This window comes from Ammodytes marinus, assembly GCF_949987685.1.
Source record: "Ammodytes marinus genome assembly, chromosome: 6".
NCBI lineage: Eukaryota > Metazoa > Chordata > Actinopteri > Uranoscopiformes > Ammodytidae > Ammodytes > Ammodytes marinus.
The window spans coordinates 10,809,127-10,934,303 of NC_137235.1; the positions used below are offsets into that span (position 1 = coordinate 10,809,127).

The 125,177-nt window shown below is 42.2% G+C and overlaps 1 protein-coding gene and 1 long non-coding RNA gene across 2 annotated transcripts; both read right to left on the reverse strand.

Annotated features, from left to right (window-relative positions):
• Nucleotides 1–15,985: 15,985 nt before the first annotated feature.
• Nucleotides 15,986–100,528, reverse strand: cntln (centlein, centrosomal protein). Its single transcript, XM_080028992.1, has 27 exons — nt 100,388–100,528; nt 100,020–100,111; nt 96,570–96,658; nt 94,359–94,443; nt 90,908–91,042; nt 89,699–89,878; nt 87,486–87,619; nt 84,755–84,917; nt 83,639–83,869; nt 76,805–76,945; nt 72,630–72,749; nt 69,490–69,611; nt 65,751–65,867; nt 59,102–59,202; nt 56,233–56,321; nt 54,622–55,160; nt 51,542–51,629; nt 49,890–49,962; nt 49,226–49,500; nt 45,476–45,688; nt 43,886–43,983; nt 40,554–40,680; nt 39,925–40,062; nt 39,101–39,286; nt 34,753–34,950; nt 29,049–29,123; nt 15,986–16,696 (listed from the first exon to the last, which is right to left on the reverse strand). The coding sequence occupies exons 2-27, from the start codon at nt 100,101–100,103 to the stop codon at nt 16,571–16,573; spliced, it is 3,927 nt and encodes a 1,308-aa protein (XP_079885118.1). The 5' UTR covers nt 100,104–100,111; nt 100,388–100,528; the 3' UTR covers nt 15,986–16,570.
• An 8,862-nt stretch (nt 100,529–109,390) lies between these two features.
• On the reverse strand, nt 109,391–111,264 carry LOC307251874. Its single transcript, XR_013844911.1, has 5 exons — nt 110,586–111,264; nt 110,338–110,452; nt 110,149–110,220; nt 109,856–110,041; nt 109,391–109,743 (listed from the first exon to the last, which is right to left on the reverse strand). It is a non-coding gene; the product is annotated as an uncharacterized lncRNA (long non-coding RNA).
• Nucleotides 111,265–125,177: the final 13,913 nt, after the last annotated feature.

Below are 125,177 nucleotides of genomic sequence, written 5' to 3' on the forward strand. Positions count from 1 at the left end.
TGGGGTAAAGTGAGCCACATGACAACTTTTTTTTAAACAATCATATTTTCACTGCCCTTTGTCTTGAAAAAATTCTGCTAATGCCCATTTCTAGGAAACATCCTGAATTAATGGGAAATGTGTAAATTTGAGTGATAAATCATTTAAGCTCGCTTAGAGGGGAGCAAATGTAAAAAGTGGCTCAGATTACCCCGTTCTCCCCTATATATATACTATAAACAATTTATATTACATTATAAATACCTATACATGTATATTGTAAGTTACTATATATATATAAATATTATAAATATAAATACAAATACCATGTATATTACAAAACTACAGTCTACATATGTTCATGTTACAAAGGCTTTTCTAAATTTCTGTACTTTGTGAAGATGATGTCTTTATATTTGTTTTTGAACTGTCTTATGTTTTGGCTTTTCTGTACTTCCACACTTAACTTATTCCACAATTTAACTCCGTAGATGCTGATACAAAAGCAATTTTTCATTGTGCGTGTGTGGTGGACCTTGAAGTTCAGCTGTCCCCTTAACTTATAACGTCCCTCCCTTTCAGAAAACATTGCCTTTTTGTTTTTTGGTAGCATATCATGTCTGGCTTTGACGATTGTTTGGGCAGTTTTGAATTCAACCAGATCAGGAAATTTGAGAGTTTTGGACTGTATGAATAGTTGAGTATGTTCATGATAAGTTACTTTATGGATTATTCTAATGGCTCGCTTCTGAAGAATACACAACGGTTGTAAAGAGCTTTTGTATGTGTTTCCCCAGATTTCTGAACAGTAATGCAAATATGGTAATATTAATGAGTTATAAAGAATATGGAGTGATTTATTATTCAGGAAGTGCTTAGCTTTGGACAGGACTGAAATGCTTCTTGATAGTTTGGTTTGTATGTGTTTTATATGAGGTTTCCAGCAAATTCTGTCGTCAATGATTACCCCTAGAAATGTGTTTTCATATACCCTTTCTAAGTTTACACCCTCTATTTGTACCTCAATGTTTTCAGTTTTTTTACAGTTTCCAAATATCATAATTTTAGTTCTATTTAGGTTTAGAGATTTCTGTCAAACCATTTTTTTAGTCTACTAATCTCTGTGGTCAATGTGGACAGAAGTTGCTGCAAATTTCCCCCAGAAACCAGTATATTTGTGGCATCTGCAAAAAGTATACATTTTAGAGATTTCGATACATTGCAAATATCATTGATATACAAGTTAAATAACACTGGTCCCAGCACTGACCCCTGCGGAACCCCACACACAATGTCCAAGCATTCTGACTTAAATCCATCCATCATCACAAATTGTTGCCTTCTCTCTAAATAGCTCCTCACCCAATTCAAAACTACCCCCCGGATCCCATATTGTTCTAGTTTTGTAATTAATATATTGTGATTTATAGTATCAAATGCTTTTTTTAAGTCTATAAATGTCCCGATCGCAAATTTCTTATTGTCCGTGGAGTTAGTGATTCCACTAGCATTAAGTTGCTTGTTGGTTAACGTAATTTCATTAGAAGTTTTCATAACTCAAAAACATTGGTACAAACTGTTGCGTTCATTTTTGTTGTTGTTGCGACAAACTATCTGTGTTTAGAGTGTACTTTTAGCTGGAACTGAATGGTTCCCTTCTTCGATAATCAAGCCCAAACTTAATACTCCTCAATGGCTCTGAATTAAGGGTAAGAAGTCACCTGCATTTGTCATCTCAGCAGCAGCCCCTCAACGGCAGATGGCTGGTGGATTGTGGTAGGACTACACTGGCAGACATTCAGAGACGCATCCCATATGGCCATTATTAGCCCATTACCAGCCCTGGAGTAAGACTCGGAGGAATAGACCGAAAATAGGGCATCAAATCCTGAATGTGGCCATATGGATGAGAAAAATGTCCAATTAAAACAAACCCAGGTTTTATATTTTAAGATGCTTCATTGTCTGAACAGTCAATGTCAACGTGCAAAGATAGCAGAGCTGTGAAATGTTAGTTATAACCCACATTTTTTAACCTTTCCTTTCAAATACTATAAATGCAGCCCTTTTATTTTGATCCCTATAGTAATTGCTCTAATAATGTCATGCCAAACAATGTGTGTGCATGATAATACACTAATGTGGCAGTGTACATTTCTGGGAGGTGCATTTGTCACCGTAGGACAACAGACTGGTTGGAAGGAATGCAAAAGCGCAGGTATGAAATGCTCCACCATAGTAACCCCTGGAGCAAAGACAACATGCAGTATACAGATACACCCACGTTTATGTCAACTCTGATAATGTACATAGCAACAGGTATGATAGTGTGAGAACAACCCACACTGTACAAGAGCTGCATGTGTATTTAATATTAATAGTTAAATAAACATGACACATCTACTTTGTAAATACATTTAACTTTTCAACAATTATTTTGTCCCTGAAATGCAAACTCATTATCGCTCATCACTGACTGATGAAACACATAGCTTTACTTAAAAAAGAAATATATTTTCATAACTTTTTAAATTTTGTTTAATTCTGCACTCTTGTAATGAAATCAATTCCACCACATTGGACTATTGAAGGCAGAGCGGGTTTAACAGGAGGAGAAACATTTCTTATGTTAGTGGCGCCATCGTGTGGGGGAATTCTGAACATACATTCAGACAATTAATTATTAACCATGTAACTCTAACGTTAATCTATTTAGTGCACATACCCAGACCCTGAACTAATATAGTAATGTAAAGAAAATATCAAAAGATATACCTTTAACAGGATTTAAGAGGCAATTAAATCAAGATTTTTTTTTAATAAACCATGAACAAAAATAGCTTTCTTACAAGTGATACCTCTGTTGGAAATGTCTATATCACAAACATACAGGATGAGTCTAAAGTTGAAAACAAAATCACTTAGGATGTCAAATGTGTTGTTAAAATAATAATCTATCAGAAGAGTTAGAAAAAAAAATTCCGTGTTAGTATGTTAGTCAGATCTACATTATGCCATCCACTGCCCTAAATGTCACAATCTATGATTTTTTGCTTCCACCTAGTGGTAAGAAATGATACAGCAGCGATGAAGCATATTTATGTAGCAGAGTGAAAACCACCATGCAACACATAGGATTACTGCTGAAGCACTCTACCAGCTCCACAGAGAAAAGCAGCAGAGTGAGGCTGTATCAGATATATTGTGGAACGCCAAGCCTTTATTTGTCTGAGTAGCTCTTATTGGCTAACAGAGAAAGTCCCAGCGATACATCACACCGGCTGACAGTGACCTGAGTGTAGTTCTGTGCTCAGTTTTCCTGCCCACTGGCCTCGGCGGGCAGCTCTGATAAAGTGCTCTGTCCCACTGCTCAGTGATCTGTGTGTGTGTATGTGTGTGTGTGTGTGTGTGTGTGTGTGTGTGTGTGTGTGTGTGTGTGCGTGCGTGTGGTCCTGAGGCAAGTGTCCATTCTTCTCAACTCACAAGACAATAAATCTCACCTGTTTTGTACAGACTCGTGCAGGCTGAGCCTGAGTGAAATATGAGATTGTTGCCGTTAACTTCATTACACTGACCACTGGTCTCATCTTTGTCATCGGCAATGACTGATTCACACATCACTCACATGTTCATGTTTTTTTTTTACAATGCGATGGGGGCAAGTGTTCACAGGTATGACTGTAATATTTCTATCCAGATAGCATACTGTATTATCAATAAATAAGTCATTTTACAAAGCTTGTCAACAATGCCTAATGTGGTGCTATTACATCACGAAAGACTGATAAATATTCCTCACCTTCTGACTATAATCATAGGAGATAATGAAAACTGCTTAAACAAGGTCATGTTCTAATGAGGCCTACACAACTACAATGTTAATACAAAACAGAGATTCAATCCCAAAGTCATCAAACTAGACCGGGCCTCACTTTTCATCCAAGCCTAAAAAACACAAACAGATATATACTGTGTAGACTGGATGGTAAAACTCTCATGACCCCCTTAGTGTCTATGAAAAAGTGAATGAGCTGAGTCTCCATCACTCTGACTAAGATAGACTCTCGCAAGTGGCTTGATTGTCCCTTCTGGACACCCTGGTATCAAGGAGGCTGAGGAGTGTAATATCCTTCAAGATGCAGCGTTTCAAAAAACAAGTAAACACAAACCCGTCTATCAATAAGCACTGGCCTGGACTATTGAGTGATATCGGTAAGGCATGCAAACATCAAGACAAGACAGCCCAACAAAAATCAAGAGCTGTCAGCCTCTCAGAGTGAACTTCATCCACTCTTGCCAATGCATACATTTTGACTGCACTAGCGGCCTCTGCCAGACAACATTGGCAGAGTTAAATCTGGCTCTTTAAGCTCCATCTCATCCACAGAGCACGCGTCAGTCAGTGGCTTAAACATCCGCGTGGAGCTTGGAGGAGAAGCGCTGCTCCTTTGCATGAAGGGAGCCAGTTATGATGGTTCAGACATCTGACCAGGAATCCTCTCTGTGGCTGTTTCTGGACTGGTCTAACTGGGCAGACCCTGAACACCTGGTTTGGGAACCCCCACGGGATCTTTAATGTTTTACTTTAATAAATAGTTTAATTTAAATTTTGAACCTGAAATTTACCAGGGTAGTTTGGTTAATACGGTTTGTTTTAACGCTCAGGAGTGACTGATCTTGCAGTCCCAGTTAATTCCATTAACCGAACACATTGTGTTTAAAACATTAGATACAATGGTCATGTTTATATTTAATCATTAAAAAGCCCTAAGCAACTTGAAATTGCAAAGATGAAATTGTATCAGTCCGAAAAAAAATTGTTTAGTTGCAGGTGGAAAAGACAGGATGGGCTGTGTGATAGCAGACCTGGGGTCATTTGTCACACATATGCCAGCTGTGTCACCAGAGAGACAAACGTCTAACACTCAACTGGCCACGTCCATTTGTTTGTGAGTTTGGTATAAAGGCTTTACCAATCCCCACGCCATCCGGCTCCACTCAAACATGCTAATGTACCTGTACTCTGCTCTAATTGGTCCCAGTGATGCTCGCCCTGCTCCACCTGTGTTCATGGGAAGCCTCCAGTCAGTCCTGCAGTCAGGCCCCCGCCACTGTGCAGTGTTAATATTATGCAAACAAACACTTCTTTGTTGTTTGGCACTTCTTCTTGCAACCGGCCCGCCACTGTGGAAGAAAGGGAGAAAGTAAGTACAGGGAAAAGGAGAAAAGGAATATGGTGTGGGTGAGTGGAGGGTTTGGGGGGGGTGCTTGAATTCATTAGTGTGATTACCTGAGGTGCGCTACCTTGCAGGGGGTAATCTGCCAGCCCGCCTTCTACCCTCCAAACTTCAGCCAGTCCGCTAATGAGCACTTGAAAAAAGTTAGTCAAGGTGGAGAGGTGCTTTGAGGAGCTATACACCACAGACTAAAAAGTTATTATATATGCTGGTGCCGAAAACAAAAGGATGGCTGCCTTTTTCTTGTGCCAGCTGGGATCAATGTTTTAGGTGTTGATCCGAAATGCACATAACTATGGACAGTGTCCCAATTAATGAAATAATTCCCTTAGAGGAGAAAAAAAAAACTCCTTAGAGGATCGGAAGGTTTGAAAGCATTCAATCTTGGACAAAAAATATAATACTGCAGGGTAACCCAAGAATGACAGTTTGACGGATCTGTGATATTAGGAGAGACGCATTATTTTTTTACACCATTTGAAACAGCAGCCTAGATTAATAGAGTAGTCATAAGGAAACCAGAAGGGTTGAGCTGGTCACATTGACAGGGTCGCTCCTCTCTCTGAGGTGATGTTGAGGGCTGCAGCTTCCCTCCTACGCCCGGGAGAGAGGGTGGATTACAGATCAGATCAACCCCTCTCTCATTCTCTCTCTTTTTTCTCTGCCCAAGAGCTCAGGCCATGGCTTTGGAGAGACAGCTGCCATGAGCAAGGCTTAGGACAGCGGGCCCCGTTGGGACGGAGGAAGTGTGAGTGTCAAAGAACAAGAAAAGTGCAGGAACAGCTTGGACAAGACAATGAGGTGAGATGGAGGGGAGAGAAGTCCAAAAAAAGGGGGAAGCCAGAGGATATATATATATATATATATAGATAGATTCTGCAACTTTCCTCTTCCTTCTTGCCCTATGCCTCTGCTTTATCACACAGCATCAAAACATAGCTTTAGTCCCCCGAGTGGCTGGCCTTTTTATCTGCTCCCCAGCTTCCCACGGCGGGCCGCATCCACCCATAATCTGCCGCTGTTTCATGTCTGCAGCGCTGTAGAGGAGGATAAGGGACTTGTTCAAGTGAAGATCAATGAGGTTGTATACATAGCATATGTGCATCAGGAGACTGGATTCCTGCATTCTTTTTTTTAAGGTGGCATCTGATGAAGGAAAATTATACATGGATGTATTGAGGGTGCCACACCTGTGATCTTAAAAGTTAAAGTAATAATCGTCATAGGCTCTTGACTACAATTGTTATAGGCAATACTAAAGTGGTGGTGCTATTTGTCATACGCTCTGCTCTGTAGGGCAGCATGTACCTTTTGTTTCTGAACCGTCTCCCTGTGGATCAAACATGAAACACAGACACAATGAAAACTGTAAACATGTTGCATTATAGATTTGTCAAAAAACACATTTGGCTGTATGTCACAAGCACCTTGTTATTTCAGACAGTGCCAAGTGTCTGCGCGCCTGAAATCAAAGAAAGACTGACATTATTGGCAGCGATAGCCGAAATGAAACTGTGTCAGTGAAGTAAGGGGAAGTCACCAGAGGCTGTTTTCCTATCCACTCCACAGCTGGTTGACTTTTTCTGAAAGGACTAATTGTGCTTCAGATGGAGGTTACAGAAATTCCCTGTTCGTACCTTGTAATGTGGGCGGCCCACCTTCCCACCCAAGTGGCACACATTCACACCACACTGAGGTAACTTAAAAGCACAACAGAGAAGCCTTGAGAGAGAGAGAGACACACACACACACACACACACACACACACACACACACACACACACACACACACACACACACACACACACACACACACACACACACACACACAAATCCTCGATCAACCTTAAATTCAACCCGTGACCCTGACATCCTCTACCCTCCAGCAACAACTTCTGCCGGAATCAGTAAAGAAAATTTAGATTTTAAAAAAGAGGGACGGGTGAGAGAAAAAAATAAAGACAGAGGAAACAAATGTCACCAAGTTGATTGTGTTGGAATGAATAAAGGGGAAAGGCACGAAAACTTTGCATTTGGAACAACTGATCAAAGTAATTCCCACAGGAATCCTCTCTTAATGAGAGCTGTAACAGTCAGAAGGGTGGAAGAAAAGGAGGGAGGGAAAGGGGGAAAAAAAGAAGAGTAGGCTATGGCACGCCATTCCTACACAGAAAATAAAGAGACTGATGTGGTGGCGGATTTTGCATATGATGTATGTCTGGACTCAAATGTTAGAATGCTTATTAATGAAATAGGAAACATTTGCTACAGGCCTGTATAAAACATGATTGAATGTGTTTTAGTGAAACTAACTGAAATGTAGGTTCAACCATCCCCCTCAATCTCCCGAGTGGAGCCAGCCTGACTATACATTTGAAAGGTGACAATGATCCTGCAGACAGCCTCCTGCTGTTCTGGGGCAGCCTGCCCCACCCACGATTATAATATGAATGTATATCTCAAGCCCTGTCTGTCTCCCAAACCTGTCTTCCCCTCCTTCCCCTCACCCAGCCTTACCTGTCTACCCGCCTCCTACCATGTCCTTAAATAGTCCATGATTTTGAGTGAACATTGTCACTTCTTGTAACATACTTACGTGTGTTGGAACCGGTGACCTCTCCGCGGAGAATTCTTGCTATTCTTGATTGAAAATAAACCTGATGCTATACACTATATCACCGTTTGCTTGACTTTTCTCACCACAGTAATTGGCGAGTTAATTCCAGGAAGGAGAACACCGGCAGAGGGTCCACGGGACCGGACAACAGCAAGCCTTCCATTTCGGGACAGAGAGGACCTCTGTTGGCCGTCCCGTGGGGAAACTCTGTCATCTCCTCCGAATCGGTATGTGAGAATATGTTTTGTTTTAAAGCAACAACAATTGGGTTAAAGGATTACTTCTAAGGACATCTCTGTAGGAATTTTTACACTACAGTCGGAGCGAAACTCTCCCGTTTAAATTTACTTGGAAGTGAGCATGAACTTTAATTAACCATTAATGTAATAAAGCTAGAACGCCAAAGTGAACAGCCACGAGTTAGCTTCGGCCCGGGTGCTGTGTGACTGTTAATGCATCTGAATGGCCTTCCGCCAAGCACCGGACTGGAATTGACGAATTAGTCTTATTTGTTCAAGTTGAACTGAGCAGGTTGAGAGGAAGGTTTTAGGTAGTTTAGTAATTGGTAATGTTACTTGTTCGGTTGACGGACCGGGACAAGCAGCTGGACAGTGCTTTCATTTGTACTAATTTTCTTTTCTCCAGCAGGTTTTAACTCCTTTAAAACTTTTCCCTTCTTGTGAACATAGCATAAGGGCAGAGTTGGCCCTCTATTTTGGTTGTTTTGTTGACAGTGGAGAGTTCTGTGTTTTACAAAAAAAAAAAAAAAAAAAAAAGAGAGAGAGAGAGAGATTTTGGTTTTCTTGGAAAGCCTGAATTATTAAACAGGTCCTTCTGGGAGATTAAACTAGAATTGTTAACCCTTTTACAGACCAAGATATTTGTGTTGGTGGGGCTTGTTTTCGATCAAATAGCAAGAATTTTGAAATTTCATAAGTGTTTTATTGTTTGTCTTTGTTTTTTTGTATTGTCTTGTTGTTCTTCCATTCTGTTGTGCTTTGTGTTAACTAGACAAAAACGTGCCGACCCGGGTGGAAAGGTAAGTTGGTAGTTTTGGGTGTGCTTTTCTTTGGTTTTCTTTAACATGGGAAAGGCTTCTAGCAAAAAAGCGAGGGAGAATATTCCCATCCCAGATACGCCAATTATTTTGCATATGAAAGCACACTATGGGCTTTCAGCTGTGACTCAAATACATGTATGGGTTCGTTTCGGTTTCCCTGTCGGCGGTAGCTTCAGCGTCACTCAGCTAATCAACCTTAGAACACAATTGCAGGCAGAGGAAACCCGTACGGCGCACATGAAAAGTAAAAATTGTTTTAGCGCCGACTGGCGGGCATTTTACCAATGGTTTGACGAAGCGACAAGACGGAGCAATTGGTGCCAGCCAGCGGGGGACAAAGTAACTCCATTTGTGTCTCAGGGCTTATGCTTACAGGTCGCCCGGAGCCCCAGACAACAACGTGCTCCGGAGACAACACACGCTGCCGCAGCCGGCATGCCCACGGCACAAACCACATGCGGGCCTCCGCCCTACGTCCCATTATACCCAGACCTGAGACACCTCAGTGTGGTTGCGTTAAACAAGGTGGCGTCTACCTCTGTTCCCGTTCCAGTTCTGCCCTCCAAGCTACTGGACCCGGTGAGTATTGCACCATTACTTCACAGAATGTCTGAGGACGCACTTCCCTTGATGGAAGTGGCCAGGCCGGCCGAACCCGCTTTTGTTCAGCGGCCTTGGGATACTTATGTGCTTTTAGCCGCTATGTGTTATCTCCCAGCACTTAAAGATGTTGGAGAGACACGTTTTTTGGAAGCGTTACTGGTTTTCTGTGCCGAGTTCAGACCAACTACCGCTGAGTTACGACTCATTTTGTTCGCTATATTGGGTAATGACTGGGCTAGTGTTTCAGCTACTTTCCCTCCAGAGCTCCCGTGCCAAACGGTTCCTGTCACCCCAGAGCATTTCTGTTTTTCAGTGCTCTAAACTCATCGCATTCTGCAGCCATTACACGTTTGCTTTTGCATGCTGGCTTCAACCTTGGAGGTTAAGGCCTCGTCTGTCTTTTAGCTACCATTTAATTCCCAGTTCAGATGGCTTTGCTATCCCCTTGTCTAGATTCAGCAGCCTATCTGTCTTTTAATTCCTTTTGAGTTTGGAGTAGTCGTGCCCACTTGCATATTGGTTGGTCACGGCACACACCCATTATTGCTATTTGCTATGCCTCATTTACTATAGGCTACAAGTCAACCAGATTTACAAGGCAAAAGGCCTGATCACCTTTTTGGTCTTAAATAGACTAGCTCATGGATATGCCTTTCTGCAACAGCTGCCCATCTTAGTAATGTTTTTGTTTCCACATTTGAGAAATGTAGGATTTCATGTTTCCTCCTTTACCTATTTTCTGTGCCAGCTTTGCTTTGCTCTTTTCCATTCTCCTTTTTTTTAACCTTTCCTTTTTAAGTTTGGAGTTGTCCTGCAGAGGACAACTTGGGAATTTGTGAAACGTTTGCTGAACTTGCCTGATTTAATGCTTTTGTTTTGTCCAAATCTTAAATAATTTTGTTTTTACTTGTTTTTCAGTCTTCCTTCTGCCTAAGCTGACTCTGGTAACCAATTCCTTTGATCACACTTCCTGTGCAAACAAGGAACCTCAATTGCAAATGGCTACTCAAACTTTTGCAGTCTTAGAGGGACTAGCCTGTGAACCTGCTTTGACCCATATTCCAGAGTTGTCCTTTTAGAATGGGTACATCTTTTTATGCCTTGACTCTAACATAAATCTTATTTTCAACAGCCACCTTTTTGGATAAAGGGACTCATTAATTTGTTTTAGACCACTACATCTCCTGGTTCAAGTCGGACTCACTCATTTGCTGCTCTTGTTACCACAGATTAACATGCGCAGTCACCCTTAGAGAGGCTGATTAGTTATCTTTGTTTGCTCCTTTGCTTTTAGCTTCACATCTTCTAGGACCAGAGTGCCTTGCCATTTTACATCTTAAAAAGAGTAAAGGCCACCTTTGTTTTGTTAATTAAGGTTATGCAGCCACACGCTGGTTAAACATGCTTTCACTTCTGTTGTTGGAAACACAAGTCTTTTTCTGTGGCTGGACTAGCCACACGCAAACGGAGCCGGCCTTCGAGGCTGGTTGACGTGTTTTCACTTGTTTTTGCTAGTTTTGTGTTTTTCTTTCAGATGATTTTACTGTGGGCTCATATGGCGTCATGTTCATTTCCGCTGCTCTCTCCAGCAGAGGAGCAGCGTCAAACACTTTTCCAGTTGTCTCCCTTCAACAAGACAGGGATACTGCCACCTAAGATGACTCTGTTAACAAATGCCTTGATTACACCTCCTGTGTATACATGGATCCTCTGTAGCAAGAAGGCTACTCACATTTTTGCTGTCTTAGCTGGCCTAGCCTGTATACATGCATGTGTCACTTTTGCCACGTTTCTAGCATTAATTTTGGTTACATCTAGCCTCCTTTTAGAAAGGGGACTAGTTCTTCTGCTTTAAAAACTACTTTTCCTGGTTCAAGCTAAACTCCCTCAATTACATCTCTTTAAACCACAGATAAAAATGCGCAGCCACCTTTAGAGTAGCTGATTAGTCTTCTTGATTGCTTAGCCTACTGACCATTTCAGCCACAGTCGAATGTTAATGCCCCCCCCCCCCCCCCCCCCCCCCCCCCATGCGTCTCTTTAGCTTTAGCATCTCTTTAGCTTTGTAACACAGATGCATCGACACCTTTTGCACACCACACAATTAGCTGCCCTTGCCACTGATTGCCCTTACGGTATAGACACCCTCTATGCCTTTTACTACAACGCTTTCATTTGCATTGCTGCCTTGCCCCGTTCAAGGAAATCTGTTTTTTTTTATATGATACTAATGTCCTTTTTCTCCAGCAGGTTTTAACTCCTTTGAAACTTTCCCTTTCTTGTGGAAATTGCATTTGGGCAGGGTTGGCCCTCTTGTTTGGTTGTTTTGTTGACAGTGGGATGTTTGGTGTTTTGCACCGAGCAAGAAATGTTTTGTATAGTTCTCTATGGTCTGTCCCAGAGAGGGGGAGAGAGAAAGAGGGATTTAGTGTTTCCTGTTGTTGTGGTTGTTAATATTGGTTGTTCAGAACTGCAGAGTTCTGATCTCTGGTTTTGCCAAAAATCAGTCGGTTGGCTTGTTTTTCTTTCCTTTTCTCTCTCGGTGTTGTGTGTGACAACTCTGGCGTCTGCCTGACCATTAGACAAATTGGTCACCTTGCTGCCGGCATTTTTGAATGCTTGATTTTTGTATGTTTGTGTTTTTGTTGTTGTTTGGATTAACTCTGTACACTTGGGTGTGTATTTCAGTTTTCCTGTTGCGCGCAGCGATCGTTTAAGCTTTGCTTAAACTTGTTTCTTGTTTTGCTACTAACTTCATCTTTGCTTCCCGACTCTTGTAGGTGCTGATTATTTCCCTGGAAATATGCTTATCTCATTCTATTGCTATACCTGTTTTCTTTTATGTTTCTTTTTACTGTTTCTCACATTCTGTGGTTTTCCTAAATCCTAACACAACTCATTTTAACACAACTAACTTTGTAATTTGTTTTGTTTTATTTGCTGCACATTATCAACATGTTGCTGCAAACTTGTTGATGTTTCACCACAGTTTACATTGTTGGCCTTGCAGGTCCGATCGGTAAGTTTATTATGGTTACGTTTTGCTTGATGACTGCATCCAAAAGGTAAGATCACTTTGTTTATTTGACAAGTCAACATTGTTGTTCTTTATGGTTTTGACTTTCTGCTATAAGTGTTATCTTCTTTCCTTTTTAAACTAATTTAGTGGGCCTTTTTAATTCTCAATTTGCAATGTTGATACCTCATGTCGCTGTCTCTTTGATTATATTTGAACAATATCCTTCTCTCCTCTGCAAGATGCGTCACAGTGAAAGCAGCAGTGTTTCCCCCTGTCCTGTCCTGTCTGGAAAAGCCTCCACTGTCCCATCCAGACCTGGAGCTTTGGTGGTTGACTCTGCTTCACGGCACCCGGCCTCAGAGCAAGGCCAAGTTGGCTACACGGTGATTTCTGCATCCAACACACACATTAGTGACAACCCTTTTGATGCTATTTCCTGCTGTCAACTGTCACTGTCACGGTCACTCCCCTGTCCTCTCTTTCTGCTCTCCACAGACTGGTGAAAGATGCACTATCACGACCAGCCACCACCCGAGGATCGGTTTTGTGGTCAAGGCTCCCAGACGAAGGTTCTGACTAAGCAAGCGATGGACGGGACCCTTTCATTTCCTCCTCGCCACCATGACGGCCGTGAAGGTTGCAGATCGGACCACCTGGATCCATGCCAGTCACAGCGAACGGATCGAGAGGCACCTACAGGACTACAGCCCACCAGCATGGACCAGATGACATCAGCTGGACCAGCACCAGCAGCGACGAGGAAGATGACGCAAGGAGAGCCAGACGACCCCCACCTCCCCCAGCAATGGCCGCCTATCCTGCACCACGGATGCCCCCCTCCCCGGATTCACTCACACTAGTGTGCGCACCCTCCATGCTTTCAGACCTGATGGAAAATGTCTGCCCCCCCCCTCCCCGCTCCACAACCCCCCCACCCCCCCCCTCCCTACCAACAACCCCAACCCCTCCCACTCCTCCGACTACGCAGCCATCACCCTGATGACTGGAGTTGCCATCAGCTCCCCACATCCTCCACAGCTCCCCTATTCCCTACACCCTGGCAGATGACCTTAAGCGAAGGTTTGTCCTTTTTCGGATGGCGATGAACTTGTTTTTGCCTCCAGTGGTGGCTTTTGCTGCTTGTCCGTGCCTTTCTGCTACCCTTGGGGCTCTTTGAACTTTACAGGCATTCTAGGACTATTTTGCCTTATCGTCTTTTGGTTTCTGCTTTCTTTGTATCTTTGGCCTTAAACTTTTTGTTTTGTTTCTTTTACACAGAAATTTGGTTTAATGTTTTCCTCAAACAACGCCTATCGAGGTTTTTTCCCATTGATCAAATTTCTCATTTTGTGTTAATCTTGGCCTGTCCTGGGTTTATATTTTTTCCTTACGTGGTTTTTTTTTATTATTCCCTGTTATTCCTTTTGCCTTACTGTGGTTTGCTATCTTTTATGTTATCATAATATGATAAAAAGAGAGAAGTGTGGTGGCGGATTTTGCATATGATGTATGTCTGGACTCAAATGTTAGAATGCTTATTAATGAAATAGGAAACATTTGCTACAGGCCTGTATAAAACATGATTGAATGTGTTTTAGTGAAACTAACTGAAATGTAGGTTCAACCATCCCCCTCAATCTCCCGAGTGGAGCCAGCCTGACTATACATTTGAAAGGTGACAATGATCCTGCAGACAGCCTCCTGCTGTTCTGGGGCAGCCTGCCCCACCCACGATTATAATATGAATGTATATCTCAAGCCCTGTCTGTCTCCCAAACCTGTCTTCCCCTCCTTCCCCTCACCCAGCCTTACCTGTCTACCCGCCTCCTACCATGTCCTTAAATAGTCCATGATTTTGAGTGAACATTGTCACTTCTTGTAACATACTTACGTGTGTTGGAACCGGTGACCTCTCCGCGGAGAATTCTTGCTATTCTTGATTGAAAATAAACCTGATGCTATACACTATATCACCGTTTGCTTGACTTTTCTCACCACACTGATCATATACAGCGCCTAGTGGAAGATATGGGTGTATGTGTATGGGGGTGAGCGGGGTTGTTTGAAGGGTGTTTTCAAGATCGTTTTAACATCTTCACTGAGGGAGCGTCAGAGGCAAGGCCAGGTTAATTAAACCCAAGGGAGTACCAGCTGAGAAGGGCCCCCGCATTTGAATATGTCACACCGAAATAGCGTGAGTGTGTCAGCCGAGGCCGGGGCTTTGGCGAGCAAACATGTTGACTATGCATTACACGCTAAAAGGCGAAGAGAGAGAGAAATGGAGACAGTAAGACAGGGCGGGGTGGGGGCTTCGAGATAATTTGCGTGGCACCGATGCTTTGCTCTTTCTATACCCACAGCGGCACCGGATTTCTCAGAGTTATTAATGTCATCAGCTGCATTACGCTGGAGGACAGTGACTGGGAAGAAGAAGAAGAAAAAAAAATGCTAAAATTTATATGGGACAAATATTGACAATAGCAGACTCCTGGGTATTGGGAGAGAAGAAAAGATGCAAACTATGTTAATGAATGGTAATTAACCACAAGGGTTTGTCTCTCCTGGATCCCAGCTAAATTGGTCCCCGAGTTGCAGCTAGAGACAGTCCTGGCCTAATCCTTTATTATAAAAAGATAAAGGAAAACGACATCATTAGCATATATTTGAGAGGGGAGGGGGGTGGGGATTAAAAAGTGGAATTATTTCCTTTTAATTCCTTATCGGCGGATTCTTCCCACCATTGTTAATCACGCATAATAAAAAAATAAATAAATATAAGAGGTAAAGAAGAAAACATAAGCCAGGAGAGGTAAAAAGAAAGTAATAATAAAAAGGTATGACTTGAAGCGAGGTGGTGTGTGGTCTCTTGTGTAAGATGCCAACTCAAGGACAGAGGAGACCAGGATCACGGTTTTAATATTCAAGATGAATAATAAAGAGAGAGGGAGGTAAAAGGGAACGGGATAAAAGAGGTACCTATGTCAAGGATGGAACCGCTGCACTGTGCTGTGTGCCCACGTGGACCCTTGTTTAATGATGTCAACAGCAGGGGTCACTTGTTACCGACAGGAACCATGCCAACAGGCAGCTGTCAATCAAGAGAGAGGCGTGAGAACCCTGCTGTCCACCAGGGCATCTTCAGTCACTATACGCACGCTGACTGAGTCCTTTGAACTGCTGGAACCAAACCTAATGAAGGACACTGTTTAGACACGGAACACCGCCATGACATTTACAATGCATAATGCAGACTTTGAAGAAGAAAACATAGACAAAAGGGATTGAAATAGGTTTTTATTAAGGAGTTACGATGTTGGAAGTAGTGCAATTTAACATAATTACCTATTTTTTATTATTAACAGAACAAATATTAACAGGGTAGAAGATTATTTAAAACATCCACAAACACACACACATAAAGATAATTTCCTTCAGAAATAAATACTTGGCAGTGCATCTGAAATACAATTCAGTGGGCTTCAATTGTTGGATAGGGTCTATCAAGAGCAATGTAGTATCAGCTCTGAGAAAAATGGATGCACTCCCTTACAGAGAACATTATGTGCTGCACTCTTGACTTTCTCAAAGTGTCGACTTGGCATGGCTGGGTCAAGTCCCTGCACCCTGAGGTCCACGAGATACCAAATAAATTAGGGGGGGTGGGAGGGAGGTAAAAAAGAAAAGTCCAACTTAAACATTAGCGTAAGCATTTGCCTTATCACCTCTAGGTCTGCACAGAGAGAGAGAGAGTGGGGGTAGATAGAGTAGTGGCTGCACTGTAAATTAGCTTGGCGCTAAAGGGGGGCCTTGGCTTGATAGACAGTGCAATGAGCGCTAACACAGATGTCGAGGGCTCATTTACAAAAGCTGAGCTGCTGTGTGGTAGCCCAGTGGCCCAGAGTGAGTCCACAGCGCTTTCCTCACAAATATTGGTTGTGCTGCCCCGGCTCAGCTTGGCTCAGGCCGGGCGCCCACTGTGAAGAAACCAGGGAGGAGAGGGGGAGGGGGAGAAAGAAGGGAGGGAGAAATAGAAGAGGATGACAGTTTTCCCAGCCTCAGCCCAGGGAGTCAGAGGCTTTTTCGCTGACTGGTGTTGCAAGCGTGGCCAGCTCTTCTGTCAGCACTTTCCTCTCCTTCATCTTCACGCGCACAGCCTCCATTAGCTGGCCGGCAGAGGGGATCTGCAGAGGAGGGGGGGGGGAGAGATAGAAAGAAGAAAAAAAGGGTGTGGGGGCGGCGGTACAAAGGGGGTTAGAGAAAATGAGGAAAACACACAAATGCACTACCATTCAAAAAAAATAAAAAATAAAAAAAAGTAAGATTTTTGACACCTGGCAGCTTTTCAGAGAGCCTATTTGCTGTTTTTACGAAACAAAAGAACCACAGATAGGGCCTGCAGGAGTTGGGAAACTTTTGAGGGACCGTCCATGTTGAGTGTTTTGACAAAGAAAAAAAAAGAGGCTACACTGCACTAGTTTTAACAGGCAATTCCACACTTCACTTTTTCTACTAGGCTTCCATTCTTAATCAGTGTTACATAGGTTCAAATGTTTTTGAAGTGTGTCTTAAAGCAACACCTTCACATGTGTACATTTAACCGCCCTGCTACTTCAGTTCAGCAGATGTTATATTCATTTTTTTAAATCCTGATTCAGTACTCACAATTGAGTATCTAGTGTTCCTTTTATGATGTAGCTTCTATTGTGTTTAAGTGTGTCCTGTTTGGATTTGATATGATGTGTTTTAATGTGCACTTTTAATATCAGATGTCTGCATACACAAGTAAGTCAAATACATATTTCTCCCTAACGTTTGGTGTGGTTGTTGTCTTGTTCTTCCAAATGTACATTTCAATGTATAAGAGATATAGGACAAAATCAAAGGTTAGAGTTGAAGCCAATGTTAGGCGTCAGTGGTCTCAGTCAGAGTGATCAAGGACACACATCTACCGAGGTGTTTTTAGTACAAATTCCTCTCATCATGTTATCATCCCTCCACTGCAGCTCAGCAAGGACAGAGGAAACACAAAGAGGGATTGTTGTACTCAATTGACTATGGCTGGAAGATTTCCACTTGATTTAGCAAACTCAGACTACTGATTTTAGAATTAATTTTGCATAACATTTTTTTTTTCTTCCTTATCATACATGGAAATCCTGTCAGAAAGGGATCTTTTAATGTAGGAATAATACTTTATTGTTGTATGTATGGGCATATAAGTAGTGTTTTTTTTATCCCAAAAGCTGGAAACAATGAGAACCTTTCTTTTAACTACAAGAAAATGGCAATCATTGGCTTTTTTTTTTGTTGGGACTGAAGACACACTAGCTCCCCCCCCCCACCCCCCGAGGCTTAAGTTGATCACTCTTCTGCAGACATGCCTCAAGGCATAATTAAAACATCACTAGGCATCACAGGGGACATTTGCAGCATTGTTGTGTTTTTGACTGGACGGTATTTATGTTGGGAAAGTAAAATCACTGCCCATTGAATCATTCAGGGCTACGAAGGTCGAATATGTAGGAATTTGCTGTATTGTGTTTGCTTAGTTGTTGTCGCGGAAACGACGGAAAGTGAAAAATAAAGGAGCTGGACAGGCTGCTCATCAGAGTTCTGGCTAATTTTTTGTTATTCCCTCCGAATCGAACACAAGGATGTTATGGTCATTAGGGCGCTTGATCAAAGGCAGGCTTTCATACTGTATCACCCATATAAATATTCACTTGGAGTTATGTGCAGCCTTTTACAAGCGCCTGTTTCCAGCGAGGGAAAAAAAATCATTCTCTGAACAATTTCACAGTCACATGGCGTGGGATGAGAAGTGGACTCTGGCCGAGCTGAAAATAGTAACTTTAATTTGTTTCATTATATCTTTCACTGTTGATCTTTTAAAAGAGAATGTGAAAGCATAAGCTATTGAACCATAGCCTGAGTCTGAAGTGCTGTAGTTTTGCAGAGTAACATGTGCATCGGGGGAAACACAAGGTATGGTGTTGCTTTGACGTGATAAACACAAACTCACAACAGATACAAAGTATAGAAACTGGGTCTACAGCTGACACTGTTTAAATACTCTAATGTGATTTGAAACCATTGTCTTATCAATTTTAAATGTGGAGAGTGAGAAGAACCTCGGAAACTTGCATACACACAAAAACACACATGCGCAGTCCCCATGGCCCTTGACACCTCTCTCATCTTCATTAAAGGTAACAGGAGTAGGGAACACAAGGACCTGTTTGCTATGAAGGGTGTGTGAATGTGTGTGTGTGTGTGTGTGTGTGTGTGTGTGTGTGTGTGTGTGCGCACATGAGCATGTGCGTACTGTGCAGTGGGGAGTCAGTTCCAGCAGCTCTGTGTGCATCAAACACAGCGCTATTCCTCAGAGAACCGCTACAGTGAAGTAACTGCTGAGACATCTCCCTCTGCCTCTGTCCCCCAGGGAGAGTTCACTCTGTGTGTCTCTCTCTCTCTCATACACACACACACACACACACACACACACACACACACACACACACACACACACACACACTTTCCTAATCAGCTAATTGCACGTAGAGCCACTAACTATGCAAACAAACCCACTAAAATAGAGACACAGCCACAACACAAGGCTCTATGGGACAGAAAAGAGGGAGACTGGATCATTAAAAGCACTGATATGGGAATATGGGTAAACAACACTGACAGGTAAACATGATCTAGATAAATCTCGCAGGAGTGAAATCTTTGCCTAAAACAGACGTTAAAACTATGTTGAGACAACCTATTGATTACTTAAACAGTTTGAGGCATTTTAGGTCTATCACAGACAGCGGAGGGATGACAGAAAATTACAGAAAATCCTACACGAGAAAAAATGAACTGTGATCAAAAACTGGATGAAAACATTCAAATAGAAGGACAAATACATCTTTAAAAAGCTTCATTACAGTTGATATATGCCAGCGAGTACAGCCAGGGGATCTTTTGGTTAATAGATGACTCTGTTGCATTTGATAAAATACCTTTCGTTCTGATTCGTCTCCCTACGGTGTGTGACTCACATCAGCAGATTCTGCCACAAATAAAACACAAGCACTCACACACACACACGCAAACGCACACCGTTACAAGCAGGACCATCACCTGCTTTCATCTAACTGCTGAGTTTTGCTGGGGACCGACACCCTACGGGATGGTTGGAGGTAAGCTGTGATGCAGCTGCTCTGTGGGGTCCCCTGGGCTCCTTAAGGCAGTGTTAGGAACTGGCACTAATGTTATGCTACAGTTGATTTAGCCGGGCCCCTGTCCCCTTTGGCAGGAGAGCTAGCCAGCAACACAGCCACTGTTCTGCAAGAGGCCCTGTCGCCTTTGGCAACACACACACAAAAAAAGCTACTGTAGCATAAGGCCATGCTAACTCACATCCATTACTATTCAACAGGCCCTGCAGAGCATACCTTTTGTCTAGATATGATTTCATGAACATGTTTCAGAAGTGAACTGACATGTAAAGCCACTGACACTGACAAGTGTGTGTGTGTGTGTGTGTGTGTGTGTGTGTGTGTGTTGAACTGTGTGCGTGGAGGCAAGGATAGGGGCTGCAAGCAAAAGGTGTTTTCATGAGCCAATTAAATGACATTGCTATTCCACAGCCTGGGGCACAGCTCAAGGCAAGGAGCAGCTCAAAGTTGCAGCACTCCAGTGACCATTGTCTGGTAGTGGCATTACACACGGCAACTTTTTTTCCCCCTTAAAAGATCGATCATTCCAGCTCTTTTGTCATCTCCCTCGGAACGGGTTAGCGCAATTATTTCCAAGGGCCCAATTTGTGAATAGTAGTAAAGATTGTGTCAGGCTGCTGGATATCTAAATGAGAAAGAGTAAAGAGGGAGGGGGAATCTGAAAAGCCTAAAAAGGATATCAGGGGGTAAATCAACCACATTTCAGCATGCGGTCAGCAAGTGATTTATAGTGGTTTCTTTCCGCAGTTAATCACTAGTTTACCACCTTATAATTAAATAGCCATGTCTCAATAGCCTGATGTTGATGCTTTAAGTTCTCCTAAAAAAGGTATATAAGTCCCACAGGAGTGTGTACACATGAACCTGTAAAACATCATAACGTAATTTGTATATTTATGTAAGGGTTAATGCCCGACGAGGTGTCCATGTATCATGGATTAATGGACACCGTGGAGGCGAGAACTGTCCGACGCGCAGCGGAGGAGAGTTGCCTTCACGAAGTCAATTAATCCATGATACATGGGTTGCGTTCCGAATCGCATACTTTCTACTATATACAGTCATATGAAAAAGTTTGGGAACCCCTCTCAGCCGGCATTATAATTGACTCTGCTTTCACACAAAAAAGATAAAAGAGGTATGTCTTTCATTTACCAGGAACAGCTAAGTACTGGGATGTTTTCCAAACAAAGATTTTTTGAAAAGCAGTATTTAGTTTTATGAAATTAAATAAAATGTGAAAAACTGGCTGTGCAAAAATATGGGAACCCTTGTGGTCTTGCTGATTTTAATGCATGCAACAGCATGTAAAACTGAGGACTTTAAACACAAAATTGGTTGGATTATGTTGTTAAGCCTTGAACCTCATATAAAGGTCTGTTTAATCATGATAAAAGGTATTTTAGGTGCCTAAATGCAAGTTCCACTTCTCTTTGACTCTCTGCAGAAGTGAGACAGAATGCGATCATCAAAACAGCTCCCAAAAGATCTTAAAAACAAAGATTATTCATTGTCATGGTTTAGGGGAAGGCTACAAGAAGCTTTCCCAAAGGTTTCAATTGTCAATTTCTACTGTAAGGAACGTTGTCAGGGAATGGAAGGACACAGGCACAGTTGCAGTTAAACCCAGGTCTAGCAGACCAAGAAAAGTACAAGAGCGGCATATGCGGCGGATTGTGAGAATGGTTGCACACAACCCAAAGATCACCTCCAAAGACCTGCAAGAACATCTGGCTGCAGATTGTGTATCTGTACATGGTTCTACAATTCAGTGCAATTTGCACCAAAACATCTGTATGGCCGGGTGATGAGAAGGAAGCCCTTTCTGCGCCCACGCCACAGATACAGTTGCATGGAGTATGCAAAAGCTCATTTAGACAAGCCAGCTTCATATTGGAAGAAAATGCTTTGGACTGATGAGACAAAAAATAAGTTATTTGGTCTTTTTAAAAAGCAGATGTTTTGGTGCAAATTGCGCTGAATTGTTGAACGATGTACAGATGCACCATCTGCAGCCAGATGTTCTTGCAGGCCTTTGGAGGTGATCTGTGGGTTGTGTGCAACCATTCTCACAATCCTCCACCTATGCCGCTCCTGTTTTTTTCTTGGTCTGCCATGCCTGGGTTTAACTGCCACTATGCCTGTGTCCTTCCATTTCCTGACAACGTTCCCTACAGTCGAAATTGACGATTGAAACCTTTGGGAAAGCTTCTCGTAGCCTTCCCCTAAACCATGACAATGAACAATCTTTGTTTTTCAGATCTTTTGGGAGCTGTTTTGATGATCCCATTCCGTCTCACTTCAGCAGAGAGTCAAAGAGAAGTGCAACTTGCATTTAGGCACCTAAAATACATTTTCTCATGATTAAACAGACATTGCTATGAGGTTCAAGGCTTAACAACATAATCCAACCAACTTTGTGTTTAAAGTAATCAGTTTTACATGCTGTTACAGGCATTAAAATCAACAAAACCACAAGGGTTCCTATATTTTTGCACAGCCAGTTTTTCACATTTTATTTTATTTCATACAACCAAATACTGCTTTTCAAAAAATCTTTGTTTGGAAAACATCCCAGTACTTAGCTGTTCCTGGTAAATTAAAGACATACCACTTTTATATATTTTTTTGTGAAAGCAGAGTCAATTATATTGCCGGCTGAGAGGGGTTCCCAAACTTTTACATATGACTGTAGTATGTAGAAAAAAGATTTAGGATGTCCCGATTCTTATGGCCAGATTTAGGATGGTTAGAAGTACCCGGATGTCCTACTTCATGCGGCCAAGATTGTTAGTGTTGAAAAGTGCATCCTATTTGGGCGATTCTGACCCACAATCCAGTGCGCACGTGAAGTGACGTAACTTCGACGAAGCCTCCATATGAAAACAAACAGAGATGCGACGGATAGAGAGGCAAGATCAAAGCGCAATGTTATGATGAAATATGAGAGTATGTCCCAATAGTATGCCTACTGCATCCTAACTAGATTCTTTTTATCGTCGGATGTAGTATGTAGAATAGAAAAAAGAAAGAGTATGCGATTCGGAACGCAACCAGTGACACCTCGAAGGGCATTAACCCGCTTATACCATAGTCACCTACTAATAAAAATAATAATTAGACCACTCAGTTATATTTTCATGCCTTTTTGCGATCAAATTAGATTTTTTTCAAACCAATAACAACTTGTTTCCATAGCAACACCTGAGACCTCGTATAATAACTGGAATACACATCGCAAACCTATTAGGTTCTTATGTAATGAAAACGTAGTTCAGTACTCCAGTCAATAGGAACAACCAAGGATACGACCTAGCGACGACAGAATTTGGCTTTAACGGTGCGTTGAAATTGCACTGGGAAGTTACGTGAGGCAGTGACTGACAGCAGTCGCCTGTGTCCAGATAGACAGTGAAGCCGGGCTTTGGTGGCTACATGTAAACTCAGTTACAAACTTTTTTCAAATTAAACAGGAGTCTTACTCACGTTTTTAACGAGATCACCATTGACGTTTAGCCAGAGGACATTAAGTTTAGCCACTTTATTTTACTACTATCGTTACTACAGCTCTTGTGTTACGAGCGCTATCCGGTGGTGGTCAGAGGCTATTGCACGGCAGGATATTTTAGGCTTTATAAATCCCTTATCAACACAGTTTAATCAGCGGCGAGCCTGCGACGCATTAAAGTGGACAGAATGTAAACAGTTCCATCTAGGTGTCCATACATCAGGGGTTAATCCACACCTATGGAATGTTCTCCAGCCAATCAGAATAGAGTATTCACACAGACTATGGTATAAATTGTAATAATCAATACATACACCGTTTCATTTCAAAATAACAGTAAGCTTTTGTGTGCGACTGGTATGACAGGAGCTATTTCACAGTGGTAAAGGATCCCTTACTGTGAATCTGAGTCCCTGTCTGGTGAACTGCCTCTAATCTAGGCCACTATTCAAGGTGAGGGAGAAGTAGTTTTAGTAGTTTTATCACAGAGGGGGAGAAAAACAGCTCTTTGATCTTTGATCTTCTCACTTTTGTTTGAAAATCAAATTTATCAAACGGGGGAATAACAACAACAGCAGCAGGATAAATAGCACAAAGGCACCACACTAAAAAGTCTTGCATTTGATTATCTCCGATAATGAATATGTCACATTTGCAAAGAGGGGCTCAGGTAAGAAAATCACTAAAGCACCGACAAGCCCATTCTCTCCCTCTCCTTCATAATTACCTACCCCTGCAGTGGAGCAGATCCCTCTCTTTTCTCCCCTTTAGGCCACTAGAGACTGATATGAAAGGGAATTGGACACTTGGGGCCACAAATACTGTAATTAAAAATCTCTCCTTTTTCTTGATACAGTGTTTGGAAACATCATTCCGGTGTGCAACATGCATTTGTTAGGGATCTGACCTAAATACACCCTAGATTAAACACAGGAATGCACCGGGTCTTTGTTTCAGGTTCGTACTCATTAGGTGTGAAAATGAGGTGATTCAGGCACCGTCGGGGTATAAATTTAGAAAGGTGATATCCATACAAAAGAGATGCAACCTTTAGGTAGAACTCAGCAATGAGGAACACACCCCTGATTAACCGTATGGCTCATTACCTAGGTAATGTACTGGTGAAGTGCCTGCAGCAGACTGTCACGAGAAGGGAATTTATCGTGTCTAAAATATAAGTCTTCTAATGAGGAAATTCTTTCTTTGTTAACTTAAAGAGGTAAAGTCCACAATGCTTAAGGATGACCCGTGGGTAATCGGTAGACTGGCAGTAATCTTCAAGCTCTGAAATAGTGTGACTCAATAATATTTATAAAAATAATTCACCTTATTTCAACTGATCCTTTAAAAAAATGTGCAGTTTGATATATTAAAGCTGGCCTGGTTAGGTAATCACCCCTGCCTACAGTTAAATATCCAAGCACCAAACAAGCTGTATCTGCTGTTTCTATTTATGTGAAGTGCAAGTTGAACACACTGAAAAAGTCCCTTTGAGCTGTGGCATTAATAACAACTCTAACAGCATAGCCTCCTACTGGGAACCCTCCCCTGCTAGTCCCCGCCACCGTTCCTCGTGACATATTTACAGTACAAAGGCATCGGCTCGAGTCCCCTCCACACACATACAAACACACTTACAGAGACGGAAAAAGAGTGGCTGATTTAATTAGCCCAATCATTAAATGAGGCTTAATTAGAGTCACTTTCCTTCAGAGAGAGAGAGAAGTGTGGGACTCGGAGCTGTTCCTTGTCATTACAGAAGGCATAATGAGCCACACAACACAACACAACACACTGGCTGCTCCTCGCCCTCGCAGCTCCGACAACAATGGAAAACTTTCTCGGTACATTAGCACTGTAAGGCATGGAGCCTTTGATATGTTTCATACCGAGGGTTAATGATGTAATGCCTTAAGGAAGTGCCAGTATGATGAGAAGCTTTGATAAGAAGTGACATGAATAAAGTCTGTAATTTAACTTTAGATAAATTATGCCATGTACCATTCTAACAGATCTACAGCAGCCCCCCCCCCCCCCTTTCCCCTAAGTCCGATAAAGAGTTAGAAATAATAGGAATTACTTCGACCCTGTAGTCCATCCATAAAGGCCCTTCCAGATTGGTCCGGCCTGTTTCTTCTACTACTGTCTTAATGTAATGTTCACCTGCTTGTTATAGTTTGGAGGCTGATAAGAAGTGATGCCTGTACGTCTCCCCTGGGTGTGATTGCGAGGTAAATGTTAGCAGGCCCTCAGCGCCACCCCATACCAGTAAACCAAAGCGCTGTCCTCTCGTAAAGAAATCAACAGAGTCAATGACTTTTTAAATGTTATTATGCTGTCATGAGGCTTGCGATGGGGGTGTGTGCGTGTACAAAATGAGTCTGAAAAATTATCTGGAGGAAGCGCGGTGTGTGTTTGCATGCATGTGCACACACGCTTGCATGCGCACACACACATGCTCCTCCTGTTCATTATTGGCCAGCAGCAGAAGCCAGTCATTTCCCTGTCTTCATAAAGACTTGGCCCATTAAATTCTACCTCCAGTCAATAATTAGGACTCCACAAATAAACCAAAGGCAATTAAATCAATGTTTCCCCGGGCCGGTGCCTGGACCCTGTGGCCCCACATGGACACTCCATCTTCACTGCTGGCCTTTTTCATGGTGGGCTGCAGTGGAGCCATACAGTACACCCCCTGGCCTGCTCAGGATTATTAGATAGTAGCGTCCCTAGATCCTGAACTGAACGGTGGCTCTCCACTGAGAGGCGTACGCGTTGATTTCATTAACACACCAGTGGAGGTGAGAGAGCAGGAGATGAACGCAATGTTTCATTTGGTTTCTGGGCGGACATGTTGGGCAGCAGTGAGGAGGGTGCTCCAGAAAATGTATGCCACCACTTTGGCATGAAGGAAGCAGTAATTCAACACAGTATATGTGCTGCGGACGTCTCTCTTTCTTGTTATGTTGACATGTGGCAGCAGCACATGACAGTGATGGGGAACATTGGCCCACACACAGAGACAGGGACACACAGAGACAGGCACACACACACACACACACACACACACCCACCCCACACACACACACACACACACACACAGACAAACACACACACACAGACAAACACACACACACACACACACACATATATACAAGAGACTCTGCAGCTCCTTCACATCTGCAACACACATACACAGAGTGAGTGATGGCTTTGCTATTGACAGGGCCACTGAGATAATAAAGTGCTGTCCCACTGGCGGCTCCATTAGGCACTGACAGTGACAAGATGAGGCTGTCGTGAGAGTGCACACACACACACACACACACACACACACACACACACACAAATATGTACACATACCGCCACGTACACACGCGGATGGACACATCCTCAGCCTCTTTCAGTGACAGCCAGCCAGTTAAGGACATGGATCTCCCTCATCTTTCCTTTCACTGGGTCTATTTCTGTCTGTGTGTCTTTTTTAGCCGGAGGAGAGTGTGTGTGTCTGTGTGTGAGTGCAGCGCGGGGGTGAGATCATATCACTATTAGGGGGGTGTGTTATTAGTGTCATAGGCAGGGTGACAGAACAGGCCATTCCACTTCACAGATGTTCTGCTTGGTGAGCCTTTCATAAGCTATGACAGAGAATAGAGAGGCAAAGGGGGCACACAGTACCATCGCTTTTGAAGTGTATTCCTCCACTAAGAAAACGCTCACTTCTCAGCACCAGCGGACATGTGTAATACAGGCAATTTATCATAGTGGGTTTAATGATGTGAAATCAAGAGATCTACCTTAACCAACCAACTGGCAGGGGCTTAAGGCGTCCACACGGACCCTTCCCATGATCTAAGCAATTGTTACAAGTCACATCGGCCCTTACAACACGGTCCCCTTGATATAATAATACACTTTTAGAAAGCAGATAGAAAGAAGAGAGGAACATTTTGAAATAAATAAACAAAAAACTGAACAAGATGGACTTGAAAGGGGATAGAAAAAGTCTGCTGCGGTGAGGGAGGGATGAAGGCCGCGGTCCCAGCGGTCCCCAAAGGGACCTAGGGGCAAGTCTCAGCCTTGTCATACTCTGCTCTCCTCCTCCTCCACTCCTCTCCACACCATCTCCATCCCCCCCCCCCCCTCCCCTCCACCACCCCTGTTCTGCCCACGGAAAACGTCGATAGCAGGCTGCCGGTGCCGAGGTCTCTGGTGGACACTAGCTCATTCTCCCGGCATCGACAGGCCCACCAAATCAATATTTAGTTCCCCACTAACAAGCTGCCTCGGGGTCTGAGCCAGAGAGAGAGAGAGGGAGAGAGAGAGAGGAATGCAGGACAGTGGAGGATGGCAGAGAGAGACAGAGAACAGGGACTGAGAGCTGTCCAGCTAGAAGGGAAAGACATGGATTCAGTAGAATGTTGTGTGCGTGTGTGTGTGTGTGTGTGCGTGCGTGCGTGCGTGCGTGCGTGCGTGCGTGCGTGCGTGTGTGTGTGTGTGTGTGTGTGTGTGTGTGGGAGGGGGAGAGGAAGGTGGAAAGGTCAGAAGAAGATCTGGGGAACAAGAGAACTGTGTCTGGTGTGTGTCGTGGTGCGGAGGCGACGCATGAGTGCCTGCAGCAGCCGCTGACAAGAACACAGACAAGACACATACACACACTCGACACTCTCAATCATACACATATCACAGAGAGCAGACGTTGACAGCACTCGAGTAAAGCTCCAGCAGAGCACTCACAGATGAGTGGCTGTGCACACACACACACACACACACACACACACACACACACACACACACACACACACACACACACACACACACACACACACACACACACACACACACACACACACACACACACACACACACACACACACACACACACACACACACACACACACACACACACACACACACACACACACACACACACACACACACACACACACACACACACACACACACACACACACCACGGTAAGGATGAAGTTGCTTTTCTTTGTTTTATCTTTTGCATCATTGTTTGGGGTTTTTCAGAGCATGGAGCAGGACACGTTGGAGAGCTAAAATTCCTTCTACAATTGCTGTATACTTGGGTGAAACTGGGGCCCAAAATTTCTATTATGGAAATGCGAACACCTAGAGATCACACATGAAAAATCAAGGCTACATCAATTACACACACAAAAAGAGTCGAAAAATGTCTTGGTATTTAAATTATTTGGAGCTATGTACCCAGAGTAAAGTTATCTTTCAATGAAACTTACAATGTATTATTCTTAATCTAAATTATCAAACATAAAATCTACATATGGCAAAACAAATCAATTTTTAATATAAGTCTCTATAAAACATAAAAATGTACTTTATAAGTATTATATTCTGTATAGTTTATTCAGATACAAATGTGTTGTTAGACAGATATGACTCGCCACTATTCTAACGTGTCACATATAGGCTACTGAGTGAGTGTATGACAGGTGACAATTATCCTTTTAACTTATATTAAACAAAACAGATCATAGTCCCACTGGTAATCGTAAGGATATGAAACCAGTGTAAGTTTGAAAAAAAAAAATAATTAGTACCATTCCGTTCAATTTCAATCTACATTTTTCAATAGGATTTTCTGTTGCTCTTGAGGCTCCGGACAACAGTTGTGCCTCAAATCTACACGTCAACTCAGAGCTGTGTTAGTCTGAAGACATATTTACTATGAAGGGACGCTGCCAGGAGTCTCATCCCTGTGTATGTGCAGAAATGAGGAACTTTTGTGATCATTTTTGTGAGTCTAACCTTCTGCTGGAGGATGTAGTTGAGGTGGTTGATCCACTCCTGGTCCCCTGGACTGTCTGAATGGGCCCCTGTCCCCTGCAAACAAAACATCAATTAAAATACAGTACATGCAATGACATGATGGAGACTGAAAGATAAAACATGGATACAGAAATCATCTCAGTGACTTGACATAATGCATTCTAGGAAATTCTAGGAATCTCTGCCTTTTGTACGTACTAAAGGTTTTCTTGATACTGAATGTGAGAGAACCTGCCACTGTCTTAACATTGTCCTCTGTGACTCTCCAGCTTGAGGGCCGAGTTGTAGCATCACACCACCTTGAAAAATCTCTCTGGAGACTCATTGGCAAGGTTCACCAGTATATGTTTGCTTGCTACTCATGTATAAAGAGAAGCCTTGTGACGAGCCTTGTACTGCCCATAGACTGTATACTGCCTCATGGGTGTGCTGTGCTCTGAAAATGACCCAACATTCATAGCAACGTTAACCTGAGTCAGAAAGACAAATGTTGGTTTGCAGGAAATTATTGTCAAGTATTATTGTGCATATCAATCATTGTTATCTCTACCGTTTAATACAGAGTAGCAGATTGGAGATACATTCTCAACCGTGAAGACATGTTTAGTACAATAAAACAAAAAGGAAACACATCTGTACATGTTTTCCGGGTTTTATTTGTGTGGTTGATATGCATTGGTCTTGCCACAATAATAAAATGCTGTAACTGTTGTACTTTTTTTTGGTAAGCAAGCATTTCCTACAGGCCAACATTCTGAACAATTCATTAAGACACTCAGTGAGCAGCCCCTTACAACCTTGACTTGACTGGATTAAGTCCGTGTTTCACCCTGGTGGCCATTATTTGTGTGATCCTTGGTGATAGCAGTATAGTCTAGGCTAGTTTCAGTGTCTGGACGTTTTGTGACTAGTGCAAGAGAGTTACTGAGAACAAGGTAGAGATCAAGGATGAATGAGTGTGTGTTTATAATATATTAGCGAGGAAGACAAAGAGTGTGAAAGAGGAGGCCTCTGTATGACTACTGCCTCCAAGCCGGCCACAGGGTTTAACATGGCCTGTGTAAGAGTGTATAGTGCGTTAGCGAGAGAGAGAGAGTGTACGATTGTCCACCCTTGGTAGATATATAACAAAGCACTGACCCCTTCATCAAACATTAGGTGCAAAACAAACTGGCCCGGCAATTATAGCCTTATTACATCTGGATCATTAACTCCACAACAAGATGCCCAGGGAGCCTGGAGCTGCTCGGCCCTCTCTCTGGTCCTCTGCTGCACGCTATAGAATGGATAGAGGCAAATAACTAAGTGCACCATAATACATGTGTGTGAGCATGTTTGAAGTAGTTATTGTTTGAGCACTCTAACACCTTCTTTGGACATATACCACATTTTGATTGTGTTTCTATTTGTGTTTGCGTGCTCGGGAGCAGATATAAGTTTCTGCTTGATTTTTTTTTTTTTTTTTAAATCAATTAAAAGATTATAAAAACTAAACAAACAAAATATGCAAGAGTGTGCAGTTCAATAGCCACACTAAATTTTTACATTCTCCACTCAACAAACATTTTTAGAATAATTTATTCAAAATCATTTCAGAATGGAATTGAATTCACATTGACACTCAATGAAAAATTATTTTAATTTGAACACATTGTTTTATTTTTCAAAATACAAGATCAAAACTTGAATTTTCAGTTTAAATTTATACTGTACAACCAAACTATTATCCCAAAAATCTCACTTTTGTTGCTATGCTGTCTGTTCTACAGAACAAACACACACAGCCTTGTCTGTTCAGTAAAATAACTCAAACCAAAAAGCTCCCTTTATTGCAGGGACAAATTAAGAAAACAAGACTTAAGTTTTGAAGGTAAGAAAATATGTAGCTTTTGGAATAAATGGAAGGTCATCTTTTCCCCAAATTCCCCTCTAAGATATAACCACAGCTAGAAATGCATCACTAAAACATTTTGATATGCATGCAATACAGAAATTCATTGATTTAAGAAAGAAGTGCCATGGCCCTACACTGTTAAAAACTGCTGTACATAGTGTACTTTGAATGTCTCACCAAATTAATTAAAGGCCGTTTATTTTTTTAAAACAACCTTGAGTGACTGAAGCACTGGTGGTTTAAAGGATACCAGAAGAGCTCCTGTCATTTCTTCCCCCTCTGCAAATATGTTGACGAGAAAAATCTGCCAAACTAAAGAAAAGTAGCTGTGTTGGCAAAGAGTTTTCTCATTTTAAAGTAAAACTAAAAAAGTAAAAGCAATCCCATTGAGCCATGAGCTCTAATTCAGCAGACTGGTATCACAACAACCAAGTGAATAAATAAATACACTTGCTATGTATTGGACTTGTTGAAAGCCTGCAGGGACCTCCCGATAACCTCATGTCGCATTCTCAAGTCCAAAGAAAAAAACATATAATCTACTAAAAAGTAGAGTCTATTAAAAGTACTGGAAAAAATGTGTCACCAAGGGCGGGAATAATAAATCACAATTCTAAAAACGAGTATAGTTAAATCTCAACACAGTTGGACCTCTGAATTAGGGGAGACCGGGGTAAGTAGGCACACTTTTTACTCTAGTGAGAATTGCTCATCACCTAAACATCTTTCAATAGTCATTCCTACATTAAATTGAAGCTTAAGGTGTTGGCGGCTTGAAATGTAAACCCCTGACTTTTTCTAACTTATTGTAATAAAGAAGAAATGTACCATCAAAGACACTCTAACACATTGTGACAACCAACCCCATCAAGGGGTTGGTTGTCACATACTATGGGGTTGTTTGTCACAATGTTATCTTAATGGGAAACATCTTAAAAAGAAGGCAAGAAAGCAGAACTAAATTTGAAAGTTTAATTTCATTGTCAAGTTGAAAAATAGGCCTACATAACTTTATGCATCTTAACACAAAATGAGCAAGAAATAAACAAAAAGGAAATCCATATTAAGACCAACCTACTGAATGTAACAACATAAATAACAAAACAAATAGGTCTTACAATAATAGCCTACTCAACTAGGATACACACATTCACTATCTTAGTTACAGTGATGGCAAATGTAGGGTCTGCTCACTAACTAAGCAGAAATTGTGTGCCCACTGGTTGCACATACAACACTTCTCCCTTACCTCCCCTGAATGGGTGCTGGAGAGAACATTTCCATACAAACCAAACACAAACTATCCTCTTCATCTGATGAAGATTCCTCCTCCTGTCTCTTTCTCTTCTGTTTCTTCCCCAGCTGGGGTGGAGTGCACTGGGGTGCAGTAGCCTTGGTAACTGGTCTAGTTTGGGATGCACTGGGTCGTTTTGATTTTGTTGCCCTTTTTCTCTTTTGCATGCTAGCTGCCTTTCCTGCTCTATTATCTCCTTCTCTGGGGTGTCAGTGAGGATACAGCTTGACATTTTCTTTTGTTATTGGGTTCCTTTCCTGGCTGCACCCTTTGGATAACATGTGACAACCAACCCCCCAAAAAATGGGACGACCAACCCCAACTGGAATTTCTTGCTAGCATCAAGGCCAACAACCATCTGACAACTAATTAGCTTGCTAAAAACAGTCTAAACTATTAGCTTACCCTTCACACTTGTTTAGGGTAACAAGTGTTTTGTTATAAACCCATTGTGTAAAAGCCTAGAAGAAAAATACTGAGGAGCTAAATATTTTCAATTTGACATGAAAAACACTAACAGTCCTCTCACCTCAAATTCAGCAGTCTAACTCCAAGGAAGACTATGTAGGTCACCTCTGATCCCAGTTGTGGATATTTACATACCAACATTTAACAGACAGCCCCTTCTGGTTCCGAGATATAACGATTGTGACAACCTACCCGTGTGACATATTACCCCGTTCTCCCCTATATTTAAAACTTGGTCTGTAAATTGTTATTCCCTTTTATTGTACATTTCCAATTTCTTTAGTTTCCTGTATAGTGCACATTATTGTACATTATGTCCTTTATATTATAATTATACACATTTTCTATTTATTTAGCTTACGATACCGCTTGGCTGTGCCTTAAATGTATATGTAACTTATCTTTTTTTATCCTTTGTACTTATTGCACCATCGGTCAGAGGGAAACGTATTTTTTCGATTCCTCTATTAGTCTGGCATGTATTGCAGAATTGACCATAAAGTTGACTTCATATTTGGTTGGTTGTGAACTGTACATACATTTTCAAAAGCTGACAACTAGTGAAGTTTAATCTGCTGGTTGAGGCTGGGTAAAGTCAGGTGCACTTGGTTTTTGAGTTACCTCCAACCCAAACTTAAACACTTCGATACAGACACACACTATCGTGCAGTAGATTCAATAAGTGCACAAGTGAAAAGACAGCCATCTCAACACCCAGGCACATGAACAACAGAAACAGAACATTTATCTTGGGTTCTATTCCCAACATACCAATATGAAACTCAGTAAAACATAATCACAGTCAACCTCACCCTGTGACACAACATTTTTACAATGCTGGGTGTTTGCATTTCAACAGTGCTGTGATCTATGAATGTTCAATTAACAAAACAGCAAAAACACACCCACCACGTTAGGGCACCGAGCAGCCAGCCAATTAGCCACGATTAAAACGACAGAGAAAACTAGTGGTAGGGAGAAGAGAGAGTGTTTTTTTTTTTACCCACAGACGTTTCAGCTCTCATGAGGGGGACTTTTCGTCAAGTGAGAAAATGTTCCCTGTCATCTCCTGGGTGGAGCTGGGCTGCAAAGGGCTAAAATTGGTTTCAAGTGTGAGTAAGTGCCTGGTGCACCCTCTCTCATCCTGTGATAGATGGGAGGAAGTCCCCAGGGACGGGAGGTTGATTGTAACATGGGGTTTGCTAATTGATGACACGGCTTGCTATGATCTATGGTAGAGAAAGGGCCAGCAAGTTGGAAAAGAGTTTGTAAACTTTTGCAGGCGGACAGCGGTCAATAGAATCAGATTTTTTCCGTTCATCGACTGCTTTCAGCAGAAAAGAAGAGGGTTGCACTTACTCAACTTGAGCAACATTAAATCTTATATCAGGTTGACTGGCTGCCGTGGGTGATGACAGGTTTTTGATCTTGTCGAGAGCAAGAACTTCCCTGCTTTAAACATGAAGCCACATCCGTTCTCCCATTGCGCTACTACACCTTCCCAACAGATTAGTGCCTTGGTGTGTGGTTCACCTTTACTCAGTCTTCAACATTGCTTACTTGCAAAACACTATCTACCCATCAGTAAGAGAAGGTCAGATAGAAGCAGAGTTTTCCAGCTAGGTTAGAAACAAGTGAAAGGAACTAAGAACAGACGGCTTCAGTTTCTCCATATGTCTTCTCCTCTACACCAATGGCAATCTACAGTATATGTTCCAAAGGGATATGACACAGTTATGGTACAGCTCCATTTAATGTAGTTGGCCTCAATTGACGAAGAAGACACCTAAGGTACAAGTTGGCGCTTATGATATAATGTCCCTTCCTCTTCTCTAGTACAATCACTAAAGCAAAAAATAAATAAAACCCAGAAAACTTTCAGAAATGTTTTTAAAATTGTACAGTACAGAACATCTTTTCTAGGTATGTTGAGCGCTCTGGGCATAATCAAGACTTGATAATATAGATTCCTCAAGCTAGCGTTTTGTGTAGAATGTTGGCCCCCTCACTGTCTCTTGGCCCCTTACCTGATCAGTGTCCATTATGTCGGCGAGATCATTCTCTGACATATTGAGGATGGAGGCGGCGATGGATTTGGCTTTGATCATGGACTTGGCTGAGAGGCCGCCCTTTGCCGCCACAGCGTTGGCCTGCCTCAACCTCCTCCCCTTCATCAACTGCTGCTTGACCTCTTGAATGTCTGAAAGTATTTCACCGGCCAGGGCCTGAAGGAGGAGGAGAAAAAAGAAGCAATGAAAAGAAGAACGAGAAGAAGAGGATGATGATGAAATAGATATAGAAAAACAAGAGGGATCGCTCTGCCTGGAAAGATGAATAAATGAAATTGATCAAGCATGCGCCAGAGAGAGAGAGAGAGGCCTAGTACATTATGGAGGAATATTGAGTTTGACACACTCAGATTTCTCTTCGGTTTAGCCTCAAGCTCCCTGGTAGGAATGTGGACCGGAGGGTTTGTTGCGCTGTCGATTGCAAGCTGAAGGGAACACAGCTTTGATACCCAAACGCACCCTGAGTTTTGCTAAAAAATCTCCACAGACGGAGAATCATGCATCGGAGAGAGAGGGAAAGACAAGAGAGAGCTAACGGAATATATACAGCCATTCATTTATTTATTTGCTTTTCAGAATGTCTCACACGGTACAACAGGGCAGCATAACAATGTTAATAATGAAGCTACCAGGGGCGGTTTTAAATGGTGCCCCGGTGATTGGCAAGCCAGACGAGGAAGGCCTGGGAAGGCACAGTTGTCGGGCACTAAATGGGAGTTTGCTCTAAATACAGAGAGACAATTAAACGTTAAAAATGCCACTGTACACGGGCAAGTCAATAAAGTAAACTCCCCCTTGCTTCATTTTGAGCTTATTGATCGAGGCAATAATCTTCTGTATCATTCCCTTGTAAGCCCGCTGAAAAGCTGACCTTGGAATAGATGGTCAGGTGAGAGAAAAGCCTGAGACCGGAGAACTCGCAGCACACAAAAAACTCAAACAACAACAATTACAACCACAAAAAACAACAACAATGCAAAACTTTCTATTGTACAGTACACAATACAAACAAGGAAGCAATAAGTGTGCGGTGTACACACATATACACATGCACAAGTACAAACATACAAAAACACTCAGGTGCATTAGCTTAACAAGACAGATCACATGTGAACAATTTTGAAGTGGTAAATATCTCCACTACTATTTTTTATTTTTTTATTTTTCCACACAGCTGGACCAGGTGCAGTTTACAGTTTACAAATAAGCAATTTAACGCCAATTAAACTGGACAAGACTAAATAAAAACACTTGTCCACTTTCTGATAAAAGTATGTGATGCTATGTTTACCCTTTGGGAACACACAGGTCATTAACACACTGCCAGCGGTTCTATTATTCTATTTACAGCCTAAATGGATATAGATATACTGTCACTAGTCAAGGGTTACATTCAATTGACCTAAACCCTGCATGTGGAATAATCCAGGAAGAAATTGAGGGGTGAATTTATCACTCATTCTCAGCCCTGGGAGGGACAAAGAGGTAGTAGGGGGGATATGCAAGTATTCACAAACACACAAAGCTATTCAAATACATACATGGGGTATTGTGTGTGAGTATATGTGCAAGTGTGTGTGCGTGTGTGTAAATTTGTATGTGTGAGTTTGTTAGGAAGCTCTTAGCCTGCCTAGTACCACAATCACTATTGCCAGAGGGGCAATTTAGAGAGGACGAGGATTAGGGCATGGAGATGGGGATCAAATGAGCAGCAAAAAGATATCCCCTTTAATAACTAGCTACCTCTGAACCGTTTCACACACATGAGGACACAAAGGGCCTTTCAAAGACATAAAGAGCAGAGTGGGAGGAAACAAATGCTTTCATTTTTATTAGATTATGCATGCACTGATGTAAAAATGTTTATTGATGGTTTCATATACACCACAAACTTGAGTAAGATCTTTAATTATGTAAGCGCCTTTCACAGAACGGGAATATAAAAGTTATATACTATATGGTGATCACAGGTAAATGTGATGTTACATCTTTGCTGTAGGGAACTTCATTTCTAAGAACTAAAGCTATTTAATTTAATCCCAAAAATACATTTAAAAAAAAAAAAAAAAAAAAAAACAATATCCCCTAAATTGACGTACATTTGAGCAGAGATGACAAGCCAAACTGTTCTTTACCAGACAACTACCTTCAGTGTGTGTGTGTGTGTGTGTGTGCGCGCGCGTGCGTGCGTGCATGTGTGTGTGTGTGTGCATGTGTTAGAGTCTGTGCGTGTATGGTGTTGTGGAGTAGTCACTACATGCAGGGCCACTGTTTAGCAGTTCAACAGCAGTGCTTACAGCCTGGGGCGTGTGCAAGGGCCAAAAGGGTTTGCTGGCACACAATAAAGAAAAAAATCTCCACACAAATACACACACACACACACAACACAGCACATACAGGCACAAAGAACAAAAAAACAAGCTCATAAAGACACAAAGAGACACACACACACAGACACACAGACACACAGACACACACACACACACACACACACACACACACACACACACACACACACACACACACACACACACACACACACACACACACACACACACACACACACACACACACACACACACACACACACACACACACACACACACACAGCCCTCCGGTCCTGATCAATACATGACAAGAGTAAATCTCCTCCGGACGTCAGGCAGTCCAATCAAAGGGCTTGGTGTTCTTATAGGGAATCACAGGAGCCAGGGGGAGACAAACAATGATGTGAATCCTCAACAACAACACAATGGCCCCAGCAGCCCAGGGTTATGGGAAACCAGGAGAGGAGTTATATGAGCGTGAACTGGATTTCTATGTACGTCTATATACACATGTGTCTACACAAGCAACATACCTTCTATTTTAAGGTCAGGTTAGTGTCTTCATCACTAAATAAATGCATATGTGTGGAGAAATAAATCAATGTGGACAGCAAAACACAGAAGATGAAACACACCCTATCTACCTCCAATTCTCTTCAGATGCAAGTGTGAGCAAGAATAGTTTCAGTTATATCAACTATTACTATTATGTCTTGTGAGGACAAAAGGCAATGGGAAAATTGCCACTAAACAGTGTCCAAAATACATGTGTGTGTGTGTGTGTATGCAAACACATTGCCACCACTATCTATCTCTGCCAAGCCCTTTCCTCCTTTGATGGACAGGTGTCAGCGAAACAGGAGTTGATGGGCAGTCTTTATCAGTCCCTACCAGAACACACACACACACACAAACACACACACAAACACACACACAGCTCAAGGTGATGGATTAGGCCTAAACAAAGACAATAGTGCCCATTCCCGTTGGGAGGCACAGTATTCTTACAGTTGTGGGGGCCTGTTGTGTCTCCCTGCACATTCAAGGAAAGCGCAAATGCTTAATGGCACATAAACACATCTCTTGACACTTATGGGGGTCCCAGATCAGCTAAGCAAGTTAGTGCCGACATCCTCCCTTCTGTGCATTCCTAGAATAAGTCCACGGGGATGCATCGAGCTGACCGCCTGATCTGAGACCTGAACCAACCTGTTCCTTTGAATGTGACGGGGCAATGATTTTACTGTGGGCTCCTCCTGGATATCCCTCTGGTAACCAAATGAGCAGCTCTTCTTCTTTTGATCACTAGCTAGACCTCATGGGGCCGAGATGTCGATTGACAGGCTCGAATGTTGTTCAACAGTTTGCCAGGACTTCTCCAAGGCAATTTGAATGCCGTCTTCACGGAATTTCCTAGTTTATCCCACATGCCAGTTTCTGCTTCCAAAGCAACAAATCTCCCTGGTTTCTGGGTACCTATTTGCCATCAATGCATCTGTTTCCACAACTCAGGCTTGATGTGTCAAATATCTACATGACACACACTCACATTTCCATTTCGGTGTGGCGAAGCGGTTAGGGCGGTCGTCCACTGGAGTGCAGGGTTGGTGGTTCAATCCCCCGCCTCCCAGCCACATGTCGAAATGCTCCCGATAGTTAGATTGCAACTCTGTTAAAGGACAGTCTAGACCGTAGAGCAGGTCCTGGGCATAGAAGTGAACCCTGCTATAGAGTGTGGAGTTGTTTATTGACAACATGCCAAGGCCCCTGCCTTCAACCTTTGCCCAGTTAACAATACAAACAACGCCTACCCCCTTTTCCACCTTTTAGATGGTGCACCCACACATTATAATTCTAATTCATAGGTGAAGAACTTGTAGGCACACAACACACCAAACAGGATTCAGACTAGTTAGATCATTTGACTTAACAAACTCTTGACTCATTGCCTTTGAACCCTTGCCCCTTTAGTACAGTACCTTGATGAAAGCATGGAGCTGCTCCAGCTGGGAGTAGGCCTGGCCTTGCTGTCTCTGAAGCCTGTCCAAGGCAAGGGAGCTCTGCTGGGTCAACCCCTCCATTTGCTCTGTGGCTGTCTGTTCCAGGGCAGTCAACGCCTGCTCACTAGCTCCCACACGAGCCTGCAAGGCATGCATACGCTGCTCCTGTAAAGAAGAAATAGCAAAGGCAGGAGTGGTCAAGCTGAAGTCAAACAATTATGTTTTCGTTTCAGAAAGTATGGAGTCTGCAGAGGCCTGTGAGACATCTGTGATATTGTAGAATTGTAAAAACATGCTAGCTTTGCAGACTCCCGGTTGCACCAATTTTCAAAGGGATTGCTTCATTTTTTTAAATACCATGAGAATAATGTTCAAGACGCTATTATCACAGAAATTGTATTCTTGACACATAGGAAAATAATTGAACCCATATTCAACAACAAAAATGCTAAATTCTCTGTGATAAAAACTGCACAACAAACACTGTCAAAGGGGGTTTCATGTTTTTGACAGTACATAAGAGCAGAGAACAGTCAAGTTACTGCTGGGGTGTAACGACTCATAAGTGAAAATGACTTTTCTCCTATACTGATTTTTTTTTTTAACTACTCTTAAAGTGTGATCTGATATAATGACATTTCCTCCATCGCAGTGCACACAGGCACAGAAGAATTCCTAAAGAGGTCCGTAACTGAACTGAACTTGAACGCTCTCACTGTCCCCAGAGTGTTCAAAATAATGACAAAGATTTCATATTATTCAATTCTGGTGAGAACGGGCAGCGTTGGTTGTTTGTTTCAGACCTTTTTTTCCAGGTCGTCCTTCAGTTTTGTACAGGAGGCTTCATTCTGGCTTTTCTCTGCGGTGGCAACATTCAATCTCCTCTTCAGGGAATCCACCAGCGCCTTCCTGTTGGTGGCCTCTTCTGTTAAAGTCTTCACCTGCAGGGAAGTAAAGAAAAAGGGTCAACCGAAAAGGGGTGGGGTCACTGTGGTTCTGTTTGGAGATGTTCAAGTTGTTCATTCATCTAAAGTTTCCTTCGAATCAATTGAATACAAATCACAAGTTATTGAAAAAGTAACTAAAACCAGTTCCTTTCGTTTTGGTTATCCACAAGACATAATTATTATTATTATCACATCCTTTATTTATTTAACCAGGTTTGTATCATTGAGATTAAAATCTCTTTAGCACGAGAGGCCTGGCCAAGACGGACAGCAGTACACAGTTAAAACATAACACACAAGACAAAATACAAGTTCAATACAAAGTGCAAGTGTGAAAATACATTAAAATGATTGACAAATATCTGGGACAGAGAAATGCTGGGCAACCTAATACATCATTTTCTCTGTCATTCCACTAAGAAGCATCTAAGCAGCTAACTTAACGACATGATGATGGTGTCAGCTGTTATGTGAGTTGTGTATACCTTCTTCTCCAGATCCTCCACCTGTCCACGGTAACTTTTCTCCATCTCCTGCAGGACCTTCAGCCTGGTCCTCAAGTCCTCCACCAGCTGTCTTTTCATGTTCACATCACGCTCCGTGTGACTCGCCCTTCAAAACATTAATACAGATACATAAAAGATGCACACACAAATATTGGTGTTAAGCATAAATGGGTATGAATACCTTCAGAGATATTCACACTCATGCATGCACACAGCCTACATAGTAGAACATACAAACAGAGAGTGAGAGAGGGAGAGAGAGCAAGAGCAAGAGAGAGAGAGAGAGAGACACAGGGACACACACACACACAATTAACACACGACAGCCTCGGCACAGTGTCCCTATGCAGTGCATCAGGCATGACAGCTCATTATGACAACTAAATACACTGGCATGCTGTTTGGGTAAGTGGAGACAGAGGTGGGGGGGGGGGGGGGGTTGATATAAGGATGCATATATAATTCTAACTGGCACATATTAGAACAAGTGCTCTGGCAGGGGAATGCCACACTAAGCGTGACTGGGGAGTCCTTTTTGACAAACGGCATTTTGAATCAGCAGTGACACTACTTGAAAGACTGTAATCAATATTTAAATGTGTATTATTTCCAGCTCGGCGTTACACAAGCCACATATAAAAAACACATCAGCAGGGGGACTTGGCTCGGCAAAGACTAGATTATGAAGGGAATACGCACACAAAAAATGTTGTTTGTTTGCGTGCGGTTCTGTGCTGCTGATAATACTTCCCTAAAGAGGAGGCAACGTCTCTGTATTGTAAGCTATTCATGTCTTAACTTTGCAAACATGCACCACGTGTCACTTCCCATTTCGATAACCCCGCTGTATTGACGCGTTTAATATTCCGGCATTCTGCGCAGCCATATTATAGCGAGGCCTTGTTTTAAATGGGCTCAGTATGTTAGTATGTTTTATTCTGTTTTTCATAAAAGGCAAATATGAGGCATTTTCTCATGGTTGTCTGTACCTTGGGGGATAAGAACAAATAGAATAAAGATCATAAGGATGCAGTTAATTAAAATGGTTTTTTTGCACTTAAAAAAAAAAGTAATTTCAAAAGATGTAGTGGATCTCTTAGCTCCCGCACACACATTATGGGCTTGTGTGTTTTAAATAAACAGATGACGCAACACTGGAGCAAATGCTTTCGTGTAAGTAAATGTCCCTGTTTCCCTAGGTGGATGGATGCCTGAGGGCAAACTGGCTAAATAAATGTGAGCTTGTCCTATTGGAGTGACATTAAATTAAATGAGAGAGGAGTCTAGCCTGGGGTCTTTGGGGGGGAAGTAGCGCTGGCTGGTTACCCCATGGATTTGGCCATTAATGAGAAAACCCATATTGAACCTTTCAGATGACTGTCTGGTGTTGACTTAAAGACAGAGAGCAGCAATAAGAGCACCCAGCAGCTCCCTTTGCCCCAATGCTAATGGCAATTAGATCCACGGCATTTTTTTTTAAGATGGTCTCTTCTTCGGCATTCCAAAAAAGAATGAGGATAAAAAAGAATGAAGGATATATGCTGCTTCTGTCGGAGTGTGTGATCTCTATTTATGAGTGTTGCTGGAAAGAGAGAGAGAAAGAGAGAGAGAGAAAGAAAGAGAGCCTCAAACTATAACCCAATCACTCTCACGTTTGTTCCCTTTGTTCTGCACTTGTTGGCAATATTGTTCATCAAACATGCGTGCATTGTAATGATAACAGTCAGTGGTCTGAAGTGTGTGTGTGTGTGTGTGCGCGTAAAAGAGAGAGTGAAAGCGCACATTTCTGTGTACCTTGTTAAGAATGAAGTGCGGGTGGACGTTTCATGTGGCTGATAGACAACAGGGCTAAAGATGAAAGAAGCAGCTTCATAAATAAGGCAGGGCCATAGTGCCGGATATTGACTGAGGACATGCCGGTGTACTTTGAAATTCATTTCTTTTTTCCCCCCCGTTCTCTTCTTTAAGGCGAAGCAGCCTTGCTCCCTGTGTGTGTGCCGCGATGTATATTTCAGAGAAGTCTAGACATGTCTTTCATTTTGAGAAGGGGTCCCTCCATGGAGGCAAACGGAGAGGAAAAGGCTGGAAGAGATGGCATGAGTTACATGTATGCGTGCGCGAGAGAGTGAGGGAGAGAGTGTGACAAGAGGCTAAGGCTGTCGTGGAAACTCAGCCCAGGGATGTTCACTCTGTCTGGCTGTGATCCGCTGTGCTTTGGTCACACACACAAACACATAGCCACTCTGATTGTACACATGCCGTGGATGCATTATTGAGAATGGCAGGCAGAGGACAGAGCATACACTAGACAAAGAGAGCGAGAAGGAGGAAAGTTGAAAGATGAGATCCTAATTCAGAATGATGATATACGCCTTCCACAGCAGCGTTCATATCTTGACACTTTCCCTGAGTGAATTGTTTATAGCCATACATTCTGACTATGTAATGCAGCGAGCGCTACAGTAGGTGAACCATGGAACTCATTAGGGCTTGTGGCCCACAGGCCAGAGTGATGCTGTGTGGGTTTTAGTGTCATGGGCCAGAATGGTCCCTCCTGCGGCACACAAACAATCAATACACTGCTTTGATCAGCACTCCACAGCAGCTACCCACATGAGTAACACCACCAGTACATGACACACAAGACACCCACATACAAACACACACACACACACATGTGCACAACACACACCAATTTCCTTGAGTCGTTTTTATAAACCCTGCTCATGAGAACAAGCATCATTTCACAAATGATTGACACAGGAGGAGAAGCATGCCTAAGAGGAGTGCAGCACACGGCAGAGTGCTGCCACACGGTGGAATCAAACACAGCAGATGAGAGCTGCAGAGACACGGAGAGACAAAGACAGAGAGACCGATGCAGATTTAGAAGAAAGAAAAGTAATAGAAAGCCACTTATAATCTGAACTACTGTACACCAGCCACCGTCACACTCACTATTCACTTCTTCACACCTTTAGCATTGCTAACTGTGGCACTGTATTATTGTGTTTTACTCTTTTTTATTATTCAGAACTAGTCTGCTTTTGTTGGTTATTTCATTTTATTCTGACCTTCAATAGTTTTTTTATGTTTTCTACTTGAACTTTTTAATGCTGCACTTTATGTCTAATGTTTGTCTGTCTTGCAATGTGTTGGATGGGAGAAAAGGTATTTAGTTATTTTTCTGTTTGCAAATACACAAAAAAAACCTTGAACGTGTAAGAGATGCACCGCAAAGCAGCTGTAAGAAAGAGACACAAAGAGAGAGAGAACTAATGCTAATGAAGGAAAAAAGGTGTGAAACTAACTTGTCCTGCAGCTGGCGGAGCTTGTCTTGGTGCTCCTGGAGTTGGCCTCGCAGGGCTTTGTTAGCCGCCACCTGCCTTGTGACCTCCGCACTTGCACTCTGGGGGGAGGGCACAGGGTGTGTGTGTGTTAGTTAATGTGTTTGAGACGTGTGTGTGTGTGTGTGTGTGTGTGTGTGTGTGTGTGTGTGTGTGTGTGTGTGTGTGTGTGTGTGTGTGTGTGATACATAGGGGGATAGGGGGAAGGTTTTTCACGACACGGCTGATGACAGGTCAGGCACAGCATGCCTCCTCATTATAGTTACAGCGGGGAGGGTGGAAGGTGCTAAGAGAGGTTAAGAGGAAAGCAGTATTTTCCAAAGGGGATGAGATAAGGGGTGTAATTAAGGAAAGAATAACAATTTATAGACCCATACGACTGACTACATTTTGATGGGATTGTTTTATAATAAAATAAAATAAGTTTGCTAATACATTAGAAAAATCTAAAAAATTGTGAATACTATTAAAATAACTACCTTGTATATTATGTTATTTTAATCTTATATAAGGACATTTTAATAAGACATATGGCTTGTGACCACACGTTGGCTGATCACAAGACTGATGGATATTTGAACGTACATATTCACTTTGGTTTAAAGGAATCCCGTGTCTCCTGAGGGAACTGTAGCCGTACTAGCTTTTGACAATTCACTAACTCAGTGCGCGCACCTTCCACAGTGTGCTCCCTCGCCGCTCCGTTTGGCTGTCACCTGACATGACTTCCTCAGCTGTGTGTAACGACAGCAGCAATCTGCTCGGTGACACTGACGAGTTGGTTGCGTAGAAGAGAGGGTGATAATACCGTGGTACCACTCACACCTTATTCCCTATGATGTAGGGCACGTCTCCACTGCTATTCCCCATTTCTCATCTCTCTGACAGGTGCTCCGTAATAAGATCAAATGATAAGGAATGCTAATTCATGTCGAAATCACATGCAATTCCAGGTGATGTCGAGTGTAAATTGAAAGGCTCAAGAATTTTTTTTTCTCTCTCTCTTTTTTTTAATGCTACATGATTTGAAAGTAAACCTTGACAGTTTTCTTTCTCAAAGTCCTCAAGGACTGCGGGTTGTTCAAAGCCGCGAGCTGTTAAAGTGACTCACAAATATCAATGTTTATTAAAAAACATAAATGCTTGTGTATTCTATCAGTGGTAGACTGCATACTGATACTGCATAAGAAGTAGCAAAAGCAAACCAAAAGTAAATTCAAATGGAATATTTTCAAATTATATATTTAAAAAAAACTTTGTTCATAAACATGCCTGTACAAAAATGAATGAGTTTTCTGAGCCAAACGGCATTTAAAAAAAAAAAATCCTTGTTATTGATGGTATTATCCGCTTAAGCTCTTACAGTGCACACAATTGGAAAATGAACATGATGCCTAAGACCATCATCCTATTAAGAGATTTATCTAATAGGGCGTGCACATTAAGACAAAGCATGAGGGCAATTCATTAACCCCAGAGTTCTTACTCATAAAAACGTATGACCACAGACAGACAGACAGACAGACAGACAGACAGACAGACATACAGACAGACCTTCAGTTTGGCTTGAAGTTGTTTGACCTCAGCACCCAGGGCCTGGTGGGCAGGATTAGGTGGGGAGGGCATGGTATTGCCCTGGCAGGAGCACTGTGTGATTACTGTTGGTGGTGCAGTTTGCTGGGGGAGAGTCATCTGCCTCCACTGCTCCAACTCCATCTCCAGAACTTTCTTCTGCTGCTCCACACCAGCCAGGTCAGAGGTCAGCTTCTGCAGTTTGACCAACAACAGAAAAAGTTTTGTCTTCTATTATCATAGCAAGAAAACCTTTCTTTACACCCTCATATTGGGAAGGGTTAAAAAGTAATACTAGTCATGCTATACTGTATACTGCTGCATGCTGTTGATGTTCATTCAAATAAGTTACGGTCAAACCCAATCGCTGCTTGGTCTGCTTTACGATGCAAGAATGTGCAACAGTTGTATACAAAATAAAAAATCCTGCGTCTTTATTTGACGCATATGATAAACGCAGAGACAACGTAAACACAATATGCTGGAAAGATTGTATATGCCCAAGCCACGGGAGAGCATGCCAGCTCTGCTTTAATATCTCAGCAGTGATAAATCTCCTTTTTTATGCTAATTAGGAGACAGATTATGCCGTTGCCCGGTCGATAGGGCCTAATTCTCACTGTGATTGGCGTGCATAATAAAGCCATACTGCAGAATCAGAGAGCACTTTGGGACGGAGGGAGTTCAGCATTTGGCGAGGGGCTTGGGGGGGGTTTACAGTGATGAACAATAATGACACTAGCTGAACATGTTCAATGTACGAACAGTGTGTGTGGCAGATTGATTCTAAACATAAGGATTCCGAGGTGAACCCTTTTAACCACAGTTGTGCGGTGCAGCCCAAGAACAACTCCTTACCCGATTGTTAACGTTATTAAAAACATGGGGAAGAAACACGTCTCTGTCTGTTCGGTTCAATACCGCCACAATTAGCTGACCTGATATCATTTCAAACATCAAGAATGCTTAATGGGAGAAACGGGAGACATGATACATGAAGATGTATGCTGCTCACATGGGGGTGGGGGGGTGTAAATGCTGGAACACACACAGTGAGACACAGCGGAGTGAAACCGCAGATTCCCAGGGGTTTGGCTCTCTGCTCTGCATACACGGAGGTTATTGATATCTGGTTGCTGGCTGACACCTTTTAATAGAATCCCTCTTGTTTTAGGTTTCCTCTGCTCTGTTGAAGACGCACATGCCATGTCCCACGGGGGGAGGGACGGCGGGGGAGAGAGAGAGAGAGAGAAAGAGAAATAGGAGTGATTGAGTGAGTGAGTGAGTGGTGGAGAGAAAGAGAGTGAGGCTATGGCTGGTCCTGTAAAACGGGCTTTGATTTCATGGGGCCATTTTCAGCCCTGGTGAGAGATGACACTGAAACGGACCGATGTACTGGCGATCCATTAGGCTGGAAAAGAGGACATATCTCTCTGTCTCTCTCTCATCTGAATAGTGGCCTCACTGATGTTGTTCCAAGTGATATCCAATCATTAGCAGGATAAATAGGGAAACTGATCTTGCTGAAAAAGCCATATGCCCCTGGAGTTTATACAAATGTATGAAGTCACACATGCACAGCATGCATAAACCAAAGCGAATTTGTCAAGATAAATCCATCCAGGCAATGTCCTTCTCTTCCTCAATCACCTTGTAATCATCCCGTTTGGCCAGACTTTTTAATGTGATTAGCAGTGCAGCCATCATTCAAATTTAAATAAAGTCTGTAGCCTTTTTTTAAGTTGACTCAGTTATGTCTGTTGCAACCCCCTAATCCTGTGATAATCCAAGCCCTTTACATGTTAGAGGAGGGTAGGACATTCCACACGCAAAGAGATAAGGCTGGTTCATTCGGGAGGAGATGTCACAGCACACTGCAAAGTAAACGGGGGAGGTAATAATAATCCAAACAACCAAATGATCCCGTATACGGCTGAAAAGCGTGACTAGCACAACTTCTTCAAGACCTGGTAGAATTAGGAGGGGATGCTTCACCCGTCACCTGAGTTTTTTTTTTAAGCTTCTTATTCCACCTTAAGGGATAATTCCGGTGTATTACAACTTGAGTGTGACTTTGGTAGCGTTTGGCCATTATTTATATCAGTAATGACAACATCTATACAGATCATAACTGATCCAGGTTGTTATTAATAGGAATATTCCTGAAGATCAATAAACTGGGAAGAGAAAAAAAATCAAGCAGCCATAAACATCTGCAATTACTCTCTAATGTTAAAGATTTGTTGTTTGTTTGATTTGTTTTGGATAGCTATAAAATGCAGTCATCGAGACATTTACAGACTCAAACAATCCAAACTCATCAACACATACTGTAGAAAAAAGAAAAAAAAGGAAGATAAGAGAAACCTATTAAGAAAGGAATACTAATAAGAAGAAAATTAGACTTAATGATGGAAGGAGGTAGGGAAGGAAGCAAGGAGCGAAAGGGGAGAATGGCCGAAAGGATCAGGAGACACAGCAGCAGCACAAATAAGTTTCTGTGAAACTGCCATGCTACTTCTCACATGATGGCCCCCGTGGAGGCTGTCCTAAGCCAATTACAGAGCAGAGAGTTTTAGTTAGAGAGTTGGCCAGGACCGGCTGGAACCAGCCCAAAGTCCATCACCTCTTGGCCTTTTGCAGAGACGGCAACAAGCCCCGGCTTTGGCCAGTCAGTCCGCTCCAACTTTCTCTGGTGGAGTGGCATTAATACTGCAGGAGGGAGGAGGAAACAAACAGGAAGACAACAATTCCCTCTCTGTCCACTCATTCACGCAGTGTGTGTGTGTGTGTGTGTGTGTGTGTGTGTGTGTGTGTGTGTGTGTGTGTGTGTGTGTGTGTGTGTGTGTGTGTGTGTGTGTGTGTGTGTGTGTGTGTGCGCCTCTACTGCTGTGTCTGAGTCTAAGGTCTCGTTGGGCCTCAGCAATCAGATACTTGGGTGGGAGCACAAGGGCCACTTCCTAGGTAGCAACACTATGAGGGCTGCACTCTGACCTGTGTGTACAAGTCCAATACACTGTGTCCGCACTATTCTACACAGTGCATATATATACACACATACAGACACCTGCGCCTAATAAGACATCCAGTGGGCCCTCGCTGACTGCTGCCATGTCTGAATTCACCCAAAAGAAGTTTCCTCCTGCCAGACGGATTAACAATTGTGTCTGTCTAAGTATTGTTGGTGTGTGGGTATTTGTGTGTCTATGTATGTGTGTGTGTGTGTTCATTTGATGGCTGTGTACAAGTAGGCCCTGACAGAGAAAGAAACTGTTTAGGGCAAAAAGTGCTTGGTGTTTTATTTAAGGTCAACACCGACACTTTCTAAGAGTTTCCTACCTGGAGGCAGGTACTAAATAACTTAATGGAGATTGTGTGGCAGTGAACTAGGGACACGGGATTGTTGTGGAGAGAACTGGCTCGTTGAAACATTCAGTGGGGGACGAGACAACAGCAAGAGTCAGAGAAGGGGGAAAAAATGATAGGGAGAAATTCTGGTCTCCTCTGCTCTGTTGTTATGACCTCCACTGGATGAGGGCTATTAGGCCTGTCAGCCACACTTATTAATAAGCATGATAAGGGCAAAAGGACCTGCTACTGCTGCACTCTCTGCCCCCAGCTCAGGCAAATACACCTCAAAAAGACAGACCAAAATTAAGACACTTTCCCCAACACTTACAACTGGCTTTTTTCCCCTTTTTACTCACTCTTCCCCCCTCCCCCCAAAGTTACCTGTGTGAGCTGCTTGCTGCCGCCCAGTCTCTCACTGAGGGAGTTGAGCTGTGTTGCAATCTTCTCGTTGGCCGCTCGCAGCTCATTGGCTGAGAGCAGGGCGTCTTTCCTAGCGCCTTGCAGTATGTCAACATGGCGCTGTAGGGACTCTATGCGCTGGTGTAGAGAGGTGGTGGAGGAGGAGGGGCAGCGCTGGCTCCTTATTAGCATCCTCTTCCTCCTCCTCCTCTTCTCTCCTCTCCTCCCTCGTTGCCCGCGCTCACGCTGTTCACCGTCTAACAGGAAGGAAGTACACGCACAGCCACCTCAAGAGTTGACGAGTGCATCAGAGCAAAAATCCCTATTTAGAAAAAGCTATACTGCTGGGAGTTAACAGGTGCATGCAAAAGTGGGGCTTTTTGTGTATGCACACGAGTGAAAACTGATGTGATATATTTAACAACTGGGAATGATTAACATTTTCCCCATTCATAGCCAATTCAGGCGTCAAGTTCTGAAGAAGAAACGAAAACAAACAAAACAAAGCGTGTTAACTTCTTGAATACTTTGTTTCTGATCGACAGCGTGTACGTTGTTCGTTGAGTGTTCTTCCTGCTTTGGTTTAATAGTCGATTAGATTTTTCTGGTTTTGCATCGGTTGCGAAAAAAGGAAAACCTGTGTTACCTTGGGCCATGACATTGTGTTGTTCTCTGTTGGATTTTGTTGCCGTAGCCTCTGTGTATGAACACCTGTAGGACTGAAAGAAAACAGACAAAAAGTTGAGGGGGGAAAGACAGGGGAGATGAAAAGCAGCTGGTTAAACGTTAAACACAAGCGGTTGACATGTTGTGCTTCCTGAAACGCGGCTCATAATGACACCATGATCACACAGGGTTAGCGATCACTTTAAACGCGACAAGACATATCAGCCCGTGCCTTTAATAATTCACCTGAGCGCGTTGAACCGACTTCTAAGTTGAGCGCCTTCTCCGCTCGGATATTGCTCCTGACAGGTGCTCGCTTAATGCCGCCTTTGTTCAATCACTGCCTGAAAGCCCTGATTCACTCCTACAGTATGACGTGTGTGTGTGTGTGTGTGTGTGTGTGTATAGAGTCATTTGCAGTCATAAGCAGGCGTGTGTGTGTGTGTGTGTGTGTGTGTGTGTGTGACACCTCCCAACTGCACCAATCGTTTGTAGCGACATCAAAGAACCCCCTTCCTCCTTCCTTCTTTGCCTGTTTCCTTTGTATATGGGGGTCAGGTAGGATTTGATCAGTGCCAGGTTTGATCACATGGAGCCTTGCAGAGAGGCAAAGGGAGATGAACCCTTTGGTTTGTGACATTGCACATCGTTAAGGGGGGGTGGGGTGGCAGGGCTGTCATGGCGATGAGCCCGGGTAGGAGCTGATGGGCACATTTAGTGGATCTGGAGCTAGGGGGGAAAACTAAAAGGGAGAATCTGAGAGTATATGGGCCCTGACAGCTCCCCTTGGCTGCATGTACAACAACAACCTTCTCTTCCACCTTCTCTGGAGGAGGAGAGGAAGACTGAATATCTTTCCTCTCGCCATCTCTCCTCTCTTCTTGACGGACATATCTCTCGTGGGGTTAAGGGAGCTGCCATGTCCTGCCGTGAAGTGGTTTGATGTGGACAAGAGGCAAGGGCTCCGGCCCTATTGATTTCATGGTGGTGTGGAGAGAGGAGAGGGAAAGGAAAAGGAGCAACCGACAGCCACACATGTCTTCGTGAATGCAGTGGCCAGTTCATAGATGTTTTAGTGTGGCATGGACCATATCGTGCAACAAATAGTAACAGGAACAATCATTACAATCTTTTTTTTTTTTTGCCTTTATGGGAAAGACTGGGCAGCTCACATACACACTCTCTGCCTCAACACAAGAACTTTGTCCACTCTCTAGTTCCTTTTTTTTTTTTTTTACCAATCCAAAAATAATCCTCTCACAATCAATCTGTAGACACTGAAGGGGCATTTTAGTAAAAAGTACATTTCTTAAACATCTGTTTAAGGCACAATGAAACACAACATTGACTTTTTTATGTTCGATTAATTCTACCTGGTTATATGGTCATGTGGCTGTCAATACCTGTGTGCATAAGAATCTTCTGATGTATAAGAGCAACATTAAGACAAGCCTGAAAAAACTTGACTAGAACCTGTACATATTCTCAAACACTGACCTTTTACATAATAACTAACATTTTACCTTTGTGGGAGTAGACTGCAAGCAAACATACAAACCACTATACTATGCCAAATTATAAGTTTTGTTTTCTTTATCTGAAAAATGACTAAAAGGATGAGGGCAGACCAACCTTTCTGTGAGCTGTTAGATGTTGTCTGCGAGGCATTTTCCCTCGGGGCACACCGTTGAGACTGTCCATGTACTCATCAGCACTGTCGCTGTAGAGGAAAGTGAAAAAGGGTTATTACAGGCCAGAAAGCTGAACCCAAAACCCTGGCTCTGAAAGTACCACCAACTGGATACGAATCCAATTTACCTTTTATGGTTGATTTAGTTGACATGGAAAAAATATATATGTGCATTTTGACGACCCCGACACACACACACTTCAAACAGAAAATCAATGTCCCATCCAATTTCTGAGCTGAAAGTGTAAATGTGAGCGTAAATTAAGTGAAAAGCTGCGGTGTCTGCTGCTGATGGTGAATGCATCAACATGTATGAGAGCGGCTGTGGCCTTCATTAGCCCTGTGTGTGTGACAGACGTGTGCGAGAGGCACGGCTGAGCGGAGCCAAGCAAAGTTGCATCTGATGGACACACGGTAAGGGCTTCCTCACACACACACACACACACACACACACACACACACACACACACACACACAGGTTTATTGACAGTGACCTTTGACGTGAAGGTGGAAGCCAGTGACATTTAAGCTGGCGGGTTTATTAAGGTGGGGCTTGGGAGACGCAGCGGAGGTAAAGACCACGGAGAGAGGATCTAACTGGAACATGACAGGGCTGGGGGGCTAGTGAGGGGTTAAACCTGGTCTGGAAGGGGCCACGGGAACTTGCTTAGGATCACTAATCACCACCACTAAGACCGGGGCCATTGCATTTGATGAAAAATGCTACTCATTCATGTTGGTAAACAGGTCTGACTTAAACTCCTACTGAATACAATTCTGACGTCATCTCACAATTCATTTGAAAAGAAGTATGCATCATATGCAAATTCGAATTGAGAAAAACTTTACCACAGTCAGCATGTTACCATGTCTCGGCCAACATGTTGCTAATTAGACAGCAAGACTGAGTCACAATAACTATATCAACATGCTATTGAATTCGTAGGATTTAAGCATTTTAAAGCGGTTCTACAGGGGGGATGTTGGAAAATGAAGACAAATACACTATGGCCTTCAAAGGCAAACCTTCAAGACCAAGATAAACATTAATGGGACATGTTGGAGCAATGTGTTAAACACTGCTGTGTCTCCAACACCATCCTCAAAAAAACCACACCAGGGGATACATTTTAGAAGAATGGTTTTCATGTGGACATCTTGCAGTTGAGGTCCACCGATATGGAGAATTTATGAGAAGGCACACCATACCTTACCAAGACACTTGTCAATCATTTGTCCCCCATTGGGATAAAGAGCTAATTCAATACGTTAACACAATAATAAACACACACTACATATTCCTACTAACAGAACAATTCAATACGATTTTTTGAACATAATTCTCCATGCTGCCTCGCTCTCATTCTGTCCTATTCTCTAACAAAACTGCTGATCTGCTTGACAAAAATGGTCAGCTGCCCCCAGCGGCTCAGAAGTTGAAGAGAGGGAGCCAGAGGCAGTGATGAAAAAGGAGGTGAAAAAAAACAAAGACTTGTCAGTAGCCTTAACGAGTCTGACATCTTTATTTGGCACTACCGTATTTAGAGCCAAACCTCCTTAGGCAGAAATACTGTATTTTTTCGGGGAGTGCCTACCTAACCAGACATATTGCTGAGAGAAGAAGACCGCTGCGAGATAAGAGACGCAGAAGGCTTTACAGTAACAAATCAGTTGACAGGTGCTTAAATAAGACAACATCTCAGTTTAAACCTCTCCTTCCACCAATCCACTTAGATCCTCCTCTCAGGTAAGGCGTATATTAGACTGCTGCTTATTAACCACATGGAGAGGCATTAGGAAAGCAGGGCATAGCTGCACCCAGTCCCTGTTAAGCGGCCTCGTGTGGATAGAGACGGGCTGGATTACAGCCTGATGAATTAGTTGGTGAAGAGACGGGCGAGTTAGCAAAGAGAGAGAGAGAGAGACAGAGAGAGACAGAGGGAGAGAGAGAGGCAAGGCAAGGAGAGAGAATGTGAAGGGGAAATAAATATCTGCGATAGCGTTGAGTGTTTGAAAATCAAATCATTCCGACCATCACTCAATAAATGTTGGCTCAGTGGCTTTTTTGCATAAAACATACATGAAATAATTACTGTCGATGGTTCTTAATTTAGAGGGTGTTTAACAGCTTGTAGACATCTGGTACTGAGCCGAGTAGGGTCATTCAAAATTTATCTAACTAAATTAAGGGTGAGGAGAGGAAAGAGGAGGGTGGATGGGTAAGATGGAAAGGAAGTGTGTGTGTATGGGTGTTTGGGGGGGGGAGGGGCGGGTATGGGGGTGCCTGGAGGAAGTAAGAAGCACACGCACGTTTATGAATTGACATGCCCCAGGATAACCAACATGACTATACACAGGGTGGGGTTAGCTTCTGTGCACGTATGCATATGTGTATGCTGGGTGGGTGGGGGGCTTGGAACTTGCAGGGGGATCCTTAGCGCTGTCAAGGGGGGGTTAGTGAATATGCAAAGGACCAGTAAATTAAATCAAACTGCCAAACTGTCAATTTCGGGCTAGCGTGACTAGTGCACGAAAATGGCATCACTGGAAGGTATCAAGGCTTCGGCGGCCCCCTTATCCCTGGGCTTTCCTGGCATTGGTTCAACTTTGTGCGGAGAGGTGGCTAATTTTGCATGCAAATTTCAGTCAATAAGCTCCGAGCAAGGCGTCCCAGGATATTTCAGAGGATCTGACAGTAGTTTCCCCCCACACCCCTCCTCCTCTCTCCGTCTCTCTATCATTCTTCCTCTGCATTCTTCCTTTGGCTCCTGAATACCAACTAGACAGACGATGAAATTCAATCACCCATTTGCTTACGCTTTGCATATGCGTGTTGTCCCCTCGATGCTGCGTGCCCCCCCCTCCCCACAAATCAGCCGGGCTCACCCACTCCACCAGCTCAAAATAATGAGGAGTGAGGCGGTGAGAATAGTTGCATCTGTACGTGTGTGTGTGTGTGTGTGTGTGTGTGTGTGTGTGTGTGTGTGTGTGTGTGTGTGTGTGTGTGTGTGTGTATTGTTACCTATCCGCGCTCATGTCCTCCCACTCGTCCTTAGCGGGACTGGGGCATCGGCCATACCAGCTGATGGCTTGATTGGGGCTCACAGTGCGGTGGTGGTGTAGTAGAGGACCTCTGAGCCTGGTTGTTTTGGTTTTGACCTTGCCAGCGATAGAGTTGCCAGCGTTGCCGGCGCCTGCCTTGGCCGGTCCAGCTGCTGCTGCACGGCTCCTGTAGAAGTCCCTGGCTGCTCGGAGGATCCCCAGCTCCTGCCTCAGCTTCAGTGACTGACGGTGGAGCTTGCCGGCCTCTTTCTGAGAGACGGCCAGTCGGGCTTGGAGTGCAGCGATCTCACCGCCATGCTGTTCTCTCTGGGCCAGAGCCTGGGCCTGCGCTGCCTGCTCACGCACATCTTCCTGGGCTCGCAGGTGATCCAGGGAGGCTTTGAGTCTGCGGCAGTTGTGGGCCGAGTCTGCCTTGGCCTCGAGGAGCTGCTCTTTCTCTTCCCTCAGCCTCTCCGTCTCCTCCTCCAGAGACATCATCCTCAGCTCCAGCTGTTCAATCTTAAAGGTAAATCAAAAGAGATATGGGGCTCTCAAGTGGTACAACATAGTCAGTTTCTTAGCCCGTGGAATATATGTTGTTGTTGTTTTTTTACTCTAAAAACTTCTGAACATGCTGCTCTTGTAATTAGGAAGGGGGGTTACAAGGTATACGGTCCCGGTTTCAAAATCACTATAATTTTTTCCGTAATACCGTTCTAAGAGGTATGAGCGCCCCGCTTTGCCTCGGCCGCCCACAACTTTTGATGATGCTAGTGAAGACAACATCAACGTGCCATGCCTGAGTTCACCCTGTTGTTGATCTTCAGTATATGTTATCAGTAAAAGTTTTCAATGAGGGAGGCCAGTTCCTGATTTGACCTGTGTGTGGTAGCATGCACTCAGTGGTTTCCCTCTCCCCCTATCGCAAGGGTGCATTTACCGATGAATATATACAGATTGTATGGAGCAACTCCTCCCACACCAGCCTGGCAAGACATCTGACTGGCACCCCCTTTACCCTGATCACCCCTAACTAGGCAGCGACCAGGAGCACTTAGTCTATTTGTTAGATCTTTGGTGGAGACTGTTTAAGAGAACAGTGGGTGCCTGCTGGGTTTGTGCCTCCAGGCAATTTTTCCCTTTTATTTGGTTCTCACGCCGGCTGGTGAAGCCTGTACATTTCAAATAAAATGACATGGCTATCCCCACTCTTGATGATTCACTGCCATGAAGGCAGAATAGGGGCAACATAAAGTAATGCAGGCAGAGGCTTTGAAAGCCTGTGTGCACAAACACTTGCAACCTATAAACAGCTCTCATACTAAAAAGTATCTACTTCTTTCTTTCTGGGTTGCAACTTAATAGTTTTTCTACTTTACCCTTAGACTTTTTTTTTTTGTTGAGAAAAACAACACTACTAAGTAGGCAATGCTTGACTGTGAAATGACAGCCTAACCAATTCTCCAAAGAATAAGAACACTTTCGAATCAATCTTGATATTTTCAGAAAGGCATTGTGCTCAGTTAAAGCTCTGTCGGGTTTCTATTATAAGCAATGAAAAAGAACACTTACTGATGGCATAGTGCTGTACCTTTTTAAATGACTGTTCCAATCGCTCTGAAGATAGGGAAGGCTTTTTCGGAGTGCTGCTTTTGACCTCTACCACTTTGTGCAGCAATTCTGGAAAGGGGAACAAAGCTCGTTATTGTGACATGACGTGTCAAACTCAGGCTGCTCAATCAATAGCACGATAATCAAGAGGGTACATTAAATCAATTAGCATTACTGAAGTCTAATTTCCTTCCATAAGGTCCTGTTCCTTTTTTTTTCTTTTGTCAATGAAATCAGAAGCAGTGCAGATACGCAGATACTGCTGTTTTCATAGACCTGACATTTTCACCACTAACCCACCCCCTGACTCTAAAATCTTATCAAATAGAGTTTTTTTTCCAAACGATTAAGAGAAAGGTATTTTATTTAGCAGTCCACACGGAAATAGGGAAACATTGTTCCAAAGCACACACACTGGTACATGCGATGTGCAACCTCTCTCCAGGGTTTCTTAAACAAACGAAGAGAAGTGCTTGAATCTCTTGTGAATAGACAGCCCCCAGGCCGCACTGCTTTGTAGTCCACTGTGTTTCCCCAATGGACGGCTAATCTCAGCAGACTAACATGCTGCTTTATTCCGAGAACTTCAATAGTGGCCTTGGCAAACATATGATTTAGGCTTTATGATAACAACAGAATACATGGAGGAGTTAAAGTGCTTGGGGATTTGATGCACACATAGTCATGTGCCCACATACATAATCCAATAAACCTCAGTGTCACTGTTTGCCATAAGAGTATATACCTGCAGAAGTGGCTATATCTTCTCTGCTCACTCAGATACAAAGCAAAACAATGTACAACTGTTTGGCCTTTTTTTCTCTCCTGTTAAAACAGGATGACAAAAATCATTTGTAAAATGAGGCTGGAAACCAGGAGCTTGACTTTTCAGGTCAGTTGATCTTTTGGAGAGTGTGTCAGAAAAAAAAGAGGCCATAGAAGGAGAGAGCAAAATGAGAGAGGGTTATGTTTTGAGGAGCTGCTGCTGCCGCCCTTGCTTTGCATTGGACGCTTTGCCCAGGGAAGTTTGTTACTTTGAATTAGCCTGCTCTTTTGTCTTGCCAGCGTGTCACATTCAATCAGATGGAGCACCAAATAGGACAGGAGGGCTGCCGGGTTCACTGGATACATAACCAGGTTGGGAGACAATTATCCAGGCTCCAGTGCTGGTGGCTTGGGAGTTGGCACCTCAGCACTACCTTGATAAGAAGACGCGGTGGCTCCCTAGTCACCCACTGTTGGAGGAGGTCCTGGCACGGGCGGCATATATTAACGTAACACCCCCCCCAATGTCTCCTCACAGGCGGCAGCACAAAGGCCCTGCTCCTTTCATCTGCTGCCTTTCGTTAGTGTGATCCTGGCAGGAGCGCTTCAACCCTCCATCCCTTTGATCGGGTCACAGAGGCTCTTCAGGTGCAAATGCTGTGGCCATTTTTATAATTTTGTCTTAATAATGTTAAGGTTACTTCTTATTGTCTCTGAACAAGTTGATAACATGTTAATATTCTAAATATTGACAAAAAAAAATGATATAGCCTTATTGCACAAAACAACAACAAAAAAAAGGGGGCGCATTTCTGTCTCAAACTTTATGGGAAGAGTATTACTCTTTGCCATAATCCCCACAGTATATCAAATAATAATTCAATTGGCGACTATATCAATCTAACAATATCTTTGAAATGGGCAGTGCCTCCTCGACACATGAAACAACAATTCATTACCATCTTTGTCTTTTCCTATAAAAACAAAACTGTGAAACAAAGTTTATGCGAGTTTTGTATTCTATTTCCTGTGATTTAAGCGAAATAGTTCCCAATGGATATTCTCAGCAGAACATCAGTCCTGCATGTCTTTAGAAATAACATGCAGCATCTGTGTTTTTCCTCATGTAGCAAGTGTGTTCCTATTCAGTGTGACACAGGTCGTAACAATAATAAAGTTGGTTGTTGTGATAGCTTTTTAGCTTTGTATGATAAAAAAGAGAATAAAAAATGTATACAAAGTGAATTCAACTTTCATATCATTTGTAATCCAATAACCATCAGCAGTACGGGGAAACATGTTGCTTTAAGAAACTCAATGCTGTACTGCACTTCCCCTTTAAAATAGAGTCATTTTCTACATGAAAGAAACTGGGAAATGATTTCAATATGATGACAAAGGACAAGGAAGCACATACTTTGTGTTACATTTCTACATAGTGATTATTTGTCCGACAAGATGTTAAACTAAGCATGTCCCTTCAAAGGAGATTGTTTCCTTGTTTTCCTGACAAGACTGTCAATAGGGCATGGTCTACTATTTTAATTAGTGCCGTCCTTTAAATCACACACTTGCATCTCCAACAGACACCGTCATTGGTTGTGAAGAAAATGAAAGTGTTGTAGGACAGATTTGTTATTGAACTAGGTAATTAACGCCCAGCACTGTTGTGGTCAGTGTTTGACAAAAGGTTGTAGATTGAATTAAAAGCGATGTGCATTTTAACATTATGCAGACAAGATGAACACTACTTGATCTCCCAATCAATTTGCGAGGAGTTGATCAAGTCGTAATTGAGTTGTCCTGTTAATTCCACTAGGAGCTGTCTTATTACTTCTGCTCGCTAATACACATGGCCCGGTGGTAAGAGGATAGCTTAAAGATGACGTCATGTTAAACATGCACTACTTTCTTACCATTACAGGTGAAACGTTTGACATTGTACTGTCTTTATGCCTGTGGCAACATCCTTGGGTAGAATTGTTGAGAGTAATAATAGAAACTTAATATAATTCAATTTAGGCAAAATATTTCCAGGTCAAGAAATAAGAATGTGAAAAAGACTGAAGGCAAAAATGGTTTACCTTGGTGTTCATTAGCAAGGCACATGTGGAGTTCCTTCACTGTGGCCCGGTCCATAGCAGCCTGGACTCGCAGCATGTCCAGCTCCTCTTCCAAACCCGCCCTGCAGTCACACACATTATATACTTGTCTTAAGAAAGCTGTTTCGTTTAAAGCTATTCAACTTCAAATACGAATCATGGGATAACAAAAATAAATGTGGAACCACCACTACCTAGCATTGAAGAGTATAATGAGTATCTTTTTAACTCTCTTCAAAAATCTCTCTGAATTCCACTGTGGACTCAATTATTGTAGAAACTTTTTTTTTCGTTTGCGCATTTTAACCTGAATCTTATGCACCGGCTTTCTCTTCCCCACAGAAAAGACGACATGGTGAAGAAATCAACTAATTAAAATGCTTTTTTAATTCATCTGGAAATCAAAGTGACAAGCAACATGAAACGCCAAGGTAGGAAAGTGCAGTGTGCGTCTTTGTGTACGTGTGTGTGTGTGTGTATCATCACAGACAAACACACTGGAATGTGTGCACAATTACCTCTCTGCAATTAGCTTGATTCCTGCTAAAGGCTAATTATGTGGAGCCATGCTCGAGACTTTGCACTTTCAAGTTATTATTAGGACCCCAACTGAAGTCTACTGAGGATACACACAGGCCCACCGAGACAAACACACCTGAAACACACACCTAATTTCCCTCCCCTCTGCTCCACAGAGTCGGAGAAAAACACTAGAAACAAGCTCCTGCTACAGTTGTAGTGGCATTCTTCCCTCAGTTAACCTCATTACAACACTAGGTCTTCCTTCTTACCGACTTCTTAAGGCATGCAGCAAGTGCAGAATGTGTGATAGTGTTTGAGGACATAAAAGGGCATTTGTGGCTATGGTGAGCAATAATGACCATAATGGCAATTAACTCAAACTAGACACCTGTTTCAACCAATCAAATGTTGCTAGATCAACCACGAGATTTTCCCCTGCATATGCCAAGAAAATGACTTGGGAAAAGTTATCGCCATAGCACAGGGAAGAAAAAGTAATTAGCTTTTTAGCCCACACAGTCCAGTGGAGGCCTGGCCTAATGGCTGACCGCAGCTTAAATAAGTACACAAATGACTCTCCCTGAGGGGGGGTGAGGAAGCAGATGGATATGTGTCGCTCCTCTATAGATTTTCCTCCATAAATGAACTGCAGTCGATGAGGCACCGGCACTGCCTTATGTGTCCAAGCCGTTAATGGGACAAATGAGCTGAAATATGCAGTATGTCGAAGGAGCCTGTTCCATCTCATGTTTCTCTTTTATGCCTTTTCAGATGCTGATGGTATTGACGCTAAACCAAAGTTCATATGCAAAACACTACATTTTCCTGACGGATAAGCATACTTTCTTGGATGAAGGAGGGATTAGATTGCAGATGGAGTTCATTGCCTCCAGTTTCACATCATAACATTCTGGAGATGGGAGAATATTGCATCCTTATTCAGTAACGCTCACTTTTTTCAGTGTGTGCACCAGAGGGCAGAGCTAGGGATGTTACAAGAGCAATAATACAACCTTAGTGACTTATTTTCAATATTAGCTAAAAGCCAATGTCATTTGGTGAAAATTAAAAAAAAATAAAAAACATTTAGGCCCATTCGTATATTACGATTCTGTCTTAATTAGGATCTTTCTACTGTCTGTACAGACGCTTTAGGTGACACGTTAAAAACAAACTTCAAACCAATGATTTCATTTTCAACTGCACTGTGTCCTTAAATTATGTTTGCTGTAATCTTCCCTCACGGTCTCACTGCTCACACCTTGCGTCCTTGTGTGAGAACATCATCTGATAAACAGATGCTTACTATTTTTAGCCTATTAGGGTCGTAACATTCAAAAGGGTCTTCAGGCAACACTGTAAGGCTACAGTAGCATTGAGCGCAGTCCCAATATCAAGGTGCTATGTTTTAGAGCTGCATCACATTACAGTCGTCCCCACCTGAACAAAATGATAGGCCTTTTACATAGACAACCTCAAGTCCCCGCAAATCCTCCGAATTGAAGCCATGTCTGCCTGTCATATCCAAGCTATCGGAGTGAGGAAGAGGTTCTCTAAAACCAAAGCTGCTTTAGATCATTTAAAGTATTTTTATTTTTATTTTTTATATAAATATGGATAAGAAATCAATCAAATGAAGCTAGCGGGACAATTTTCTATTCCGTCTCAACTTGCCGCTTCACTTAAGGTAGAATAACAGCAGGCATAAAAGCAAAAGAAGCACAAGGCAACATGTTTGGTAATGATGTGGTCTGCAATGTAAGTTTGAGTCTCGCGTCGCTATTTTGGCCCCCAGTTTTTTGAAAACATTTTCTCTCTCGTGCAGCACTATAGAGCTCCAGCCCTGAGCTATCCACTCCATGTCATTTGATCTCCTCTCTACCTGTGTTGCACCTTACACAGCTCAGAGCACAAACTGCCAGCGTTCCATCCACAAGGGTGTAACAACACAACAATTTGTCGGCAGCCATTGTGCTTTCACAAGCCAGCCTTGCTCGTATCACATACAGATACATGTGAAGAGTAGGGAATAGGGGGAAAGAAAGCGAAAAACACCTCTGGCATTTTCATCGCTGGGGAAAGCATCTTGTTTTTTGGTGTGTGTGTGGGGGTGGGGGGTTTTCCCCGATGGTTAAACTTAGAGCTAGAGGGCTGTTCATTCATGGAGGGGTATTTGGGTGGATAAGCCACTGCTGTCAGCAGAACTGGGGACTGGTGGAGTTTACGTGCATGGCCCAGTGCTGTATTTTGGCTGTGGGCAAAGCAGTAGCTACAGCAACAGTGAGTCTTTAAGATTTAGGTTCTCCAGCCACAGGCCACTGAGGGAAATAGGGATTCATGTTATAAACAATAATAGTGGAAACAACCTAATATGTCAACAGCATTCCCTTGATTAATACGAGGATTCAATCGTTGATGTTGCTAGCTATCCTAATTTGAAGTAAAACAATATCATAACTTCTTTATCAAATGAAGAAAAAGAGGATATTTATCTAAGCAAATATCACAGCAGGTCATTTCCTAATAGAATATGACACTGCATTATATGTTGTATGAGTTAATTGTCTTCCTGAGGTTAGGTTCTTTGTAAAGAAATAACTGTGTTTTCTGCTCTTATTTGATCTTGTTATGAGACTACTGTAGATAACATGTGTTGGCACACTAAAGCTTGCATCATAATTACTAACCAAGTGTAAACCTTTTTCCTTTTTTTTTTTTTTTTTTACACACAATAATTAATTTACCAAATAATTGATGAAGGAAAAACCTTAGTTGTCTGATTTAAAAACATGCATAAAACATTATGTTGGAGAATGTGTGTTTGTGTGAGCAAATATGTCCCTCCTCTAACTAAGCTCTGGTCCGGGGGGCAAAAGAACCTCATTACTTTTAATACCTTTTAGCAAATCAAGATGAAACGGAAAAAAATTCGAGAAAAAAAGAGAGGAATATGAGGAACATCAGGGCAAACTTTATTAAACTTAATTAGAGTCAACGTCGCTTACTGGGAGGGTTCGCGTTCATAATGGTCACTCTCTTTCGAGGAGCTTTTACTGCTGCTGCAGTGCAAATGATCTCAAAGGCTTTTTTCCCCCAGTAATCGCCAGCTAATTTATGCTTTGATGTCGTCTGAGTATAGCATCTTAAGTCTGAGAGTGCACTGCATGTGTTTATTCTGTTTATGGGACCTAAATAATCCCCACCTCTTTTTACCAACAGACCTTTAACAACAATTAACAAGCACGGACATGGAATGCTGCAGACGGATGCATAATGAGGCAGATAGAATGATCCCACATTAAAGCCCACCCTGCCTGTAGTCGCTTGCCAGCCAACCAACCTGACGAAAATCTCAATCAAAAATCATCCTTGGTGTCCACTACATTATTCGCCTGTGCGTTTTGCCTTAAAAGCATTCTAGCATGCGTTTCAAACATATTATAAACTTGTTAAATGTTAAGAGATGGGTCTTCATGTCAGATTCTGAGAGTGGATATTTACATGATTACACAACGGAGAGACAATTCTTATTGCAGTATTGTTTGTCGACTAAATAATGAAAGCAAATTAGCAGTCCGATACTATATCACAATCTGCTTATGTTCTACCCTTACCAAAAGGATGTGATACAAAAAATAATAATATTTACAGACCACTCTCAAACCTTTCAGTTTTATCAAAAGTGCTGGAATCCCTGGTTAGTGAGCAGGTTAAATATGATATCCATAGTCACACTCATCAAATATTATCTGTACATTTATCAGGGTTGCGAAAAAATCATAGGAACGCCACTGCTGCCATGACATTTTTGATACTGTGGTTTGTGGACCATCTCATTCAGATACAGAGACTTATTAATTAGTTTTTTTCTGATCATGCTGTGGGATGGTTTGTCAACTACCTCACTGTCAGAACTCAGGCTTGATGGTTTTACGTCTGGCATGCTTACAGTGTGTAAGGGAGTTCCCTTAGGTTCCGTTCTGGGACCGCTTTTATTTACAGAACATGTATTTGAAACGTACTAACCAACAAACTGCTCACGAGAAATCACCGTCAAGCTTATTACTAATGTGACATGAAAAACCATCCTTCTAAAAGGTCATGTTGTAGGTTTGTTTTAATTGTAAGAAGTTGTCTATGAAGAAGCAATTTGTAGCAATTTGCATCCATGGAAAATCAGCTAACGAAGTGAACCTGTTTCACTTCTTGCTCAACCTCTAGCTGAAGGGCAGATATTAAAGCAGGGGGGTGGGGGGTGGTTTTGGGCTTCATAACCTTCTCATAACACTGTGGGGACCCACTGTGCAGGAGTTATCCCAGCGATAATCATTGTGGGAAATGGTCATTTGGGCCTCAAGACAGTGTTTTACAAGAGCAGTTTTCGGAGGATGTAATAGGGAGCATCTGTGCACAGTATCAGGACAATGAGGAAGAGCGAATGAGAGACAAATGGAGAGTTTAAACAGAGACTCTCCTTTAAAGCCCGTCACTAAGTATTTAAAGCTTTGCAAGGGATCCCTGGCACTTAGCCTTCTCTGTTGCCCTCTCAACAGAGATTTGCATTGCAGGGAAGTGCAGTTGTTTGGTAAAGCTGACGTAGTCCGAACAACTGTATCAATTCTACGTTCACTTTCCCTTATTCTCACAGAAGGCTAAGAAAAAAAATAGAGGAGTGGAATAGAGATTGGGGAAGTGTTCGTTTGATTAGTAGTTTAACACACCAGGCCATGCATGTGTGCAGATCTTTGCCCTCGAACGTAAAGTTTTTAATTTTTTTAAGTTTAAAGACCCCAGCAAAGTTTACTTTGCAGCAGCCACCAGGGTAAGGAGGAGGGCGGGGGAGAGGAGGAGATGAGGTGGGAGCTGCTGGCCAGGGGGGCACATGAAGGGGATCAACACTAACCCCGGAGGACATCTACCCAGTAACACGGCTATGGAAAGAGGCCAGACATTCTCCTCCTCTACACCCCTCGTGGTTTCCCTCACAGGTCAGATCCAAGGACCCTGCGTGTTCACAGTAGCCTGTGTGCCCCCCCACCCCTCCACTCCACGCCCCACACACCCAGACCATCCAGCGCCTCAGCTCCAGTCGTGGCCGGGCAGGCAGGCAGGCAGGCAGGCGGATGGACATCCCTTAACAGGCAGCATCGGGCGGCACTAGGGCTGCCAGCCTGTAATTAGCTCGGACAGCTCCGGCTCGGAGAGAGGCAGCCAGGCTATATCATAATGAGCTCAGCTGGGATTAGGAGGACAGGGCAGGGGGGTGAGCAGAGGGGAAAGCAGTGGAGGGGATGGTGAGGGGAAGTCTGGCCTCAGCCTAGTGCAGCAACACAGAGGGCCAGAGGGAGGCAACCAGGGAAGACAAGTAGGAAGAGGGGAGGAAGAGAGGCATATACGTAGGATAGGGGAAGGAAGAGGTGAAGAGGCTAGTGGAGACAGTGGAGGAGAGAAAGAGTGTGGCTTTAGGCTCAGCTTTGTGTAGCATCATAGAGGGTCAGTGGTGGTGGTGGTACGGTTACAGGGGCTTAGATCAAACAAGACAATGGCTACACACACTACACCCAGAGACAAGACTAAAAGACAAAAGATAGGAGGATAGAAAGACAGAAGGGAAAAATAACTAACATAGAAAGAGACTCTTGCAAACAAAAGTCACACAAACTCAACATTTGGGCTATTAACACTACCACAGCTTTCGGACTATGTAGTGTGTAACCTTATTAACAAAAAAACAAGAGGACAACAGTTTGGCGTTAATGTTCCATTTAAAAATGTAATTATTTCACAAAGACACAGCAAGGGAACCGGATAATGTGATTTCACTACCTGCACTTTTTATGTGTGATTTTTTTTGGGAGCAGCCAATTTTACAAATGAGCAACACAGAGTCTAATGATCTCGCTTTGGCCCCTGCTGGCTGGTAATGATGCGGAGAGCGAGGTGGACGCTGTGAAGTCGGGAAAGGGCACCCTCACATTTTGAACACCCACAAACAAGGAGGGACAGTGGGAGGTGTGTGTCGGTATGTGTGTGTACACGAGTGAGAGACAGAAAAGACAGTTTTTTTGGGCAAGTTTCAGCCAGCCAACTTTAACTGCAGGTGACTTACTTTTCAACAGAGAGTTTCCTGGTGAGGTTGTTCATGTAGGCCAGCTCATTCCACACAGCATCACTGTTCTCTTGTCTAAGCTGCCACGGTTCTGCACGCTGCAACTTTCCACCTGGCCTGGACCCACACACACACACACACACACACACACACACACACACACACACACACACACACACTATGTTAGAAGAAAAAGGTACACATTTAGAGAAAGCAAGGGAATACATATAAAGTGCAACAGATAGCCTCATTTAAGGCACACACAAGGAAAGCAAACATACTAACAAGGGATACCATTTGGTACTGTACATTACCTTGCTGCCCCTGGCCAATACACACGGGGCAAAAAAGGCCCCTTAGTCAAAACTCTGGTTTTGTTATTCAGCCATCTTCCAGTATTCAAATGAGCAGCCTTGACTCTGACATTTCAGTGGCAAATCATGTTCACACGTATGCATGTTTGTTAATGCCCAGGGCACTGCCTGTGTGGCAGGGCGGTGGACCATTCCCTGTGTGCCATGCAAATGTAAATAATGGCAAAAACACACTCGCAAACGAGGTCATTCAAATGTCTACACCTCTCTTATGAATACTTAATGACACTTTGTGCTCAGTAGCTTGCCCCCTCCATTGAACCTTCCCTTTAACTCTCTTTCTTACACAGGCACACACACACATGCACACAAACTGCACACTGTCCCTATTGCCCCCAACCGCATCCATGCACCCACCCAACTCATCAATCAGTCTTAGCCTAACACATTCAATTCCAATTAGCCTTTCATTTGCAAACTAAAATGGCTTTTAGTGAGAAATCCACAGATTGCAAAAGAAGCAGATGAAAAGAGAACACCATATATGCTCCCATACACACACACACACACACACACACACACACACAGTTTCTCATTTCCACTCAATCAATGAGGTAGAAGTGAGGAGATGGATTGAGGGTCACTGCTACTGAGCAAGGCTCCTTTTCCCGTGGTCATTATTGGCTATGTAGACACAGGCACACTACACTAATACCAGTTAAACCCTGGTTCTTGGGAGTTGGAGGCTACTGAGGAACGCCAAATGTTTTCATTTAATACTGCTAATGCCCCTGTGAGCAATTTGGAGCCCTTGAACTTCTTCATGGGGTATGTGTGTGTATATGTGTGCTATCTTTGGTGCTTGGGTTAGTTTCCCAGGGTGCAAAGCTACTTAAAGTATAATCTCACAGTATAGTAGTCACAGAGATTGATACACTTTTACTCATTCTATTGCGAGCGCACAGTGTATTCAGCCTAAACTCTGGACACTGCCTGGAGCCATAAAAGTACATGATATCTTGCTTACGGCTCCGCTTTCAATTCTCTTTGTGTGATTTTTAAGCCATACCGTATATCAACGCTACGTTTCCTTGTGAAAGGTGTATGAAGCTTTATTAAGTCACAGTAAAGCTTTATACATTTTAATTTGTTTACAGTGGGCCTAAACGCTGTTGAACATGGAGCCATGAGAGAGCTATCTTCTTCAGGCCTCAGCGCTTCCTCCCCTATGGTATCCTAGTAGTTTCCATTATTAAGCAGGAGGAAATAGAGAGAACTTTTCCACGCCGCTGCGGCTAATTGCTCTGATTCAGGGGGAATCTGTTTATGGGCGCAACTTTGATCAGAGTACGGATGCTTTAATAACCTTTAATTTTATTTGCTCACCCCCATCATCCCCAGTCTGATTAAAAAAACTTTTTCCCTGCTCTAATATAAATAAGAAGTTGGCTTTTTTTCCCACCCTCTCCTTCATGCCATTTTGGGGAAAAAAAATACGGTGGTAATGGTGAATGGCAGGGTGGTTTCACTGGGACTGGCCAACTGCGAACCACCTGCATGCCGATGAGCCCATGGACCCATCGCCTGCCTTGTGATTGGCTGGTAGTTCTATTCAAAGCATGGCTGGTTATCACACACTTGTTACGTCACTCTGGGGCTTGCTGTACAGCGTCCAATTGTCAACTTCAATACCTGATTCTGCTGATGAAAGGTGAAAATTGATATGAGGAAAGTAAAATGTGGAAGGTATCGAATACTTATGTCGAAAATGAAGTGTACAACACTGGTGCATTTTGTGTGGTTTGAACTGGGTTTAAAAAGGGAAGAATACAGGCATATGTGTGTGGCAGGTAAAGAGGGACACACATCGCAGTCTTATCGTTTGGTTTTGCACACAAAAGGGGAACAAAACGACCCCCCGCATCTTTCCAAAAAGGCATCAACACAGCATGGAAGCTACAGGGAAATCCCTAACAAGCTCAAAATGCAATGAGACTGGACGCCTTTCCCCACTGACTTGTTAGGGCCCTGATTTCCCAGCACTAATAGGAGTATTTAAGTCATTTTCTATTGTCTCTCATTCAGCCTGGCATTACCCCAGTGGGTTTAACAGCTATTTAAGGATGGGGGCTAATGCCAAATGAATGCCAGGATCATAACATTGAGTGACTGGCTGGTGCCATGGTGGGCTCCGACTGAAAAGGGCAGAGCTGCCTATTGCATCAATTTTATGTCAAACCAGTCATGAAATACAAATACACTGACACCGATACCACAAATACATTAGCATGGATTTGTAGCCCCGTTTGTCCTATTATATAAACAAACATGTTCTCCTCATAAAATCCAAGGTCTTCATGCAGTTTCTTTTTAAATACATGATTTCACCAGACATAGCATTTCTTTGATAACCTGCTAAAATGTATAATGGCGGCACAACTGGTGTTGACTCTGAGAGTTTTCTCTCCGTCTTTGTTCCCACTGTCTCAGACACATGCTGTTGAGCCGCGCTGAGCTGACATGAGCCGAGTCGAGCCTAGCGCCCAACGCGCTCGCTCACTCACTCCACTTTCACACGGGCTCACATTGCACCACTGTTTTCTTTAATTAACCCAGAGAGAAAGCAGCTGACGGGGTCAACTCGCTCCCGCACGGCCACCAAACATATGCACCTTTAGTTACATCTTTTAAATGGGTCCTCAACACAGAAGGTGGGAAAAGATTTCGGGGAAACAATGGAGAGAACAAGACCTTTATATTAATGACATCTTCTAGCACATTTTCATCGTTGTGTAAAAAAAAGCCCTGTGGTTTCTTGTGAAGATAACACGTCGAAGCAGGATATGGCCCTCTACCCTACCTCTATCCCCTTCCTACTCCAGAGGCCTTTCTCAAACACCTTGCACACCCCCCCTGGACCAGACACTTCCAGCCTCTGGCTCTCACATCCTAATGAATGCTGAGGGAAAAAGAGACGCAGAAGCGCACGCACACACACTTGGCACAAAACGGCCCAAATTGACTGGGCTTAAAAACCTTGGAGCTTTTCAAAGGCAAAGGGAAGGAATTTTTTTTCTACTTTCCCAAATGCAGCACTCGGGTCTTGTCAGACAACATGTGGAGAGCAATAAGGCCCTAAGACTGGTTGTGAGTGGTTTCAGAGGGTTGGAACATTTCACAAGGGCTTTAACCATAAGGCAAGGTGAGAGATGTGCTTTGAAACGTCTCTTACCGACTGCCGCTGGGTGGAATTGGAAGTTATCCAAGTTACTTTGTGTAGAAACAGATCACCTGGGTTTCATGTACAGTATCAACTTTGTGTACATCAACAGGTTCCGGCTGCATCGTGTCAGTGTACCATCCTTTTTTCTTTCATGTGTTTTGTGACAAGAATGTGTTACTGGACATTAAAAGCGTGCACTCACAAGCCATTTGATTTCTCCGTCTCTTTCAGATGGTCTCTGATGGCCTTGTAGTTGGTCTGAATCAGACACAGGCGTTCACGGCGTTTATCGTGAGCCTTCCTCAGCTCTTCGTTCTCCTCCATCTGTAAAGGCACAGTGACAAGATGTTTTATTTTCAAAGTCAAGTCAAATCAAATGAAATATAATTAAAAAAAACATAAATAACTTAATTTAAAAGGGGAGTGGGTCCATGCACACGGGCACAACAGAGTGGCAGGGAAGGCTGAGAAAAAGCCCTTCACCGTCTACATATTTAATCTGGTCTACAGCTGGAACACCTCTGCCTGACACAATCTTTTTCCTCTATTTGCCTTTCCTCCTTGCCAAGTGCTTCGACTCTCACTGAGCAACTGAGACTTCATTAAAGGACGACATTTACATGACAAAATCAATAGGGCCACAGAACATCAATGCGCACGCACGCACACACACACACACACACTTTAACTAGCAGAGAGAATGACTCACTGGAGTTACCGACTGATGACCAGCACATGTTCTGTTGGTAGCCGTGGGTATGTTGCTGACACTGTTGTTGACAGCTATTAAAACACTGCGAGATTGGGGCTCCTTTAGCTTTAAAGACGGAGTAAGAGAAGACAACATATAGATTTTTCTTGTCAGGGGCACCCAGCTCCTCCCCATCACACTGACCTTAACAGCGAGGGCGATGGAGAAAACACTTTCAACAGGCAGGACAAACAGAGGTGGAAAGAGAGCAAAGGAGGAGAGAAAGGCGGCTGATAGAGGAAAATAGAGGAAAGAGAGAGAGAACAGGGAAATTAGAAATAGAAAGAAAGAGAAATAGAGAGAGAGAGAGCGAGAGCGAGATAGAGAGAGCAAAGCAAAGCAAAAGAAAAAAGTGAAAGGAAGAGTGCAGGACAGGTTTCTGCTTGAGTGGCCAGGGCTAGGGAGAGTTGTCGAGCGCTTTCTGAAGGGAAGGAGCTTGTTTACTGCTGATATGACACGGCTGCCCTGCAGAGAGGGAAATGCGAGCCCTCAGCCCTGTTATTATTAACAAGGACAAAGAGAACAGAGAGAGAGAGAGAGAGAGAGCACACAAACATACACCGGACACACAACGGGTGTGAATGAACGCACGCACAGGCGCGCACGCACACACACACGCATGCATGCACGCAAACACACACAAATACAAACACACACAGCCAATGTGACAAGTATGGATTTTCCCTAGCGCGGATTATTCACAGAGGACATCTGCAAGACATCCTCGGCCCCCTCAAGTTGCCCCCCAACCTCTCAAGAACAAGGCTCTAATGAAAGGGGCCACACCAGGGCAGTGTTAACTGGTAGACTAGGAGCTAGGGGAGGAGGACGCAGAAGAGTTGAGGCTATCTGATGGAGGGAGGGGGGGCAGAATGGAGCAAGTGGCAGGGCATTAGCCACATCATGGCTTCCCAGGCTCCTTATAGAGCTTCCCCCTGGGCAGCCCAGCTCTGGTCATCAGGCCACAGACCCTTGCCCACCGATCAATACTCCCCCTTACTCAGCCAGCATACACATCTGTGGACGTTCTCAAGCTGAAAAATAATTACACAGCAACATCTACTGTTTACTTGAAAGTGTGCGGAAGAGAGAGAGAGAAAAAAATAAAAAGGACGGCCATTATTATGAGAATTGTTTGTTTGTCTTCTGCTGTTAGCTGCTAAGGTCAACATGTCAATGGTACATGCTGGCGTACCCAATTTGAAAGGCATTCTGTTGGAGAGAATTGGATTGGATCAACTGGAGAACAGACGGACTGGACAGAGTGAAGTACTGCACTGTGAGATGCTGTGGAGGTGAGGTCTCAACTGTTATTTGATGGAGGTCATGGTTCTCAATGGAAGAACAAAGCAAAGGACAAGTAAATCATGCTCTGAACTAATGCCCTCATTACCGTGGTCATAAGCTTGAGTTGTCAATCTCAGTTCCCTGTGCGTATACCTTTTGGCTTAATGCATCTCAACTTGCAGACACGTAAATGGTACCATTAACTAAGACAGCCATGCGTGTCGTCTGAATCTGCATTGAGCCTTACCATTCTGGTATCTGCCGGTGATGTAATTCGGAACACTTCAGATCTGACAAGAAAATGACGCCTAATGTGTTCCTGGGATTTTGTTCAAAGGGAGATGACCTCTACAGTACATAATCTCTCACTCAATGGTCAGCCAGGAAGATATAAAGAAAGAAGCCAATGAGAAGGTTAGCTTTGGGGTAAAGTCCAAATAAAGAAAGTGGCAAATATAATCTGACATACATCAAATGAGAGAGAGAGAGAGAGAGAGAGAGAGAGAGAGAGAGAGAGAGAGAGTCCAAATAAAGAAAGTGGCAAATATAATCTGACATACATCAAATGAGAGAGAGAGAGAGAGAGAGAGAGAGAGAGAGAGAGAGAGTCAAATGTGGAGACCTTAAAAGAAACATAGAGGCCAGGTGAAAATTAAGTGTGTTTTGCTTGCAGTGAATTTGAGCGGAAAAAAAGAGAATAAATGGGAATGAAGAATAGAGGGAGAAAGACATCATAGGGCAAGTGAAGGTTAAAAGACCAATAAAGCTGATCCGTTTAAAGGAGGGAAAAAAAATATCCTGCTGCATCCACATTCACCAGGGCAGCTCCACTCCTGCTGCTTCACTGCCTACGCACGCTCTGTTTGTGTGTGCACACAAGTATGTGCGTGTGGAGACACACTGTAAGAGAAGGTCATGGAGCAAGGCAGTGGCAACACTAGTGCAAATTGACCCTTTGGAGGCTGTGACTGTTAAAGAGCGCTGCAGACCTTCCTTACTGATAGCAGCAATCATATGTGAGATAGAGGCCGGAGAAAAAAGCCAGTCTAGTGCCCCCACACACCATCAGCTGGACACCACTATGCCATTGAATGTGCCCTTTTCAGCAAACAGTACCTTTATGTAAGTAGTTTAAAGTCACTGGCATGTTGGGAAAAAAAACTAAGATGATGTGGGCTGCATGAAATAAAGTACATACAGTTAGGCTAAGCCACGAAGAATAACTGGGAATATATAGAGTAGTGATATGTAGATAAGAGAAAATGAGGGGATATTATGCGTTTTGGTCCATGTTAGCTAGTTACCTTTAATTGAAGCAGCTCTTCAAGGTCTCCAATCCTCTGTTCTGCTCCTCGTCTCCGCCCGCTACCCAACTCCACACTGCTGGCTGGGGACAGGGACCTGGATCGCTGCACAGGTGCATCCTGGGACAAGTAAGCGAAGACGCACTTGTGTGAGAACTTGAGCACACTTCACTTTACACACACAGGCGCATAGGCCATGCAACAATTAGCATCTGTAGAAAACACTGAGTGAATGCCAATAATGGAATTATCCATGTTCACTCCATTCCCCCCTCACCTTGGGTAAAACATGCTCATTGTCTTCCTTTGGTACACACATATGCAAGCACTAACGAACGTGCTACCAGAGGAATAAAGCAAGCAGGAGCAGCAGTCCACAGAAGCGTAAGGGAGGAGGTTCAGGTGTGTGTGTGTGTGTGTGTGTGTGTGTGTGTGTGTGTGTGTGTGTGTGTGTGTGTGTGTGTGTGTGTGTGTGTGTGTGTGTGTGTGTGTGTGTGTGTGTGTGTGTGTGTGTGTGTGGAAGCGGGAGTTGCAAGCTGAGAGCGGCAAAGGTTTCTCCCTGCAACTGGCTAATGAGTATGTTCATTTCCATTTACATTGTTTCTTTGACAATAATGATGTCCCATTAGGGGAGACTAAAGGGGCTATAGATTCCAGAATGTGCTGGGCTTCATTACAAGAGGTGGGCAGGGAGGCCGCTCTAATTGCTCTACTAGGGGCCGCCAGGTTACACTTGATAGGACAACTGGAAGAGCTGCCGATTAGGAGGGGGGGCAGTTTGCTAGCCAACCTCCACCGTAGAAATAAAGAAAGAAAGTAAGAAGTGCTGGGGCCGCATTGTAGAAAAGCAGTGGGAACAATATGCTTGTGGAATATGAATATGAGAGGATATGAGGCCCCCTGCGGTGCCAGGCAGGGCTGACCAGATGGCAGGTTAAAATATGCAATGCCACTAAACGCACAACAGTCCTTGGGCTGTAGTGGATGAGGAGAACGGGAGGTGATGGTTGGTGTGGAGTGAGAAGATTTATAATAGGATGGTGGATCAATAAACCCACGCCCCCGAAAAAAATGTCTTCCGACGGCTGTTACAACATTTGCTGTCTATTAAAAGTTATAAAACTAAAGATTCCAGCTCTGGTTGATTTGGCGACATCTGTTGTTAATGGTAGAAACGGCAATGCACTTTGACAATACAGATCCCAGTATTCCATTTAAAATGACACATGGTAATAACCATTGGGGGTAGGAAACAAGTGCTGAGGGCCTACTCAGCAGAACAGGAGAAAATCATATATTTGTTTACAGTGAAGCCAAGCTAACTGTGGGCTGTGACGCACTCTGGTATAAAGTTGTTTCAGACCGAAGAAGACCGACACGATAATACCAAACTTATGACCTAATGTTTGTGTCTGCATTATGTAAAATGCATGAATGCAGTGGCTTTTGCCTGCTCAGAATCCTGCATGGGAGAGGTGAACTCTGCAAGTAACAATTAAAACTACAAAGATAGTAAGTGAATGCCAATACTGAACATTTAACTGCAATGAAAAATCCTGTACAAAAATGGGGTTTCATTTGTCTGGTGGCAACATTTCTCATTCTATCATTACAGCATGCATATCTTTTAAAGAATGTGTGTGCGAGAAAAAATGTATGCAAATATGTTTGGGAATGTGCCCTCTGGCTACAGTTGACTCCAGTGACCTGGTTTGCCCAGTTCGGCCATGATACCTGCATGGTTGCCAACCATGTGTTCTAACTCAGGCTTAATGACTCTATGCAACTAATTAGCAGATTGATCTGCATATTCCTGATGAGTGGCAGGCCAACTGGCTTAGCCTGTGTGCATGGGGGAAACCGAGAGACCAAGAGGGGAATCCAAATCAACTAAAAACCCTCAACCGAAAAGTGAGATGAGTCATTAAGAAAGGATTCTAAATAGGTTCTCAGGTAGAAGTACATTTTGGTTTAACTGGAATCACTTTACCTTACATTTTGTTAGGAAACAGGTATTATTGCAACACATCCGTTTTATTGAACATATTTTTTTTGTGAGAAAAAAAAATCACACAATTTAAAAAAAAAATCTTTTTTTTTGTAGGTGATACTCTGGGCATTCCGAGCCTTCAGTCATGTTGCCAGACATATTTAGGAAGTACTGGAAAGATGCAGCTCTCTGTTGAGACAATTCAAAATATAACATTAGGAATTCAATATAGAACTGTAAATTGGCGAGCTGAACAACTTTTTCCAAGTCAATCGTCAGGATATTCACGATTATCCCGATGATGGAAATTCACCTCGATCAACATATTGTGAGAGTAATAGCGATTTGTGATCCAATGTCTTATCCATACAAGAAGATGAATATTTAACCATTAGTCTCAAAGGGGACAGAGGAAGATAATATCAGGACACTGACAAATGACTCAGATTTGCCGCAGATGTTCTATCCGGTCCAGTTGGACGCCTGTCTGCAGCAGGTTCAGAAAACACAAGGTCTATGTTGTGACACTGTTGCTAATGTTCCACAAGACAGGGCTGAAAGATTTTAAAAAAACAGAGAATCCAGGGTCAAAGAAAGATGGGACCGCTGTCTACCTCCACTCAGCAGCTGGTTGGCGGACATGACCTGACCTGTGCGACGCACCCTGTAATGGCTCTGTAAACATGCAGCGCAGATGGAGGGAGGGAGGGAGGGATGGAGGGAGGGCATACGGTCGGAGGGAAATGAGGTGGGAGGCCCATATCTAAACAGAGTCTGTACACAAGCAAGAGTAAAACTCTTATTTACCGAGGGGTCAGTGTCACTAGCTGTAAAGCAAAGAAGAAACATTTTATCGACGGCCTCCCTCCTTCCCTTCACCTCCACCCTGTCTCTCTCTCTCTCTCTCTCTCTCTCTCTCTCCATCTACCAGAGAGAGGGGTCACTGTCATCAATGGGCTTCTTTATGATTGCAGCAGCATGTCATGTGTGCGTCTGGAGCTCTCAAAGCTGAACTTGTTCCAATTCCCGGGGCGTCTCACACAGAACAAGACACAGGGTTTGTACATAGTAAATGTACATCAATGCACAAACATATCTTGTAAAAAGAAGAACAACAAATTTCAAAAGACTACAGTACACAAACAGCTGAGACTGAGATTTGCTGGTTAACAACATGTTGGTGTGCAGCTCCTATAAGAAATCCCGCTCACAAACACAATACCTAATGGGAAAGTGACGCTGTTCAAACCTTCGGAAAATGTTTGGTAAGCAGCATGACCCTAGAATCTTAAATATTACTAAGTGTATGACATTAGACATTTCTGTGTCTGTGTGTGTGTGTGTGTGTGTGTGTGTGTGTGTGTGTGTGTGTGTGTGTGTGTGTGTGTGTGTGTGTGTGTGTGTGTGTGTGTGTGTGTGTGTGTGTGTGTGTGTGTGTGTGTGTGTGCGTGTCCTTCCTAGGGCAACACAGCAGCGCCTCCAGGAAAGGAAAGCCCATCCAATGATGTCAATATTGTTTATTTATTTTGTACAAAAGTAATTACCTTTCATGTATAAACTGCCAGAACAGAAGCACTTCCATGGAAGCTATAATGAGGACAGCTGCATTAATCAAACAATGTGTCTTCAGGCTCAGCTTAAGAGTGAGTGAGGCCATCTAGAAACATGTCCTGCCAAACTTATGAGTGGAATACTGAGAAGATCAAAAGCTTCTTTCTTGTTCATAATGTGCTCCTGAAGCGGTAAATTAGCCAGTGCCTGAGCCCAAGGCATGCGTGAAACCAGCAGCACACGTCGGCCTGGTCACAGTAGGAGAGGCGATCTGCGTGTGTGTGTCTGCGACTGTGTGTGTGTGACTCTGTGTGTGTGTGTGTGTGTGTGCCCCTGTCTGTGTTGGGGAGTTCAGGACAAAGGTTGGCAGAGGCAGGGTCTGATAAATCACATGATACTCAACAGACCATTTCCTTCTTTCTCTATGGCTTTGATCTAATCTGAGCGAAGTGGTAATGGGGTAAGTGTGGGCATGTTAACCGTTCACCCGTGTGTTGCTTTTAACATAATAGACAGGTGTGTGTGTGTGTGTGTGTGTGTGTGTGTGTGTGTGTGTGTGTGTGTGTGTGTGTGTGTGTGTGTGTGTGTGTGTGTGTGTGTGTGTGTGTGTGTGTGTGTCTGTGTGCTGACCTACCTGCTGTCTTCTGGCAGAACTACTGCTGGATCTATGTTGAAGGGTCTTATCCTCTGGCCTGAGCTCTAAACCTCGGGTGGAGGTCCAGTCAGAATCGGGGCTCGACCTCTGAGCTGCAGCCTCATCTAGCTCCACTGCTGCCTGGAAGAAAAGAGAGAAGCAAGAGACGCAAGTGTGTTTGTTAGTGGGAAAGAAGAAGAGAGCAAGACATGTTTGCATATTCAAACGGTTCTTACTAGACATTAGCGTCCGCCTTATCACAACAGTATGTAAACAAAGGCATTCATATTATTAAGGTGGCTGGCAAATGTTCGCTGTTCAGTTTTTATTGGCTGTTGGTGATTATCAGAAAACCAAATGTTGTGTGGAACATATTATAAAAGATACATTAAATGGTTATTAATAATATTACCAAACTCGAATTGACAAGCAAGAAAAAAAAAATTGTGGTTACAGTCCAAAAGTAAGATGTCAAGAAAGGTGAGGTTGGGCAACCCAAGCATGCACGATTCCTTGTATACCTTTTACTTTCCTCCAATGATAATAAATGACAGTATACAGGGAGAACCAGTTTGCCAGCTAGAGTCATATCAATTGACCCTCCAACGACTTTGTCGTGAGGACAAATAAGTATTCAAAAACTGAAAAAAATAAGATTTTTTTTTTAAGCTGACTAAGTTGAGTAGTTCAATAGTGTCTACATGACATTTTCATATGCCCCAAAAGTCAATAACCAATTGCGATGTGTGGCAATGGGACGGCTATTTACCAACTCCAGCACCATGGTGTGTGTGTTATCATGGCCCATCTATTTATCAGTGTCTATTAGCTAGTGTCTAGCAGCATCTGCAAACCTCAGCACACAGCGGGGACTACCAAAACAAACTGAAGGGGACAAGGATAAAGCAGGGGGCTCAACACAAACACGCCTTCCGATGCATGCGCTCAACCGTTAACATTCCTATAATGCAACAGTGAAAGTATTGATTTTCTAATATCCATGTAACTTTAATGCCACATTCTATCTCCACACTTTTGTTGCTGATGCTATTAACAGTTCATACAGTATACTGTACCCCTTTATGCTGAGTGTGTGTGTGTGCGTGCGTGCGTGCGTGTGTGTGTGTGTGTGCGTGCGTAGAAAGTTTGGTCTAGAGGTTTCCCCTTAGCATAGTTGAAGTCCTTTATCCTGAAGTTAACACTCCCCGACATACCTCTTAACTCCTTCACCTTACTGCATAAATTCTCACCTTTCTCTTCTTAAATCCTTAATAAAAAGGTGTGGAACAATGAAAAAAACAGCAACACCTTCTGCTATCAACAACACTTCAGCTCAACACATCAAATCAAAACAGAGGCCTTCACAACTGTTTGACTAGGAGGCCAGGTAGTGAAGAAAAGCACACAGGATGTCATCACCTTTTTTTCCCACCGAGTCCTGATTGCATTATCAGAAAGCTGGCATCTGGGCGTGACCTTGTTAACTGCCAGGGTAATCAACTTTAACCAAAGGGGAGGAGAGGGGATGATAAATTATTAGTGAGGAAGATTTTGTTCATGTTTTATTAAATTGGCCTGTCAAAGGGGGTTGGTCAAATTATCTGGGGCCTCGTTTATTGGAGGCCGGCCATATTGGCGCATCTGTTACAATTATTTATAATTTCTAGGCAGTCAGGAGGACGGGCTGGGTTATTCGGCATCAGCCACATAAAGCAATTTAGAAATGAACTGATGTGGGAGTGTCGGAGTTTTTTCACCCCCTTCCCAATCTCTCTCTCATCCACAATACTGGTTTTCATCCAGCAGAAAACTGAAAAAACACAGGGTAACTGTGAGAGTGTAGGGAGGCAAAGATGTAGAAGAGCGGGGGGAAAAATGAACATAGTGCAAGGAGCTTATTGAAAGCAATGGACAGGGAGAGAGCATGAGATTGAAAGAGAAGAAGAGAGGATGCAGGTGCAGTGAAAAAAAGAGCAAGAGATGGGGGGGAGGGATAGGCTGAGTGAGGAGTGTGAGGGGGGGAGGGAAAAAAAGAGAAAAGCCGGTCTTGGTAATTACTGAACACGATTAGGTTCTTGGGGGAACTTGTCTGGCACTGGAAAGGCCTCGCTGGTGAGGATGCGGCAGGCAGGACCATATGGAGGGAGGCTTGTGATTGTGCTCCCTGAAGCTCGTGACCCGTCTGCTGCCGAGCCCGCGAGCTGAATGTGAAATGAGACTTGCCAGGCCTAATGTTCTACACATGCACCATTTATGCCACAAAACAAATCTGATCACTGTTAATTATGTAGCAGCTATAATCAGGAGGGGGCCCCGACCGACACGCACGATAACATGCATACACAAATACATACTCACACAACCACATTCACATCTGTGGACGACAGCATTTGTGCTCGTGATTGGATAGGCCTCAGAAGTGAGGGTTGGAAGGTGAACATCCTATTCTTCAAAGACTGTGCGTGTACATCATATGTTTTTATGAGAGTGTGTTAACTGAAGAGGGACTTGATAGAAGGACAGCACAAAGTGAGTAGGATGCAGGGTGCGTGTGTGTGTTTTTGTGTGCGTTTACACACAGACCTGAGTCCTCCCTCCCACGCAGTCTGTTTGACCCGAGTGTATGTGCTTGAAGGAGTGAGCGCATGTATCTGCAGCGGGCGGCACATGGCTGTGCTTCATTAATGAGGCGAGCTGTGCTACGCAGAGGTTCTCATCTAATGAGAGCAGTTGAGCTGGTAAAAACACACCACCGGAGTCCATGTCATTAGTATGTCTCTGGCCCTGGACATGGCCCCGCTCCAAACAACCGGCTCATACACAAACTCATGTTGACAACACTATTCACTGATAACACAAGATAAGTGCTTTACAAAACCAGCTTTACACTGTATGTCATCAAATATGTATCAACATAGAGTTTGGAATCATTATCTAAATGACCGTTATCCAATGTTCTCATATGGAATGGATGACAGATATGTCTGAGGGGAGGAGGCTGGTAAATACAAGCAGCGGGTTGCAGCCACATTTGTTAACATACTCTGTGGGAGTTCCTGACAGTTAAGCTAAAGGAGTGGCATTTTCAGAGCAAAACAACACCCATGTGAAGGACAATTTAAAAAAAAATCTGCCTTGCACAAGCTTTCAGAACAACAGCAGAAGGACTAAAAGTACACGATGGACACTCAAAAGTTAAGATAAATAAAAAATGGAAAAACAAACAGCAGAGCCCTCTGGCTGACTCTCTTCTGTTTGTTGAGCTCTTGTCTTCTCGGTCATGCTTTTATAATTTGTGCTTGATGGTTGCTATTAATGATGATGATGATCAAAAGAAACGCCTCACCTAAGAGAAATGTGACCCGGCAAAGCAATGGGTGTATTGATGCGCATGTGTGTGTGTGTGTGTGTGTGTGTAACTAGCACTTTAATTACACATCTAAAAGCATTTAGATTGGCTAACATAAATAACAAGGCAGAAGCAGATGTTAAAAAGGATATCAACAAACTAAGGGAGATGCACCATGTGGGCTTTTTTCAATCTATATATAAAAAAAATATATATAAATAAAAAGGTATTGGTGGGGGGGGGGGGGACCTTGGGAAATGTTGCTTCCGTGCTAAATGTTCAGTCAATAAAACCCATAAGAGGAAGTTAATATTTTGTGTATCATGTGCGAAAACTGTGTATAAGTGTGAGTATAACACTTGTGAAAGCAAGATGATGCCAGCGCACTAGTCCTCCGTTCTTTGTTACATTCTACATTTGAAAGAAACGGCAGCTTCTTTCTCTTCTAAAAAAAGTTTTCTAGAGTGAACGAACATGCCTAAGTTTCCCCATTCCAACGCTGATGACAGAATAACCAGCGTTTTGAATGACTGCCCGCTGAATAAACAACTTTACCACCATTTAGTGTGGTGAAGGTTCCAGAAAGCATGGTGGTCTGCTATGGATTCTAATGTTGGTCTTTAATCACTGCAAAAGCACAGACAATAGCCAAACACTAAATACAAATCATGCAGTTAAGGGAGATAGTTGGAAATGATTAAACGTTCACTTTAGCGAGTTTTTTGTCCACTAATGAGGGCTCTTCCCTGCCTATAGACTTTGATGGTGGCCGCCCCACCTGGCAGTTTGTTTGGACTGCATCTCATTGTGCTCAGGACTGGAGTCACCCAGGTACATGGTGATTGGCCAGCCCTAGAGCTAGAAGATCAGGGCATGAGGCCATTTCTAGTCTGACACTGTGAAGATATCTCACTGTACTGTTTTCAGTACACACACACACACACACACATGCATAAAAACAAATACAATACAGAAAAGCAAGAAGACCAACTATTCTCTGGTTCCCGCTTGAATATGACAATTTCTACTTTTCGTTGTTTTAAATGAATTCAAAATGAATATTTTTGAGATTTCAACATGTCACTTATTTTCCTAGTATGTTTAAGCTGATTTGAATAAGATAATATGATTTAAATGTTCTTTAGTAAAGAACAATTTATAAGAACAATGTATGTGAAACTTCAACATTTACAGACGAAAAAATAAGGCGGCGTTAATTGTTCCCACCTAGTGCTGACCCTGCAGGTTAATTGATATAGGAGGTAACAGTATCCAAATAGCGAGACTCATATTAACTGACAGCAAGGCAGAACTGTTTTCCTATTCTGAGACATTGTTCATCTTTAAGCCCTTGTAAAGTCTTGTTATGCTTCCCATAAAGAGTTAACTCCACATAAGACAGGAGAGAACAGACAGTCAGTCTTGGTGCACAGCATGGAAATATAACACACAATGGGTGTTATTCCTTTCACCTACCCTCCTGCTTTATCTCCCCCCCCTTCCTGCCCCCCTAATCCACTGCGGGAGGGGTGTTCAAAGCCGTCGCTCTGGTCCATATTCAAATGAGCGCTGCGTCTCTCCCCCTGTGCTCCCGTTGCGATCAGCACTTTGATCGCCTCCAATGGTAACTTCCACCCAAACATTTAAAATTAAAATCAAATCTGCCTTAACAACCATGAGCATTAGAATTGAACAGGTGTTTCGGTAGGAAGTTGTTACAGAATTTGCGATTATGTGCTCGGATACACGTACCTTTAGACACAAAACACGCGCCCGCCCACACACACACACACACACACAACCTGTCAGTTAAATTACAGAGTGGGGAAACAGAAAGCCCTGCTGACTGAGTGCTATACCTTGGGATACCTGATCTGTTCACTTTGATGTCAGTAGGTAAGAAAGTTAAAAAAACAAATCAGCCAGACAGCAGCTACATGTGTTCAGTAAACAAAATGTAATATTAATTGCTAGCATAGGGTTATAGACACAGTATTTTTGCAAATTACATCTCAGCTCTGGACATATCTGATCAGTCTTTTCATTCTGACCTGGGTGAGGAAGAGGAGACACAGGGTGGAGCGTATGTTCAGTGTGATACAATAAACATATACATGTATAGACACACACTCATAGACACCTACACATACACACACTCTAAACTACACTACACTACACACACACACACACACACACAGCACTAACTGCATCTTCTCTAAATGTAGTATTAATTACTGGGGGAACACTACAGTACTGTATTTAATTACTGACTAAATGATCCATTTATATTTCACTGCTGGTTAAATTAACAGGGTTAAGTGAGACAGGGCGATTGTAACTCACTTAACATTTGAGCTGATATCTTTTAAACTTCCACAGTCTGGGGGCAGCCCTGTCAGAAAGTACATCAACCAATCAACTGAAACAATTAGGGTCTGCAGAGGCACAGAAAAAATGAATGCTGAAAACATTATCTTCCTCCTCACCAGTTACATTGAGTTTTTTTTCTATCGGCAATAGAACGTAGTTGAGACCAAAATGAAAGTCATATTGCGGAACGGATTTAGAGACTCATTTTAAAAAATAAAACAAGTGCAGGGGCCCTACAATGTTGACGGAATGAGGTTGTTTGCCTGAAGAAGAGTACAAGATACATATACCTGGTCAATTCTTACCCAAGTCTTTTGACACTGTGTGGTCCTAGAAACACCGATCGCTGTATCATTAGGAGTTCTTAAAGGCCACTTAAGATGTGGCTGCTGCAGTGTTAACTTTAAACTAGACACTCTTTTGCCTTGGGGGTGACAGTTCAAAAGGGAGAGAGCTAAACTGACAGATGAAGAACTTGCAACTCCAACATCATCTTCAAAACACCATTACTGGGCTCCAATTAAATCACCTCTCATCCACGTTTGTTATACATCTGACCAGAGTGTGTTAAAAGGACGTCCTGGCACTTGGGTGGGAGGATAGGAGCAAGGAGATGGAAAAATAAAAAGGTAAGTCAGTCAGGACAGAGAGCTAGAGGAGATGAGATAGCTGACATGAAAGACACTGCTGCTAAAAGAAGAGACGGGAGAGATCAAGGGTGAACTAGAGCGATATTAAGAAGAGCGAGTCTCCGTTAAAGACCACCACCACAGGCCATGCTGGGACTCGTCAGTTATCACCGTGCCTACTAATCTACACACTGTCCGTCTCAGTCAGTACCTAATACGACACAAGCTACTGACAGGTGATTGAGAGAAAGTATCATGAATAGTATGAGTTTATTATGTAGAAAAAGTTAATTATGCAGGGAATTAGACATGTACATATTTTGTTGTCAAAAACCCACACAGGTGCATATCAAAGATCAACAACTTCTACAGTGGAGCAGGCATTATAGAAACTTCTTAGCCTGCAGTTTGAATGCACTTGACGAACTCTTGAAAGAGAGTGTCTCTTTTGGGGAGATGGGTGAAGAAAAGAGAAGGGGCGCTTACCTTCAAGTTGGTCTGTCTGTTTGGTGCGGGGAACGGGCCTGTTGGCTGAGCTTGCTGTTGTATTTGTTCCTGCAGTAGCTGTTGCTGTTGTTGTTGCTGTAGCTGGGCCTGGAGTTGCAGTATGTGCTGGTCTTTCTGTGCCAGAAGGCTGCTGAGCTCCTGGTGACTGTGACGGAGGCTGGCCTCGCTAGACGTGAGGGCCTGGTAGCACTGGCTCAACTCCTTGTACAGCTGTCAAGCCAAACACAAATAGGACAACTAGGTTGAAAAAGAGCAAGGCAAGGGCAGGAGGGGAGGTGGTGAAGAGGCAAATGGGTCAAATCAACCAAAGATGGGGGGAGCTCGTGTTGTAGTGGTTACAGAGCACACCCATAGAGGCTCAGTCCCCAGAAGCAGCAGACCACAGGTTCGAATCCGGCCCGTGGTCGTTCTGTGCATGTCATTCCTCTCTCAGCCCCATTTCACCTCTGTTTCTTCAAAACTGTCTAATAAAAGCATAAAAATGCCCCCCCCCCCCCACCTCAAAAGAATTATCAAAAATAGATGAAATGTCCAGACATTATTTGTTGATTTTTTTTTTTGTAATTGGCCTTGGGAGCGCAGATATTGGCAGAAGCCGATTATCTCAAAATGCCATTAATCGACCGACCAATTAATAGGTCTGCTTTTTTCCCCTCATAGTAATATGGATGAGAAGTAAAAAGAAATTATAAGATGACAAGAAGAAGAGGAGGTTAATATTATAATTGGCAGAAATCTCTTCCTCTCCCACTGCTGCTGTGTGCATCACAGTGGCACAGTCATCAGCGAGAGATGGTAGGTTGAGAACCCATTCACAGTAACAGGATATGGTGAGAACAGTCCTTCTTTTCTGTCACTAGTCAAATAATTGTAGGTTACAGCTAGCATGGAAATAAATCACCACAGCGGGTGAAGCCTGAGTGGAGTGGAGCAGCAAAGTGGTAATAATAATAATGATGAGTTTGAGGTTTGGCATGTGTGTGCGTTAGTGTGTGTGTGTGTGTGTGTGTGTGTGTGTGTGTGTGTGTGTGTGTGTGTGTGTGTGTTAGTGTGTGTGTGTGCGTTAGTGTGTGTGTGTGTGTGTGTGTGTAGTACCCTCTGGTAGGAGGTGGTGTCAGCGGTGTGTGCCTCCTCTTGGTTCCTCAGGACTTTCTGTGTGTCTAGGTTGAGTCCTTCCAGTTGCTTGATCAGATTGCTCTGCTCTGCTGCATGCTCTGTACTCTGTCTGTACAGGGTCTGCACTTCTGAACAGTCACGACTACACACACACATAAGCACACACATCACACGCAACATGTTATACTGATTCATAATGTAAATGCACTGTGACTGTGACTCCTGGGGGTAAAGACATAATGTAATACACAATAGAGCAGTATTGCCTTTCTTTTCTCCATTGATGCACTTAAAATTACACGTCCAGATTTTTGGGTTTAATTAAAGCCTACAAAATCTATTTAAAAATAATGTGAGGTTTAGAAAGGAAATACAATGTTTTAATAAGGTACCAACAATTGTACGACTGGATATACAGTGCTGTGAAAAAGTATTTGCCCCCTTCCCGATTTCTTATATGTTTTCAAGATCATCAAACTAATTTGAATTTGAATCAAAAATGACCTGAGTAAATACAAAATGTAGTTTTTAAATGATGATGATTTAATTTATTAAGTGTAAAAATCTATCCAAACTTACCTGGCCCTATGTGAAAAAGTAATTGACCCCCCCTTAATAAATCAATCAATCGATTGACCACATATTTTGGAAAGGTGAGTTAAATTTAGTGACCACACCCAGGCCTGATTACTGCCAGACCTGTATACTCTAGAAAGCACTTAAATAGAGCCTGTCTGACACAGTGAAGTTGACTAAAACATCTCAAAAAGCAGCACACGATGCCACGATCAAAATGAATTCAAGAACAGATGAGAAACAAAGTCATTGATATCTATAAGTCTGGAAAGGGTTACAAATCAATATCTAAGGCTTTGGGACTCCAGCGAACAACAGTGAGAGCCATTATCAATAAATGGAGAAAACCTGGAACAGTGGCGAACTTTCCCAGGAGTGGCCGGCCTACCAAAATAACTCCAAAAGCTCATCGAAGACTCATCCAGGAGGTCACAAAAGAACCCAGACTAACATCTAAAGAACTGCAGGTCTCACTTGCCTCAGTTAAGGTCAGTGTTCATGATTCCACCATAAGAAAGACACTTGGCAAAAATGGCATCCATGGGAGAGTTCCAAGGAGAAAGCCTCTGCTGACCAAAAAGAACACAAAGGCTCGTCTCACATTTGCCAAAAAAACATCTTGATGATCCCCAAGACTTTTGGGAAAATATGCTATGGACTGACGAGTCAAAAGTGGAGCTTTTTGGAAGCTGTGGTTCCCTTTACATCTGGCGTAAAGCTAACACAGCATTCCACCATAAGAACATCACACCAACAGTCAAACATGGTGGTGGTAGTGTGATGGTCTGGGGCTGCTTTGCTGCTTCAGGACCTGGACAACTTGCCATAATCGATGGAACTATGAATTCTGCTCTCTATCAGAACATCCTGAAGGAGAATGTCCGGCCATCAGTTCGTCACCTCAAGCTCAAGCGCACTTGGGTGACAATGATCCCAAACATACTAGCAAGTCCACCTCTAAATGGAAAACAGAAAAAACTAAATAAAATGTTTGGAGTGGCCTAGTCAAAGTCCGGACTTAAATCCGATTGAGATGCTGTGGCGTGACCTCAAACAGGCAGTTCATGCTCGAAAACCCTCCAACATGGCCAAATTAAAACAATTCTGCAAAGAAAAGTGGGCCAAAATTTCACCAGAGCGATGTAAAAGACTAATTGCCAGTTATCGCAAACGTTTGGTTGCAGTTGTTGCGGCCAAGGGTGGCACAACCAGTTATTAGGTTTATGGGGCAAATACTTTTTCACATGGGTGAAATAGGTTCTGAATAACTCTTTACATCCAATAAAAAGAATGACAATTCAAAATCTGTATTCTGATTTCCATTGAGTTGTCTTTGTCTTAAATTGTAAATTATTTGATGATCTGAGACAAATAAGTGTGACAAACAAGCAAAAACAGAATAATTCAATAAGGGGGCAAATACTTTTTCACAGCACTGTAGATGTAATTAACTTAAAAAATATTAACAACCTGCCCTGAAAAATGTATTGCAATAATATGGTGGTGAACTAAGAACAATGATACTTTTATTGATTAAATATATCCACAATATCTCATTTTCTGTCAAAATTGCAATTAATTTCTGAGAGCTGTTTTGTGTCCCGTGGAATTACCAGAAAGTGGTCCTCTTATGTCACCTTTAATCGGCTAGCTAAAACCTTAAGTAATAGTCTCCTGCCCTGGTGTGACTGACATGTCAAGAGCGCCTATGGCATTAAAACAGTAAAAGTAGTTAAAAAAGGTTGAGATTACCACTAAGTCTCCTACGGTTCTCACAGTTTTTTTTTTCTATCATATCGACTAAAGCTTAGCCAAAGCCTGCCCCGTTTCCCCTCTTCTTCTTCTTTTAAAGCACATCCACTATGCAGGGCTTATCAAGTGGCTTTAGGTGAGCCGGAGCGGAAGAAACCTGTGTCACCCACAAGCCTCACGCCGTACAGAGAAATACATACTGCTGCACGCACTAAAACATGTGAAGCCATATAGACCTGTGTGTCTACAAAGGATAGATGCACATATCTCCTTTAACTAATGGAATTAACAACAAAAAAAAAAATCACTTATATTGTTGTGATTGTAACGAGAAAACGAACCCAAAGTGTGTGGGGCAATGCTTCAATTTGTGTAGGCTCACCGAAGTTGACAGAGTTGCCCCTCATTTGCTGCCACCTCCCTCTCTTTGGAAGAAAGCTGAGCTGATAGACTGCTCATTTGGCTCTGCAGGCTAGACGACTCTTTCCATGCGTTGTGTAGCTCCTTCTCCAACTCCTGGTGTGGGAGAAGAAACATTATATTTCAAGCACTTTCATAAAAACGAAGGAAAATGTTGAAATTGAGAGAGGCTTTTGACTTTATATTACGTCTGGAAAAAACTGAAAAGCAGTAAAGGCGCGGATGATCTAAGAGGATCTGAACACTTCTTTTCATGTGCTCTTGTACTTCAAAACAAATCAAAGGTAATCTCAATCACATTCTGTGTAATGTGGAGGAATTTAGAATGTTTGTGTTTGTGCTGCATTCAAATGACCTACACCCTCAATCCACTGCAGACCCGTGAAGTTGCATCCACTGCACTGCACTGTATTATCAGAAATCTTTAATAACACAATGTGGCAAAGTAGTCCTGTCTGTCAAAGAACAAATACTAATTTGCTGTTAGTGGCCGCCCACATCGCACATGTTTCAGACGTAATTCTCGCTTGTCCAACTCCTTCTCCGTCTAATGAAACATATACTCTTTAGTTTTAAACAATACAGCTTGTCTTCACTGGCTGCGTAAAAGCTCACAACTTTTACACTTTTATTAGCTCCCTGTCTATTTTTACTTTCCATACATTAGTTGTGTATTGGACAATACAAAACTGTCAAAACACTTCTGTGCGCTAAGCAGCACTGTGGATAGACACTGACACAGGACTGCAGCTGATGCTAGTGTGCTGCAGCAGGTGTAAACAAGGTGTTAGTGACAGCTTTTCCCTAATAAGAAGCAACCAGAAGAGAAAGGCAGATTGCATGGCATCAAACGCTCAAACAGGTCTGCAAACCTTGACAGTTTCAATGTTAATAAAAAAAAAAAAAGTGTTTCACTAGGGAACAAACCATATGCACAATAAATTAGTCATCTGCCAGGCCATTACAATAAAAGAAAACAAAAGATCATACAATACGTAGAGTAAATCAGACAACAATCAAGTTTGTTTGGTGTCAAACTGTGGGGTGAGTAACCCTGCACGAAAACTTAAAACTATTTTTTGAGCTGTTGATTGAATAAGGCGGCCATTCATTTAAGACATATTCTGTACTGACAAGCAGAAACTAAACATTTGTGAAGATGGTAAGGAGAAACAAACATTTGTATTAGCTTAAGGGGTGATCACATTATCAGGTGTTTCTTCCATTTTGTCCACCCGCTGTGAAGTAAAAGAAAAATATTAGACCAACTAAACAGTAGGTTTACATTATCTACCCCGTGCACTCCATTATACAATTCCTGGGAAGATCTTTGCTATGCCAAACAAACTGGCATGATGCCTTCACCGCACTCCTGATATTCTCCATCTCCATCTTTCAAATCAATGTATGATAGAACGAATGAGGAACAGGTGGAGTGTCTCAGGCTGTGATGGATGTGCATAGACTAGTTTCTGGGCTTCATCCTGTCCAAGTGTAATTACTCTGCAGCCCTGACTTATTCAAGACTCTCTGTCCAACTCCATTTGACTAGCGTAGCAATATGAGATTAGTTTATATAGAATGGGAAGAATGAGATTTTCTCTTGTTTTTTTTCTCGCTGCTCCTATGTCCTGAGGGAGGAAGCTGAGGCAGCAGGCTGACAGCTCTTCAGGACTTTGATTATGATATGATTGGTTGAAACAGCAACGCCGCTGTCACTGCATGTTAAGATATGGGAAATATTGATTCATAATGATGACTGGAGCAATGGACAGATTCTGAGAAAGATCTCATTTTATTTTGGTGGGACTAATGACATCAAATAAAACAAATAGACACAATAGTTAAAAACTCTTGCCCCCACTTCAGCAAAGTTCCTTTCAGTTGAGGTGAACTCAATTCATTTTTTTTTTACCCCAACCTACGAAAAGTCATCTCCCCATGTTGAATCATACATGTTCCTTTATTTGAATATAGTCCCTGAATATAAATTGTATGCATTGCAAATTTGTACATTGATCTTTTTATATTCACATGCTGAGGAGGAGAGGGTATGAGGGATCAGAGAGTGTGCAGGAGAAAAGGAGAGCTAGAGGACAGGGCCAAAAGTCCTGTACTCTGTCTGTGTGTGTGTGTGTGTGTGTGTACTGAATGGACCTGTCCCCATGTTCATACCTTGACTCTGTCCTGTGCGGCCTCCCTCTGCTCTCGTTGGCTGTTGGCCTGCCTCTCTCTCTCCTCCAGGTCAGCTTGCAGGGCGGCGCAGCGGGAAGTTAATCCCTCTTTCTCCTCCTCTAGAGCCCGCACCACCTTCTGCTCCTCCTCCTCTTTCTTTCTACACTCCGTCTTCATTTCCTGTGTGTGTGTGTGTGTGTGTGTGTGTGTGTGTGTGTGTGTGTGTGTGTGTGTGTGTGTGTGTGTGTGTGTGTGTGTGTGTGTGTGTGTGTGTGTGTGTGTGTGTGTGTGTGTGTGTGTGTGTGTGTGTGGAGGAGAGTAGGGGAAGGTTGTGAGGGCCAAATAAGCAACGGATGGATAGAAAGAATGAAAGAAAAGACACAGCAGTTCAAACTGAGCAATGGTGAAATACAAAAGCAGAAGACGCCCGTTGGGGTCGCGGCTGAAATGAATATGTAAACACAGTGGTGCGGGCTTTGCTTGCGGGAACCCCACTGCATGGGCCCCGCTGATTGGCCAAGGTCACCCGTGTGCTGTGTGACTGGGCACCACTATCAGGGCTAGTAGCAGGCCGCTCATGCAGGTACAAGGGGGCCGCTGTGTCGGCTTTAATGACAGGCTACTAATGAGAATGGTTGCTTGCAGCGAGACCTAAGGTCTCCTTTGATGCTGTCCCCCCACAATTTTTATTCGATGCGAGATCTCGCCGAAACTGTGTATGGACCATTCCCTTTATCAATTAATCATGGCCGGGGTCCCATCCAGCCATAATTAGGGAGAAGCCACACCACTTTCACTGACTTTTTCTCCACTGAAGCAGTCATTAAGTATTTATCTGCAAGTTAACAACCCTGCTTTTCCTTTCTCTCCCTCTATCCATCTCTCTCTTTTACACGTGCACGCACGCACGCACGCACACACACACACAAAAGCTGTTAAATAGCAGCTGTTGTCAGTAGCAAGAAATAAAGGTAAAAGCAAAGGCGGGAGAGACTGAGCGAATGTGAAAAGCGAGAGAAAAAGACACATAGACATAAAGATGGTGTTCAAGTGGGGCTGAGCAATCCTCCTCCTCCTCCACTAAATGGTGGAGACGCCTGTGGCTATATCCCCACAGGGGACTTGTCGTGTTCAGTGCCACACAGAAAAGAGACTTGTTTTTTCGACTCAGAGGCCTATAGACCGCCAGAGAGAATGTGTTCCACCAACCTTAAGTTCCTGACTCGTATTGACCAGTTGTTCACGCAGAGCTGTCATCTCCTTCTTCATTAAGGCACTCTCCCTGTCCACTGAGGTCCTCCGCGGTACCAAGTTGTTTATCTCCCGCTGGTGCCCTGTCACTTTCTGAAGACAGCCAGACAGAGAAAAAGACACAGATTGAAAGAGGGAAAAAGGGAGAGCCACAGGTTACATTATACATTTAAGTTTCAAATAGAAAATAGGGATTGTGTCCGGACTCTGAATAATATAAAACCAACAGGTTTAAATTTACCAGGCAACACCTGATCGCAAAAAAATATTCATGTAAATATTAAAGTGTTCAATAAATTCAAAATTATTATTTTTTACCCTTGAGGGGGTTGCAAAAGAAATCCCGCTGAAATAACGATTACTTTCACAATTGAATATTGCACTAGTTTCTCAGTTAGATCTATTAGGCATCAGAATACAAGGAAATATGCCCATCACAAATTTCCTAGAGCCCAAGTCACGTCAATACATTTTTTTGTTTATAACATAAATAAAAATGATGTATGTAAACCCAAAGGTAAGTTTAAATAAAACAGCTAATCACATCTCAGAAAATCATTAATCGATCATTCAAACGGTTTAATTTTTACAGATTCACTTTTCATCCAACATGTTCATCAACTAATCGTTGCAGCTCTAACCCGGAAAACAACCACACAAGATCAAAAATTAAGATCTCACCGCTATTCATTTAGAATCTAAAGTGAGTAACAAACTGTCATAAAGCTCCATGATTATGAATGTAATGGTTCACAAAAAAAGCGGAGGCCAGCAGAAACGGTACGATGATTTTAATGACGACCCACTTGTGATGCTGGTGTATGTTCACTTCATGTTTTTTTTGGCAGCCTTTGTGGCCTTAGTTAGTAGGAGGAGGCTGGCCTCTTAACACTGCATCAGCTGGGGTTTGGCATTGGCTGGTAATCCACAGCCTTCTGTGGGTGCACCCTCCTCTCAAATAACACTGTGCTCTGGGATGCAATTAATTGCCATGTTGAGGGGAAATCGTTCAGATATATCCAGATCGTGGATTTAGCGTTCCTTCGCAACTCCTAGCTTGCCTTGCTAAGAACAGAGGGGCTTTAATAGAGATTTATAGTGGAGAGCAGAAAATAAATTCAAACGTTGATAATGAGGTAGGCGAGAACAATTTGAACCCCAGTAGTGCTCAAATGAGAGAAAAGGGAAAAAGGGGGGTTCCGCCAAGTTAAGAGGTCTAGGACAAAAAGATTAGCATTTGAAAATTCCCAGTGCAGTTCAAAAATTAAAGCTAATTATGTTACAAAAAAAATGAAAAAAGTAGCGAGCGAAAGCATATACAGAAAGAGGTTGATTTTATTTTTTTTAAATGGAGGGGATAACATTATCAAAGTCTTAGAGTGGAGATATTAAGAAGAGTGTAATATATAAGAGAGGAAAAAACAATTAATCACTATTTGGGTATTTTTGTCTCAACACTGAGGACGAAATGATGACTTAAAGAGGGCCGGATGACACAGTTCAGAGCTCAGTGCTCTTAATGAGATTCACAAATAGTCTGCAAGTTTCATTACCAACAGTTTAAAAGAGGAGAAAATGTCAAATGTTTCTAAACTTTTACTGAAAAGCCTTTTTGGAATTAATCAGTTCAGCTGATTAGACATAAACAGGTTTACACCTTCTTTAATATGAATTTGGTCTATGAGTAATGCATTATCAATTATCACTCAATTATAACAACTCTTTGAGCACCAAATGAAAAGGAAGCTGTACTTAAGTCACCCTGTACAAGCTATTTGCATTGATAGTACACTATGGCTTTCAGCCAAAGAGTGGCAGAACAAAAGGTTGGTTCGTAAGTTTTACACACTGTGGTCAAATTGTCAAGTTTTTAGAAACAATTTAAGAATTTGTGGCTACTTATGTAATAAGCTTTGGTATCTGCCCGGCAGCCATTGGTTTAAGCTACTAATAGCAGCATATTATTGCAGATCAATAAAATGTTCACTTAGCCCAAAGCCTTGTTAAAATCAAGCAGACTTTACTCAGATGTATTAACATTTAAAATATTTTGAGTGCACCTTTTTCTACTGAATAATTATCATGTCCTACAGAGAGTTTGTTTGCTTATATTATACAAAAGCCTGTTCTCTTGGATTTTATGGCGTTGTAGCAATTCCATCCTATTCAGAGGCTAAATAGATCGAATTTGAGAGATTTTGCTAGATGCCAGTCAGGGCTGCTTAACGCATCAGTTACAACCTTTGTACATTTACTTGTTGTTCTTGTTTTTGATAAAACAAGGCACAGTTTTAGAGTTGTGATGCCACCTTTAATTCATCGCACTTTAATCAACTTTACTATTTACATTTGACCGTCATAGCATTTATTTTTGTTTTATTGTGTATATTCATAATAGCATTCGAGTCCCTGTACGCAACTGTGTTATTGAAAGTTGTACGAGACAATGAAATAAAATGTGACATGATCACATATCTTGTGCTCCTATGAGTTACTACAATAAATACTGTACAGACTAGATCAGAGTTAAGAGGGCTGAGGAGGGTAAACACTGGCAAGCTGATGACTCCATTACAGCTGGTCTCATTAGGACCAACACCATTCTGGATGAGGGACGCTAATGAAGGAGACTGACAGATGCTTTAGTGAAGGGGTGATTATTTGGAGTAAATGACATTAGTGGTGTCATTATCGTTAGCCATCAAGAAATATTACTGGACGGGCGGTGCAATAGAAAACAGGTAAGAGAGACAAAGAGATAGAGGTGTTAAGTTAAAAATACACATACTATGTTAGTTATATCATTTTTTTTTTATAGAACATGTATATTGAAAGTTTCACCCGACATTTAAGCAAGCTAAGGATAAACACTTGTTCGAGTAATGGAAGAAAAAAAACAGGCAAAAGTGGACCATGCAAGATTTATAAACTATTAATAAATATAAAGATTTCAGCGGAAGACCAGAAAAGATTAAAAAAAAAGAAATGCTTGTAATTAAAATGTCGACTAAGCAAGCTTCGGTCTGGAGATGTAAATTGGAGCGTGGTTTGGAGGAATTAATGAGTGTAATGCCCTCTGTTTGGACCTCTGGCCACGGTGTTGAGGAGGGCAATTAACTTTCACTTCCTGGTCATTGGCCAACAGCACATGCTTTGCAGATTTGTAAATATGATCAGTTTATAAAAGAAATGTCAAACACAGTCGTAGTAGTCAGATTTAAGTCATAAACAGAATCGGATAAGAGATTTCTGCATGTTTTTCTGATCCATCCTACTGCATGCAAATAGCAGCCTTTCGTCACTTAAATATTTATCTGACCTCTTTGAATAACCAACCTCCATTAATGTGTGTGAGATCTAACAGACATTCGCTACACGCTAAGCCTGTTAGATCCACCTGTACTGTTACCTGTTCCAGCTCCTGTATCTTGTAGTCTTTGGACTGGAGGATCTCCAACACCTTCCTGTCCTTCATCTCGGCTTTGTGCTTCTCACTAGAAGAAGAAAAAAAAGTGGATTTACAGTAGATAGAGAGACATGGTCCAGTCAGTGTCAACTATTTGTTTTCCTTATCAATTTCAAATTCTTGGTGCAGCTGCTGTTCTTGTCAAATAACATTCCCAGACATAACATTTTTTTTTCATTATTTTCATAGATTGTTTTTAATGAAATCTATTTAAGAGCAGCATTATCAAAGTAAATACAAACTAAAAGTGGAGCTGCTACTGTACTGTGCTGCTGCTACTTCTGCTGCAACAAACTGTTCTCCCCCGTCAACTATAGCACCTCTTGTACCATAACAAACTTTTAGGGAGACAAAAAAACAAGGCATCAATTGGGGACCTGTTTTGTTTCAACTGCTTTTAGGCCACCAGGGGCCACCCATTCCCTCCACCACTCATCACTTGCTCCTTTCCTAACACTCCCCATCCTATCCCATCTTTGAGGCCTTTTCCTCTCTCGTCTCTTTGCCTCTTCTAAATCAGCTGCCCTCTCCCTTGTGCAGACAATGAAATAAGTATGTGATGTGTCCCTGGAGGGAGCTGCTGGCCTATAGTGCTACATTCTCCTTGTATATTGGCGGGGGGGGGGGGGGGGGGGGGGCTGCTGTGTGTTCGCCATGTCCTGAGCAACCAACCAATCACTCTACAAGATCCCTCACAGAAAGGGGAGGGGGTGTGGTGTGTGGGTGAATGGCAGTTCCCAGTAGGGCACCGGCGCTTGACTGGAGTCGACACAATTACCATGTCAATATCCTCCAGCGCATCAGGTGATACAATACATACACACACACACACACACATATGCTCTCTGGGTGCATGTTCCACCCAGCCAGTCTCAGTGGACCAACACACTTTGATGGGCTTTCCCTTTTGGGGGCTATAAAGGGAACTGAAGAGGGTGTGGAGAAGAAGGGATGAGATGCACAGGTAGGTACTGAGGAACTCTCTCGCTGCACTGTGTTTTAGCCTTATTAAGGCGATACTGACAACTGACAGACCCTCAAAAAGGATGTGATATGATAGAGAGAGAGAAAATGTTATTCAAAAGGTATCCTCAAAGGAAAAAGTGAAAGTCAGTTCAAAAGTTTTAAATAAAGGCTTCACATTCTATTCAGTGGCGGTTTATCTTATTTATTTGATATAGGATTCCCATTAGTGATAACCGTAGGAACAACTATTCTTCCTGGGGTCCACACACATGATGAAACAAGACTTAAACAAGACATTCAACAATGAAATGGACCAGTACACTAGTGTCCCTACTAAGGTACACACAAACAGCACAAATGTAATCAACCTTTACATAACCCAGCCTCATATTCAGCTTAAGATGATTTTCTTTTTGAATAATTGCTATTTTTTGTTTTCAAATTGACCTCACTTGTAATCTGTGTTAGAAGAAGTGGAAGTATGTTCTAATTTGACATTGCCCTTTTACGTTAGTTTTCAACATTGGTTTTAGTTAGGACAAGGTAGTGTGTGACTGAAGTATCCCATAAAGGCATGTCTAGTATTGTTATAGTGGCTATCATGTGTATGTGTGGGTTAGTTGTTAGAATTGAGTGTGTAGGTTTCCTAGAGACACAGATGATTGTTATATTTGGAACATATGTAGCTGGAAAAACAGCCAGTGTTCAAACTGTAGCAATACTCGCAATACGGATCATTCAAAGTCAAAATGTTATTTTTTATGATAAGAAGGATGTATTTAATTTATCCCACTGTGAAAAGACCTAAATCTACATTCTTTTCTCACAGTTCCCATGCCACTGCTTGGTATGGCTTAGCCACCCCCTGCAAAAGAGGTCATACTCAATCTCACAATTTATCCCATAAAGACAAGTATTTGGCAGGAGTGTTTCAACTGTCCAGAATGGGTGCGGCGGAGGAAGAGTGTTTTCATTAAAAGGGTTTCCATGGTTGAACTGCTAGACCGGGGATAAGAAGGCTTAAATCAGCATCTGCACCAGATTCTGTCGTAACCCCGGTAGAATGGCCAAGGTGCCTTAAACCCCCCCTTGAACGACTTTCACACATATTTCTCTACACTTGTGGGATAAAAGAATGTTCAGCTATTGAGCCTCTCAGGTAGCAATTTGAGAGATGAATATACTCACCGCTCAACCACCAAACTGACAGCCTGGGTCAAGTCTGGATTTGCCACTTGCAGGCGTTTCCATAGGGACCACACAAACTCCTTGTCTGCCTGTGAAAACAAAAGGATTGGATGAGTCCACAGCTGGTATTCCTAATTGAGATAAATTGCTTTTGATTAATTTGTCTCAGAATGCAGTGAGGCCAACAAGGAAAGCCACAGCACGCGTCAGCTTTTTCTCACTGAAAAACTAAAAAATAATTAAATAGGATGCCGCCGAGTGACATTAGCATACGACAGAAGGGGAAGTCAATCAATAATTCAAATATCTTGCACAAAATAGTTTTTGATCCGGCCTGCCCTCTCTAATCATGAGCCAATCTTAACAGGAATCCTCATCGCGGAGATGTGACCTTCGACTCAAGGGGAGCGAGCATTGACACTTGTCATTATGCACTATTTATGACTGGGGAGTGCTGGGATCCAAATCAAAACACAGCAGTCGAGCTTGCATCTTCTTTATTAATCAATTGCGCTCTGTATATGTTTTCCACTACATCTCCAAAGTAACTAGCCCCCAAAGAAACTCAAAAACTGATGACAGAGAGAGTCATCCTCAAGTAGAAAAACCCAGCCAGCCCCTGACACATTTCCAATTCAAATTGTCTCGCTGGCTTTTCAAAAAAAACATTTTTTAAAGCTACATTACATTTAATGAGGGACATCTAAAAAGTACATTTTCTGACATTAAAAGACAGAATTATACCAAATCGACTTAATATAAAATTATCTGATAAATTATGTTCACATCATCATAAGATAAAAGTCATCCCTCCCACTGGAATCTACTGGTCTCCAATTAGTACATGAATTTTAACCCCCTTCTCAAAAGTGTCTAATCAATTATTTACTAAAATGGCAAGAGCAGACCTTGATAAGACCATGAGTTGAATATACAAAGTGGAAGGACTGTAGATCTCTGTCTCTGTATGCATCTGTGTGTGTATACCGACTAGGCGCCGACTGAATGGAGGATAGAGATCTCACCAATTCAGACCTGCAATGTAACTACTGATGAAATTAAGCTTGAAATAGGTGGTCTCCCTCTGCCTGGCCTTTGGCTGCCATTAGCCAATCCACTGACAAGTGTTCACTCAGGACCCTCATCAAGAGCCCTCCTATGCCGTGTGTGTACTTAAAGATGTATTGAATATGTGTTTGATGATGGCTGAATTATTCATTTTTTGAATCTAGACACTGAAATACCATGGGCTAAACATACCAAAGACAGCCACTGGAATTCAGCCACATATTAATACAATTAGCATGGCCTAGTAGGAACATTTGCTGGCCGACAGATGAGGCTCTTTGTAGTTAATGGCAGTCCTGAAGTACATCTTGCCAGAGACTTTGAACATCAATGGTATTCAAATGTCACTATTTAAATGGTACACTGCACAACTAAAGGTCCCCATTAGATAGACAGAATCACTGATGTCCTGCTCTCGACAAGACCACCAAGGATGGTGTCCATGTCGGTTCAATGTACATGTCAAAGGCCTACTCAGTGCTAGTAATAAATAGTACAAGAATGAAATGGTATGGGGAGCTTTCTAGGCGCTGAGAATATGTTCGGCATAATTCAGAGAGATGTAACCCTGTAACCCTACAACTGGCAAAATATACATGTTGAAGAGACATTAGAGAAGTCATAGGAAACATTGAAAAGAACAAAAAACATGCATTTACAGATACTACAAATTGTTTCAGAAATGCAAATGCATATGTGACATTTTTTTTATAGGTGTTTTATTTAATAGGTCTAGACTCTAGAGCATTAAGCTGCCAGTTATTCATACTGTAGAATGAATTGTAGACAAATTAATTAAGTTGTGTTGTTTAATGAATTACATAGATTATTCATTAGTGGATTTGCAGTACTAGACAAATGTGTAAGGATAACCTGTGACTCATTCAAATGATTGCATTTATTTATCAAACTTTCTTCTGACTAAACTCGAAGTAAACATCAAAATTCAAACTTTTAGCACAGTTTTAATAAGGTAACAGCATGTGTGCCCTGCATGCCCTTAAATCATCACCACAACAAATGTTCCTTCCCCATGATGTGTAAGGTGGTATCTATGGTCTAATAAAAACTCAATGTGACACACCGTCTGCTGTACCCCACAGCTGTCCATATGTACCTGTGTAGCAAGGTGGTGTGGATATGCAAAGTGGGAAATGCTGGGTGAAGTTCACTCATGTTATTAGGCACCACCTGGTGGTGAGTATGCAAGGACACCCTCCCTCAATCACTGAATCACAAAGTCAAGATGAAAGGTTCTCAAATCTGCACATCATTTTGTGAACTATGCGTTTGTGTTTATTTGAATAAACAAAGAAACAGGGGGGGGGGGGGGTAATGTATTCAAATATACTCATAAAGCAAATACTTGTTGCACAATTGACTGTATTTTAGTGATTGGGTCAATCACATATATTGTTCAATGTGACAAGCAGACAATTAAACACTTTTCATACAATTATTTAGTGAAATCAGCTTATTTTAAATAAACTAATGCCCTGAATAGAAATGTTTTTTGTATGCGCCTTTTGAGTTAATATGTGTGGAGCTGAAACAAAAACAGCTGACTGACTAATGTCCTTTCTAGTGCATTTTGTTTTTAATGATGTTACACTATGAAGACGCTTATGTGAGTCTTAAATCTGGTAACCACAATGATATATTATTTGGAATTCTATAATAAAAAAGTGGGTAGTCATTGTTTGATGAAATTGACAAGAAGTGAAAAAGCAAAAATAAATAAATAATAATAAGCTTTGCACACAGCATGCACTGTGAAGCAAATGATGCTGGAAACTATATGATTTACATGTGATATTGTTTGATGTTGGTTGTTTTACATTAATATAAGCAACATGTATTGCTCTTTAATTCCCCTGGCTCACAAAATACTTAAATATATGAAACAGAAGTTAAAGGTGCAGTATGCAGGTTTCAGGGGAGGGGGATTTGTTAAGAACAGCCTGGAGTTAGTTCACAAAACAATTATTATAACAATTAACAATAATTCTAAAGATTGATTAATTCTAACTACAACATTATCTTGAAGCACCTGGAACAAAATGTAAGACTATAATAGATTTGTAAACAAAACATTAAGCCCTGCTGCTGTAAACAACAACAGTGAAACAGTAACTTTAAAATGTAGCTTTATAACTTCAAACAGGAAGGATTCGATTTTCCTGTGGGGAAGGTTTGTTCATTCAGTTATGAGAACATACATTAGACATTTTTAATTTCTCTCACACACCCAACATTACATAGTGCCCCCCTTGTGTATTTATGATAAACAATATCATGACAGACATATTGGGTGATATTCTTCAAATATGAGATACTACAATCCAGCTGTGTACATTTCTTTAAAGGCACATACATACATACCTGGCATTGCATTAATTCATCTGATAAACTCCTCACTTCCTCCTCCAAAACAAAGACGCGAGTATCTTCCTCTTTAGAGGACATTTTGGGGTCTGAAAAAAAAGGAAATAAAATATCAACTGAGATCAGTTTGGAATCTCTTCTGTAACAAATACACACCTGTGGCAGTGGATAAAGAGAATATACAAGTGGCACGTTGTCACGATGTAAGCCTGTTCATATTTAATCGGCTATGAAACTGTATCGTCTGGACACTAGTTTCTTTTTTAAAGCAACGAAAACTGAGTGTGTAAGTGTACGTGTATTTAGCACACGAGCAGGATGAGACAGTGAAGCTGACTGGTCCCTGTTTAGGAAAGGTTTCTTACCTGTTTTGACAACTTGCTAACCAGGCATTTATCAACACCGCAGCGGAGAGGCTTTAAAAGATATCCAAGATAGTGCTACTGTTGTAGCTGTAGTACTGTAGCTAGCGATAGCCACTTAAAACTTTATATTTTCCGTTTGTTGTCGGCTGTTGACATCTTTCCGCTTAAAGGCAGTGCTACATACAAAGCAGAGTTTACTTATCCGCTACAATAACCCTTTTTCTAGCTTTCTAAACAAAGTAAAACAAGCTTTCTGAGCGAATCACACCGTTGTCAATAACGACCGAAACGCTTTCCTCCTTTCAAACAAGCCCGCTGTTTCCGTTTTCTGTCCCTGTGCGTCATCGTGATCACGCCACTTTACGACGGCTACCATTCACGTACGGCAGAATGATCCGAATGTGCAGTGGTTTCCAAAACCGGTCCGCGGACCAGTAGAAGTACTTGTTGGTAAAGCAAGTGATCCTCCACAAAATGAGGTTTACCAATAAAGGAAGTTATGAAACTAGTTACCGTCATGTTTGATCTTATAAAGACACTAACAATATGTGCAGTATTAGGCTACAATCGTATGTAGGCTACAACATGTAGGCCTACCTTTTAAATGTGGACCATTGAAATAGCCTATTGTTAATGGACCACAAACTTAATATTTAAATAAATATTATGTTTTCTTTAATTATGCATACAGTGGTCTAAATTATTGGGCTCAAGATTATGCTATGCAGCCTCTTATAACAGTATTTACTTAAATATATATTTTTCAATTTGATTATCAAAATAGTTAAGCATAGCCTTGGAAACAAAAACAAAGTAGGCTAACCTAAATACAGTGTGTTCATATCATATGTAATGACAATGGGTCCGTGTAATCTAATACCACTCCAGTGATTGATTTCCATGAACATTGGATCAGAGAACAAAAAGCATGATATACAAAACAATCAAGTAGGCAAGCTAGAAGATCAGCCTATTACATGGACACTGGGGATTATCCATGGACCACAAAACTATCTTACAATAAATATAATATGTTTTCATGATTCTGCCCACAGTTGATGATTGGGTAAGATCATCTCTTGATAAAGACTCAAATGAGTGCAGATTATAAAAAATAAAAAATAAAAAAAATATTTGTTGAATTTATTACCACAAACAAGAAGCATAATCAAATTATAGGCTATCATTTGTGGGCATATTTAATGACTGGGGTTTGATCATGTTATTAAATACCACTCCAGTGATTGATTTCCATTAACAGCATCCATCCTTGCTGGGTCAAGGAGGACATAAAATCATGATCTTGTTTGGCAGCCTGCTGATTCGCCCTGGTGGTGACCCAGGTCTCTATAGGCTCTCATCAGAAGCACATTTTAGCTGACCAAGACCAAGTCTGAGCAATGATTAAGATAAGGTCCAAGCCACCACGGATCAAATACACTATGTTGGCTCAAAATTATAAATAACTTACAGTATGTGAAAGTTTGTGTACATTGTTTGGCAGTATGTTGGGAGCATCATAGGTAATAAGTCGTGCCTTTAAGATATTGAAGTAGATTTGAGCGCTTTATGAGCAGAATTTATTAAGAAGAAGGAGAATATACAGTATGTTATATCATGTCCATATTTCATTTTTACAGGGGCCCGAAAAATAACAGCAGCAGTGAGATAATTCAAAGGTGAAATAATAAAATCTCGTAAAAATCATCGGATGATATAATTCACGTGTGTTAATATTAAATTATCATTAATATGAAATGACTCCACATCAATGGTAGAGAGGTAGCTGTGCTAATTTACCACACACACACACACACACACACACTACACAGAATGAGGGTTACCCTGTGTTATTTTACAAGGCCATAAATCCCTGTGGTTGTATCAAAGATCAACAGCCCCATGAACGTGGGCAGAGAGATATTACGTTTAAGTACTATATTGATCTTTATATGGCAGTTTATGTTTTAAAATGTTGATTTATTTTTTATAAGAAACCTGTTTAAATGTGTCTTGCTTTATATGTTTTTAATGATCTCTCTAAAGGTCAAAAGCCATTATACACAACATATTTTTGGCTGAAGAACTTGACACGACGAGGGGGAAATGGACAAAGACGCGTGTTTGACATCTGTTTCGCTGGTGAGACAAGACAACTCCATATTGTGTGGCTAATGTACTTAAGTGTCCAGCCAGATTTGGAGCACAGGGTGAGAGAGCAAAATGAAGAAAAATGAGGGCTGGCACTCCTCCTCAGTCAGACAAATGTTGGTTCATCTGCTCACTGCTTCTAACACACACACACACACACACACACACACACACACACACACACACACACACACACACACACACACACAGAAAAGATGCAATTGACTTAGCATGATTAGGCTGTTCCTTGACCCACGAACACTGCCTCTCATTAAGATCCTCATTTGCGGAACAATTTTAGAGGCAGCAGACTGGTACATAATGCACAACATCTGCCTGACCCTCGTTTCTTGTTCAGACACACACAACTGACACATGGTATCTATGAATAAGCCTCTCTCTTGCATGAGCAAAAATGACCACCATACATCGGCAACAGGGCTTTGAGTCTGGTCCCTGTAGTTTAAAAAAATATTGAATATATGAATTACATATTCTATATTTTCTATGTCAATAGACAAAACCAGCCAGTACCAGAATTTTAGGTCCAGTTTCTCTTTTTAAGAAAATCTTGAAAGTGGTTAATTAAGAGGCAGATCGTATTGCAAAATACGGTCAATAGAAAGTCAAATTAACACAACAATCTCGGAGGAAGCCACTAACTAAAAGAGAGCCTCTTCTAACTATCCCCTCTTTCATCATCAAATGCGTATAATTTGGCCCCAGACACTTCCAGTCGCTTACATGTTCTTCACAGGCGTGTTCCACCATGTTTTGACAGCGCCTGCTCGCTGCTCTCTTTCTCTATGTCTGAAGCAAGATGTATCTCCCTCTTTCAAAGTGTTTGTTGTCTGTCCCTCTAATGACAGATTAATCCAGATCTGAGAGCATTTTAGGCACATGAAAGGCAGATCCCATGCAAGGCCCTCTTTCTTATCATCGATGATGTGCAGCCTCCTGCATTTACCAAAAATGGTAGCAAAAAAAAAACACACTCAATTTTACCTACGTCATTATTTGATTTTACTTCAAAACACTCAGTATACCATGTGTGAACAAGTCAAAGGTTAACTTATGACACATGCCATATATACAACAGCAACATCAGTTGAACTCTGCCAGGGACGTTTTTAACATGTCATGTTGCCCCTATCTCTATATTCCATTTCTTTATATACACAATATAGGAAATGCCCCCCAAAATATTGCAAATTGATTAATTTTCTTATTGCACCTTCTGATTTAGTTGAAATAGGATAGTTTGAAACAGTTGTTTTGTGTATTCTGTCTTTATATTTATTTTGTCTTTTTGTCCATCAAAAACGGCTTCTTGGAGCCAAATTGCACTGCTTGGGCAGATGATTCATTCAGTGGATCAGTGTCAAGTGAGTTCAAACTCTCACACAGACTAAATCACACAATCAGCTTCTTCAAGTTAGTTTTCCTGATCTCTCCTCCCCCCCCCCACCCCCTTATATAATTCAAACGTTAAATAATATAACGGATTGAGCCAAATATGTGGCAGCTGTACTGACGTTTGGCTCTACATTCCTAAAATAAAACACTGTTAAATGGAGTGTGATAATCTCTTGATTTGCTGATTTTACTGGAAGTCGCTCACAGTGTTTGTACAAAGGAGCTGTATCAATAACAATATTACCAACACAGTCTACCCTCAATAGACATTATTTTGACAACACATTTACTGTAATTAACCTATGTACAACCAGTCTCTGTAAAAGAAATCAAGCATGAGGAATGTTTCTTTGATTTACAGTAACACTTGATCCTCAGCTTGACGTTGTGGGTATGCGACTGAAAAGAAGAACTCACCCTGCAAGATTCATACTCATTCTAAGTTCAAATGAGATCTCTGGAATTTATAGCTCTTGCAATACATCAGCTCAAAGAGAGGGATAAAAGTCACTCATCTGATTGAAACAGACTACTTTTTTTTGTTTAGAGATAGTTAGATAGATAGATAGATAGATAGATAGATAGATAGATAGATAGATAGATAGATAGATAGATAGATAGATAGATAGATAGATAGATAGACAGACAGACAGACAGACAGACAGACAGACAGACAGACAGACAGACAGACAGACAGACAGACAGACAGACAGACAGACAGATAGATTATTCATCCCCAGAGAGGAGGAAATACTGCACCAAATGACTCAGGTGCATAACTGCAAACGTAAACAACAGGGCAGCAAATGTAAAGCGAGTAAGCGACCGCTGTTTGAAGTCGTCTCTGTGCACCGCTCATGTCTAATTGCTCAACAGTTCAAATCATGAAGAGCCACCCCTTGAAACAAGACAGCTCTTGCTTTGACAATCCCAATAAGCATGCTCGTCTCACTTCTGTTCTGCCTCAGCGGAGTCACGGGGAAATTCAGGTGCGAGTCGGCATTTGATACACACTGTATACCAAGGGGGTGGGAGGAAGAAGTGACACAAAATTGTGATCATGCAAATGCCCCCGCATGAAATATTAAAGAACCAAATGACAAGCCCCGGTGTGCCGATGCTGACAGAGGAAGGAAGAGAGAGGCAAGACGTGACACTCCGTAGAGGATTGTGAAAGCGCATGTCTCCGCCTGCCGCCTCAGGTAAGTGGGGATATTGTCTGCATTAATGTGGGCCTGCAGCTTTGATGCTGAAGGGAGGAAAGAACCTGAGAACTGAGGGAGATGACAATAGATACTAAAGAGTCACAAGTCCCCAGCTTTAAAGGAACATTCATAGTACAAAAGCCAGTTGGGATGTCAAACCTGCAAGGCGTTTAGTACAACATGGCTCCCAGTCCCCCCCAGCATGGAAATGAGACAGGCTGCTCCAACACGTGTGTGAGTTCCATTAAGTCTTTGTGGCTGACGGCTCTATTTGTTGAGTGTCGTCGAGTAGTTTTCTCACTGAACAATATTAGATAATAACTAGAATTGCAATTCCTTGAAGAAATTGCGGTGTGAATGCTGACGCTGATGCTGAAGCTGATGCTGAAATTGACCCTTCACTGCTGAATGTTGATGAAGAACGAAGGATGAATATATCTGAATCAACAGAATGATTGAATGATACAATGTATGAAAAATTAATGAATTATGACCTTGAAATTTGACATTTGACCTCTAAACTACTCTGAGGTCATAATTGAGTCATAATAAAGATCTGTGCAAAGTTAAAAGAAAATCCGTGTAAGTCTAAAATGTAGCTGTAACCGGGGCTTGAACCGCCAACTTTTAGTTCAGGGTAAAAAATAAATAAAATTGTTCGGGGTAAACAGCTCTACCTCATGTGTCATCTACACTTAGCATGAGACATGTTCCACTTCACACAATGATATAAGTAGAAAATGTTATTCCACAAACTGGATTCAATCCTGTGATTTTCTAATTACAAGACCAAGGCTTTAACCACTATACCACAAATCCTGTGCTAAAAACAGAGACCAGAGGGGTATACTACGAAGCGAGATTAAGGGCTGAGCGAGGTCAGTTGAGTCTAAAGCGGTCTAAAGCCAGAGTTTTCAGTATCACGAAAGGTGGCTCTCTTTTTACCTGGCTAGATCACCATGGTAACAGAGGCTGCACGGCTAACCTGCTCAGAGCAGTTTTTGTTTCAGAGTTTGAGCTCAAATTCGGCTCTTAGAGCGCTGCCCTTTAAGGAAACTACACATTTTGAAATCCCGCGGACCAGACTATATTGTCTGAGCGATATATTCTCACTGAGGAAACTTGTTAAATAAGTAAACTTATTGATCAATAAGTTAATTAACGAAACGAAGCCGTGACATAAGGCTTACAGCAGAGTGAACTGTAACATCGCGCTGGGGCTTTTTGCCACATGCATACAGTTATTGATGCAGAAAATGTTAAATAGCCTAGACCTACGCCTACTGTATGCAGCGCTACTCTATGCTCTCCTCAAATGGTTTTACCTGGCGATCTACACACACTGGCTCTTAATGAAGCGTTCTATAAAATCACAGTTTGCAACATTATTTCACTGTGGGCTTCTTTCTTTTCATCAGTAGCGATTACAGTTGGGACGTGACAGGTGACAGCTGTCACAGTTCGGACATCGCTGCAGACTCGCAGGTTAAGCTTCTCACAGTAGATTCATATTTGTCCGAAAAATCCAGACTACAGGTTTTTTAATGTAGGCCTATTGGTATTTGTAAGATTCAAATAAAAGGCTAATAGTCTAAATCAAAATTGTATTCATTATGATGTGGCCCAAACCTAAAGTGATTTTCCATAGGCTATTCATTTGAGGACAGTGTCAGACTTAAATTACATTCTTAAGTGTGGGACTATAGGCGTAGTGCTATACATATAGCAAAGTAGCCTATATATATATTAGGCTAAATGGTATAGTGTTTAAATCCGAGTTCAACGTTTCATTGTTTTATAATGTCACGTTACGCACTGCGAGAACGATCGGCAAGATAAATAAATAATTTCCATGCTGGCAGCATTCCACTCTCCTTAGCCTATTTGCAGTAAGAGTTTTTTTCGGCTCTCTGATTTCTGCTGTAATAATTCAGACTGACAAACTTCCTCTTGAATGAAGTTGGCGACACTCGTTTGTTTTACTCAGCTGCTCACAATCAGTCCGTTTGTGTAAAGTTAGCGGCACAAGATCAGTCCATTTTGTGCGGATGCAGAGTCAAATGACGGGTCAAACGCCCCTTTCATGGGGACGCGCTCAGAGCCTGAAGCCGAAACCCTCGTTCAACATAAGAGGTTGATAACTTCCTTCGTGATACCGGTTAGCTCTGAGCGAGGGTGTGTGTTATGTTGAACCAGATCAAAAAAAGAGAGCCGGGCTCTGTTGAGTTTGTTTCGTAGTATACCCCTCAGGGGCCGTATTGACAAAACATTTTAAGGCTAAGAGTAGGTCCTAACGTGCTGATTTAGGAGTAACTCTCAAAAATAAGGGGCGTTTCACTCCTAATTTTAGGACTCCTAACTTTATAAGATAAGTTTAATTCACAAAGCATTTTAGCGCTAAAACTAGCTCCTAAATCTATGAAAAGCTAGGAGTCCTCGAGAGGACTCCTAAGTCACTAAGAGTAATTCACAGACAACCATTTGATGGCATTTTGGAGAGATTTAATGCTAGTGAGCTTTACAAAAGGTACCTTTAATAACCGTGAGGGTTTAATGATCTTAGTAAAGTTAAATTTAGAAAGTATAGACACATTTATATTTATTATATTAATATAAAAACATATTTATTAAGTTCCTTTTCCTGCAGTTGCTTTGGGCTTACGATGCACTTAAAGTTACTGTTGGTGTCACGTTTGGGTTTAATTTCCTACTATGTAGAGGCCTATATGTGGCGCATGCAGCATCTCCTCCGTTCCACAGGTCTGCTACTGTATAGTTGTGCGTCTCGCCTTTTTCCTTCCGCATGCACTTTACGATTTCGCCGGCTGTTGTTTCTAAATTGTGAATTTCCTGGTTTGTCGCTGTCTGACTATTGCTGCATAGTACCCCATTGAGAGAAATACAGTGAGAGTGCGTGGCGTGCAGCTGTTCAATGAGGATATTTTTTCCGATACAAATCATTGTAAAATTTAAAATGAATAGACCTATGTGGCGCTTTTGTAGGTTAATAGTGAATGTATGTGTGGGAAACCCTGCAGTATCTGGGTTTCATGTTAAATCAGTGTCACTTGTCATTAATTGTATATAAAAACTCTTTACTTTAATACAGCGACACAATATGGATATCTCCCACAGTGTTTCTATCATAAATTCACTCTTAGCTCTCATTCCCTCTCAGCCAATCACTGTGGGCATAGAAGGTATGAACATGACATCATCCATAGCAACAGGGTCAACACCGCCCTCTAGTCTTAGCTTATGAGTCCCTCCCATTCCTTAGTAAAAGTTGGTCTTATCAGCTTTGTGAATAGGTTTTAAGAAATTACTCCTTACTAAGAACTTTTAGTGCTCCTTAGGAGTACTCTTAGGGCTAAGATAAAATGTTTTGTGAATACGGCCCCAGGTCTAATTTATAAAGAGACCTATATATTCCTATGGTGCTATATATTCCAAACTGCTACTTCTATCTCGCAAACCGTGAGTCTGAAAGACTTGCCCTCGTCAGACGGAAACGGGAAGAAACATAGTGAGACACTAGTTTGTTCAGTGTTTATTTCTCACCATAAAATAAAATTTCACTACATTATTATTTTAAACCGCAATATTTAAATTTGATAACTAAAATAACCTTGTATTTTTTCAGACCTTTTTTGCTAGCACTTTACCTTCATGTCCCAGTTATTTTATGATAAACCTGTACACAGAACATTTCAGAAAGGATATTGATGATAATCTTATTGACCTCTTAAGATAGAGTGGTGTAATCAAATCAACAGGTGTAAAACATGTTCGTTCCAATATATGTTACATTGTAGGCTACCCTCTATGCATATACGTATGCATACAAAAAACTGTTTCAGACACCTGTGTCAGAAGATTACATATCTTCTGTTCCTCAGTTCATGCTCAGCTGCTGATTATCTAATGGATACGTCAACAAGACTGAAAATATTGAAATAATAAGCCCATTGTTAACATTCATTCTACAAGTGACCCACACAAAGTGTGAGAAACCTCCATCTGCTTGATATCACACTTAATTATGCTTAAATTATGGATGAATATAAAATTAAGATAGGAGAATTTGAAAATGGTTCAATTAATATGAAATGCATTGAGACGTTGAATAATGCCCACCTTCAAAGTAAATCAGATAAAGTCTGTTGGAATATTTCTGTTAATTCACCATTTATTAAAATGTTATTGTTACATGAAAAATGTTAACCCCATAGAAAAAGGAAAATATAAAAGTCTGCCGATATAATATTTACAGCCTTACACCCTCAAAGCATGTCAGGAAAAACTTCTTAAAAACCTTTATCAGGAAAAAAAAAATAAAAATTGAAGAAACCTTTAGGTAGGCCAAGTCTTTGAAAGATCCCCTACCAGGATGACTGCGTGTGACAGACTAGTTAATGTTTGAATCTGTGCACAGTGTAGCTAATGTGGATGACACAATGTGTATCTTTGTACGGTGGTTAGCGGAAAGGAAACTGTCTCTTCTTCAAGTCATTCTTCCAGTGGCCAGATGATGAAGGGCAGCGACTGTTTCTGTTGAGCAGATAAGACTCCCAAAGGAAATTGCTGTAGAGAAGATCAACAACAGAAAAATGTTTTACAATAAGACCAAATAACCAAATATGCATTTAATCACTTACATAAGAAGCAAGGTCAAATCTTATAAGTATCTTCTTACATGCTCAGTAAAGAGTTGTGGAGCCGCACTGCCTGCCCCTTATCTGCTTTTCCTCAGTCCATATGATTCTCTCCTATGGGATGGTTGGTCATGTGGCCATCTGGATGGACAGCTAACAGGAAGCATCTTTTTTTGTTGAGTTGAGGACTCCAGGATACTGCTGCAGAAGACTCTCAGAGTAGTTTGCTGTAAAGATGAGGGGTAAATGTTATAATAAAAGATTAATGAAATCACTTGTAGAACACACAAGTTCAAATGTTTGCGTAAAAAAGCATTAAATATAATCTACTTACGTTTTTGAAGCAGAGAGTTGAAGTGTCTTTTACTGCCTTGAGTTGACCTCTCCATGGTGCTGACGACTCAGCCTGGCACAGATCAAGTGAGAAAAAATCAGAAGCAATTGATCATTTCATGTTTTTCACATTGTGAGTGTCACTGATGGTTTGAGGTACAGGTACATTAGATAAAGAAAGTTTACTTACAAAATGCTTTGTTCCAGGTCAAGATGACCACTCGGGTTGATTGCCACTAGATTTTCCTGTTGCCCCAGTCTCACCATGTTTCCTCGATGCAGATCCATCACAACCGCCTCTCAGCCTGAAACTAAACCCAAATGTGCATTCTATGTTACTTACAATGAATACTGCGGACAGTGACAACAACCAAATCAGCATAGACATGCAGAGGATTTTAATACAACACTAATATAAAAAAATATGTAGTCACATACATGGCACTGTTCCAGAGAACTATGAAGGGCTTTGCAGACATCTGTGGTTGGTCTCTCTGCCTTGAGTAGATGTCTGTCAGGTCTGCTGTGAAGCCCAATGTTGGTGTTTCTAGAACTCTGGTGTAACTTCTGAGCTGAGGGGCCTCCCGAGTGACAACTGTGGGGCACTTATGTTGACAAATATACAGACAAAAAAGAAATGTATTAAATAGCAGGAATGTAGAGTGCAGCAGGAGCAATAATGAATCATTACAACTTCCTGCAATTACTGATAATGATCAAAGTTATGCCTTAGTTACCAGCACTTACTTGTAGTTTCCTGTCCACTTCTCAGGACTGCCATTATATTTTATATGTATAAATATATATGTATATATATATATATATATATATATTGGGAGAATAGTTTATTCACAATTTAAAAGGGTCGACCATTTTTCAATACGTAGTAGTTGGATTATTTAAACTTTGCCACCCACAATAAAATTGAATATTTAGTCATCGGTTGCAAATGACGCTGGTTGGATATTGGTTGAATGAAGTTTAGGGGAAGAAGTATGAGTGAGAAGAAACGATTTTAAATGTTGCATCATTTTTAATGAAATGTTGACGAATTTTGAAGTTAGGATTTATTTTGAAAATGTTGAATAAAAGCAGACATGTGGTGAAGTTGTTGAAGATCTTAAAGTTTGAATGAAGTTTCTAGAATGAAGCATGTTGATATTTATCTTGAGTGAGATTGTCCCTCCATCCCACCCTCCCTCCCAGCCTGTAAAAGGCTGGAACAGCCGAAGCAAATTTTACAGCTTGGCTGACAAGGACAATCCCACCCACAAATTTATTTGAGTATTTTTCTGGATTAAGTTTTGTTCAAGTAATATGTTATGTTAAGTAATAAGTCGATTTACAATCATCAATGCATTACACAATACTTAGTTTTGTTAAACTTAGCAATGGTTACCCAGGTTATATACTCTCAATTTACATTTCCAATATTTCTGAGGTAATCGTACAGTACACAGGATTGTGGTAACTGTAGTAAGTTTGGAGCAAGCCAGAATGCAGACAGCACTGTGGTCGAGAGATGTAAATGTGGTCCAAGAGTGTATTTTTGTCGGTGGTAGCGGCTGTGATAAGTTGCTCGTAACCTTTTGACTGAAACAGTTCAAGGATCGGCTTGCTTTCTCTGGACAACAGATTTTCATTAAAATCTCCGCAGACTATGATTGGATGATGATCCATAATTTCTAGCGAATCCAAGAGGCTTTGCAAGTTGGAAAGGAATGAGCGTATGCTGTAGCTTGGAGGCTTGTAAACAGCAGCGATCAGCGCATTGAATGGGGCTTCAAGCTTGACAACTGTAAACTCAATGTCAGTAGCATTGTGTACGTACTGCTTTTCACGGACTTGTATATGGTCTTTTACATAGATAGCGACTCCGCCACCATTTTTGCGAACCATGTCAGGAAAGTTTGTGTATGAGACATTTCGGTTGCGATTGAACATCTTGTACCCTTCTAAATGGAGACTTTGAGCGACAAATGATCCTTGTAAGTGAGTTTCTGTTAGACAGAGGACATCTGCAAGGTTAAGTTCATGGTGACTTTTGATATCAGCGATGTGAGACGGAAGTCCTTCTGTGTTGTGGTGGATGACGGTGAGAATATCTGGCCTGTTTAATGTCGCTGTGACATTCAGTAGAGGCATTAAATGTTCAAATGAAGCTTCTGCCATGGCTGCAAGACCTATTTTGACTTGTGGATTAGCATATATTTTTGTCTCATCAAAATCTAGAATATGAAGTCCACTGAGGGAAGTAACTCTGCTGAGAGCAACATAGGCCATGCCTGGCTCAAAGATGCTTTTTAGTGAGACTGCGGCGGAGGACCTTGTCATGCCTTGAACCTTGTGTATTGTACAAGCAAACGCAAGTTTTAAAGGAAACTGCCTGCGGACCACTCCCTTTTGCTTCAGTTTTTCTTCATCTCTATCAATGTACACAATATTATCAGCTGCACTGATATTGCTGGGATTTCTTGCCACATCTAGTTCTAGTCCAAGTTTGTTGACGTGTGAAGCACTACCGCCATCACTGGTCACTATTTTCGCAATACATGCAAATGTTCCATTGCAGAGACCAGACTGCACGTTGATATTTCTTGTAAGCATGACACGAGCGCCTACAGCAACTTTAATTGAGTCAGGTAACTCTTTATTGTCCCCTTTAAAAGGTGTAGCTTCTCTCGCCATTCTACCAGTTCTGGGATCTTTTCGATAGTCGTCTGCATCTATCTTTATGATGTCAGAGTGAAACCGCTCTAGTGATGTCGAATTATGTGCATCAACCTGTTTATTTGTAGCGAAGACGTGGAGTATGTCTTTTGGACAGTGTGCCGGATCAGCGACAGCCTGTGAAAGCAAAGCTTTGTCTTGGTTGGATAATGCCTCTTCCTTCTCTTTAACGCGGATGCGGTTCAGCATCTCAGCAAATGGGACGTCGTCTTTCTGACGCATAATCTCAGTCAACGTGATAATCTGAAATTGGTCGCGCCAGAGGTCGATCTGAGTTGGATCATAGACGCACAACGGTTTAGACTGTCGAACAGGAGGGAGCTGATTGAAATCACCCACGGCGAGGACACACATCCCACCAAAAGGTCTGTGATTTCCTTTGATTTGTTTCAATCTGGCATCGACATAGGCAAAGAGAGACTTTGAAACCATACTGATTTCATCAATTATGAGTATCTCTGCATTTGAAAGCTCTGCCCTGACTTCATCTAGTTTATTACCAAGACCATTGAACGGAGGCTTTAAACTTCTCGGCAGCTTTAGGAGACAATGCAATGTTGTGCCTGAAATGTTGAAAGCGGCGGTGCCAGTAAACGCGGTTAACAGGACGGTGGGTTTTGACATGTCCGATTCCTCTGCATTACGAGGAAGCCTAGACAATATTTTGGATGCTTCTGCGTGGATGCATTTGATAAGATGAGACTTGCCTGCTCCAGCACCACCGTTAATGAAATAGAAGAACGGTTCCACATTTAAACCACAGACGCGTTTTATGCTCCACTCTCTGATGGCGTAGAAAACGGACGCTTGCTTTTGGTTTAAATTTTGATACATTTGCCGCAACATTGCGGGATCTATCTCAGGGGCTTCTCTCATGATGGCAACTTCTGGTCTGTTTTCTGACCTCAGATTATAGTCTGGCACGTTCTCTTGCACGTTATCCTCATCAGCTGGTCTTGCTTCAAGTTCCTCAATGCATTCTAACCTTTGTAGTTCACATTCGGGAGCCAGATTACACCATTCGTTTATTATAACACCATTCTGTTCAAACTCTGCGATGGCACTATCAATGTCTTCCCTGTGTTTTTCATATTTTTCTCGGTTTCGTTTCACGACACAAGACACCATCTCAGGGCGCTCTGTACCTCGTATCCAAATGCCAGCACGTTCGTGGAAGGACTGGTTGGTGGGGTAGTGTCTGGATTTTAGCTCCGTCTGTGCGCGATACGGGACGTAAAGCTTTAGTAATGTGCCGTGAAATTCCTCAGGATTCTTCTCCTGTGAGAAACAACGATATTTAATAACAGCGGGTTTACCGTTTGTTCTTCTCTGAACAAATCCCATCTCATTCAGTAGGGGCAGTACGTTGGGACCTTTTGCCTGTTTGCCATAGACAATTCTACAAGTGGAAGCAAAATCGGCCAAGCACATTGCCTCAAAGTCTGGAGTTTCTGGTCTGCATTGGTACTTGTCAGGTAATCCGTTCATCCACAAATTAACAGAGTCTGGCGTTCTGTTCTCTAGGAAGGACATGGGGTAACTCATTTTTAGCGCGTTGTCATCAGTCTGTACAAATATGACCTGGCGTGAACACTGTTTCATGCGTAGACCACATGCACGGGCCACACACTCTTGAGCACTGACCTCTCTTTTCTTAGAGTACGCCTGCATTACCAGTTTCATCTCATCGCTCTCATTTACATTTTCATGACTTGAATTTTGAATCATTGATTTGAGGTATTCACTTAAACCGTGTTCAGCTTTGCTGATGTAGCTGCAGATGTACATGATACACGAGTAAGGGTTGAGAATGAACTGTATATCTAAATTAGCATCCCAGGCTTCAAGGAGGGCAGGATTGTATCCATTTACCCACGAGTCTTTTGGATCACGCTTTAGAACCACCTCACTTGCTTTGGCTTTAATGCACAGGCATTCTATGTATTCCTCAACCGTGAGGTCACATGACGCCAACATCTGCTCTAAAGTCAGAGATGCGCTCTCAGCTACATCGTTTAACCGGTTTAGTGCGTTGAGCTTTCTTATGGCCACCAACTCTCTCTCATCTTCATCTTCCGATACTTTAGATCTTATTATCATGGTTTCTGGGGCTGGGATTTTAGGAAATCCAAAACGGCAGTTGGCATTGGAATATTTAACACATGTCTTTGAATGTGTTTTGCTGTGCATCTGAACTTCTGTAACTTTTTTGTGCAGTTCAGGTTGTACGTTTGGATCAGGCAACTGAGCTGTGATGTACTTGGAAACGAAGTCACAAACCGTCTGATCCGAGTCTTCCTCAAACACAGGAGCTCCTTCTACCCATACGAGACAGTGTATGTGTGGGCTTCCACGGTGCTGAAATTCCAATCTCAAAAACCAGTCCACCACTTTACCGATGGGTTGAGCGGGTGACAGTATCAAATCTCTGAACAGAGCCTCAACACGTTTGTCAAAAAGTCGCATAGAGGTCACCGGGTTTGATCTTAAGATGGACGCTTTCGCCTGCCAATCGAGTGCATCAAAATTCACTTGTTCGCCTTGTTGAGCTTTAATGGCTGTAATAACCTCTTTCCAGCGCATTTCAGCAGCAGAAAATGTAAGAAAGAATGTTGGCGTCCCCATCTGACGAATCATCGAGAATAAATCTTTGGTCGTCTTCTCCCAAAACGCGGGGGAGCCTCTGAGTGGTGTCATGAATCGGATTGCATCTTTGTTACGCACAAGTTTTTCAACCTCATGCTTGTTCTGCAACATTGCATTGGTTATTTTGCGACCATCTCGTGTAAAAGGTTTTGCTTTACGCAGCTGTATTGACATGCTGGAAGTGGCCTGATGTATTTCGCTTACAAACTGAGCGAAAAAGAGATAGTTTGTATCCCTAGCAAAACGGTCGTCTGCACAGCAAAGTCTAGTTTTGAAATAACTGCAGGGTGTTATTGTTTTGCGACGGTCTTCGTCTAGAGTGTTTTTACCAGTGGGAAACTGAACGGGAAAAGCCATTGCCTCTAGGTTAGGAGTTTTGAAAAAGCTTACTGGTTTGTTTCCCTCAGCGGGTGCAACCGAGTAGATTCCCTCACTAAAACTTAATATTTCATCTGTCAAATCAGTTGGTTGTAGACATGACTCGAGAGCAACGGCGCCATTAGGTTCATCACTCTCCTGTTCAATATTTTCAGACTGCTGCTGTGGTTGCTGACCATCAGACAACTGACTATTTGTATCCTGTTCATCGTTCTCAGAATCCATTTCTGCCTCAAAGAGTGCATCGTTCTCAAAGCTGTCAATTTCCATCATATCTTCAACATTATAGTCCGTATCATCCATGTTTTCCTCATCCGAGTCATTTGCTTCCTCATCAATTAATGGGTCACAAAGCTCTTCCTCATCTCGGATTGTTATGTCAGTGTACTGCGGATGGACCTCTTTTAGTTTGCACAAAGCCCTCACTAGTTTAGTCCATGTTACCGTTTGAAACAACTGATGGCCGGTATAGCACAATTTCCTCTTAAGCTTTACTCTCATCACCTGAGATTCACTTCTTAGTCTTGGTAAGGCATTTACCGTTTCTTGAATTTCTGATGGGACGCAGACCAGATTTCCACAAATCTGGCGTTGGCCACCCTTGGGAAGTGGGATAATTTTGGCAAATGCTATGCATTTGGAAATGAGATGCCTCTCCAAAATGTTCAAATCACAAAGTTCAGGGGGAATATCTGCTAGCTCTAGATTGTTAGCTATGGCAAGTGGTGGCATACTTCCAGTTTTAAGGTGCTCATGGCAAGTGTGACAGATCCACTCTTTTTTTCTTTCAGCTGGTACTGTGCATTTTTGAGCATTTTGACACTCATCAGTACAGACATGAACAAACTTCCCTGTCAGGCAGGTTTGAGCAACAAGTGGATTTGTATTGTACTTTGATCTATTGCAACATTTCACTTGATTTGGAAACAAAGATCGATGGCAGCACGTGCAGCCATGTATTGGGGCCTTTTTGATATTGGATCGAAAAACTTCTATGGCATCTCGCATCTGCATGTCTTCCATCGCATCTCTAATGAGACTGTCATCCATAGAATCTCTAATAGGACTGTCATCCCTTTGGTTTTGCCTTCTTTGCATGCGTCTGTATTTTTGTCTTACATTCATCGCACAATTCATGCGATGAGTGATTCCCAATGCACGATTGTTTTTGTATTTGTTTTTCATTTGTTGTCTCATTATTTGTTTCTGTTTAGATTGGAATGCTGGGTCGTTTGCATAACGATTAGTGATGTAAGACTTTTTTGTTTGTCTAACACCAGCATTTAAGTTATAGCAGGTGCGTATGTATGACCTGTGCTTCTGCTTAAAGCTTTCACTTTGTCTGTAGCGGTCGGTTATATACGTCCTCTGCTTCTGCTTAAAGCTTTCACTTTGTCTGTAACGATTCGTTATATAAAGCTTCTGCCTCTGCCGAAAGTTGGGGTCTTCTTGATAGCGAGAAGCTATGATAGACATTTTGCGTTTTCGGTAACAGTTGTGATCATTGGAGTTGTTCCGTTTCCCTTTAGCATACATTTCTCTCTCTTTTCTTTTTTGTTTTGTTTGGCGAGATTCAACATTTATGACATTTGTTGCTTTTGCCTTCTCCAAAGCCATAGCTCTTCTTTTATACTTTCTCCTTGCTTGTTTGGGAACTTTAGATAGATTTGGTATAGCTCTGTGGTTATTTTCTGGATTACCTACTGTATAACATTCTGTTCCTGCAATGCTATGCACATCTATTAATTCATTTGAATCTGATGTAATGTCTGCACAGGGGGTATAGGCTGTGTCTGAGCATGATGGCAACAACATCTCAGTTTCAGGCTGTGTTACACTGGAAATAGTGTGAACGTTCTGCTCCCTCATGTGTGAAACTTCTGCATTTGCATCGACATGAGCCACATTTTCTTCTACAGAGATTTCCTCTACACTTTGAACAACCACATCTGATTGCATGTCAGCACAGAGTGTAGACTCTGTAACTGAGCTTGACGGCAAAGACATTTCAATGTCAGGCTGTGTAACACTGACCGTAGTGTTATCGATATGCCCCCTCGTGTGTAAAACAGCAGTGTCTGCATTAGAGTTTACGTGAACAACATTTTCATTCACAGAGGCTTCATCTACACTCTGAAAAAGCACAGGGATTAGTTCATAAGGAGCCTCTGGGCTGGTGCCTAACAAGGTAAAGATTGTGCAAAGTTTGGTTTGCAGATCTCTTAAATGGTTGAAAGTGAACATGACAGCTGTGCCAGTACTGTCTGGGCCAGTGGGAAGGCCATCAGGTCGTCTCGTGTGTGGGTCAAAAAATCCATACCTTGCTTGCTGGTCTCGGAAAACAGCAATGAAGACATGGCTCATCACCAACAGAGCGAAGTTCACTCCAGATGTCAAGCACTGAAGTCCGTCTGAAAGGTTTAAGAAGTTGCCTTCTGCAGGAGTAGATGTAAACATTCCATACATTGAGTTACATTTTGTCATTATGTGATGCAGTCTGTAGCCACGTACAACCTCAGGAATTTCATCTCTATTCAAATGTCCATGAACTATCCTTCCATCTTTTATCAACTGTTCCACTGTATCCACATACATTGAATAGCCACGATCTAAAACAAGATCAAGGTCTGCGCTTTTAAGGTGACTTAACTCGTGCAGGAAAGCTAAAAATGTTGCAGAGTTACAGGAGCACTGACTGTTGTTGGCATCATGATATGTATAATGGTTCTGGCTGTGGGATGCTAACACACATGTCACATTAGCATTAGAAGGCTCAGAAACATTTACCTCTCTGTTGCTGTAAGGATCAGAATGTTCCACAGGTTCAGATTGTTTTGAGGATAAAAACTCACTTAACTTCAGCCAGCGTACTTTTGAAGCTTGAGATTTCTTTCCTTTTTTTGGCATGGTCTCTGATTTCTCAAAGGTTCAAAGTTCTCAAAAGGTTTGCTTATCAAAGGTTTTTTCTGAAAACGTTTGAGAAAGGTTTTTTCTCAAAAGGTTTGAGAAAGGTTTTTTCTCAAAAGGTTTGAGAAAGGTTTGCGTCAAAAAGTTTTGCTTCAAAAAAGGTTTGCGTCAAAAAGATTTGCTTCAAAAAAGGTTTGCGTCAAAAAGATTTGCTTCAAAGGTTTTTTTCTGCAAACTGACTAGTCTCAGACTCAGTCAGAGGTGAATAAAAGAAGAGAGAAATCTGGATTTTGATACAAGGGTAGAGAGAGCAAGCAAGCTTTGGGGAGGTAGATCTGAATGTCCCCGGGAATACTGACTAGTACTTCTCAGTCAGAGCGTGACACAGGGAGAGAGAAGACAGATTTAGCAGAGAGTACAGACAGAGCAGAAAGCGACCGCTTGCCCAGACTGTGAATCTGCAACAAGAAGCGGTCAAAGGGGTTGGGGGTTGGGATGGTAGAGTCAGGGTACAAGACCAGGCGTCTGGAAAACAGAGAGTGGAAAACAATTATTCATTTGAAATACATTCTTCCTAGCAATTGCAGAAATAGTTGCCTAATTGCATGTAGGGCTGGCCATAATAGATCAAATATTCTATATTGGTTTTTTTTACACTACAATACAATTTGTCAGCAAATTATCTTTATTTCATTGAGCAGTAACAGTCTTTTCCCTACGTTAAGGAGCGGTGCTGCGCCACTGTTAAACAGCATTTAGTTAATGAATAGAGCGGGTGGGTGCCACCACGTAAACTGCTGAACAACAGGTGTTGGACTGAATACCTAGTAGGTCTATATGGCTGCCTATCATCCACGTTGCGCTCTGTTTCTCTGTGTGACAGCAGGGAGCGTATGTGAGAGACACACACATATCTGCAGACACACAGCCCGCTGCCAGCGACTTAACTCATGACACTCTTATCAAAAAAGCTGTTTCATGAAGTACAAGTACAAATCAAGTGTGAATTGGTCCTGCTTTTCACTGTAGTGGGATGTCTTGGTAACTTCCTACTATCAGCGCTGTCATCCACTACTGCCAGCTCTTCTAGCAGTAGTGGACAGGTGGTGGGACACTGAAGCAGTGATGCAGACATCATGCTTTGTTTGTGTATTATCTATCTCCACTCCGTTCAATGCTTCTGCATTTGATTTAAACAGTTACGCAACATAGCGAGTAACGCAAAATAAAACAAAAAACATATGAAGTGGCGCATTAATAATGAAACTTTTATAATGCAGTCCGAATTTTGTCCATGGAGCAGCTTAGGTAAATAATAGCCTGGGGGCAAAACACCCTTTTTTCGGAAAAGAGACATGGATTGTTGTATAAGGTTGTTCTCTAGAAATAATATATAGGACCTTCAAGGATCACAATCTGGGTAAATGGACTTGACTTACATAGCGCCTTCTAGCCGATTTTCTCAGCCCCAAAGCGCTTTACATATCTTACCACATTCATACACCGAGTGGTGGACAACCTGGTGAGCTACCTACTGGAAAGCTTCAGGGGCAACATTTGTATCTTATAGATTCCATCATGAAACGTTGCCAGTCGATTACTGACAGAACAATTATATGTTGTAGTTTTTTCAGAAAGGTTTGCATAAATATGAACATTTGCAATATCTAACTAATTATGTGTATATTTGCATCTACATTTGCATTACCTGGTTGTCCACCCAGGTTGTGATCCTTGAATGTCCTAGATATACTTTCTGGTGAAAACTTTTACAACATTCCATGTCTACAAACCTACTTTGCCCCTGGGTATAATGCAAATTAGGGGTGCAAACTATTCACTTACGATACGTGTTTTTTGTATATCAATGTGTAAATGTTGGTGATTATACAGACGGGACTGAATACAAGTAAAATTATCCAGTCAATGATGTACTATGTTGTCAATAACAGCACACATTCTCCTTTACTCACCAATTAAGCACAAATTCTTTTCCTTGTTCTTTTCTAAAAGGAGATAAAAAAATATGTTAGACATGTCTTAACTCATCATTCTGTGAGTATGTGTGTACAGCTAGCAACATGACACACACACACTATAACTATCTGCTAGCCAAAGTTATTTTAAAAATACCCTGTATATAGTAGGGGTGTAACGGTACACTAAAGTCACGGTTCGGTACGTACCTCGGTTTTGAAGTCACGGTACGGTACAGTACGGTACGGTTCATAGTAAACGGAGAATGAACAGCTTTAGCTGTCAGTAACTAGCTGACAGTAACATATATTTATTTTGAATTGTTTTAGTTTTACAGTCTCTAGTGTTTTCTCTCTGATGATGGCGTTTCCTCAGCGCAGTTTCCTTCCTGTTTTTAATTAATTTCTTATTTTGGGGTATGGATGGGTGGGAGGGGGAATGTTTTTGCATGTATGCATATCTCTGGGTGTGGGGTGTGGGGGGGGGAGTTGTATTAAGCACTTTGTTACATTTGATTCTATGAAAAGTGCTCTATAAATAAAGTTTGATTGATTGATATAAATAAAATGCATAACAAATATAAAAATACTGCTGCAATTCTCCAATAAATAAAATACTTATTAAATACTAGTGAATGTGCAGCATAAACTAAAATTGCAATGAAAAAATATAGTGTTAATGCTCAGCAGGCTCTGTGAGCTGGTGTAAACAAAGGGTATGTCATCTTTAAGGGTCTTTTTGAAAAAAATAAAATATTGCTGCAGCTCTCTTAAACTCTAAAGTGCTCTTATAAATATAAAAATTATCAAATAAAAGTGCTACTGCAGCATTAATTAAATGACAGCTTGTTTATTCAGTATAAAAAAGAAAATAATGTCTGGGTTTTGCCCAGCTCGTCTTTCTTCACAGTAATGGTGAGAGTAGCCAAACACCTGATGGTGCCTTTTCAAATGCGTACATGTTCGACGTGTTGCCTCCTACATAAGCGATCGCGGTGAAACAATAACCTGTGTGCCGACATTGTTCCACACGTCTATCACTGTTTTCATGATTCACCTGGAATCCGAAATTATCCCTCTAACGGGATTTGAATGAAAGGGGGACGCCTGCGCGCTCCGGTTTCCTGTTGTCTTTCGCCATGCAGTTCGCTCTCTGTTCGAAAGCACTGTATAACATTTTGATTTGGACTACTCATAGACTGTAAAAGAGGGGGGGAACGCTGCTACTACAACTGCTAATAGTGATGCAAACGGAACACTAGAGCGGAGAGGTGTGTATCTCCTGCTCTGACCGCAGCTGGGAGGGACTGCTGCGTGAGGACTCGGCCGCCTGTCAGTGCTGTGGGAACGGGGGAGTGGCCGTTGAGCACCCGCTGGCCGCTGCTCGTTTAGAAGTGTTAAGAGCGATACATGCTTTAGCGACAGCACAGGGTCTCCAAAAGTCACCAATAACACCAGAAAAAGTAGCTAGATTGGTCGCTGGTGGCTTTTAAAAAAAAAGAGTCGCCAGAGCGGTCTGAAAAGTCGCTGAATATAGCGGCTAAGTTGCTAACACTGCCTGACCCTCATGCTCACCATGGAGATAATAGACTCAATCGCTGCTGGCTGCTACTGCGCACGTGCGAGCCGAGCCGCAGGCTAAATGGTCCGGGGGGAACTCCGACGACAAGTTTTAAGTTCCACACCGCAAAACAAGCCTGTACATTCGCCATATAATAACGTTATGTACGCCACGAACGGACCGCGGTCCACCTCTGTAACACCAAATACGTGCCTGTACCGTCACGGTACGGTACAAATACGTGTACCGTTACACCCCTAGTATATAGGCCTGTAAACAAACCAATTACTGAAATTATTGTATTGGTATCCAAAACAGTGTTGTGCAACTCCAGTCAGGCATCCTGGGTCATTTTACAGACAGACAGACAGACACACACACAAGGAGCTTAGGTTATAATGCAGATTAGGTGTGCAAACTATTCACTAATCAGAAGTTTATTTTGGATATCAATGTTTTTTTTTATACAGAAGGGACAGAATAAAAGTAAAATTATCCAGTCAATTATGTAGGCTGCTCTGTTGTCAATACCAGCACACACACACGCGCACACACACACACACACACACACACACACACACACACACACACACACACACACACACACACACACACACACACACACACACACACACACACACACACACACACACACACACACACACACACACACACACACACACAGCATTAAATCCCATTATTCTACATTAGTATGCACGTTAAACAGCTAGCAACATGTCTCTCTCCCGCTCTCCAACACGCGCGCGCGCAAAATACCCTCAGTTCTGTCCCGTTAAACGGCTCTGTCCCGTTAAACAGCTCTGTCTCTCTCCAAGTGAGACAGACACACACACACACACACACGCACACACGCACACGCGCACACACGCACACACACACACACACACACACACACACACACACACACACACACACACACGACAAAGTACTATCTGCTAGAAGTTATATAAAAAATGCCCTGTGAAGGCCTACTGTACGCAAACAGAGTATTAGCATTATAGCATTAGCTTTAAAACCCATTGTCATGCTAACATATACCAAAAACAGCAAACAACATTTTTATTAGGGGGATATGAGGATTTACTGGTATGTATGATACTCTAAACATACTGACAGCTTAAATTTTTGAATTTCCAGCTTAACTTTGGTGTCTTAGTGTTAGAGAGTGAACAAGAAGACGTTTCTTTTTTAGTTCGGGGGCTGACTTTGTTAATTTAGAAAGCTAAAGTTGACATTAGCGGCTAAATGTCCGTCGAGTGCTAACAATATTATCAGGGGCTGTAAAGCCGTTGGCATGAAAACAACACAAGTTATGCTGCTGAGAGGGTGTATTTCCTGCAATGTGTAACCCCCATAGTTATCAAGACAATAACTGATAAAACATTATTTTAAACAACTCAGCCTTCGTGTTTTATGGTGAAAGAGTTGGACGTTAATCACTCACCTCAGACAGAGCGAAGAACTGTAGCTTGGCAGCTGCGCGTGCGGGATACTGATACGGGACGCATTCAAGGACCGTTGTAATTCCGAACACTAAACACAAGATTGTTTCTCAAGCCCAGTTCAGGCCAAAGATTAGCAGCTAACTCCATCCAGTAATGTACTGAACTGCATGGATAGGCTACAATAACGTTTTCACGCACATATTGTCGTCGCTGTTTGTATTGTTTTATGTTCTTTTGTATCTGGACTTAGAGTCTGTAATAAAAATTATCTATCTATCTATCTATCTATCTATCTATCTATCTATCTATCTATCTATCTATCTATCTATCTATATCAATATGTATATATAGGTTAGATGCATTTATATGATTATTATAAACAGCTGTACAGTTTGTTTGGATCGCGCTCTCTCATCTCTCTCTCTCTCTCTCTCTCTCTCTCTCTCTCTCTCTCTCTCTCTCTCTCTCTCTCTCTCTCTCTCTATCTCTCTCGAGGTGCGCGTGTGACAGCTCGCTGCACAGAGCCACAGACTGCACTAAAAACAGACTGTAACTCGCTCAATTCTGAACCGATTTTCATGAAATGTTGTTTGTTATGAAGATAGAACAATGAATCATGATACTGATTACGTGTTGGAATTAAATTCAGTTACAGGGACGCTGACCCACGGATTTTGTGTGTGTGTGTGCTCACGGGGAACTTTAGGAGGGGGCGGGGGTGAGGACGCTGACGTGCGTTGCCTAGGCGACTGCGGGATTTCCAAGATGGCGGCCGTTTAACAAGAAACGTTTTTGATAAGGCCATGTAGTATTATTGTATTGATCACATTTGGTTTACGTTTATGTTCTGTTTCAGACACATTTTTATTTCAACTGCAACTCATGCAACCATTGAAAACACTGACATAAAAGTGTATATAATAGTATAAAGTGTTTTTAAAATTATTTTATTAAAACATTTTCATACACTATATGAGAGACAAGTTAAATGTAAAACCCACTTACCGGCAGTTGAAGTTGAAGTTCTTAGTTTGTAGAAATCCAAAATTATTATCTCTCCCGTTGACTGTTTGCCTGCAGCATCCTTAGTTACTGCAGCAAATTAACAGAGATTGGCCCGTCATTTCTAGCTAAAAATATTAGGGCTGTCAAACGATTGACATTTTTAATCAGATTAATCACAGGGTAGCAATGAAACGGGCCGTGGTACCCCACGGCCCGTTTCATTGCGGACTGTTGGGTAAAAGAAAGGGCGATGTCCCACCCGAAAATACTGGCAGCGCGACGCAACATTCAGCTCAGTATAGTCCCCTCGGGAGACGTGCATGGTGCTGTCGGAGCTCACCAGCGCGCAGGGACTTCTTTT

Coding starts and splice junctions, on each gene's coding strand:
- cntln (XM_080028992.1), bottom strand. CDS start 100,103: ATGTCCTCTAAAGAGGAAGATACTCGCGTCTTTGTTTTGGAGGAGGAA. Junction 87,620..89,698: donor CCGCACAGGACAGAGTCAAG/GTATGAACATGG, acceptor CTCCCACACCAG/GAGTTGGAGAAGGAGCTACA. Junction 65,868..69,489: donor ACGGAGAAATCAAATGGCTT/GTGAGTGCACGC, acceptor GTGTGGGTCCAG/GCCAGGTGGAAAGTTGCAGC.